Source organism: Clinocottus analis, unplaced genomic scaffold (genome assembly GCF_023055335.1).
Source record: "Clinocottus analis isolate CAN_PGR_092001 unplaced genomic scaffold, fCliAna1.0.p SCAF_11, whole genome shotgun sequence".
NCBI lineage: Eukaryota > Metazoa > Chordata > Actinopteri > Perciformes > Cottidae > Clinocottus > Clinocottus analis.
The window spans coordinates 1,085,093-1,229,271 of record NW_027175832.1 but is presented as its reverse complement, the minus strand read 5'-3'; the positions used below and the strand labels follow the sequence as shown (position 1 = coordinate 1,229,271).

At 44.3% G+C, this 144,179-nt stretch overlaps 3 protein-coding genes across 3 annotated transcripts; 1 reads left to right on the top strand and 2 right to left on the bottom strand.

The window, feature by feature from the left end:
- Nucleotides 1-7,773: 7,773 nt before the first annotated feature.
- Nucleotides 7,774-16,113, bottom strand: acsl3b (acyl-CoA synthetase long chain family member 3b). The gene is made up of 15 exons (XM_068571308.1): nucleotides 15,905-16,113; nucleotides 13,328-13,823; nucleotides 12,595-12,772; nucleotides 12,377-12,486; nucleotides 12,072-12,210; nucleotides 11,295-11,445; nucleotides 10,977-11,100; nucleotides 10,655-10,726; nucleotides 10,357-10,496; nucleotides 9,705-9,877; nucleotides 9,237-9,311; nucleotides 8,965-9,156; nucleotides 8,757-8,871; nucleotides 8,378-8,535; nucleotides 7,774-8,197 (listed from the first exon to the last, which is right to left on the bottom strand). Exons 2-15 carry the CDS (start codon nucleotides 13,676-13,678, stop codon nucleotides 8,040-8,042), a joined length of 2,136 nt encoding a protein of 711 aa, XP_068427409.1. The 5' UTR covers nucleotides 13,679-13,823; nucleotides 15,905-16,113; the 3' UTR covers nucleotides 7,774-8,039.
- Nucleotides 16,114-26,587: 10,474 nt separating this feature from the next.
- On the top strand, nucleotides 26,588-44,508 carry pax3a (paired box 3a). The gene is made up of 9 exons (XM_068570719.1): nucleotides 26,588-26,890; nucleotides 27,495-27,730; nucleotides 28,170-28,299; nucleotides 28,473-28,616; nucleotides 37,198-37,397; nucleotides 37,894-38,059; nucleotides 38,172-38,392; nucleotides 42,015-42,278; nucleotides 43,448-44,508. Exons 1-9 carry the CDS (start codon nucleotides 26,806-26,808, stop codon nucleotides 43,463-43,465), a joined length of 1,464 nt encoding a protein of 487 aa, XP_068426820.1. The 5' UTR covers nucleotides 26,588-26,805; the 3' UTR covers nucleotides 43,466-44,508.
- Nucleotides 44,509-50,006: 5,498 nt separating this feature from the next.
- On the bottom strand, nucleotides 50,007-88,074 carry wu:fb63a08 (zonadhesin). The gene is made up of 27 exons (XM_068600016.1): nucleotides 87,897-88,074; nucleotides 61,579-61,802; nucleotides 61,426-61,477; nucleotides 60,467-60,864; nucleotides 59,656-60,223; nucleotides 59,320-59,516; nucleotides 58,842-59,225; nucleotides 58,256-58,548; nucleotides 57,124-57,389; nucleotides 56,420-56,488; nucleotides 56,172-56,309; nucleotides 55,824-56,080; nucleotides 55,613-55,697; nucleotides 55,402-55,473; nucleotides 55,051-55,185; nucleotides 54,682-54,938; nucleotides 54,487-54,571; nucleotides 54,233-54,409; nucleotides 53,991-54,128; nucleotides 53,261-53,517; nucleotides 53,085-53,169; nucleotides 52,403-52,957; nucleotides 52,048-52,256; nucleotides 51,747-51,903; nucleotides 51,285-51,655; nucleotides 50,273-50,402; nucleotides 50,007-50,149 (listed from the first exon to the last, which is right to left on the bottom strand). Exons 1-27 carry the CDS (start codon nucleotides 88,072-88,074, stop codon nucleotides 50,007-50,009), a joined length of 5,880 nt encoding a protein of 1,959 aa, XP_068456117.1.
- Nucleotides 88,075-144,179: the final 56,105 nt, after the last annotated feature.

Here is a 144,179-nt window from a genome sequence, read left to right as displayed (position 1 = left end):
TTTGCAGCAGAGGAATAGATACAATTCTGTGATGAAGTGTCCTTGCTGCCACTCTCCCTCTCTTCCTCTTCAAACAAAGCTTTATTGCTATCGTTATTGCATTATTAGTTGGCAGTATTGTCTTCTGCTGGTTAATATTTCATATTGAGCTCACTGCCACATTGTTCCAGTGAATAGTTTGAACAGATTCAGTCAGATCCATATCAGCATTTTTAATTTGACTCTTTTCCTTCTCCCTGAAAAAAACATTTGTTTCATTTTGTCTCTTTGATCGTTGTAGAAATCATCTGCGACTCCCTTCTTCTCTCTCTCCTTCCCTCCTTCCCTCCCTCCCTCCCTTCCTCCCTCCCTCCTCCTCCTCCCATCTCTTAACCCTCAGCAGACAATCTGCTGTTTATCTACCTGTCAATCAAAGCCACGGGGCGAGAATGATATCGGCTCCACAACGGCTTGTGTGCGTCACAATGTCACAATAGAACACGCCCATGTTCATATGCACACACACACACGCACACACACACACACGCACACACACACGCACACACACACACACACACACACACACACACACACACACACACACACACACACACACACACACACACACACACACACAGCCTTAAAAACATGCATTGGTCTTTTCAATGTGTTCAGATTCTAGATTTTGCATTTTTTTCAGCTCAAGGACTCGTGATTCAACCAGCCGAGGTTTAAGCGCTGCAACACTTCATCGTTTCAACCCTGGAGTTCTTTCTTCTTGAATGGCTTGACATTCAAACTTGATAAAAAAAAAAAAAGCGATGTTCATGATGAGAGAAAGAAAGAGAGAAGGCGTCAGGGCCACATGCGGCCGCTCTCCTCCCGCTCCTTTGTTTGTTTTCCTCCTCCTCCTCCTCCTCCTCCTCTTCCTCTTCACCCCCTCTCAACCCATCATGAGGCGGGGAGGGAGTGACACGCCCGTTGTCATGGCTCACCTTCTTTCCATCCAACGTCTCCATGGTGACGCTGCCTCGCAGCCTCTCCTCTGCCTCCATCATGTCTTCCCACATGTTGGCATCCAGCTCCTCTCCTCCATTAGTCCTCTCCTCTCTTAAGCCAGACATGTTCTCAGCGCCTCGCAGTCATTACTTCTCCCCTCTCTTGTACCCGTCCAGCTCGTCTCAATCCTTGAGCCAATTAGTGGAAGCGAGTCCTCGCCCGCAGGAGGCCGGGAACACAGACGCAGGCGGAGGCATCGGGGTCGCAATGTGCAGCGGAAATTGGGATAGAAGTGTGCTGTCTTGAGCAACAAGGACACTGAAGGAGCGTTGGAGAGGAACGACGGTGGAGGGTTGAAACAAGCGCTGCCTTTTTGAAAAGGTCACATGAAGACCTGCAGGATGGCGCTTCATGTCTCTAACTGAGCCTCCATCTTCTACTAATGGCCATCTTTTGGTTTCATCTGGAAAAGTTTGACATTTGGGACACGCGTGGTCTACACTGATAACATCTGACATGACAGCATGGTATCCATCTTCTCATTTAACTCATATCTTACAAACATAAGCTTTTCAATTTTTTTAACCATATATTTTTTCTCCAATTCATTAGACGAGGAGATGACTGGGAGTCACATGCAACAAAGGTGCTCAGAAGCTTTTGCAGCTCCAGGTGTTTTACACTTAATCTGTCAGATTAGACTCAGGGCTGTGTGGGCGTGTCGACTGGAGTTGATTGACAGCTTCCTGAGTCGGCAATCAGCATCGTTGCACCTGTTAGGGCGGGACTAATTACACCTTTATCATTCTTATTGGTCATTGCAGATTTGTGACCTCATACACTCCAACGTAAGCTCCACCTACACACCTGTGTGTGTCTTAACTTTCATGCAAATACACTCTAAATAGACTGAAATCTTAAGGATTCACACTTTTGAGCAATTTTCTTTTACATTGCAAGTTTTCTTCAGTACAGTCACACCTTTTGCCCGCAGCATCACACACTGGGTCGTTATTATCTCTCTGTATTTTCTGTCTTTCCTAAACTTCGTCTTCTTTTCCCCCTCTGCCTCACCTCAAACCTGTCTTCCTCCATCTTTCTCATCATTATTATCATCCTCTCCTCCTCTGTACATATTAACGGTGTTCACCTTGGTGCTCTGACTCATCGCTCTTCAAAAAACCAGCGAGTGTGCGTGTGTGTGTGCGTGTGTGTGTGCACACATGCAGAGAGTGTTGGTGTGTGTGTAAGAGATGCAGCGTGACGCACTTCAGAGTCACAGGCGGGATGTGTGTGTGTGTGTTTTTTTTAATGAAAGAATCTTGTCAATGAAGAGAGCGGGATGAGAAACTGAATGTGCCAGTAATAATAATGTACATATTTGCAGCATGAACCTTATACAAATTCATCATAATTACATGCCTGCGTTGCAAAGCTCCACATTGTGCCTCTCTAATTGGATTCGGGTCTTTTTGTCTCCCTAATTGGCCGAGCGAGTAACAGCCTGATGTGTTACTTGCAGTGTTCAGTGTCTAGGCAACCGAGGTGATCTTTATGTTCATTCCTCCTCTGCAGGACTCCATCCAGCCACCGTCTGGGTGTGAGGCTGCAGGGATGTGTGTGTGTGTGTGTGTGTTCTGCTGAAGGATATGCATCATATAAAGCTCAGGATAGAGATATTGCATATTTGTTGTGATATCAAAAACCCAAAATGTCCAGTCCTCATGCATGTTTATGTTCTGGTTGTGTGACGCGCTCAGCCTGATTGTTTTCTAACTGAGCATCTTTTTTTAAAATATGCTCTTTCTCGCGTGCACGCTGTTCTATTTTCGTCTCCTTTACTTGACAGTTCAACTTCTCATCTTTCCAGTATGCTCAGTCTCATCCCTCCTTCCACCCCTCCCTTCCTCTCTTCCGCTTTGCCTGTTTTCCAACCTCCTCCTCTGCTTTGTCCCTCCCGTCTCTCCCCTCTTCTCTTCTCTGTCTCTCCCTCCGCCGCTCCCCGTCAGCGGTGCGATGATGCCGTCCTGGCTGCCTCCCAAGCCGCTTGCCCCCTCGTTCCTCCACCTCCGCACCTCCCTCCCTCCCTCCTCATGCTATAAATATCCAGCATCGGTGAGTCATCGCCCAGACATATCGGTTGCCTCTCCCTCTCCATCTTTACCCCCTTCCTCTCTCTCTCTCTCGCTCTGCTTAAGCTCGCTGCCAGACGTCACACATTTCCTCACCCCCACTTCGGCCCTCACATCATGATGACCCAGCTGGGCTGAGCCGGGGCTCGGCCTGGTGCCGCCAGCAAAGGTCAGCTTGTCAAAAACTGAATCAGCTGGAGGCGACACAATGTGGGGAAGACAGTCAACCACAACTGAGAGCATCTCATTCATTCATTTTCCATTTAGGCGACGGGTCTTTCCTTAAATGCCCCGTAAGTCGCTTTGGAGTAATTCACACTCTGAAATATGTGAGAGAAAAAAGTCTCATGTTTTACTTTCTTTCTGTATTTTTAAAACAACATATGTGGGCTCTTGGGAGGCCTTTGGTTCTGCTGGTTTGAATGCTGCTTCAACATTGTGGGTTTGTAACCAGACTTTGAGCCCTCCTGCAGCTCACACTGTCTCACAGTTGGCTCCTTCAGTCTGGTGTCACATCTCAGGCCTCGCTCCCTCGGCCTCACATGGAAGTATGATCCGGCTCACCGCCCACCTCCCCAGAGCCGTGAGGCGGCTCCGGTTCAGCTGCTCATCCTCGGGTAAACTCCAAGGCGGTTTATTGGCTCACACCGCCGAGTGCGTATCGAGCAGATAAAAGTTTTTGCGCACTTCTGAGTCATAAGTAAGAAGAAGGAACAGGGAGAAGCGAGGGGGAGAGAGAGAGAGAGAGAGAGAAAAGTTGGAAGTGTCAGAGAGTTAGAGAGGAGACCGACACACACACACACACACACACACACACTAAGCCACATTCAAACGATATGCAATATGTCCTTCACAGTTTCTGCTTGGTACTGTTGTTGTTGTTGTCTTGTGGCAGAGGCTCTCTCTGTGTGTGTGTGTGTGTGTGTGTGTGTGTGTGTGTGTGTGTGTGTGTGTGTGTGTGTGTGTGTGTGTGTGTGTGTGTGTGTGTGTGTGTGTCTGCGTCAGAATCAGTGGGCTAATGAAGGGAGCGTTATGCCTCTGACGCACACTCCAGTCCCATAGGGTTGGATGGATGGATGGAGAGGAGAGGAGAGGAGGGGTTAGTGGAGAGGAGAGGAGGAGAGGAGGGTTAGGGAAGAGGAAAGGAGAGTAGGGGAGGGGTTAGATGAGAGGAGAGGAGAGGAGAGGAGGGGAGGGGAGGGGTTAGGGGAGAGGAGAGGAGGAGAGGAGGGTTAGGGGAGAGGAAAGGAGAGTAGGGGAGGGGTTAGGGGAGAGGAGAGGAGGAGAGGAGGGTTAGGGGAGAGGAAAGGAGAGTAGGGGAGGGGTTAGGGGAGAGGAAAAGAGAAGATTGGTGTTTGTGTTGTTTTCATTGTATTGGAAATGAAACAGAACCGTCTTTAAAGCATCTTGTGTGTTTATTGAAGGTTGTTCTCAATAAAGTTTTCCTTTCCAAATAATGGAAAGGTTCAGTAAGCTTTGATTTCATTTTAATATGTATTGTTGCTTTATATACATTATAATTTAACTATGAAACTACACACACACACACACACACACACACACACACATATATATATATATATATATATATATATATATATATATATATATATATATATATATATATATATATATATATATATATATTGTATATTGTATTCATTGCAAATCATTTCTAGCCTCAAAACTTGAATCAACAAATGAAAGAGTCAAAGTGAAATTATTGCTGAATTACAGCTGAAATATTTAGTCCATTAATCACCTCGTTGATTGAATAATAAAAAAGTTCTGCTCAATTTAGCTCAACAATTAATTATCTTACACCTCTGTCATTTTTTTTATGGATAGTACCAATAATGATGTCATTCAAGCTCCTCTAATGTGAATATTTGCTGGTTTAATTAGTCTGGAAGGGAAACTGCAATGTGAAGTATTAATGTCACTTTTCTGACATTTTATAGACCGAACAATTGATTCAGGAAATACTCAGAATAATAATTATTTCATGCATAAAATTCAAGTTTATTTGATCATATTCTAGTTATTCACACACTTTGCTAAAAGGCTGGACCGGCAGCAGCTGTGCAAAGCTTCTTAATATATCACATTATTATTATTAATAATAATATTATTACATGTTGTTGATTCAGTCTTCACTTCCTGAAGGACACAAACAAATAACCCTTTGTTTACAGGCTGTGATTGAGGGTTGACTCCAAGGACTGCATGTTCTGTGTGCGTCCGTGAACCACACAAGTCTTTCACAAACCACACACACACACACACACACACACACACACACACACACTGGCCTTTTGTTGCCATAGAAACTCTGGTTTCGGGGTTGATATGATGGAGCTGCTGATCGTATCAGTCACACGTTGCAGATTGCGTTCAGGTGTTGAACACACCTCTAAAACACACACACACACACACACACACACACACACACACACACACAAATACCAGCTGCAATTACAACACACTTTGTTTTTTTGTCTTATTTATTTCATTACGTTGTCGTCACGGCCAAATCACAAATAAATAAGGAAGGAGACGCCCGGCTCGCAGGCTCACACCACCCGAAACAAGGAGGAGACCCCAAAAACTGGTCTGTAACAGATTATTAAATATGTAAACAGGAGACTCCACACCTGTACAGTTATTGGTAGTTTGAATGAACTTGAATCGTTGATCCCTCCCTCCTCAACCTACGTACACACAAGTGAAAACAAGGAGTGGCCTTCGCCTGCGTTATCTCCAATGCATGAAGCGGTACACACATTGTGTGCTATCAACACAACGTCGAGGCGCCTGCAGACGGCTCACGTGTGCTGGAAGGCAACGAGCCGGCCGGAGAAGCAGAAACGGCTCAGAAAGCTCCCGACGTCCACTGAAACGTCAGGAAAAAGAAACGGGAAGGGAGGAACGGCTTCCCATCTAATCCAGATAACTGTCCATTTGTATTATTTATGCTAAAGTCATCCTTCTACATTTAGCTAGCAGACGCCTGGTGAGAGAAGTTAAGAGGAGCTGACTGTTCCTATTTTAGTGCCAAACGTCTGCAGAACAAGCGAAGCTCTGGGGGAGAAGTCGCGCTGACAAAAGGACCAAACTGACCAAACACTTCATCTTCTGCCCATTAATCTAAAGAGAATAACCACCGATCCTTTTAAATGAGTACATTATACAGGAGATCAAACAAATGGCAGTTGACCCTTTTATATACAAAGAACGTCACAGTATCATACAGCAAAACCAGTCTGGAGACACACACACGTGTTCACTGCTCTCCATGAGGGCCGGAGAGTTTATGAGATTTTATATATATATATATATTTATATATATATATATATATATATATAAATATATATATATATATATTTATATATATATATATAAATATATATTTATATGTATATAAATATATATTGATAAATATATATTTATATATATAAATATTTATATATATATATATATATTTATTACATACATATATATATAAATATTTATATATATATATTTATTACATACATACTCATAATTCAATAAAGGAGTGTATTTATAAAGAATTTCCTCAGTTGTTCGACTGGAGTGCGATCCCCTTCCTTCCTCTCTCGAATACATATTCAAGTGTTTTGGTTCAGTTGCACACTTTTCATCATGCAACTTCTACAAGTGTTGTTTTCCACTTTCTTATTAAAAAGCATTACATTGTTTAAGGACTTTACATTGTGCAGCAGTCTGTTCCAACAGCTCCATCAGTGTCTCTCTACCGCCTCCTTCCTTCCTTCCTTCCTTCCTTCCTTCCTATGCTTGTTTCCTACAGGAGGAGCTCTGCTGTACGAGTCTTTTTTTTACTTCCTACATACATCAGTTTAAAATTTTGCGTATAAATATTGCACATTCATTTTGTAGTTCATGTTCATAAGTAAAAAAAAAAGTAACAGTAACTAGACCGATGGCAAAATAAAAGGACAGCGTGTACAGTTTTGTCAAAATGTAACTGCGCTAAATAATGGAACGATTTTTTCAAAGCTGGGCAAAAATAAAAATTCCCGTGGAGACATCCGAACAGTTCACTGGTCCTGACGGGAGGAATACGTGGCAGAGCTGCAGGACGCTGATGAACCAACAAAAGAACCAATAAGACACCGGTTAGGGCTGCGAAGATGGAGGAGGGGGCAAAGAGCAGGGATGGAAACGGTCCCCATGGATGCTTTCACAACTGATGCTCGACCCCGTGAGAGCCGAGGGGACCGGAGACGAGTCATTAAAACACACTGGAACAGGCAGAAAGAGGGGACGGCAAGACAACAACAACAAAAGCTTGTAAACAAAGCTCATTGAAGCACATCAGCATAAACAAAATTGGCAATACAAAAACAATAAAAACCCTCAGAATGTTACAAACATGAAATAACATTTGGAAAATGTCATTAAAAACTCAAATCTCTCATGGCTTTGCAATGCCGAGTCCTCGCGTACAGAAACACTCACGGGATGCGTTTGACAAACCAAACATGGAGAAAACACAGTGACATCATTGAAAGAGAGGAGGGATCCTGCGTTGGGGGCGGGGCAACAAAAGGGGCGCTGACATTGATCCAGACGCACATCGAGCCTGACATTACTTTCACTTGGAGTCATGCGGACGTCCGTCGCACATCCGGCCGGTTCAGTCGCCTTTTGGTCTCGACAGAGAGCCGGAGTCAAGAGTTTCTCCCCCTCTTTTGATCGAAGCTGGTCAAAGGGAAGCTGAGGAGGAGGTGCATGAGACTCTGTTGTGTCTGTAATGATGTGTGCGCAGCTGTATCTAAAGTACTCCTCTCTAAGTATTCCAAGTATAGTGGCTTCTGAGCTTCTTGTGTATGTATATATATACACACATACATACATACATGTTGTTAGGAGTGTGTCTGTGTGTGTTATTTCCCCCCGTACATCCTCTCGATGTCGTCTTGGTAGTGTGTTTTGAGCTCCTTGCGCTTCAGCTTGAAGGCGTCAGTGACCAGCCCGGTCTCTGGCGTCCAGGCCTCAGCGCTCAGGCGGATCTTCTTGGGGATCTCAAATCGCTCCATTTTTGCTGATCGTGGGAGGAGGGGGGAGAGCAGAATCACAAGTTAGAGTGACATTTACAGTGCGACTCTGGTGCGAGGCCGACGCCATCGCATCCAATCTGAACTGTCAAAGTTTCGGCAGAGGGAAGCGGCGCTCGGCGGAGTGAAAGAGAGCGAAGAGGACGGACGGGGCTTCGTTTGCATACCTGAGATCGCCGCCTCGGTAATGATGCGCAGGACCTCCTTCTCCATCTGGGAGTTGTTGCACATCTCCTCCCACGTGCCCCTCACCTGCATCTGCTCCGCCAGCACCATCAGCTGCTTGTGGTTGGGCACCACGAAGCTGATCACATACGACTGGTCGCTGAAGAACAACAACAGAGTTTAGTTTTCTTTTTCTCCCGCTGTTAGCAAGAGAGAAAACAGAGAGTCCGAACAGACACCGTCTGGACTGTTGGCGGTTTAAAAATAGGCACTTGAAGCCAAAAGTCCAGACAAAATTGATTCAGAGGTGTGTGTGTGTGTGTGTGTGTGTGTGTGTGTGTGTGTGTGTGTGTGTGTGTGTGTGTGTGTGCAGGATGTTACCTGTTGGCATAGGCACAGATGTTGTCTATGAGGGAGCAGTTCTTCAAGACAGCCTCCACTTTTCCTAGAGAGACGTACTCGCCCGCCTGCAATTTCACCAGGTCTTTCTTACGGTCTGTTGGGGGAAGGGAACACACACACACACACATGTCACAATCCTGACAGCTGTTGTGCTTGTCCAACACACACACATTTGTTCATCTCGTACCGATGATCTTGAGACATCCGTCCGAGTGGAACTCTCCGATGTCTCCCGTACAAAACCATCTCTGGCCGCGCTCGTCCACGAAGAAATCCTCACGGTTCTTGGTTTCGTTTTTGTAGTAGCCCATCGTCACATTCGGGCCGCCAATCACAATCTCCCCCCGTGGGTTGGGCTTGTCCGTGCTGTAGTATCCACCTGGAGGAGCACGCGCCCGATTAGAACATCAGTGCACGTGTTGCCTTCTCTAAAAGCGTCTGAATGGGCCGTGGACTCACCCTCCTCCCAGTCCTTCAGTCTGATCTCTGAGCAAACCAGAGGAGCGCCAACTCGTCCCGTGCTGTAGTCCCAAACTACATAAAAAAAGACACCCCCAATAAATTAAGGTCATATATGGAAGTCCATTTCAGCCACAAAAAAAAAAAAATATTAATAGTTGGACAATTAAAAAATTAAAAAAAATAAAAATAGTTTGATAATTTAAAAATAAAACAATGAAATTGGATAATTAAAAAATAAAAAATAAAAAATAAAATAAAAAAAGTTTAATTTTTTTTGTACTCATTTTGTTGTTTGGGAGGGTTCCTAATATTTTTTTTTTGGTCCTAATATTTATTTTTCTAATTTTTTTTGGGGGGGCTTTCATAAAGTCATGACAACAAATCATATTTTCTTTTGCCGGTCTGTTAATTTCTCCAAAAGGGTGGAGAAAACATCCGCTGTGTCAACATGAAACCCTCTCTTACTCTCGCTGATGGTGCCGGCGCCGCAGGTCTCCGTCAGGCCGTAGCCCTGCCCCACCGGGCAGCACAGGCAGATGTTCATGAAGTGTTGTGTGGCAGCGGACAGCGGCGCCCCGCCGGAAAGCAGAACCCGCATGTTCCCTCCCAGCAGCGCTCGCACCCGCTTGAACACCAGACTGCGGGTGGAGGAAGGGAACGAAAGCAGAAATACGCAGCGAGGAGATGATGAGCAAAGGGGTGGCAGAGAGTAACAACAACAACAAGTTGCCATTTATTTTACAACGTTGTTAAATCGTACTAAAGAATCCGCCCTGTGCAAACACAATGTCAGAAACCCATGCAGAGATTTAAGCTTATGTTCAGCCGAGTAGCGTAACAGTCGGGTTACAAGCCGATGCTACTTTCGCTAGGTGTCCCCCGCTAGCTCCCAGCTGTAGCCAGCTAGCGCTGCTGCTAGCTCCCGGCTAGCCCTCCGACAACCACTGAAGGTAGCGGGACCAGCCCCCCTCTTGACACCCGACTCGGGTCGCGACGCAGGTAGCAACAGCGGAGCGCTAGCAGCAGTGCTAGCTTGCTACAGCAGGGACACCCACCGAAGGTAGGAGCGGCTTGTGAATATTGGCTCAGGTCCTCAGGACCGTCACGAGGGCTTTACCTGTCGCATAGAGGCGTGCTGTAGCCCTTGGAGATCTGCTCCATCTTGTAATTGTAAGCCAGCACAAAGAGCGTCTTCTGGAGTTTGCTCATCTCGTCTACTTTGGTCATCACATTCTTGTAGATCCGATCCATGATCTCCTAAACGCAGCAGGGGGAGAAACTCTGTTAGATGTTTTATTTCTATACTCTGTGGCTGTTATTTAGTGATTATTCAATGTGACTGCAGTCTAATAATAATGCTAGACATGCTAGAGGCAACGTTACTCAGAATGACGAGACTCATTGAAAATACTTACTGGTACAGCGGCCATGAGAGTAGGTTTCAGCACACTGGTGTCTCCTTTACTGCCCTTCTTTATCTTGGTAGACTATGGAGAAGGAAAAAAAAGCCAAAATCTCAGTGATTTATCAGTATTTAATGTGACATGTACGGTGGCTGAGGTGGGTCAGTACCAGCACTTCTGACTTATGTCCACGACCACCTTTACTTCTTACTGCGTCCTGACACCTCCCGGTGAGTCATAGTACGCACCCCAACCCGGAGTAACTGCGCAATACCTGTCGGCCACCAGGCGCCTGTGTGTGTGTGTGTGTGTGTGTGTGCTTTTGAACACCAACCTGGTCCGCTAGAGTCTGAGGGGAGGAGAAGCCGATGCGACAGCCGTGAGAGATGCACACCAGTTCGGCGCTGAGCTCCAGAACGTGCGCCAGCGGCAGGTAGCCGATGTACGTGTCCGTTTCACTGCCGGCACAGAAGCATCGCGGGTTAATTCACACAATGGAGACACAAGACAGCGCAGCGAGGCGGAGGAGGCGATTAGCTGCATGAGGAAAGACGTCAGATTGGATGTTTTTTCCCCCCCCGAAGCAGTCAGAGATATTTTGTAGATTTGCAGAACAGGAGAAAGAGAGGAAGGGAATCTGGGATGGGCGTACTTGAGGTTCGGCAGCCGCTCGGCCATGCCGGTGATGCCAGCGATGATGTTGCCATGGGAGATCATGACGCCCTTGGGGATGCCTGTGGAGCCGCTGGTGTACATGATGACCGCGATGTCTGAGCTCTCCGGCTGTCTGCGGTCCACAGCGACTGCAGAGGAACCGAGGGGGGATTGTTGGAGAGGAAACGGATCACACAGTAATATCAACATGAATTGTAATGATGAGTTTGTGTGAAGAAATCTCTGCTCAGTGAAATACAGTAAAGAAAATATACTTTTCAAACAGCAGTCTGCTATGAAAGGGTTGGAATACTGTTTTTTTTTTTTTACTTAATGTATTAATTTATCATTTAGGCTATAAAACATCAGATAAACAAACTGACCATAAGAAAAATATATTGTATTTTTCAAATAAACAAAAAACTAAAAGCAGAAAATGTTTGGTTTAAGCATAAGATAATTTATGGGTTTTTTTTAGCCTGACAATCTTTCAATTAATCTTAATGCAAACTATTGCAATTTTCCATTTAATTTCTACATGATTGTGATTATTTTGCATGGTACATTATGTATTGTCTTCGATCTTCAGTAATATTCCAGTGCTTTCTCTGTCATTATGACATTGGTTGTGTGACCTCTTCCTGACTCCAACCACAGCACATCACTCCAATTACACATCAGGGTGTTGGCTTTGTACTAAGCCTCCATCAGAGTGCTTCCATTTCCCCGACAAAATTAGAAAACGTTTTATTAATCACAATGCTCGGATACGCACGATTTTCAGGCTTGGATCCCATCTCCTTCACCGCATCCATGCTGTAGACCATGATGCCCCTGGGGATGTTCGGCCAGCTTGTGGGTTTGCTGTCGACTAAGATGATATACTGCAGTCTGGGAACGTCACACACTATGGCCTGGCAAATGGAGACGGGTGTAGGAGGGAAGGAGGGAGGGAGAAGGGCGAGCGAGAGGAAAAATGTAATCGAGCAAATAGGACCGAGCTTCATCACCGAGCCCAAACGGTGCAGACAGTCTGTAAAGTACATCACGGAGACAGGCGATGAAAGCGAAGCCGCTTACCTTGAGACGGCTCTGAAGCAGGTCTCTGCTCGTGATGATGTGCGTGATCTCCGTCTCGTTCAGGCCGTGCGCGATGGCCGTGGGTCCCAGGGTGGAGTACAGGGTCACGACTGTCAGAAAGAAAAGCCAGTTAGATCAATCGGGCGTCTCAAGTCCTGCGCTGTGGAGCGGAGGATCGTGTCAATGCACGTTACGCTAGTCTAACTCCTGCCACTCACGTGGGAAGTTGTACATGAAGCAGGCTTGTGCCGCTACGACCCACTCCGCCCGGGTCTCGCAGAAGATGGCGATGTTACACAGGGGCCTCTGGCCGAGCGCCGCCAGGCCGCTGCCGAAACACTTTGCTGTCTCGTAGGCGTCCTCGTAGGACAGCCAGTTATATTTTCCGAGTATTACCTGGAACAAGCAAAGATGATATGAAATACTCAGGATCATTTCAAACGACGAATATCAAGAGAGAGCTCAAATGATTTTAGGAACCTTGCACCCGTGGTATTCACGTCGATGTAATTAATATGAGCACTGTCCACCTGTTTCACAATCTCATAAAAGGTCATGTGCAATATTGACTGTTGGATCTGAAAGAGGTCTGATGTTGGTATCGACACACAGCATTCTTCACATGCAGTCAGTTAGCGCCATCTACAGGGCTATGGAAGCCACGGCGGCGTTAATGAGGAGGCTGTCGGCCTCGAGAGAACAGCACCCGCAACACTGCTGCTCCTCCACCCACATTCCTCACGCTGAGCACAGCAGCAGACATTTCCGTCAGCCTCACAGACACAAGCAAACATCCTGCAATCCCACAGATTCATATACGGTTCCACACCTACGTGTGATGAGCGGAACCACCCACCAACTCGTCTGTAGCCTGACCAACAAAAAAAAAAGGATGGAGTTGACACACAATCTGCACCAAGTTCGCAAAAGTAACAGGTCAGTGTCTCTAACCTTCTTGAAGACTTTGCCGTTGGGCTGGATCTCATCCTCCTCACTGAGCACCTCCCGAGTGCCCAGACAGTCTCTCTTCGGGAACCGACTCGCGGCGTAGTCAAACATCTTGTCCAGGGTGTCCACCCTCGGGTGCAGCCATGCCGCTAGCTTCTCTTGGCTGTTGATGGCCCTGTAAGGCCCGGCTGGGTGGCCACTGACCGAGCTCGCCTTGATCCGGCGAGCCCGTTCCAAGTTGGTGCCGGCTCCGGAGAAGAAGTACCAAGGTATGAAGGTGATGACCGAGTAGACCCAGACGACAGAGCGGAAGACCTGCAGCAGCAGGGGGTTCATGTCCTCCTTCAACTTCATGTTGGGAGGATGAAGTCAGCGCTGGAGGCGAATCAAACCAGACGATGCGCCGCACTCGTCACTGATCGTCAAGTATTCTGACTGACTTGCTGCTGTGGCTGAAGGTTGCAGGCGGTGGTTCTTTGGCGCAGCGAGTCACCCAGACCTGCAACAGAGAGGCACAACATGCAGTTTCAGAAGTGTAGTCTGGAACAAAAAAGATGCATCAGCACATTTGGAAATATTGTGCAGCATCAAAATGCGTGCTACTGCCTCCTGGTAAACGAATCGCTGCCGGCCTGAGGACCATATCTGTCTATTCTGAGGCTGGTTCTCAGTAAGCAGTATCTATTTCACCAGAGCCGCTGGCCTTGTTGGTCCCATCCTTAAGGAGAAAGCATGATGACTCTGAACATCATCGACATTAACATTAATATAGTAATAATAGTTCATGGACAGAAGATTAATTGCCGCTGATATGTGAGGATTTGCTGCTTTGTATTTTCCATTTTGTTTCAAAACCAGAAAACATTGCCTTGTTCATTTTCAGGAATGATACAGCTTCTCTCTATGCCTCACCACTCGCTTGTAACTCACACCACGAGGTAGGCTCCTGTTTGCAAATGAAGTATTGAGGCATGTGTCACTGCTCTCATTTGTTTGGTGATATGACTAAAACAGTTGGATCGCCTCTGACGCTCACCTCCCGGAGCTCAGTTATTCTCAGTGCATCCACACAGCCAGGCTTACTTTGCATTGTAGCCCTGCAGGAACTAGCGACAGTGACTCATTCTGCTGCATAGAACGAGAGGTCCAGAGGTCGTGTTGGAGGTTAGCATGACCCGGCCTTATATTGAAACAGTACCGAGAAGAATCTACCACTAATCGAGTGCATCTAATTATTACTTAGGAGGATTACATGTTTAGCTGCAAATTCAAGAAGCTCTTATTCAGATAAACAAATACATTTTTCCTTCCAACATGTCACACTTCTATGGTAAAAAAGAGACGTGATTGCAGATATTTTACTTCAGTTAAGTGTTGAATTGGGCGACACAGCACCGATTGTCGGCACTGCACCACACTCACTGCACATTTGTCTATTTCGTGAAGTGTTTCATTGTCATGCAAACAGCAACTGCCTTTACTGCCAAGTAGAATACACGTTGCATAAGTCGTCCCAGTCTCACAGGTTGAACATGTTTCACCCGTGAGACTGGGGATGGTTAATGCAACCCAGACACTACAACTAACTGACACAACTCTATCGTACATATTTGGGCAGAGAAAAATGCACAAAGAATAACAGCCAGGGGCACATGAGGAGGTTTCACACTGGTTCATTCGTTGGGAATTTCACCTGTGAGTGAAGTGGACACACCTGTTTGGATTAACAGCAATGTGCCATATGAAGAAAAGGACACAAGATAACTGGATAAGAAACTAACATGAACGAACATTAGGCCCATGTGCATTGTGATAAAAGTGGCTTAAACAAACAAACACACACACACACACACACACACACACACACACACACACACACACACACACACGCACGGAGATTTGTTACAGTATGCAGTGTTCAATGATGGAGACAGCTGATTTTGGAGATAAACACCACAGATTAAAACAGTCCATAATGATCTCATTTCGCTATATTGTGATAGTACATGTACTTTATCCACATGGCTTTACCTGAACGAGAATTGGGAATGAATTAAAAACCTGTCCCCTCTATAGTTTTCATTATAAGCACCTTGTGATCATTTCACACATTGTCTCCAACATATTAAAACAGGCGTCATGCTCTACTTTTACTTGCACCGATGTGTTTACGTTTTTTAATATCGTGTCTCCGTTGTTCCTCCTGAGAAACACCGGGCACGTGTGCGGTACCGACCATGTTGTACTTCGTGCACGTCAATACCATAATGTGCAGCTAATCAACGCGAGAGCCGCTCACAACGCAGCAGGAATGACGGTAACCGCGAAGCAGCGTCACGGTGAGCGGCGAGGCTAGCAGCTAGCATACCGGGCTCCGGCTAACCACTGCAGCTGTTGCCGGCCCGCTGCTGACGTCGTACAAATCAGTCACATTGTCAACATCCAGCCCGCAATACAACAACGGGACTCGCATCTGGCTGAACACAACCGGGGGGCACACGGTGTCGCGGCTGCTAACAATCAGTCCCCCTCGCTTCAACATCTGCAGAGCGCTCCACGCAGCGGCGGCACATTTCTTACCTCTTTTCTGCGTGGTGGCGGGGCTCGGATCCGGCCTCTTTGTCGTCGTCACCGGCGATCTGACATGATATCGATGCGGTCTATTAAACGGGGGTGGGTTCACTTCTGAATCGCAGCTGCGAGTCTGTTATTACACGTATCTAAAAATTAAGTGAAATTCTACATTTGAGCATCACCTGGACCAGCGCTAACAGCCCGGAAGCTGGGGAGTGACGTCAGGACCTTTCTCCGTCAGCGATTGGCGCGCTGGAGGTGGCGCGTGCTTGGAGCAGCCGGGACGTCAGGGGGGTTACTAGCGTTCACGACGCCGTGGACAGTCGGTCTGGTTCGGCTCGATGACCCGGTTGAGAGACACGGGACGGCGGGTCAGCCGTTAACCCGACCCGGCCGCGTGACCGCGGGTTTGAACGCGGTTTTGTTTTTGTGGCGGATTCGCTTCCGTTTTTTATTCCAAGTTGTTGAGTTTTAACTGCACTTTTTTTTCGAGGGTCGAGCGACTCGGAGCTCACAAAGAGACGAGGCTGAAACTGAAAGTGAAGATTGTATTTTAAATATGTTAAAACAATAAAGTCTGTTTGTCTGTGAAATGTCGTTTGCGGATCTTCCCACGGAGACTTGGTATGGAAGTGAAAACACCTCAACTCTGACTTCTATACTAGATGTATATACTAGACTAGTATTTATATACTAGTTCAGTATTTCTCAACCTTTTTTCAGTGATATTTTTTCAGCCTTTTTGGTTTAAAAAAAAAAGGGATACTGCCACTGCCATCAGTGTCTGATTTAATATAAAATATATACACTTTTTTTTGATTTGATATGTATATTAAATATATATATTGAAAGGAATATATATATTTAAATTTCATGTAGTGCCTTCACCTACCCCCAGTTAAGAACCACTGTATTAGTCTCTGGCCCAGCTGTGTTCTCAGCCTGTAGACCTGAAGTAGTACCACCCCGAGTACCTTGAACTACAGCCTGCATTATATTCATGAATGGCCTCACACTGAGAAACTGCAGTTCAGTGGCTGGCTTCCTTTCAAAAACAATAAACAAACAGACCGAGGGAAATAAATATTGAGATGAAATACTGCTTACTTATTTTGTAAATTTTTTTTTCTCCAAAAAGCATTATCAGAAATAAAGACATCAAATTTGACAAATAAAAGTTGATTGTATATGAATACTTAAAATACCTGTAGGCAACGCTCCAATTAGTTTTTTACTGCGATCACCAGACATGACACCTGGCATTATGATATTTTGAGCCTTAATCAAGAGGTCACTCATAATCCAATGTAATCCCAATATTTATCAAAGAAAGAAAGACAGAAAGCAATAACTTTTCCACTAGTAACAGCTGTGTTGAACAGACATCGAGTTGCTTTGTCATGGTTTACCATAATCAAACATAAAACATGTTAAAGCCACCACTCATCTATAACATGAGTATGTCATGAGTGGTGACATATATATGATATGGATATGATGACATCACTCTCTTTGTTGAATACTCGTTTCTGAGCAGGATGATGGATGAAAGACAGAGTGACGAAGGCGAAGACAACGCACCAGATGGGGAAGATGGATGTGGACATCGACAGAGGAAGAGGAAGTGAAGATGCCGGGGGAGGACAAGCCTCCTACTAACTGTCACGACCTGGCTGTCAGGCCGTGACAAAGACGGTACACACACACACAGGGTTTTAAAAAGGAAAGGAACATTTATTAACAACACAGGACAACTTAAAGTATCAACCAAACAGGGTGCTGGAGGAACAGAGATCCAGAGCCCAGACTGGAGCAAAACCCTCTTTAAGGCTCCTGGGAGAACAGCCAGGTGTTCCCAGTTGGGCTGATTAGCTCCGCCTACTTTAGAGACCTGCAGGTCACAGACAAGCCAGTCACAGTGAGGACAGTCACTGTGTGAGGACAGTCACACAGCAGGCAACCACATGAAGCGATAACACTTTGATTGAATACCCTAAAACAAAAAAATACAATACACAAATTGATAGAACAACAGTTTTTTAGAGCCATCTGCATTGTCCCATTGTTATGGTTGAAATATAAAAACAGTCTGGTCCCCTAACAGTAACTAGCGTTCATTTGAAAAAAGAAAACTATCTGCCCAGTACATTTGACCAAGACTGGAGCTCACAATGTCTCCTGGTTCAATGCACTTTTTTGCGTTTTGGCCAGTCAGATAAAATCAGTATGGACCCAAGACGGATATGTAAAAATATATTATATTTGCTTTATTCCTACTTTATAAGTAAACTAGTAAATTTTGCAGGAATAGAGTGACTCCAGGAGGTTACAAGTAAAACAACAACAATCAAACAAATAGATGTGTGTATAGTATTCATCATATTAAATAATGAAATAGGTGCAACATAGTTCATCTTTTCATTTTCTGCATTCCCACTTTTCTCCACCAGAGGGAGTCATTGTGCATTTCTCTCATGAGGCTTTGCTCTGCGCTCTTATCATCACGCTACTCGTTTTGACTTGCCAGAGAGAAGATCCAACAGTTCAAGACAGAAGAAAGTCTTCTTTGACATCTGAACGGCGACTCAATAACAGTAAAGTGGCTAGGTAAGCTATGTTGGACACTTTGACCCCGGACATTGACCCCTTCTCACTGGTCTTTTGAGTGTGTTCATGCTTGTTAGGCCATATGTCTGTGCATAGTTTGACAACATGCATACAAACACACAAGTTCATGCTTTTTTTTTCTCCTCGTAAACACATGCCATTCACACCATCATGTGATCACATGACCGAGCCAGAGCGGTTACACAGAGTGGTGATAATCGCTCTCCTCGGGCTGCGTTTGAGGTCATCGAGATAGGACGCAAACCATCAGAGGGCAGATGTTATGAGCAAAAGGAACACTTTCATCTCCTCTGTGAAATTCCTGTGTCCAATCTGATAATTACACAAGGACACACTTTGCACACACTTAAAGGCAAGACACAGGAAGAAAGGAAATGCATCCTGGGACTGTCTGACCCTGCACAGTGGCTAATGGTCCCTCAGGACCCACCTATGACAGCCACTGACCAGTGTCATGTGACTTGTTAGGGTGTTTGCTTGATGATATGCTTCCTTTTAAGTTATTATGTTCTCAAAGAGACTTCCAAACACTAAAAAGACCAACGTTAGAAGACTCCAATAACATATCTTTTTGCATTCCAGTCTTTTAAAGTAAAACAACTACACCAATAACTTTTGAGCCCCTGGCTGATTATGAAGCCCCTTGACGTCCAGTTGGATTTATCGGGAGAAGGGGAGGTGGGGGGGATTGTGTGGGGATTAGGGAACAAAAGGATCCTTCTCTGTCATCAAAGAGGATCTGCTCCCAACTCATCCCCTGCTCTGTGGCGACAGCTTTTAATTTTTTTTTTTCTGGGGGAAGGAGTGACGGCTGCAGGGAGGATGGAGGGAGGGAGGGAGGGGAGGGCAGGAGGGAGGGAGGGCAGGAGGGAGGGGCTGTATAGCGGCAGAGTTTGATGGTCGGGGATGCAGATTTCAAAGTAATCTTTAACTTTAAGCCCTGCAGTGCCTGTGAAATGAAGCCCCCTGCCCCAGACACAGTGTTGCCTGTGGCTCCCAGTGGAAGCCTGCCACCCCTCCTTTTTTTTTTTTCTCAAGCTTTTGTCACGGGGGCATTTAAGTGGCATTACTCAGCGACTGGCTGACCAAGTGAAGGAGTCCCTTTGAGAGACCTGAAAGAGATGGATTTTAACTCCTGAGACCGGTGTCGCCTCTTAAAACAACACTAAGTGCAGATAAATGCCCACTGTGTTGTGATTCAGCTAAATAATGGAGACATCTTGTATCATAACTGATATAATGACACAAAGATATAGGGAAACATAGAAGGGAGGCTTCATTATGATTTTCTCAAACATGGAAAAGAGTCGTAGACCAAGTCGTTAGTGTTTATATGTTCTTGCTGTTTATATGATTTAGGACCCAACAGGAGGTCTTCTACACTTCCTTTGTCTCACTACTTTACAACGCTGCTTATTTTGGCCCCAAACCCCAAAGTTATTTCTCTCATCTTGTAGAGGCTCGTGTCCCCTGAGGGTCGCTGGCGGGGATCCCCTGCTGCCCTGAACCACCACAGGGGGCCAGTGTCATCACACAAAGGTGCTTATGGTGTGAGCAGGTCCTGGTATTAGTGGTGTCGGTGGCACATACACATTTTAATAAACCTGTCACACACATGAAGGCACACCTGTACAGCTACAGTATCACCTGTCTTGTGATTGCAGTGCAGGAAACTAGTGGGAGGAGAGAAGGGCTGACAAAAAGTTATTCAAGTCAGTCTGCTAATATTTCCATTTGCAAGACTTCATGCTTGAAGTTGAGAGATCAGTATAAGCATTGGTCACGACATGCCGCGTGCACATTATTACAGTTGCATTTAATGAAGTAAATTCCATTTACAGGGAGTAAATATAAAGTATAGAGTTGCACACAAGAGGTGCGTTCGGTAAGAAAAGCAAACAACATGGGAAGGTATTGACACTCTAAATATGTGATGCTTACACGTCTGCAGATTGTTTAAATGTTCTATAAAACATGATGCTCCTGCACGACCGTCCATTTAGGTCAATAGTCCTTTTTTAGAGCAGATATTTAAGCCATAAAAAGTATATTACTGGCGAGGTGGTTGTCGCATCTTTTGCACTGGTCGTCCTCTCTGGGGAGCAGTTTATCTACATGCATGAGCGTGCTGTGGACTGTTTCCAAATGCAAAAATACAAAAAAAAGCTTCAGCCAGCCCCGTCAGCTGTCGTCCATCCATCCGGTTGTGCGATCACAGAGACTTGTTGTGCGACCGGCCCGGGGGCCCGGCCCTCACCACCATAACCCCAGAACTAAACTCCAGTTCCCCCGCATGATTCAACACATCCAGGCCAACAGACTTGTTCAAATTGATTCCCTAATCTGGTCTGTGTCACCTGGTTGATTTGTCACCAGTGCGGGTCATGTATATAAGGTGGATTTAATAGCTCTATTTAACCGTATAATTACAATTTAGCGCCCGCGGCGACAGTAAAGAGCACCGTGTGTTTTTGTCCCTTTTGCTTTTCAGCACCACGAGCGACGGACAGCGGCGAGCGGCGTCACGCCATCTCAGCTGCGTCCAAACGCCACGTCGACATCAGCCCGTGTGTCTGATGTGCCGTCCTCCTGTGATTCCTGCTTCACTTTAAAATATGCAGGACAGGCAGTTGCACGCTTTCACTGCCTTTCATGAGGCCTCATCTTCCACACACACACACACACACACACACACACACACCTTCAAAGGTCCTTTACACCCTAAAGCTCCATGTGATTGTACATCTACACAGATAATACCAGCACACAGATTCATTTATGTTAAATTCTTAACTGCAAACGCACAGCGTTCGCTCTCTTTCTTCCCAGAGCGAGCCAGACAGCTGTTCACGTCTGCAGCCAAACCATAAATAAACCATCGCATTGCATCTGAATATGGCTTTGTGGGCAATAAAACTGGAGTCTGAAATATTCTTGTGAGAGCAGAATTAATTTTTCCCTGTCAGACATCATCTCCTCTTGATGGACTGAGAGTTAAATACCTTGTGTAGTGTCTCAGTTATGGTTATTTCTACAGAATAATTGTGTCTTTCTATTGGATGTAAAACAAGGTGCTAACACAGCCGATCTACAAGTGAAGGAGTCTTCTGTTAAAACACTGTGTCAGATTAGATAAACAGCCTTTAACGCTCGCTCGGTGGGTTTCATGGTGTCATGCGTCCAGATCACTGAGCCCTTGTGCGCCCTCTTGTGGCTGAACTCATGCACGTTAGAACCGTGATTAAGAGAAGCAGCACATTGTAAAACCAACTGGATTACAGTCACATACAATTACATGCAGTTTGTTTTAGCCACCGTAATGAGTTACAGTTATTAACAAAGACAACATTCATGTTAAAGATGCTGTTGAAGGCGCTTGTTACATTAAGAAAAGCACGAAAAGCAGAGTCAGTGAGAAAGATGTCATGTTCATCACATGTTATGCATGGGTTTAATGTTACATCTGCACATTTTATGAATTAAATAATTAAATATGAACTAAATGTAATTAGATGTAGAATAGGAATGTTACATAGGCAAGATGTTTTAATAATCTTTTCAAGGTTCAGAACTGATCCCAGATGTTTAATGCTATGAAAACGGTCGTCACGAGATAGTCGACCCGCTTTATTCTGTTTTTGTATCCTATATACATTCTGATGTATATTTAATAAACACAACACAGGTCAAAACAACGCGTGATCCTGAAAATATTTACTTGTCTAATGGCAAGTTGCAAACATTTTCAGCCAGGAACCCATCACCTCTTATACAGTATCATCCAATATTATATTGTGTTCCATCATAATGGATCCAGCGTCTGTGGGAAAGTGTGAAATCCAACATCAGATAGTGTCTTTCTCCTTTTGCACACACACACACACACACACACACACACACACACACACACACACACACACACATTAACTATTAGCCCTCTGTTTCCTCACACCGCTCTCCCAGTGGCGCTGCATGCCCGCAGGCTGTCTAGTTAACGAATGCTGCGCTTATCTCTCTCTTGTCTCTCGCTCACCTGGGTGCACCTTCTGCCTCTTTGTCATGATAACTGGCCTCAGTTTGAGTTTCCATGAGAGTGTTGTGGCTCATATGTATTTGATAAGATCAAACACACGAGGAACACAGCGTGTCTTTTAGAAGTACCTGTAACAGTAACATCCCAGGGCTATCGCAATGTGGACTTCCTTATATTCTGAAGGTACATTTTCTGAGATGCTTATCTAAATGTCAGCCGGCCATTCTTCTAATCTGTTTCTCCTATTTCACACAATGTCTGCTCTGTAGTCTTTGTGATGCAAAGCTCTTTTAAACAGCTCTGGACTGCTGCAGGGGGACGAAGACCAAACATCAAACATAAATGAGTATATCTCAAACATTAAAACAAAAATCAAATGCAGTCCAATTATGTTTGAAGGGCATAATAACCACAATCTCTGCCCCCTCTTTATAAAACACACTGTCGCATTAACATTTAATGCAGAAGGACATGCAGATTATTCTTTTTTTTCTGACATTTACACAAAAGATTTTTTTTGAATGCAGAACTAGTTTAATGAAGGTTTTATTTCAACGAGTACAGTGAAGTGGTGCAGCTTCATGTCTGCATAACGTGACCAAGACATAGTACAACTCACTATTTCCAAATCTGTGTTTAATATCTCAAAAAAAAAAGAATTGGCAGACGTGATCTTGTGTCAGAGCCTCCACCAGTTGGATCTCTTTGGGCGTCTGCAGTACAGAAACAGACATTACTCAAACTCCCTCGCAGCAGTGATCGCAGCAGGATCCTCTGAAGGCCAATAAAGGTTCAGCACACCTTGTTTTACAGCCGACTGTTATTCTAACGTTCTAAACCTCTTTAAAAACCCAATGAATGATGCAAATGAAGCTCAGCATCTGGAGGTATCCGTCATTCTGCTCGTCGCAGTAAGCCGGAGCTGTGATTTCCCCGCTACAGTTACAGCGAGCCTGTTTACAGTTAGGAATGCATGACTGACTATTTTAATGTCCAGAATGACTTGAAGTTCCCGAGTATAGAAGTTATGGTTTATGCTCAGATAATCGCTGTGATGATCTGATTGCCACAGAAACGTCTATCTGCGTTTGATCCGACGGCACGGCGCTCATGGTGAATACTGAGCGGTACTGTGAGTGGAGCTCTGGAGAGAATGGAGATTTTTTCCAGTGCTCTAAATAGGCCGAATCGTCTGCTGCAGCGCGCGGCCTTCACGCTACAGGGCCGCCGCCAACATCACCGCTGCCTCTGGGTTGTTGGGCTGTTAGACTAACTTTATCTTTACTGGATGCAAAGCTAATTTTTCTGCTTTTTTGTTTTTTTTAAAGTGCGGTTTCAGAAATAGAGCCTCCAAAGCCCCTGGCTTGTTCCGTGCGTCTTGCCCAGCAAATGCAACCCAGTATTTCTTTTCAGGGGCCATTTTGTTCTTTATTTTTGATGCATTTCGTCCACCACAGCGCATTTCTGACTCAGCTTACCCCGCTAATTGATTTGACACGGTAGATCCAATATCCTTTTCATGATAGTCGAACTTTAGTATGATAACTTTCTTCCCCTCTCCCCATTCCTTCTTTTATGGACATATAATGTTTCCACATGTTCTGTGTCAACTGCACCGTTTTCTTTCTCCATGAAGTCTTACAGGACGAATACACAACAAATAAGGGCCACATGATGAGCGACAATCAAAGGGACAGGAGGACGACGCCGCTCTGCTAGAATGTGGGTCAAATAAACACCGATAAACAAATCTCACAACCATTGTGACCTACAAGTATTGTGTGTTTATTTCACTTTTTTGCAAACACAAACATGTCACAGCAGAAGCACCAAACAGCTGGTTTTGCTCAGGACATCACAACATGTGTTAGCGGCTGATCTTGTTGTGTTCAGACCATAATTTAACATAGATATTGACTTATCTGAGGCTGATCAATGAATTGCCTGCTCCAAGTCAGCCGTCAGCCAGCGGGCTGTGATGATGCATCATCTGTCTGAGAGGTCATGACCAACCAGTCACTGCTGGCATGCAGCATGAGGAGGCCTCTGAGCTGAATCAGCCGGTCGCCTATCTTTTTCCTTGGGAAAAAAAAAAGAATCGGTCTATTAAACACGCCTAATTATCATAATTATCACAACTCCACAAGCTTCAGAAAAGTCAAATGATCCCCTCATGTGCTTCTATGTGTCTATAATCGACCATTTGCACGGGTGTGTTACACTGCCGTGTGGCTGAGCCGCGGGTCCGCGCTCCACCTATTGTTCAACCCAACAACGACGAGATGACCGTGCAGAGCTTTAGGGAGTGCTGGAAAAACAACAACAACAACAACAACAACAACAACAACAACAACAACAACAACAACAACAACAACAACAACATGTCCTCTCCGCCGCATCCGCGTTTTATCTCTTGACGCGCAGCGTGCTGCAGGGAAATGTTTACTTTTATTAAAGGAAAAAAAACATATATATATATATATATATATATATATATATATATATATATATATATATATATATATATATATATATATATATATATATATATACATATACATATATAAACATATACATATATATGTGTATATATATATATATATATATATATATATATATATATATATATATATATATATATATATATATATATATCTCTCTCTCTCTCTCTCTCTCTCTCTCTCTCTCTCTCTCTCTCTCTCTATATATATATATATATATATATATATATATATATATATATATATATATATATATATATATGTGGACACATTGCCTCTCTAACGTGTTTACTGCACGTTTCAGACGACATTGTAGAACACTTAATGGAAACTAATCATAAAACATAATTAACGTCATATATCATATCATGCCACTCACTTTACAAAGTGACTATACGCATCTTTTTTTTTTTACAATTGACTGCAGATGCACTGGACTCCATTGGGAACTTAACATGTAAACTGTCTCATGTAGTCTAAAGTTTATTATTATTAATAACTATAATAATAATATTAATAATAATATACGAGAAGACCTTCAGGATATCATACTTCATCCACGGTAAAATAATTGTCACGTGCCTAATCAGTCATCACATATCGGTGATGAACAGTTTCTACATGTTGTTGCGTTTCTGCACAAAAACCGAGCGCGCGTTTCACAACATTCATCACTGAGGAGCTGCAGCTCTCATGCTGCTCTCTATAGATATAAATATAAATATCCTCACGTAACGTCGTGACCTCTCATCTCCTGGTTAAGTCAAACTCATAACAAAAAAAGAAAACAAATCCAAATGTTTCCAATTAGCTTATTTCATTTTTTTTAACGTAAATAATTTAATAATGACAATTAAAAAACAACACGTTAAATAATACAGACTACAACTGTATCAACTAGCTACAACCACTACTATTTATCATAATAATGCTAATAACAATGGTTACTTTTTCTTCACATGTTTATTTAGGGAAATAATAATAATAATAAGATTGAGTTCATCTCTGTCGATGTTGAAACTTGCAGAAAGCGAAAAGAACATTGTTTATACAACATCTCATATTTTCTACAGCAGTTTTTTAAATGTATTTTTTATACAAAAACAGTCAACATGCAGTGTTGTCTTCATGCTGCAGCTTCTGCATAAACTTTATTTATACCACCAACAGTGTCCTGATACCACGATGTGGCTACAAGGAGCAGCAACGTTTATATTTCAGCTCTGGAAGGAACATCTACTCTTACTGTATGTGTATATTAAATAATATAGTTCTTTTATTGGTTTTAGTCAGAGTTTGGCTTCGTAAAAAGCACCGTGCGCAGCAGCAGAAGCGTGTGACACCACGCACTGACCTCGTGGGGTCAATCAGACTGAAGGGAGCTCGGCCGTCCAATCACAGCGCTGCCTCGGCCTCCCAACGTCCGGGTCTCTGACCAATCAGGAGGCGCAGCGCGGAGTCAGAGGGGACAGCGAGTACAGATAAAATGTTTGACTCGCATCCATCCTCTCAATCCTCGCAGGACTGTCGGCGACCTGCTCTGTGATTTAAAGTCTCACCTCGGCTCCGCATCTGGATACCAGTGCGCTCCTCCTGCTCCTCCTGCTCCTCCACCTGTTCCTGAAGGAGCAGCAGGCTGCAGAGAAGACGACCTGCGACGACCAACAGGGTGCATCTGGTGGGATTAAAAGGGACAAACACAGGCAGCTTGGTTTAATCTGTTACCTGACAGAGAGTCGGGGACCATGACAGCGCTGGCAGGAGGTTTACCCAGAATGATGAGGCCGACTCCTCACCAGAACTACCCGCGGGCAGGATACTCTCTGGAAGGTAAGAGCTGCCACCAGTTGCTGCTCCCGAGCCCAGGAAAACACAACTGTTCCACAACTTCTGCAAAGTTGACAAACTTGAGTTCTGAAAAGCTTTTAACCTGTAAAAAGTGTCGTATTAACATCCTGTTTAATCTTATTGTTTTAAAAGTTATTTGAATTACCTGTTGGAAAACAAACACAAACATCCCGTAAAGTTGATGTTTCCAGTTCCACGACGTCCTGTTTGTGTTTAAATTAATTCATTGTTGTTAAAGTGTGTATTTATGTTATTATTTATTGTTTTTAAAGTGGTATCACATCTGAATGTAACACATTAATTTGGAAAGATATGACTGACAATTGTTGGACAGTAAATTATTTTGTTTTCTCATGCTACTTGCACTACATTTATATTTATATTTTAGCAAAATGTAATTTAATATAGATGATTTTCTATATTTGCTGGCACTTTAAAAGTGTTCTGCTCGTGGATGATATCCAACAGGTATAAAGGTTCAGGTTTAAAGTTTCTCACTCAAACTGAACTGGTTCCTGAACGCAACACACATTTATTTACACGTTACGAGCTCCCAACTAACCGCATCCCGCGCTCGGCCGCGCAGTCTCCACTCCGCTCGGACAGGGTCGGGTCAACCAGCTCGGCGGCGTCTTCATAAACGGAAGACCTCTCCCCAACCACATCCGACATAAAATCGTGGAGATGGCGCATCACGGCGTCCGGCCGTGCGTCATCTCCCGCCAGCTGCGCGTGTCCCACGGCTGCGTCTCCAAAATCCTGTGCCGGTACCAGGAGACCGGCTCCATCCGGCCCGGGGCCATCGGAGGCAGCAAGCCAAAGGTGAGGGGCGCGGGGCGAGGCCCGGTGCTTTCTGGGAAAATTCTCCATAAAACTACAAATGTGAAGAAAGTGATGGGAAATTCGGAAGTAATTTTTTGAGGAGTCATTTGATTTTATGGGATTTTAATTGCATGTTTTCACATTTTAAAAACGGACAATGTGAAACGCAGAGGCTAAAAAAATTAATAAAACATAAAATCTATAATACAAAATAAAAAATCTAAACAAGGTCATGGAGTTTAACTGTGTATAAAAGTTATCTACACATATTACAACTTAAACAAGTTTGACTTTAAGATCCTGAATTGTTGTCACAACTCCATCCACCGTCTTAAATGTGGTAAATAATTACACTGTTCTGCCTGTAAACCTTGAAGCTAAACGTTTTTTTAAATAAAGTAAATGACACACTTGTCTTCCTTCCTTCCTCCCGTCAAAGCAAACTTCTTCTCCAGAGGTGGACAAGAAAATCGAAGAGTACAAGAGAGAAAACCCGGGAATGTTCAGCTGGGAAATCAGAGACAAGTTACTGAAAGATGGAGTCTGCGACCGGAACAACGTTCCTTCAGGTAACGAGAGCTTCTGGAGGAGAAATAAAACATTTCCTCTTCACTTTCATGAAGAATAAACTCAACGTTAATGCCATATTAATTAATTAGACTGGGTTTTATAAGCACAGCCTCTAAAAGGACCTCCTGTGTTGTCTTGTGTAACTCTAATAATTCTCCATGTGTTTTCTCAGTGAGCGCCATCAGCCGCATCATGCGCTCCAAATTCGGCGGAGCCGGTGATGATGAAGAGGAGGATGATGATGTGGTGAAGAGGGAGATGGAGGAAAACGAACCACGGACTAAACACAGTATCGATGGCATCCTGGGAGACCGATGTAAGTGCAGCATTATAACTTTATTAAAAAGGGATTTTAAGCTTTACAAATGAATGCAACTCCACGTGGATGGCTGCGTTTTGCTTGTCAGCTCGAAAACTTTCAATAATAATTATAAAAACAATACAAAATAATTGGCAACGTGCTAATTTAAATGGGATTTATAGATATGGAATGTATCACAGCCAACTGTTTTAGTTAACCTGCACAAAGCAGTGAAATACATTAAAGTTCAGGTGTTTACGCGTTTAGGCTCCAACAAAATGTGCAGAGTTTTTTTTTCTAAGTGGATAATCAAACATTTGTCTAACTTCCAAGCCTGAGAAACCTTTTTTTTTTTTTTTGTACACACAATCGGACACTTGAGGATGAACTTCACGGGACAAAGCAGGGAGAGTCCATTGAGACTCACACCTCAGTTTGACGAGCACAAAAGCCAAACTCCAGTGAGCGGCTCAGTGGTGTACAAAAAGACGCCAGGGCCTTTCAAAACGGGGAAGAAAGGGAGAAAAAACTGCGCTGACAAAAGGCCGGGAGAAGACATTATGAACCCGCAATGAGCGATGAATTATTCAGGGACACCAATAGGCCCGGTGCGACCTGCTTTATAGACTGCTCAAGAAATCTGACAATTCTGGGGCTTTTTCCCTGATATCACTTTTTCATTGAGAAGAAAAAAAAATCGGGGGAAACCGCGCCGACTTTAAGCAAACACCTGTTGATTTACGACCTGTTGGGGTCTGAGGAGAGCTGCTGCAGGAGGAGAAGTTGCTGCTGGAGACACGACGCAGCCTGCAGTTCATTATTGATGACTACATCGAGCAACAGTTGCGGTGTTTTGGCAATAGCGGATTCATTCATGGCAACAACTGGTGCAGCTTGGTTTGGGTTTCATTGCTTCGTGTAAATACACTTGATGAGGAATACAAATCACGCACGACGCCGCCGCGCGTTGGTCTGACGCGTGAACTCCCGGCAGGCCTCGCGTTAGGTGCCGTTACTTTGGCGCACGGAGCTTTTGTCACAGTCTTTGCGCAGTGAGCGTGACGCCTGCAGCCAGTGAGCGCGGGGAAACCCTTCTCCCCACTAGATTAAACCCAAACCTTTTATTTCTCTCCACTTTCATCTCGGGCAGAGTCCGCCCCTTTCCTCTCCGCCCCGGGCGCGCGCATTCAGGCGGTATCTGTGGGCACTTCCCTTCCTTCTTTCAGGGAGACACATCTCCAGGATCTCTGGTCTAACTTCTCAAACTCATTACTGACAAAACAAACACACAACTTGAATAAATAATCAGATTACTTATTGATAATTAGGAAGCATCCTATAGCTTCAGATGACTCTGCTTTGCACTTTTGTTGATCTTTAAATGTGTTTTTTATTTGTTCAAAAAGCTAAAGTGTGAAAATAAGAGAGAAAAAAGCAAACATTTTGATATATTTTTGTATTAACACTTTAAAGCTGGTATGAATTTGTATAAAGCAAACAAATACCATGATCCATTTTACACCCAATAGGTGACATCCTACATGCAAACAGCTCTGAGGCTCTTTCCCCCCATTGATATACAGAGCAGCACTATTTCATTCTTGTGTCTCTTTGTGGAAGTAGTTGTTGTTTTTCTCTTTTAGAGCTCTTCATTAGAATGTGAAAAGGCTGGTTTGGGGACTGAGAGAGTGTCTTCTGGCCAAATATTGATTAAGTAGGTGTTTGCAGAGGCTATTGTTGCGGTGGAGAGAGGCCTGTTGCTCTCTGCCCCTTTCTCCTCCACCACTATTGTTGTCTTTCCTTAAGTGCTAAGATCAAAGCTGACTCATTTAGATTTATTTGTCTGGGAAAAGGACTGCTAAGGTTTGTGGGATAAAGTATACGGGCAGCCCCGGGTCTGCATGGCATTAGCAGGCTGGAGCATTGTGGGAAAAGGATGCTTGCTGGGATGAATCTGATGCTAAGTTGTTTACTACTCCTTTAACTGTTGAGTTATGGAGGTGGACTTTACTCCTTTAAACAGCACGCATGGTTGAGCTGCAAGCTGCAGAAGAATTATTTCTGTCACTTATCACATTTGCAGGACTCTGAGTTTCTCTGATACTTTTAACCTGAACATTGCACGAAGCCACTATTTAGTTTTTATTGCTGCCATGAGTTAATTCATCGATAGCATCATTTCCTCTATTTATTATTAGCGCTTTAGCCTCATTTAACTAATTAAAGTAACCAAAGTCATGAAAGAGGAGTAGCTACTCTCGCAGGATCCATTTATGGCATCGGGGGTGAAAGAAAGAAAAGAAGAAGAAGAAAAAGAAAGCTCAGAAATACAAACAGTCAAAGGGATAACTTTTCTTTAAAGGGAATCCTGCGGTGCCAAATTGAATGAGCCCAGTTCTTTCAAATCTGCCATGGTGAACGCAGTCAACATGTAATAATTGGTTTCATTGAGGTGCATTCCAACAATCTGCTGCCATTCTCCTGCCTCCATTGTCCGCCGGCAGGCAAATAGCCAGAGGGACAGGAGGAATCAAGTGCTGACAAAACATGAAAGATTTAGCTGCTTTTGTCAAAGGAGCTGAGGAGGACTTTGTTTGTGTAAATAAACTGGGTTACTGGCTCCCCGTGACTTTGGCATGGATTTAGGGAGAAGGAAATTTAGGCCGTAATAGGAGAGCAGAAAGATCATATTGGTGTTTGGGAGTTTTACCATATTTTAAAGCGGTTCAAACTCGTTGGTAATATATTCCGAGGGGGGAAAAAGTGATGACAAACTTCCACGAGCAGCTGCCACCACACGCAGGCCATCCAATCCGATGTTAAAGTTTCATAACTTATATTCCCGTCAGACGTCTGCGGACACACAACGATACGTTTCACGCGCAGAAGCAGCCAGCGGCACGACAACAACCCGCAGCTGGAAACAGAGAAAGACGATGGCTTCCTCCAAGTTGTGCCTCGTTCGGGGTCCTTGCATTTCCACGGTGAATTGAGCTGAAGATTGAAGGTTCAGAGGAGACAGAAGGCCTCGATGTGACCAGAGGAATGTCTGCTGCAACCACGTCTCCATTTTCCTCTCAGAGAATTTCATATTCGGGCTTCACTGTGTTTTTTTTCGTCGCTGCGCTAATAGTGAATATTTAGCGGAGAGTTAAGTGAAAAACAAACCATCAATCACTCCATCTGTGTCTTCCCTTGATAGACAGACAGATAGCTCACGGCCCCTTCTCAAAAAATAACTCCTCAACACTTTCACGTTCTGTGTTGGCGCGATTCAAAAGGCCAGAGACAAAATCCACACTGGCTGATCTGCAACTGAATGCAGACTCTATGCTTCATTAAAGCCTCTTTCTCTGTTGGCACCCGCATTGTGATCCTCCAATATTAATTCAAAGGACAATTAATGAATGCAGGCCAACTTTGAAGTAATGGGCCGGGGTCCTGCCCCGAGCCGGCCCCTCGGCGCTGATGTACTCTCCGCATTCTCCCCACTAACCCCAGAGACACTGCGAAGTGACTGAAAGAGAAGCGGCGAGCAATGGAAGGTCAAGGAGAGGAGCCCCGGGAGAAAAAGAGCTCTCTATTTCCTTGGAAGTATTAGCCAAGCAAAACTCTGTGATGGGGAGGATAAAGGAGTGAGAGGAGAAAAGGGTCGGGGGCGAGGGGACTCTGCAAAGAGGAGCACAATAGGATAGTTAATTGAGTAAAGCCAGACAGCGTTGTCAATCACTTAACTTTGTTTAGCCTCACTTTTTGTGGAGCCGTTTCGTCCAGCACATTGCACATTATGGACACGCCAGCACAGCCCTGCTTCTGTTTTGATTAATGTCTTTTTCCCCCCAAAGAAACAAAGAAAACCTACAAGAAAAATAACAGAAATGTAAAACACAAGATATTTAAAAAAAATACATGTTATAAATCCTGGAATGTAATTCCTACATTTGTCCAAACGCAGGCATCAGAGCGAGTGAAGTGCACACAAAGCTGCCATGAGCAACAGAAACACACATCCACTGAGAGACTGTAAGGTATGAAAGGAAAGCGAGGAATGCGAGGACGGCTTTTCTCTCGGTGTGTGAAGATTTGTTGCGCGTTCACCGGCGAGGCCGTCTCCAGGAGCTGTGAGGAGGTCAGAGGCCGACCTCGGGGTCGCTCCACTGTTAAAACCATCAGGCCCCGGGAAAGGGAGGTTACAATAATGTTTGGGAAAAGATGACAACTGACCGACTCCCTGAACTCAGATCAGCGAATCGGTGTTTTCACTCCACTTTTAAGATGCACGCGCGAGTGAATTCAAGCCCAGGCGTTGTGGTTCTCAGAGAGGACGCCGGTCCTTGTGAGCGAGGTAACCGGCGTCTCCGAGCCGGAGCTCTGCTGGTTAGCGTCCGTCTGACCGGCCTGTTGCTTTGTCCCCGGCGTGGGTTCTCTGCCGCCGCTTTGTCCGCGCCCCGAGGGTGGAAATGCCACCGTGAAACTGTCACCTTAACTGCACCCCGGTGGAACTAAATAATAACCGCCGCACACTGGGCACACATAATCGCCATGAAGGACCATTTGTGGCCTTTTTGTCACCTGACCAATATCAGACAGAGATACATCTTTCAAAGTCATATCGCCGGCTCTTTCTTTGTCCGTTAAGTGCCAACCTCCTGCGTTTATTCACTTCATTTCTGTTCGGTCCATCCCATCGCCATCTCTGGCTCTCTTTCTCTATATCTGCCCCCCTCCTCCTTCTCTTTTCCCAGGCAGCTGCGGGATCCTGGGGGCTCTTTAGCAAGTCAAGTGAGCAGCCCACTCACTCCCATTTCTCCCTTAACTGTTAACCCCAGCTGAGCCCATAAGCTGTCAGTTAACTATTCTTTTCCTCCGGTGCATCTGCTCGATCTGGCTCGATGTGGCGCGCCACTATTTTATTCAGTGGCCCACTCGCACTGTGCTCCGTGGCCTGAAAGGGCCAGATCTACTTCCCTGGGCAAATAACTAGTTCATTTGTCTCTTCTGCCCTTTGTTTTGTGTTGCGAACACATGTCACCAGCTCAATTACCTTCTCTATTAACGGCCCCGAGAGGAAGGGCGAGCCAGCCCCTTCCACGACGAGGCTATAAACTGCCCCATATGCTCCGCTTCGCTTTCTCTTTCTCGCTGAGGCCGTTCATCCCTCTGCTTTCCTTTCACCCTTTTTTCTCTCCACTCCCAATTTCTTGCATCTTTCCCTTCCCTTTTAATACCTATTGCGATTCCCTCTCACTCGTTCCACCTCCATTCACGTTTTGCCATTTCAAGTTACGAATTTTTTGCGCGCGTCGACATGGATGTGTGCGTCTCTGTGCATGCCTCTTCATATTAACGTCACTTGGACTCGTGGGAGGGGGGGGTGAATGCTTGGCAAGGCGAATCTTGGCCGATGTAGACTTCGCAGTAAACAAGAGCAGTCTTTATCCTCGCGGTTGGAATCTTCACTTGTTTTTTTTTCGGGCCTGTTGGAGGCAGGTGAAGCTAATGGGACTGGACGTTCACATCTGTGACCCTCTGCAGTTTGTCTTCCCTTCCCGGCCGTCTCCTGTGATCAATACATGGCTGTGGTTCGGTCTGCAGCGCCGTCCTTCTTCTGCTGCTCTTTGCGTGTGTGTGTACATTGTGTTTGTGCACATTGTGTTTGTGCACACACACACACGCTTGTTTTTCATTTAATTGAAGAGTCATCAGGGAAAGAAACCTGTTGCATTCACTTGTTGAAGACTTTCTATCCCCTTCAGATTATGTTCAATAATTCCATTACTCTAAACCACGTTATCTAAACTGGCTTGCTATTAGTCTACACCTTTCTTTGTTTTGAAACGTCTGTTTTATGGATAACTCTCCAGCAGCCCCAATTTCCGCTCGAGGGATAATAATCTATCTTTCTATTAAGATTCTTGTCAGGGCCACGGCCAAACTGTGAGCAGCTTTGGAGTATTTTCAGCTCCCTAGTGCTTTTAGCTGCAGCGTAAAATTTGATTTGGGTGTTTAAGTAAGGAGGTCGAGGCCTCCCTTTGTGTGTTTTAGTATCCTCTTCTGCCATTTGTCGCGGGGAATGTGTGGGAACGACCCTTCCCGAGTCCGCTGCTGCCTCAGCTCGCCTTAACATCAATCCACCGCAGCATAAGAGCTCTGTTTGAAGACGTCAGGGATGTGGATGCGGCGACGGGTGAGCGCACAGAAAGAGAGAAGTGCAGTGAATGGACGGGATGGAAAAGGACAGGTTTGGCTTTTATGAATGACCAGCGCCCCCGTTCTCCTGAGCTCCTTGGCACCCGACACCCCTTCCCCAGCATCTTCGTCAGGTGCCTCCGTGCTCACATCTCCTCTCTGCGTCAACCTCTTCAACTGCCCCATCCCCCCGAGCTCCGTGCCCCTCGGGCCGTGGAGGGAGGGGATGAAGGGGTGCTCCCCTGCTGTGCCCCTCCACAGCCCCCAGTGGCCCTTCTCTGGACCCTTTTGTGCCCCCACCACCACCCCACCCCCTCCTACCTCCCACCCTTCATTCCCCCACTCAGCCCCTGGCCTTACAGCCCCCATCTCACCCTATAGCCCCCCCCCCCAACTCCCCTCAACCCCCTCCTCTTTGCCCCGGACTCCCCTGCTGGGCAGGTGACAGACCCCTGAATGCGGGCCCGGGCGTCCCTGATGGCTCCTACAGATGGAGCGTGGTAATCGGTCCAACAGAGGCCTGCCACAGGCTTTTCCCTGCTAAGATACAAAGGCTTGGCTTCATCACTTCCAAAAAAAAAAAAAAAAAAAGACAGCGAGTGAGAGAGGAAGAGAGCAAAAGAGAAAGTGCAAGCCAGAGGATGACAAAGGCAACAATGTCATTTGCCATTAAGGGAGAGTCTGTGACGGAGTGTTTTCTCTGCAGTTACTAATAATAAAAACAGGGAGGGGAAAGAAAGAGAGGGAAAGACAGAAATAAAGGGGGCGAAGAGGAGAGATGCACCCCCACCCTGCAGTTAACATGAGTTACAGTGCCAATGGGGAGCTTTCTCCTGAGCTTTATGAGCTCTCCTTCCCTCCCTCAGGAATCTTCTGGTTTCTGCGCCGTCATTGGTTCTCCGTTCTCTCTTTCTCTGCTCCCTCGTCATTAAAATGGTAATGTCATCGCGCGCTACTTTGCCCGCTGTTTGTTTTAGGCTTTCGCTTTAGTGTCGCTGACGCGCCGATGAATGAAAGTACGACTTACTGATGCAAGTAAAAATGTGCTTATCGGAAAAAGTATGAAGTCGTCGCGCTGTGTGGCCTTTTCCTTGCGCTTTACAATGTGCTCCAACTGGTGTCGGGCCACATCATTACCTAAAGAAACCGCATCCCGACTCCCAGTGCGCGTTCCAAGAGGATCTGAGCATCCAGCCAATCCTCCGTGAGACTGGATGCCAGCGTGGCGCCCTCGGTCCGAATGTAATAAAGAGCTCTGCTCAGCATCAGAGTCCTGTGTGCTGGCGGCCCGGAGCACAGCAGCATTCCCAGGGAGGCAAATCCGTTGTGTAATGCCTGGTCAGACACACACTGGCAACCAGCACAAACATTTCCTGCTCGGCTCCAGCGGCTCCAGAGGCAAAGGGAGATCCCCGCTACCCCCCTCATGTCTGACTTGGCACTTTTTAATTAAAGCTTTGGATCTGGAGGGCAGAGAGAGAGAGAATGAGCAGTCTGGGGGGGAAACAGATGAGCTTCAGTCCTCTGCTGAAGCCTTTTTGTTGCTTCCACCTGTCTGTCTACTTTCGAGATTTTTTTCCTCCCTCGGTTGAGGTGTTGGCTGCATAGTCTGAGTTTCAGAAAAGGTGCAGTGAACCTTCCTCGTGGAGGTTTAAGAGGTCCCTCTGGGGTGGATTTGGGAGTGGATTCCAACTCTCTCTGCCTTGTGTCCATCTGTGTTTGCCGCATTGTCATGGACCGCCATCGCCGAGTGAAAGCCCTCATAGCCGAGACGCGGCAGATGCATGTTTGTGAGTGTGCGTATGACTGAGGGAGAGAGATGGGGGGATTGCAGACACGTAATGGCGGACAATGGCAGGCTGTCACGCTAGTTTGCGGAGCCTAATCATTATTTAATAGATGGGTAACCTCCCCCCCCGAACGGCAGCAATAGTCCTCTGTCTCCAGTCTCAAGCCCTCATTGATTCCCTTCTTCTGCTGAATTAGATCCCAATGGCTGCCTCACAGCTCCCCGGTCGCTCTCTCCGGCCTTCAACTGAACAAACAGATTAAGAAGCACCTGCAAAAAGGCGGCCTGCGCTTCACTATGGGACTCCATCGCCACAGCGCACAGCATGGCTAAGACCGGCAGAGACACACTGTCCCCGGGAATAGACGCCCCGGAGAGATCTAGTCCTCACTAATCCGTGTTCAAGCAGCTTCTGGCTTTTGATCCCCTCAGGAACCGCTGAGGAGTTTAAGGGAGCAGGAGGACACAATCTAAATGTGCTCTGTACACCATGTGTTGTACGCGGCGGCCATTGTCTCCAATCCAACCCAGCTTAGCATTTATACCCCAAAGTCGTGAGCTCGAGTCCCCCGAATGTCGAAGTAACGGACCGCTTGTTTGTTTTGTTTGCGATTGCAGCCAGCCACTCGGACGAGGGCTCCGACGTGGACTCGGAGCCGGGCCTCCCCCTGAAGAGGAAGCAGCGGCGCAGTCGCACCACCTTCACCGCGGAGCAGCTGGAGGAGCTGGAGAGGGCCTTCGAGCGCACGCACTACCCCGACATCTACACCCGGGAGGAGCTGGCTCAGCGGGCCAAACTGACGGAGGCTCGCGTTCAGGTGAGACGCTCGCACGGACACACCCAAATGTTCCCGAGGACCCGACCTCGACGGCGGAGAGAGCCGTCGACCCGTCACGGTGTGTGTGTGTGTCTTTCGGGCGTGAAATCCATTAGACATGTGTGATGTGTGCGTCCACAGAGGCCTCGACCCCATGCCCTCCACATGTACAGATACACTGCGACCCACTGTGCATGAAGACGACGCACTGTTTCTGTCCCACGTTGTATGAGAAGGGCTGTGTGTTAAGAGCCCAAAATAGATGGTCTGATTTAGATAAGGTGCTAATATTAGCTTTAACTGTTACCCTCTGAACCCAGTGACTCGCTGTCGCACACAAAGATGTCTGTGGTTTCACTGCACGCTCCAGATGTTCAGATCTCTATCAGTTCAGCTCCCTGTAATGGGTCAGAGAGGCCTCACACACACAGAAACACACACACGCACAATTATTTTGTGTCAGCACATGAATAAGCATCAAACTCTCTTCTCTCAGGTGTGGTTCAGCAACAGAAGAGCCCGGTGGAGGAAGCAGGCGGGAGCCAATCAGCTGATGGCGTTCAACCACCTCATCCCCGGGGGTTTCCCCCCCTCGGCCATGTCCGGCCTGCAGTCCTATCAGCTGTCAGACAGCCCCTACACCCCCACCTCTTTAGCTCAAGGTGAGCTGAGCAGAACACACCCGAACATCCTGAAGACGTGCGCTTCGGAAATTTGCATTTTGGATGAAGCCAAAATGGGATTTTGAAGTATATGTGTTGATATTCCCTGCAGCGTCCGAGCAGCCCAGCACCGTCCACCGGCCGCAGCCTCTGCCCCCCACCTCGGTGCACCAGAGCGGGCTCGGCTCGGCCGCCGGCTCCCAGGACGGCGGCTCGGCGTACTGCCTGTCGGCCGGACGCCACGGCTTCTCGGGATACTCGGACAGCTTCGTGAGCCCGACGGGACACAACAACGCCGTCAACCCCGCCATCGCCAACAGCCTCTCACCACAGGTGTGTCTCCACGTCTGTTATTATAACAACAACAACAAATACCTGCTTACATACTCGCACACACCTGTCCACACACATGTGTTATCAGACAAGCAAACAGGGCGCTAATGGTTCTTCATGGCGCGTATGACAGGCGCCGTATGGAAGAATAACCACACACACAAACACACACACCGTGTGTGTGACCTGTGAGGTGTCATTGCGGTGACATTGATGAAAACCTTGTTAGGCGAAGAAATACGGCAGCTTTTAATTTTTTGTTTATCCTGATGGGTTGTTTGATGAATTTAAAATGTGGCGAACGTCCGTCTTCGGGGAGGTTAGAGAGGACCAGACACCAGGAGAGGATGTACGGACCTGGGATGATGACACAAATCAAAACTGAAAAGACAATTATGGTCGATTACACAGTCATCAGCGGCCATCAGAAGCTCCCTACCGGCCCAGAAGATGGACTAACAGGCGGAAAACGAGCTTTTAACCGCCACAAAGGGTGGCCGGCCCACATGCAATGCATGCTGGGTACTAATTCCCATGAGAGAGAATCTCAGACTCCTGTCAGGCACAGATAAAAAAAACTGCCTCAGGCAGGTTTGTCGCTGTGTGAAGGCCTCAGGATGTGCATGTATGTTGAAATAAATAAGGAGATCTTTGTTGTGGCTGCCGGGTGCAGCGTTGCGCCGCAAGATAATCCACTGCTTTGATAAAGCAGCTGGAGTTATGGACTATAATTTGTTGTTTCCTCCTCAAGAATTAGCCACATGTACTTTTAAATTCTTCGGGTATTTTTTTTGTTTGTAGAGAGATAAAAGTACAGGGACAGAGGAGAAGTTGATGGTTTTAAACTCTGAAGAGCTGCTCGTGGCTATCGTCCTGTATCCGAGTGTGTCGTTGTGTTGTGAGTCCACACACACACACACACACACACACACACACACACACACGGGGTCACGAGTGACTTTAACTCCAGCGCAGAGGCCAGAGGGGCCGCGGCCTGGCGGATGGTTTCAGCATTAACCTCCGTACACAACGCACTTCTCATCTCGCCGAGGCCTGGAATGTTTCCTCGGTCTGGAATAGTAATCACAGGATGTTCCAGTGTCTTAATTGATTGGAATGAAGTAATCTATCCCCTTGTAACAAAGTGTGTAATTTATGCAAATGACTCACTTTGTTGGCTAATTTGTTTTAATTCATGTATTCATTGCAGCTGTTTGAATGCATATTGCAATACAGTTTTCTCCATTTCACATGAGGATATAATTAATTCCCTGATTTTAACTTATTAAGGAGGATGGAAATGAGAACTTATTAAATTCTCTGACATTGATAGTCCAAACATGAAGGACCTCTGCACTTCCAAAACTTTACAGTTTCGTTTTTCTTCTTCAAATAGCTAAACAGCTTGGTCCATTTTGTGTTAAATCCTCCCTGGATTTATCCGGCGATCTCTTAAATCTGTCTGTGAAAGCTGCTGTATCTGCTACTGTGTTCAACAGGAGGCTCAGGAGTTCACTTCCCTCCAGATATGGTCGCCTCAGAGCGCCGTGGAGTGGTGATATGGATAAGGTTGACTTCAGATAGGCGATATTGTTGTCCGAGCCGTTAGCTGTGTATTCGGAGCTTCAGTCGGAAGCCCCCGTGGTGAGGGCTCTCTGGCGTCTCACCGCTGATCTGGCGCATACCAGAGGAACCCTTTTCTCACCGAGCGAGCGAGCGGCCGGGATTTGCACCCCCCACCCCCCGAGACCTAATCCCCGGAACAACCTCAAAACAGACACCGTGGGGAACTGCTGCCGTTTGGGTTGCAGACGGCGTGCGTGAACACATGAGCGTGCAGATAAACACCAGCCCTCTGACACAGGCATGTGCTCACAGACACACACCTCACACTAATGTGCCATGTTGTAAGGCGATACGGAGCAACACCGCTCCGTGACCCAGGAGGAAGGAAATAAAACATTTGTGTTTGCAATCGTTTGAGCATTTCAACATTTCAATAAATAATACAAAATGTTCTAAAATGACACATTTTACGGTTTTAAAGCAGCGTCGAGATTTATGAGTGGCTGAATTGCATTTGTATTTTCTGTAATCCATCCTCCTTACATCTATAAATACTAAAGTTTTGATGCGACAGACTTTTCACTGTTTATCACACATCACACACCCGTAGCAGAGGGAGAAATAATAACTTTTATACATTAAAGACACCTGAGGATGCCTCAGTATTGTTTGCATATACATATATGTGTGTGTGTGTGTGTGTGTATATGCATGTGTGTATGTGTTCCAGCTGGATGTCAGCTGGTAAAGATCCTTTTTTTTTCCATCACTCAGTTTTTCTTATTCGATGCCTTTTTTCAGTTTTCTCTTCTTTCCATTTATTTTCTGTGTATTTGTGTTTTTTTTGTGCTTTTCTTAAGAACTTCTTCCTCCTGCATGGACTGTAACTCTTCTTCTCTCTTTGTTCCCTCTTTAACTTCACTTTTTAGCCTTTTTTTTGTGTGACTTTGCTTCTCACGCAAACCTCCGTGCAGCTGTTGGCGATGTATCACCGATACCCTTACACCCTCCACATCAGAGCGAGAAACGCTTGTATTACACATGACCGCGCACACACATACACACCTACTGTTAAATACACAACTCCACACGCGGGAGAGGCTGCTCACACACACACACACACACACAAACGCACCCTAGCCCTTGTTCCCACGTACCCTTTGGCCTCTTCACCCCGGCCTCACAAGGACACGCTGATTTCAGAGAAAGTGAAGAAGAAAAGAGAGCCGATACATCAGCGGCTCCACAAATCTGTTGGAGTTCTTCTTAAAACCCGTCGGCCTTCTCAACAATGTGGTGTTTAGAGAGTTGTCTGATTATATTATGATCAGTCTTTACTTATTTTTTATTGATTTGCAAAACAACGCCGGAGGCCCACAAGTGTCTCGATCAGGACGAAGAAAAGTGAAATAAAATCCTGGACGTCCACGCGGTTGACAGGATAATTCTAACAGAGACCACTAGTGGGCTAAAGGATTGAACTCTTTAGCCACCCTCAGCTCTCCAATCAGCAGAGCAAAGGGAAACCACATGTGTGAGGGAAGCCAGAAATAATGTATGTCAGAAAATACGAGGAGGAGATCCCACTTCAGGCCACCTGAGAGGAGCGAACGCGATGATTAAATGATGCGACAAAAGTATGAATTGAATCAGACGCAGAATCGTTTAATTGCCAAGTAAAGTTGTACAAACGAGGAATTTGTCATGGAGGAAGGTGCATCATATCAGTGACTAACAACAACAACAACAACGAACCTTTAACTACACAAAGTGAAAGCATAAAACTGTAGGTAAAAACAAGTGATCAGTAAATAAGTAAAGATGCAGTAAATATGAGTTTAAAATAAAAAATAAAACGATCAATAATAATAATAATAATGAGGTTATTTATTTCTTGAAAGTGACAGGTGAAGGGTAAAGTGGCGAGTGACTTTAAATGTGCGGTGAATGAACAAACTGTAACTTCTTCTTCTTTTTTTTTTTTTTGAAAGAAGAAGAAAGTAAGCCTTCATGATGCTCTCCTCTAATCCCCGAGCGTCCCTCCTTCTGCCCTCAGGTGATGGGCCTGTTGAACCCGGGAGGCGTGCCGCATCAGGCCCAGAGCGACTTCGCCCTCTCGCCGCTGACCGGCGGCCTGGAGCCCAACGGCGGCATGGCCGCCAGCTGCCACGGCTCCCAGCGCCTGGAGGCTCTGCCGGGCTTGACCAGCATGCCCGCCCTGCCCAGCACCCAGTCCTACTGCCCACCCTCCTACAGCACCCAGGCCTACGCCATGGACCACCACCCGTCCTATCAGTACGGGCAGTACAGCCAGAGCAAGGTGAATCCACTTCATTCCTGAGGTGTTCGCTGCTGTTTGTGTGCCGCTTCATGGGTTTCATTTATATATTTGGATTTTAAATGATCTATAATTGACTCGAGGTCGTGTTCCTCTGCAACCTCGGGCTGTGTGATTTCAGATTATATTTTCTGACTCGCAACCTCCGTTAATTGTGCAGACCCCCTTCTGATGAGCCGGCGTCTCAAATCACCCTGCGCCGCGCTAAGATTACATGTATGACAGAGCGCGAGTGGCCCAGTCCCCTCACTTCACATTACCATCATCCCGGTCCTCACGTGGGCTGATGTTCGGGTCCCATCCCAACACACACACACACACACACACACACACACATCTTCCCTCGCTGTCCTTTCATGACCCCCCGCGTGATGAGCTCGCCCATCAAACCTTCCCGAGGAGCCATGTAATGACCCCTGTGTAACAAAGATGGCCGCACAAATGAAAGGAGCCACTTCCCAAAGCGTGTTTGACAGGAGGGGGGGGGGGGGCTGATCTGAGGTACACTACCACATGTTGACCGGCCCATCAGTGGCAACATCTTGATTTCATTAATTTAGCCGGTCCTGAGAGAGACCCATGTGTAGCTTTCGGGGGTTTGGGGGGGAAATGTGTGCGTCTATAGGCCGACGTGAGCGCAGGCATGTGTGTGTGTGTGTGTGTGTGTGTGTGTGTGTGTGTGTGTGTGTGTGTGTGTGTGCGAGTATAAAAGGAGGGGAAGGGGCTCTTTAACAGGGGGCGATTATGGCCCTTGGCAGGCCCGGATTAGAACCATGTGTCCCACTGGAGGTCAGATTTTGAGTTGTTATTGATCAGTGGAGCGGATCCACAGATCCAGACCAGGGCTCGGTCTACGACCGGTTTAAGCGACCGCATTAAGATCAAAGAATATCGCAGGAGATTCCCAAAGCGTTCACCTGCTTTTACCGTTTTGTCATTTCACCATTTCACCTGGGACTCCAGTGTTCGTCCTCACTCGCTCTCACGTGTTACACACCTCCTCCTTCTGATCGACATCCGCGTATCAACATCTCATTCAACTTCACATGTTGCTGTGTCGACCATCAGAGAATTTAAAGCAGCGTTAATTAACTCAACCTTGAGCGATTCAATGAACTCAACCTTCCTTCTGTGTTTCTTGCTCTCCTCAGGTACCTTTCATTATATGAACCCCCAACACGGCCTGAACAGGAGGCTTCCCGGCAAAGTCTGACATCCATCGCCAGAAAAACACCTTCCACCCGCTGCCTTTGCCAAAGCTCTGCATTATGGAGGACAGAGGGAGGGAGGGGTTGAGGTGTTCTCCTCCAGCAAAGGAACCAGTGCAGGTGGAGGTGTAGTAACGGCGATGGAGCGGCTTGACTGGAACAATCTGGACCAAAAGGCGCGGCCTCTCCTGTTACCTGGCGGTCGCTTCGTCACGCTGCGAGGACCAAGCAGCGCTCGCTGCCCACGCTGGAAGAGGAGGAGGAGACGGGGACTGAATGCATTCAAGATTCTGTGTTTGATTTTTGTATTAAGCGGCGGGGAGCTGGACCGGGGAAGCCGGCCGAGCTTCCTCGGCCCAGCTCAATAGGAGGAGATGCGTATTCTTACAGTATGGCTATCGAAAGGTTGGATGATGTTATCCTAAAGGGTCAATAATATTCCCAGTACATTGATGCGGTTCTCTCATACGACCCCGGAGATGAAAATACGACTACAGCGTTAAAAAGCAGCAGGACGGCATGAGTCCACGGCGGCGTCATAGTGAAACCACTGCAACCCAAAGAAAGTGCAATACATTCATACCTCATGTGATGTAAATTAAAACCGATCCAATGGCCCTCGATTATACCCGTTAAAATAAACATGCTCTCTCTTTTTAATGTAATTAATTCTGGGTTGTGTGCATTGATCAATCAGGGGAAATCATCAGGCGATGAACAATAGAACGTGTAGTCGTGACGTCATTAAGCCAAAAAAAATTCTCTGCCAGTGAATACATTATTCAGTTTGACAGGTAATTTTTTTATTCCACGTGTGTTGAGTTAGATTTCACCAGGAACTTGCAAACATTCGTTCCATTTCTTATTTATTTAGTGTTGGTCCACTGTTGTGTCTCTTCTGTGTGTTTTGTATTAAGTGCGCTTAAAGTACTTAAATCCTACACAATGTTCTTTATACAGGATTTTTTTCTCTTTTGTATGATTTCCATTTCCTTTGGCGTAAAAATGATTTTGTTGTAAGAAGTTTTGTGTACAATACAGCACTATTTACTATTTATAATAAACTATATAAAAATTTAGAAAGTCGTGATTTTGACTGTCATTTATGGGATGCCAGTAACCATGGAGACTTTGTGAATAAAAAAACCTTTAATTAAAAACCTAAAAAGGGTGGATATTTAATGATTCTTGCAGTTTTAAATCAGACTTAAGAGGCCGACAAATACACATATGCAATAAATAAATACAGATTTAAATAATAAATCCTTCAGTATTTACTCTCCAGAATTTTGCTTGAAATTTAAATTTAAAAAAGTAAAATTGAACAGAAAGTTAAAATATTTTCTTTTGCTATACGAGGATTTAAATAAAAAGTTCTTCTTTCTTTACGTTTCAAGCTGCCAGCTGTTTCTGCCTCCAGATGAGACGACAACACCGAGCCGCACTCGAGCACTAAATTATAAATATATCCCCTTTCATAAACACTCCTTTTGGACAAATTCCTGCTCCCTGGGGGCTCCTTCACACCCCGTAATGACTAAAGCAGAGCGGCAGTAAATTATCTGAGCACAGTCGCACCAGGACATCCGTCACTGACATGCTGCCGGTTGCAGAGGTTGTTGCTCTCGCCGCACACACACACACACACACACACACACACACACGAACACACTGCTCACCCAGTTGGCCGACTCCTCAAAAGGTTACAGATATCACCGCTGCATTTCTATTTTATCACTCCCTTGTGCTTTTTCTTCTCCTTTCTTTCCTTGTGGAGGTCTCGGGATCAGGTATGCAGCTGTCCATGCCATGCATGCAATACGCAGAAACGTCTGCGTGCATGAGAACACGCTGACTGCATTTGTGTTTTAGTGCTTTTTTGAGTATTTTTTTTGTGTGCATTTATTTGTGTGTTTGCATATTTGTTTAGTGTCCAACGCAGTCAACAGATACGATCGCATTTCACTGTTTTCTTTCCTCTCTACAAACTTTAAAAACACAAGTGCTCAACTTGTAAGACACAATGAGTGAAGAAGCCAAAGGGGTTGCTTTGGTGCGGAGTGTCAGTCAAGCAGCAACACACTGGAGACAACTTAACCTCTGACCCCAACACTCTTTGAAATGAGGAGACTACTTGACCGGAGCTGACAACAATCCAAGCGTCTCCGCCGCTTCCAAGACCCCAAATTGAAAGTGAAGGAAGGAGTACAAAGAGGACGGGATCGGAAGAAATAGAGTGAAAAGGAAGCTTTAGAAACTACGTAGAGCCCGAATGTGCCGGGAGACTTGTGTTCACATCACATATGACTGACTCAGATACATTTAACAAGCAATTCTGTGGACTTCCTCCTCAAAAGGAGGTCGTGGTGGTGAGCGGGCTTTATCTCTGACGCCTTATCAGGCCTCGTGACGAGTGGGTGGATGACTCACAGCGTGCCTTTCCTAAAGTGCTGAGTGGTTGCCCTTCACACTTTCCATCTGTCGTCCTTTCTCAGTCGCCCCGCTGCCTTTTTCTGTCCGATGTTCACTTTTATTCTGACACAATTCTCCACTGTAAGTCTTTTTCATTTTTGATATGAAGCCCATGAAGCGGACCCTCCTGCTGTCTCTTCTCAGCGGATGCCGTCAGATCCTGGAGGTCAGCGGTCAGGACGTCGATGAACGGCAGATCAACACAACAACATCCGTGTCCATCGCCGACCCGGCGGCCGCCGTCTCGAGCTCCAGGGCGACTTACGACAACGCCTACTTTTACATCCTGATCGTCATGATCTTCTACTCCTTCCTCGCCATGACGCTCCTCAAGTGCTTAGGCAGCGACGAGGAGCACAAGGACCCCTGCGAGGAGTTCATAAGTACACAAAAATTCAACACAGGCCGCATGGTGGACCAGTTTTACTTTGAAGAGGAGAGCAGCTTGTGAGCCACAGGCTTTCTGAGCAGGAGGAGGGAGGGCAGGAACGTACGGACGGGGGGATGTTTTGACAGTCACCAAGCCAGAAAAACGTCAGTGCCGACTACTCAGGCAAGACCTGCTATTGATTTCGCGAAAAAACCTGTAGTAAGTTCATTTTCCTCCCTCTCCCCCTTCCATCTGACAATCAGAAATCTCACGCAAGCACAAGCGCAGGCAGGAGGAGGAGACGGCTGCCTCTGATGATCTGAGGGAAGGGTGGAAACACGGAGACGTGTGGGTCAACGGCAGGCCGGAATCTCCTCCTGTGAGGCCCAATCAGGATCAATATCACCACGGACATGCACACACCGCAGGGAGCCAGGGACGACCCGGCAGACGGATGGTGTGGACAACATGGACACCGTGTGTGCACGTGTGTGTGTGTGTGTGTGTGTGTGTATTTTCCATTCTCTGAAATTCAGTTTAACATAACTAAACATATACTGAAAGAGTTGATTAGAGCTGTGTGCGTTATGTGTAATGCCTTTGCAAGCATTTATGTTAAGACTGAATGTATACACTTATATTGAATAGGATAAGATAACACAGTCCTTTATTAGTCCCTCCGTGGGGAAATGACAGGATCACAGCAGTCCTTTTTCACAGAAATGGCAGAATAGCAAAGCAGAATACACTTCTAAGCATCATTTCACTTGGAGATGTTGAATTTGTGCAGCACCAACGAGCACAAAGATACGTGCAGGCAAAATATACACGCATGCAAACAATGTTCCTGATTAAAATGACATCTCACTCTCTCAAATTGGCTCTAATTGGAGCTGAAAGGCCCCATGCAGCAGCGGGACGGAGCCACATTCCTTTGCCATTATACGTTGTAACTGATCTTTGGGGGACTGGACGCGCAGCGACGGGCCAACAGCAACCTCCCGGTGACCCCGCGTGATCTAGTTTGCAAAGCTGCGGCGAAACGTGAACCCGAGACTCACTCAGTCTGCAGAATTAACTTCAATTGCGCTGCGGGATCGCGCAGAGGCGCTTACAGGGAACACACGCTTCTGATTTGCGCCACACATCGCCCACGTTAGCATGCAGGAGGACACGCAGGGCAGGACGCTTCAGGTGGAGCAGAGACAGGTACAGCGGGCATCAGCGAGAGGAAAGAGAGGAAGATTGAATTAAAACATCCGGAGTCAAACGCGGGTCCGGACTGACAACGCTGCTCTAATTTGAACTATCCGCTCCCAGAGGTTGCGCCGGTCCCCGAGGCCATGCGGACCTGTTCCTTCTTCTTCCCTCATAATTAAATCTTTGTCTCATCCTCCCCTTGAAGTGCTGAGGTCACCACGTGGGGATCAAGCAGCCAAACAACGACGCCTTGAAGCTTTTGGCTTCTCAAAACACTGAAATCTGACTGAATACTGTGGAGCTCCAAGTGGGAACATTTACATTGTTCAACAAACAGTTTTATTCTCAGTCTGTGGCCACTGTGCACATCCACTGGCAGCCCCGTAGGACACATTTTAGTTATTGTATTTGAATTCAAGCATCAGTTTATCATTAAACAAGATACTGAAGGAACAATGGAAACGATATTTCAATGTTGTTCTTCTTTATTTTCTACATTTTACACATTTCATTGCCTCTGGTTGGAGGAATAAATGAGGTTCTTATAATTTTGTGAGAAGCTCTTGCATCACGGCCTTTGTGCGACACTTTTATTAACAGCAATGCAATTTGTGATTCAGCCACTAAAACCACTGCAGTCAAGACTTAATTACACTTTCGTGCACAAGACTCGCAATATTGTAAATCACACATTGGCAGCACGTGATGTAAGTAAAACAATATGACAGTGAAAACCGCATAAATGTAGCTGCTTTAGTCATGATATGCTGACAGCACAGACCTCACGTTACAGAGCTGCTGTTGGTTAGAAGCTGCATATGAATTATACTCTGAATCTGGTCCAAACCTGCATGCCTCAACAGATCAAAAGTCTGCACACAAAGACGATAAAATGCTCTGTAAATAATAATTCAGCAGAATAAATACATACAAATAGGACCTTCATCAGAAGGGGTTGTCTCATCTTCAGGAAGCTGTTTCCTCACAGGGGCTTGAGCCATGAAACAACTTAAAACACGTCACAACAGAGACTTTTTAAAGTGTTTTCACCTCTAACATGAGAGAGAGCCGCCAAAGAAAACACATATTACCTTTCAAACTATTCACTTTATAATTGGGTTACACAAATATCTCTTTGGTTGACAGTACCTGAGGTGATGGTGGTCCTGTGGTGGGACTCTGTGTGTGTGGCGCCACCTGTTGGTGAAAATGTGACACTGGTAGAGCTGTACAGCAAACTGCACGGGCTGTTATTGAGCAGGCAGAGGTGCTGCAGCAACATAACTGAGGATTATTGACTCTGAGAAGAACAAAGCATTCACAGCTGCAAGAATAAATGTATTTCAGCAAGTGATAGTTTCTGTAAAAGCTTTATTAAAGAAGATCTTTATGAGCAGAAGCTTTCTGCTGTCAGACTTATCTGTTCATCTGCTGATGCTGTTCTGCTGCCACCTGCTGGTGCAGAGGCTGCACTGCTTTCTGTTGCACTGGATCCATTTGGCAGTGATGAAAGCTGTATTCAAGAATATATATATATATATATATATATATATATATATATATATATATATATATATATATATATATATATATATATATATATATATATATATATATATATATATCTTCCAAAGAATAATATTTGTTTATGAACTTTGTCTTCTGTTGTATTTTGGGAAAAGTGTGTAATTTAAAACATTTTCTCCACAGCAAGTCTTTTGTCATTGCGTCACTTAAACTGATCAAGACCTTACCAAATCATTAGGGTTCATAAAACCTTTATTTATAAGAACATAATTAGTAGTTTAGCTGAGTTCTCGTGTTGGCTGAAAACTAAATGAAGCACCGAGGGACAATGACCTGATCCAGCAGGAGTTTTTTAATTCATTTTAGTAGCTACACATGAGATTGAAATGATTAAATGAATGAAAACACAAATGAAGCCACACTGCATGTTTATTAGAAAAATTAAGATTCAATAGAAAACCTTCACCAATGCACATTTAAATCCACAGTGTGACCAACTGCAAGCAATATGTAGTATAATCATTTATTGCACATTCAGTGTCTTTCCAGCATTTATCCTTAAGGGATAGCGATAAATAATCCTGTGTAGTGAAGCAAAATCATAATGTTTTATGAAGCATATGCTCAGCAGTTTGCACGGCAATGACACAAACAGTACTCTGATATATTGTCGCAGAGTTCAATAACATCCTGAATAAGCACTTCATGAACATTTGACTTCTTTCTGACCGATGTAAGGAATGCTAGTTATGTATTGTAACTCTGGATGCTACGGCTACAGGCTCCAGAAAGTTGCAGATGTTAAGTTGCAGCTTAGTTTTGGGAGAACATGTCGTCTAATAAAAAGAATCAATCAGCATGAACTCTGTCTGGCATCTTGTGAACTGCGTTAGTGAAGCTTATGCCATGTTTCATCCTCACATCGTCTGATATTCACACTCTCCAGCTCTCGCCGAACTCTTCGAGGCGTCTGGCTCTGGTGCCGTCCGGCTTCATCCAGTCGTTCCGTCTGTGGCCGTCAAAGTTCCCACACAGACCCCCCACCTTCCTTTTGTATAAGTGTGGGAGGATGATCTCTGTGGAAACAACAACAATACACTGTCACTCAGCTCAGGGAGTAACTCTCCTCGGCACGGGCTTCAATGATGAATGGAGATTTTAGGATACACATCCCAGGAAAACAGTGAATTGTGAGTTACCAGCTGTGTTGTGACCATCAAACTCCACCGAGAGGCCAAAGTCAGTCTCCAGGTAGAGGCGAGAGGAACGCTCCCGGATGCTCAGACCGGCGGTCGGGGAGGCCGGCGTGTTGGTTTCCCTCCCGTCCACCTGGAGAGAGACAGAAGGGGAACGTCTCAATGACGTGGATCATATTTAAGTCAACTTGTCTGATCTGGTTCTTCTAGGAGTGTGTGCAGGGATTCTCAAAACACATTTAAAGTTAACACGCTACCAGCGTGTTGCAAGACGGCTGCTCTGCTCACACTGAACTATTGAATAGATTCTCATGCACTTACAGACATTCGTGGTCCAGACAAGATAAATCTTACTGACCTTAACTTCTCCTCTCGTGCAGGAGGTTGACAGAAGCAGACGGTCTTTGTCAGGATGAATTAGAAGGAGTCGGTCATTACTTTTCAACACGCTCCTCTCATTAAGTCAACACAAGCTGTCAAACCTTCGTCAGACTTATTATTAACTTACATGGTACTTAAATTTGCTATTATTGTCAAATATATTATAAGCATTCATGCCGAGTTCAGAATTGTATGAAACATTAAAAAAATATGCTGTCACAGCAATGAATATGCTAAAGCTGCTGCTTGGTGAAGAGTACCGGTGTTCTTCTGCTCTTGGTTTCTTTCCACTTCTTAAATTAAAATGGCTCAGACTGCATCCGACTCTTTAGACAAATCTGTCAATATTGCAACTTTTTTTACACACTCTCTCTTTTTTGTTTGCTCGCTCTCACACCACAGAAACATGAGTGAAGTGCCGATATGGAAATGAACATGACGGAGCATAATTTAGCGCACATCATCCGCCTCACTGTTGTCGTAACGCCTCACAGACAAAGTGAGAAGGAGCGCTGGTTATTTCCCTCTGTGGGAGGACGGCATATGAGGATGTTACCCCATGAACAAAATATGTCAGCTGAGAAGAAACCTCGGGAAGATGAGATGGAGGCGAGGTGTTAAAATTCATACTCACGATCAGCCGGCGGTTTTTCTTGAACACCACAGTGTGACCGTACACTCTGATCTTAAGCGCTTGTAATCGATAGTGTTGCTCATGCTCGTCGCTGTTGTGATGATGTCTGCGAGCATCATCATCATCATCGTCATCGTATTCATCATCGTCTTCATCGCTCTCACTGTGGCTGTGGTGTTCTTCACTGCTGCTGTCGCCGTGGCTGTCGTCGTCGTCGTCGTCGTTGATGCCCTCGACGTAAACTTGTGGAAGGTAATTTGGCAAGTTGTTGGTCCGGACCAGCACGTACGAGTGCTTACCGTTAAACTCATGCTTCAGTTTATCAAATGTTCTGAACTCGGGGTCTCTCCTGATGGTGCACTCACTGAAGTCTGTGGAGCAGCAAGCGTACAGCAATCCATGAACGAGTGAACACAATACAACACGGCTAACACAAGAGTCAAATGTTGAGATTTACAGCACCTGTAGACTGGCAGTAATAATCTCCCTCAACATTTTGGAGGCAGACAGCGTTTCCATCGCACTCATCTTTGTCATTGCAGTCAATCTTGCCCACACCACGGTCTTTCTTACATTCACATTTCTGACTGCAGTGATTGGTGTACCACACTTCATTGAACTGACAAGAAAGGGAGAGAGAGAGTCATCGTACTGCGACGACGTCAATGTCCACATGCATCATTTTTTGGCGATAATTATCAGACCTTCAGAAAGTAGAGCCAAGTATTTCACAACAATGATGAAGAGTCATTTTGACACTCACGTGGTGTCCTGTGCCATTCCCGTCCACACATCCACATTGTCGGATAGGCACACACGCCCTCGACTTATACACAAAGCCTTCATCACATACACAACCCTGCTCACAACCGCTATTGCTGCTGCAACCCGGTTGGCCATTCAGGTGCGTGCAGGTTGGACTGCATGGAGGAACACAAGCGGTGTAATGACTCTTCTCTGGGCAAGAGGGAGCTAGAGAGGCAGAGTGGAAGTACAGTGTGTGATTATTCATACGTTCATTGTGTCTTTGCCACTGGAATTTAACACATGAGGTGGAAGGTACACTATAGGAAACCCACTCCATGATTTATTTAGAGAAATAAAAACATCTAACTTACTTGTTGAATATGAAGTCGGAGGTTGTGTTTCGGCTGTAGTTGTAGGCCGAGGTCTATTGGTTGTTGGAGGGTGTGGTCCAGCTGTTGTGGTTGGTTGTGGTTTAACTGTGGTGGGTTGTGGTTTAACTGTGGTTGGTTGTGGTTTAACTGTGGTGGGTTGTGGTTGAGCTGTGGTTGGGCGTTGTGGTGTGGTTTGTGGCTCTGGCTGAATTTCAGTTGAAGGTTGTGGTCCAACTGTTGTTGGTGGTCGTGATCCGGCTGTAGGCTCACGACCGGCTGTGGTTTGAGGTCCATCAGTAGATGTAGCTGGTTGCTCTGGTCCTTCTGTCATTGCAGGTTCTGGTTTCTTTGTCGTTTCAAGTCCTGCGTGCGCTGTTGTCGGTGGGTAAGGCGTAGCTGTGGTTTGGGGTCTACTTGTTGGTATTGGTGGTTGCGGTCTTGTTGTTTGGAGGTCAGGATTTGTGTTGCTTGTTGAAAAGGCAGTTGTCAGTGTTGTCTGTGGTTTTAATGAAGTTGAGTTGTTTGGAGGAGGAAACGTTGGACCCACTGTTGCAGCTAGATCAAAGGTTGTGAGAACAAGGGTTGTTGGTTTAGGTCTCTGACTACATTTCAAAATCCAGTCAGTCATATTTCAGTTATGATATGTGTGAACTCAATTGAATGTCAGTAGGAGGACAGTTACCTGTGCAGTGGCCATAATGAAGGGACACATCATCAATGGCAACATCGGACTGATCGTTGGAACCTCTTCGGCCCTCAAATATGATCTAAAATAAAGTAGAAATGTTACTGACTAATTTACTTATGCATGTTTTAATAATCATGTTTGCATTTGACGCGTTGGGAGAAACATTTCACCTGGAATATTCCAGATGTTGTCAAGTCCACCTGAGCCAGTTGCCACATATTTCCTTGGTCATTTCTCTTCCACCAAACAGCGTTGGCCTTTCTGTTCTGGAACAAGTAGACATGCAGGCCCAATGTGTCGGCTGAGCCGTACATGTGGTACCAGAACTGCAGACACCGAGGTCCAGAGTCAGAACACTCGGCGCTGATGAGGCGAGCCGTGTCTCCATGTGACACACTGTTGGCCTCGATGTAAAGATAGTGTCCAACTGGTGAAGGACATAAGAGGTAGGTAAGTTAAAGTACTCCACAGCATTTTTCAAGTTTTATTAGATAATGTTACACAAGGTTTCCTCCAGTGTATTACAAGCCGGGGGCCTCATGACAACTTCAGCTTGTGCTGACCTTTTAAGGTGGACCAGCATTTGCATTTTAGTGACAATTCAATTCTCAGAGAAAAACAATTCAGGTGGAAACCCTGTTATAAGTTCACGGCATGTCATCGTGCAGCTGAAACTGGTTGCTAAATGTTGACAATACAAATGTCTTTATCACTTCATGCATAAGCAACTTTACTGGCAGATCCTAAAATACATATATTATCTTGATTAAAGACATCAGGTCAGAGAGTCTGGCATTCTGGTTTGACAAGCAAGAACTACAACCAGTTGCTAGTTAAATGTGTGGTGAAAGTTCTGCACCAGCTTTGCTGGGCCTCTTTATTTGTTGTGTCTTTAATTACCTCCCGTGGTGTGATCTGAAGAAGGCCCGGTCATCATAGTCGGAGTGGAGCCACTATGTCTCGTCCAGTCAAAAACATCAGTAAGAAGTTGATTCCACTGACATAGATCTTCTTCAAAATTGCAGTTGAGTTGACATACTGGGAACGAAAGTCAGATATTAGATTACTGGAAATCGCAAAAAAATGGATGCAGAAATATCTATGGAGGTCCAAAAAGTGCTAATGTGGAATTAGCAGTGTACCTGAGTGTGGTGGTGGTCTGTTTTCTAGAGCTTCAGTAACATTTCCCCCATCAATGTAGTTGGTTTGTGCTTCCACTGTTGGAGGCGTGGTGATATCTGCTGCAGGGGGCTGAGCTGTCATGTTAACAGGAGGCTCTGCAGATGTTTCAGGAGGACTTGTCACAACACCACTCTCATCTGCAACAGTTCAAACAAGTTTAATACCTGCACATATTTGAAATACTATCAAGCTACACAGGCTTAGTGGTACTTACCAGAGCATTGGCCGTGGTAAAGCTTTACATCATCTATTGCCACATCGGACTCTTCGTTGGAGCCTCTACGGCCCTCAAAAATGATCTGAAGTTAGGGGGTAAATACTTGTTAAGATCTTTCTTAAAGTAAATATTTTACCATTTCAACATCAGTGACATCATCTAGTCATCAGTGTCTGGTGGAAGGTGTCCAACCTGGAAAGCCCCGGTGGTTCTGATGTCCACCTGAGCTAGTTGCCACACATTGCCTTGGTCATTTCTCTTCCACCAAACAGCATCGGCTAATCTGTCCTGGAGCAGATAGACATGGAGGCCCATCGTGTCTGCTGAGCCGTACATGTGGTACCAGAACTGCAGACACTTGGGTCCAGAGGCAGAACACTCAGCGCTGATGAGGCGAGCCGTGTTTCCATGTGTCACATTGCTGGCCTCAATGTAAAGGTAGTGACCGTCTAGAAAACAGGAATGAAATGTTACAACATTGTTGATGTACTTTAAAATTTCTCCACTGCTGCAAATGATTTGTCACCATTTATATTATTACATAGAGAAAGAGTATATTACCACCAGTGTGGCCAGCAGACGGCCCAGTCATCAGCGTTGGGGTGGAACCGCTTTGCCATGTCCAGTCAAAAGCATCTGTCACCATCTGATTCCAGCTGCAAAGGTTGCTGTCAAAGCTACAGTCCATATTGCAGACTGTAAGGAAAAATATTTGCAGAAACAATTAACATTAACTAAATGTTGAGGCTGTTATGCAACTTCCTAAAAATGTGGACAATCTTTAACCACATTTACCATTATAAATAATTCATTACCATTAGTCACTGGACATTAATGTTAATCTGTAACCACACTTCAGCTTTCTGATGGAGCAACAAGTGGCCCATAAAAAATTGCTTCCTGTGCACTTACTCTGCAGCGGAGGGAGGACATCCACAGTCGTGAAACTAGGCTTAGTTCCAGTAATCAGGCCAGGTAAGCTACCTAAAGGACGCCATTATTAATGAGGTTTAAACCACGGGATATCTGTTATCATCATAATCTACTGCACCTATGGATTATATTATATCATCAGTGAAATGTATAATGTTTTGTTCTCCATTTTAGATAAAGGTGAATGTACCTGAGCATGAGCCAAAGTGGATGGAAATGTCATCAATGGCCACATCTGATAGAGCATTAGAACCTCGAATTCCCTCAATAATGATCTAAAAGAGTTAGCGGTGAAGTATAAAGTTTCATTGTGTATAATAATATCATCTTTTATGCTCATATATTATATATATATATATATATATATATATATATATATCTCTATATGGTGGCAGACTTACTTGGAATGGACCATCCACTCTAATGTCAACGAGTCCTAGATGCCATTGTGGTCCCTGGTTGTTCATCATGACCCAGAGCTTGGTAGCTTTCTTGTCTTTGAGAAGGTACATATTGAGGGCCATGGCTGTGGCTGAACCATACATGTGGTACCAGAAGTGCAGGCAGAGCGGGCCATCGAAATGGCACATTGAGCTCCACAAACGAGCTGAATCTCCATGCGTAACACTACTGCCATCAATATACATGTAGAAACCAGCTGGAGAAAGTCGAAAAGTAGCACATTGAACATGACTGAAGAAATGCAACAACACAACATGTGTGATTGTGTGTCCTGACATTGGGTTTACCTCCAGTGGTGTGGTCGTGGTTGGGTCCAGTGGAGCTTGATGGGGTGGGTCCTGAAAGTCTTTTCCAATCAAAACTGTCCTGTACGATTTGCTCCCACCCACACAAATTGTTTTCAAAGTCACAGTTTATGGGACAGACTACGAAAAATCACATAAACACAATAAAAATGATAAGTCTTATGAGCTGTATTATGCCTCTGATGATACAAACCGCTGGATAAACCTTTTCCAACCCTGAACGCCCTTACGAGTCTGACTGGTTGTTGGAGAGGTAGAAGTTGGATGTGTTGGAACAGTTGCAGTGGTTTGGGGGTCAGCTGAAATGGGGACAACGACAAAACGAAAAGCCAAACGAACAAACAAACAAAAAAATAAAATGAGTTCACCACCTTGCCTTGTTGGCACCCAGGATATATTTACCCTCAGATAACCATATACCTTCTACAACTTTGCTTATATCTGGGGACAAAACCGACAAAAATAACTTTGACCGGAAAAAAAACTGCTTCTACGATGAATCACAGAAACATAAATATGATTGCTCAGGCCGGCTCGAGGCAGTCGCCTTGTTTGTTGATGCAATGGTCATAACCCAAACAGTAAAAAACAGCAGCTACAGTTGATTGATCAATTGAAACGGTTCTCAGCTGATTCGATAGTTTGATGTTAGTAGACAACTGTGCAGAGTAATGACAGTTACACACACACACACACACAAGATGCCGTCGCTTTGGAAGTTCTTCAGTGCGAGTGAAAAAGACATGAAGCTTGCAATTTCAAAGTATTTAGCTAAATTATAACGCCATCATGAGGTGTTCAAATGTACTCTATGATGAGAAACTGGATGTTTTCACAGCAATATAAAATAGATGTAACGACCCATAGTGCCAAAAAGATATGCTCCTAAAACCACACATTCATCCTCATCCTCATGTCTGACTCCAACACTCACCGCAGGCTGTGTTTGTCTGCCAGTGGGGCAGCTCCACTCCTGCAACCTGGCATGCTGCTGCATAGGACTTAAGAGATTCACACAGGGTGTGTTGGTCACCGCGGGTGTCACAGTAGTCGTATACACAACTATTGAGGAAGATGTTTGGGTGAATGAGTTCATGGCAGGGTTTGAAGGCGTCCCCGAGTAGAGTGTAACACTCATTGTAGGCCTCGTTCTCCTCATCATAATCACATAATCTGGGATCATTTGGATGGGAAATACACCTGGAGGAAAACGTTTAGACAATTAAATAAACATGCAGACATTTGCATGTATTGTTCCGCTTCAGAATGAGAAAGAAAATGGTTTAGTCATTCAGAGTAATGCATTAATGTAAAGTAATTATTTATTGATCAACGGGATTTAATGCATGAATTAAAATAAACGTTGGGTTTACCAGGCTGTGCTAAATGCATCAGTCTGCTAACATACTCACAATGATAATGCTAACATGCTGATGTTTAATAGGTACAATGTTTTTCATAGTCAGCCTCTTAGTTTAGTGTGTTACAGTGGCCATAGTTTGCTGCTAGTGTGGCAAAAAACAACAACATTATTTTGTCAGCTACTGTAAACATAGAATAAACTGTATAGCAGTGGCGAGCCGTCAGGGCCAGCTAAGCCTTTATTTCTCCCTATTAGCTTATTTTGTCATTGCACGATCTCATGTCTCGTCTGTTCCTCATCTCAGGACAGCAGCACGGCCTCACAGCTGCTTACGAAGAGCTCATCCATCAGATTTCACCTTTTGTTTCTCTATGTTAGAGTAGAGCGTTAAACAACATGCTAACGGCCAGCGAGCTAGCGGTAATGTCTGCTAGCATTATGTACGTTGTGATTCGTCACTGGGTCCGCGTGACCAGTAACATGCGCTGTGATTGGTCAGTGTGTCAGCACACACTCAAAAGAACTCTGGTTAACTTTAAAACTGAAGTTCTTTCGCGCGCCGCGATTAGCTGTTAAGCTAATCAGCTTCCGTAGGTACCGAATCCACGGCCCGGCGCTGCTGTACAGGTATTGTAATGTCCAAACAATTAGTTTCATTTGTGCAACAACATGTGCAGATAGGCTTTATAGTAGAATAGCTTACTCATTATTGCCTGGCACCTTCCAGCTGTCACCAAACTCAAATGGCCCAGTTGTGTTGTCTCCTCCTGGTGTTACAAAGTCATCGTCCTGGCGTTCAGAGTAGGTGCCACACAGTCCACACAGTTCATACTTGTAGCGCTCGTCCACCTGCAGGAAGAGTCTGTTCTGTGCATCTATTGTCATTCTGAGGCCAAAGGTGGTTTCCAAGACAATATAGGTTTTCTTCAGGTTGACCCACACTGAGCCATATGGTCCGTGGGTGGAAAAGGGGAGTCGGACAGCGCTGTTATTCACCTGAATAGAGGACAATCCCAGATAACAAACAAGTTACTCAACGCAAAGTATTAACTGACCCCTATAAACATGAGTGTTCTGATACTAAAGTCATTAGCCACAGTCATTAATTAATTACAGGAGATAATACAAAACGATAACCCGCCAAATCCAATAAACAGCCCACTTTCAGGTGACTAATTTGTATAAACCGGAATGCATTTGCACATCAGCCTCTGATTCTCATGCTATAAAAGAGTCTGGGCGGTTTAATCTGTATTGTAAATGCAAGGAGTGTTCATGCTTACATGGACCTCTCCGCTCTGATACAGGGTGAGGTAGAGATCCTCAACTTGAAGCGCCACAGCTTCGAGCTTGGAGCGGGTGAAGTTCTGGAGGGCGGGGTGTGTGTTGTGTCCAATCACAGTGAACTGGACTGAGCTTTCTTTCCCGCACGTGGTCGTCAGCGTGTAGCTGCAGCCCCCTTGAAAGTCGTACGCCATGCCGTCGAAGGTGATGTAGTGCGGATCACCGTACACGCTGCAGGTGGCGGGTTTGAAAGGGAAGCAGCCTTTCACTCCATCCTTGACCTTGCAAACCTCCTTGTCTGCACATTGCATTGTGATGCATTGTATGTCATTACCGCCCATGCACTGACACATTTGCTCACACTCTCCCTCCAAGAATGTTGCTCCTTTCTGCAGGCAAAAGGGAGTTTTGTGAATACATTTTAGCTCTATGGAAGTGAAGAGGTGCATGCAAATGAGTTATCTGCTCATCGAACTCACTTACCTCATAGTGCTTTCCATTATACCAGCACCCACAGTCCTCCGCTGGAACACACTTTCCCCCACTGAGCTTTAGGCCGGAGTCACACTCGCATCTTTCCTCACAGCTTCCACAAGAGCCGACGATATCCAGACTGGAGCAAACCTCGGGACAGCCATCGGCACATGAGTAATAATGGCTGTTCTCACCACACTGCAGGGCTGAGAGGAGTGCAAGAGGACAGTGGAAATATCAGAGGGCATGAACTTAACTGTAATTGTATTATTACATTAGTTAGTTTTCCATGTTTTAATATTATGGGGTGAATAAATGAAAGTAGGAAGCAATAAAGCAACATACGGCAGACTGTAGAGTTCCTCCATGTGGGTATGGAGACTCCAGCCTGTTGGCAGATGTCAGCGTACACCTGCAGGGCCTCACATAGTACCGCTGGGTCACCGTGGGAAGAGCACATGTCAACCATACATCCTCTGAAGTAGCTCTGTGCCCCCAGAACTGAAAGGCACTCGGCAAAGGGCCCGTCGCTGGAGAGGAGGCCTCCACAGTACAGCTCACTGGAATACGCAGCCATCTCCTGTGGGTCACACTGATGAGGTACGAGAATGGTTTCACAGGAGGACGAGGTGGCCGGACCCGCCTGCCAGCTCTTAGCCAAAGCTGTGGCGTCTTGGGCAGTTGTTCCATCCGGCTTTCTGAAGTCGTCCTTCCTGACGTGGTTATAGTTTCCGCACAAGCCGCAGACTTTGTCAGAGTAAGCGGGCGGCAGCGCGACGTGGACGGCACCAGCGTTATCGTACGAGACCGAAAGACCAAAACTGCTTCCCAGTTCCACAGCAGCCGGGTTGCTCTTGATGCTGACGGTGCCATTGCCGAGTTTCAATGGAAGCTTCTTCCAGACCCCATTAACCTGGAGAGCAGTATCAGTTTTAGGCATCCCAATCAGCTGTTATCAGCAGTATAGACTTACAGTATATGACCGTTTGTACAAAAAGCAGCATTTACAAATATCTTCGGGTATTGATAAGGCAGATAAGTCCAGGACATTCTGGCACTTAACTCTGCACTTTACAATAAACTCAGTTTATCAGGAGCATGCGTCATAAAAGCAAGGTGCCGCACAACATCTCTATGTCCTTTCAGAGTGACTCACCACGATCCGGTGTGTCTGCCCTTTCAGCAGCGACACTCTGAAGTTCCCCATTTGCACAACGACCTGCCGAACAGTCGGCAGAGACGAGTTCCAGTTCTGCTCGTTCACCACTTCCACGCTGAACGTGGGCACGGCCTCGGAGGGCGAGCAGGTCTTGGCCAGCGTGTAGGTGCAGGGCACCATGAAGCGGAACACCTCGCCGTCAAAGGTGCTGCAGTCCGTGTGGCTGTGGATGGTGCAGGTCCCAGAGGCCGAAACCCCGCTGGATCTCCCCACCTGAGCACCGCAGGTTTGTCCCTGAGGGCACTGAGAGGGGAAGCAAGAGAGCTGGCCTCCGGCACAGAGGCAGCGGCTGGACTCGTCCGTCCATAACTCTGTGTCGGACTCACACTGGGGTCCTGTGGGGGATGCGACCCAGTAAACAATCACTTTGCATTGGCTAGGAACCACCGATGAGTCACATCCGAATCAGAAACGTTTAATTGCCGAGTAAGTTAGTACAAACGAGGAATTTGTTCTGGTGGAAGGTGCAGACAACAACAGCAGCAACAACAAAGAACATTTAACTACACAAGTGAACGTATAACAATTTGGATAAAAACAAGCAAGTAATAAGTAAATAGTAAAGAAGCAGTAAATAAGTAAGGAAGCAAGTAAAATAAAAAATAAAGGGATAAAACAATCAATAATGATAATAATAAGAGTAAGGGAAAGTGTGAATACTGTATGAGCTATTTCCTCAGCTGATCAACCTATTACTTATTATTAATTAATTATTACTGCCTTGTCCTCTACTGACACAAAAAGTGAAATCCTTTTCAATTTTAGAGATCTTTAAAAAGGGGTTTTGTGAAATATGATCTTTTGCATTAAGTGATATTGAATTGAATGAATACGAAGTCGCGGTTTTTAATTTTAGATGCAGAAATAATATTTACCACATGAGCCTCTCCTGATACCCATCCGGTTGAAGGTGAGCCGTCCCTCCACGGACGCGGCTTCGATTATGACCTGAAGCGAAAGCAGATTGTTTATTTCAATACAGACGATGTTTTATTTTAATTTCCCGATGCAGTTTAATTATAGATATACGTGGTTGCTGCCTTTTCTACCTGACTCCCCGGTTCGATGACGTTCAAGGGAACAAACGCTTGTCTCCAAGCGTCCGTGTGGAGGGCAGGAGAGGTCCAGATTTCCATCAGACCGACGCTGCTCTTCAGCAGCGCTCGCAGACCAGAACCATTAGTTTCAGCCGGGGACGAGTACCACAGCTCCAGACAGGCCTCGCCCTCCAGCCCCAGCGGCCCGCTCTCTAAAACAGTCAACAGGCCGTCCACTGCATGGAAAAGACAAGGAGAAAATGACCAAACTCACATTTTCGGTACAAATCCAATGACAACGACCACTTCACGTCTCTTTTAAACCACACAATATAAACGGTGAAGTATATTTTTTAACTACTCAGGTTAGAAATGAGCTTTTATGTCGAATCATAATTTTAATCACATCAGAAATAGCAAACCATGCCCATGTCTTTGTTATCGCAATAAAACCAGAAGCACATCTGCTGCGCTGCAATCATCGTAAAAAGCAAAATTGCCGTTTAAAGTGTTTTGTACTAAAATTGAGCCTTAAGTGCAGGCCCTCCACTTCGATTGCCCCTGGGAGCGCAGCCGACTATAAAAGATTATTAGCCTGCCTCCGATCAGCGTGTGATACGTGGAAAGCCCGCCTGCAGATTAAAACAGAACTGGATTCCTCCTCCAAGGAGAGGAACACATGAAGTTTACTACGGTGAAGTTATCTCTCCGCGTGGAAGCGAACTCTCTGAACTGAAAGCTATCTTTAACATCTTGAATAAAACATTTTCTCATTAGATTTAATTGATTGAATCAAGTGCTTTTGTTCTGCAGTCGTCGCCTCTACCTGTTTGTTGTTTCCAATCACAGACCAGGTGGTTGTGTGTGTCGTAGAAACACTGTGTAACATACTCTATGGAAGGAAAACAAGGGGTCAGATATAGTGCATTATGTAATCTGTGTCTCTTTGTGTGCCCTGGTTGTACATATCAGTGTTCAAGAATGTGTAGTGGTTCTGGAAAAGTCTGAGTCGCTGTAAAACTTCATACCTGAATCGGTCCTCCAATCTGGTAAAGTAACTAATGACAAGTCAATTTCAGCTCTGAAATAGAAAAACAATGATTTATTTTATATATTTATTTGCCAATGATTAATACAATATGTGTTTGACCTGAAAACAAAACTCTAACACAAAAAAAATCCAATTATCTTTGCACATGATGACACATCGGCTAAAATGTGACAGTTGAAATCATCATTATCATTAATTACAGTTGAGATTATCTTCTCACCCACCTGCAGCGAGTCCCCGTCTGGGCGACAAACAGGAGCGTCACTGTGACCAGGAGCTTTGTGGGAACGCTCGCGGTCATGGCCGGTGCTTCAGCGGCAGCGTCTCAGCTGCTCTCCACCGTCTGATGAGGCTGAGGAATGAAAGATGAGCAGGAAGGACGGAGCCTCGGCTGATGTGACGGTTTAAACGCTGGCTCACAGAGGTGTGAGTCCTATTGAGTCCTTCTCTCAACACAAGGTGTGTTTTTAAGCATTAATGGCCCACTCCACCCCCGACCTGCACAGGTAAAGCTCAGCAGTGGGTGGAGGACGAGGACGGGCTAACTGGAAGTCAGAAAGGGGTTGGACTTCCTCTGTCTGTGTGGCATCGAGCTGCTGACACAGTTACAGAAAATAGTGATAGGCGAGGTCAGGGTTCATATTTATGAGGGACAGAACAAGACCTGTGAGGGAATTGCTTCCTCAAAACTGCAATATTCCATATTTACTGTTAAAGTTTGGATGAATGATGAAAAGTCATGATAAATCACAACTTCATTGCTAAACATTTGGCTTTGAACATGTTTTTATTATTATTTATTTTTTAATTTCGATAGACACATAACAGCAAAAATGCATTTCAACTGGAACTTCCATTGTTTTCTATCCTTTAAAAAAATAGTTTTACACATACAAACATACAACATTCCCACTGCTCCACCCACCCAGAGTACAGGAAAACATACACATAGGAAAGAATAAAAAAACAAACAGGGCATCGCTTTGAACACGTTAAAAGGTTTTTGATCATCACGCAGTGAAAGGATGACGCGACCAAATCAAAGTTAAGCATCACACACGTAGAAAAGACAAAAGATGGCCGCTGAGAGCGAGAGTGTCATCTTATGCAATCCATCGCCTCTGAAGTACAGAAAGAGGCCTGCGAGCAACGCCACCTGATAATACAGCCGTAAAAAAACAAGCTTGAAGAAGCGTCGGCTCCGGATAGCAGCGCTGTACCGACAGCCAGAGGACGAGTGATAAGAAAGTCACTTTGTGTGGGAGGAGTTGTCTAATCCAATATTGAGGCATTCCTGAAGCCTGGAAGTATGCGTTAATAGAGAGGGCGGCCCAAAACAAACAGCAGGGCTCTTAAACGCTGTGCAACCCGTACAGTAGGCTCATTGTTAGGGATCAGTGAAGAAATGTTACTGCACATCCAGAGTATAGCAAGAAGACAGCAGTGCAGTCACAATCTTATCTCCAGCGGTAATCTATAAAGCGGATCCCAGAACAGATAATCCAGCTTTTATCTCAGCGTGTTGAAGGTGTGTGATGTAACTCTGTTGCTTAGGTTCTTCATTCTGATCACACGACATCATCTATTGATCCTCCTCCGTCGCTCTCCTTTAGGTTCTTCCCTTTTTCTTCCTGTGAATTATCTTTTGATAATAATTTAAAACAGTAGATCCGTCGTGTCTGTGGCGGCAATTCATTAAACGTGTTGGCGACCGCTGGACTGATCAAATATGCACATATATATATATATATATATATATATATGCTGTAGAGCCCATTTTGAAACAAATGAAACAACTAAAAAGTATTTTTCTATGTAAATTTATTAAACGTGAACACAGAAAACACATTTAGTGCTCGTAAAGTCTCACTTGTGTACAGGTTTTTCCACCAAATACGTGTTTATATGTATATCTGACCCCTCAACGTTGGGCCCCTTGCTAATGTATTATATGCTCACTAATAGCACATCTGGAAAGCCAATTTGTTAAGATATTTATTGTCATGTCAAATCTTTATTTAAGTAATTTAATCTGGAGTTTCGGCTCTATTCTTATCTCGAATTCAACTAAACTGCTGTTTCCAGACATTGAAAAGCTTGCTCACACGTGCCCGATCAGCTGTGCACATGCACAACTCTCAACCAAGATGACATCCTCATCAGCTCTGGAAAAACGGCGTTTCTAATTATATTTTATCACTCGGCCGATAAAGATGTGTCAGCCCGACTTGGCGTTTTCCTCGCCCCGAGGCGAGCAGCCGAGCAGCCGATCCTGATTGTTTCAGGATCAAAGGCTTCCATGTGAAGACGGCCCTGGAGTCACTGGAGGGAGTTGTCCATGCCGATAAGGCCTAACCTGAGGTCAGGTGTGTTCAGAGATACACCTGTGAGGTAACGATCACGATGCATGAACCATCGTAGCAACGTCTCTGTCTGAGGAGGCAACACACGACACCACATGCTCACCTTATCAATAACCCTTATTACCTTAAAAACAGAAAGAGGACATAATCAGAAAATGCAGCTGAATTTCATACCTATAAATCCATGAACCTGTTCTTGTCCTCGTACCCCTTACCTGTCTTCAGTCAACAAATAAAAAGGCCATTAATAATCAACCTCGCCCACAGGAAGTGGGAACAAGAGCAGCGAGGGGCCGAGACCAAGTTCAAAGTAATAAACCGGCTTTTCTGAGGATCACTGTGTCCTGAAAATGCGTGATCCATGACTAACAGGTCACACGCCTGTGTTTGCTCTTTGAAATTCCTCTTTGCCAGAGTCCCTGTGTGGCGGAAAAAGAACAGCTCGCTAAGCAAAATGTCATTTTACAAAAAAGGAGCAAATGATACGGTATAATTTTTTTTTTACAGATCTCCAGGAAGAGAAGTATTCTCTGTAATAGCACGAGGACGAGTTGACCGAAATATTGCCTCATGCAAAAGAGACGAAGCGAGTCTGAAGCTGGAGAACAGAAGACGAACATTCGTAATGTCTCACTGGATTATCATGAACAGTTGTGTTATTTGTAAGAGTGACACAATCAAACGTTACTGAGCTCAACATTTACTACGTTTTTGTCCGTTTTTTTATACAAATTGGTAATTTCTCAACACACAATGTGAATGATTTTAATCGGTAATTGAGGCAGATTTTGGAATAGTTACTTCTGCTAATGACGTCTGGGCTTTGAGGCCCCAGAAGCAATTCAATCGTTTTCTTTTTTAATTTCTGGTTTGTTTTTAAGGTTGTGAAGTCACTTGAGGAGGAGAACAGGTCGAGGTTACATGACGGGCAAACTTTAATGTCCCGCTTAGCTGCGTAATGAGAACGTTTGCCTCCCAGCCGCCATGTTGAAAATAGTCGAGCCAAACCACGGCACACTTTGTTGCTGTCACATTTCATGAGCCGAACCCTCACACATGACCCTGAATCTTTTTTCTCTCTTGGAAAATATTTGGCCCGTCTCGGCCGACCGTCGCTCAGCCTTTCCATTCAAGCGCTTCTTCGACATTTTGTCAGAGTTCAGTTGTTACCAGACTCGCAGCCAAAGGTCACCTCTGCTGAAAAACACAAAAATCAATCCCCGATGCAGCCTTTCATCTAAGAATAGGCCAGCCGACGGCATATGAAAATCTTCCTCCCAGTTTGTTTGTTTCCTCGCCGCCCGCGGTCCCTGGAGGCGTGCTCGGCTGCAGCAGCAGGTCAAGGTCGCGGTTGATGGACAACGCAGGGTAAGACGGGTCACACCCTGAGCTCTGCCTCATGTCACAGCTGCAGAACTACCATTTTATTGGGCTTTCATTCATAAACTCGTTCCCTTCCTTCAGATGTGGGAATTAAATGAGGACAACTGGGATCACGCTGCTTCTTCTGTTCGCTGTCTGAGACCATGCCCAATGATTTAATGGAGGGTGAAGGTCAAGGAGACCAGTGGGAAAGCAGCCATGATAACGAATCCTCATCCATGTCCCGAGGTTTAACTGAAATCTTTGAGCTTTTCTGTGGATGCGCAGGGCGAAGGCCTTCACACGCAGGGCCGGCATCCTGTTGGACAATCTGGCAGGTGTTTGTTTGTCACTTCCTCAGACAGGTGGGACGCAGGAGAGGTCACTCGTGTCGCCAAATACATTTGCAGAATTTATTTCATGGTTTTTTATTGAATGTGTTTGTCTGCAGTACACGTTTGAGCCACACGAGGGAGCCTTCATGTCTGTGTGATGTTTATTTCTCATGCAAGTTCAGATTTATTACACAAATCTCTTCAAGATAATATCAGGACATGATCACAAATGTTCATTTCAACACATATTTGCTCTTCTCAGGATTTATAGATCAGGCCGATTGCAAATTTGGTGGCGATGATTTTTTTTTTTTAGGTTTGACGCTGGAATAAAAGTTTTCTGAAACACTGACCTAAACTACTGTGAACTATTTTATTTAGTTTCCTTTTAGCAATATGCTGAATTCAGTGCACTTTCACAGTTTTTGTGTCCAGGGATTTTATTGTGAAAGGTCAGAATGAGTTTTCTGTCTGACGACAGAGCTTCCTGTTGTTGGACCACAGTGAATGTTTTACATGTGATTTTATGTGTGAAAGCTCTGAAAAACTATAATTTGAGGTGCTTTTTTGCTGTGTAATATTTGCGCTTGGTTAAAAGTAGCACGGGTGATGACACAAACTACAGTTTGAAAAATCAGCTTGCAAATTAATCACATGAAAAATGATGTGTGTATATTTTGGCATTTCTTTTCTAATTCTAAAGTGTATAAAACAACTTGTATGGTCTTCAACAAACTGCAGGAGAGTTAGTGCTTGAACAATATATAGTATAAAATACTATAAGTGATAACTATAGTAGTAAATGACACAAACCCATGAATGTTTAGGACATTGATAACTGCTTCAGTGGGTCTGTGATATAGCATTTTAAAGACTATTTATGGGCACAAACTGATCTGTCATTTATAATCTGTCAGCTGGAAAACGCTGTAGTTTCAATCAGGTTTTCAGAATGAAGAGTTTGTACTGAAGGGTGAAAGGAAAGCAACGTGAAGTAAGCTATAAGTTAAAACAATCGCTTCAGTCGCGCCAAATAAAACGAGCATATCAAAACAAATCAGACCTCAACATGCAGCGTCTGTTTATTATTCATTGAATCATCTGACTTGCCAAAGCATTTCTTAATTTCACAGGGACAAGTCAAACTTGTTAACAATTCACCCCCCGGGCCTGGAAAGGGAACACGTGTTTATAAAGCAATAAAGCAATAAATAACCTCTGTTTCATTCCAATTAATGCGGCAATAAACACCCCCAGATCCTGTTTGTGTTTTTGGTTCATTTCTGTCTTTCCTTTTCTTGAAGGTCACACGTTGTCCTCCGTTCTCGGTTCCTTCCTCCTGTCACGCTCGGCTGAAACGTTTCCGTGTGATCTTGCAGGTGTTTCTGGGCCTGCGGCTCGACCCCTGCGCCCGCCGCCTGGTTGCTAAACAGGTTGTTTAATGAACACAGGTGCTGTGGTTCTGCTCTGCAGACAGACATGATCAATACTGTCGGCAAGATGCGGCTAATTGTCTTTTGTCAACACTGTGTGTGAGGAGGTGAGAGGAACGTCCACCACACACACACACACACACACACACACACACACACACACGCACACATCAGCCCAAACCAGAGTCATTTTTTCTGATCTTTTATCCGGCTTCATAATGCTGCAAAAAGGTAAATGCACAAGATTAGCATCATTATTGTTATAAATGACACCATCATGAGCATCATAAATGACACTCGAACAATCAACTGAAACATTTGTAAGTACCAGGTTGTTGTTTTGTATTGCTGGCTGTACTTCAGCTCTTTTACATTCCTATGGTCGCTTCCTAATTGCTCAGCTGGTTCTCTACACACATCCAGGAGGCTCTGACTGAGCAAGAGGAGCAGAGCGTTGACGTCATGCATCTTTCCACCAGTAGGTGGCACTCTATTGCCTTCTGAAAACTACCTGAGAGCCATGACAGTAAAGTTTCTGCTGGTTTAGTAACCAGACTGCATTTAAAAAAACATCTTTGATTTGCTCGTGCTGATGCACGACGTTAAACTAAATTGAATATTCATTTTACATTAAAGGAAAGGCCCTGAAATACATATATGAGGATGAATGAAGCAGAAATATTGTCAGACTCGGACTGGAACATTCAGTCTGAACGGAGCTCTGAACCTGACCCAGAAACAGATGAAAAGAATATGAATTTAATTATAATAACAATTGATCTCGCTATCTGGTCTGCTAAAGCAAGATAATTCCCATTTATGAGTTCTGATAAGGGATTGTTTTCCTCTGGGTTCACTGATTCTCCCTGATAAACCCTGAGCCCGAGCACAATGCTGCAGCAGGCGGCGGCCCGGTGTCCCATCTCCCCTCAATTAACTTCAAACTGCTCTCCATTACACGCTACAATGAGACGCACAATTTCATTACCTCGCACGGGCCCATCAGCGATGCTAATTGTTTTTCTTTTCATTTTCGGCGTCCCTCCGTCTCCCAGGGAGTGGGTGTGAAGACATCCCATGTGCAGAAAGATGGAGGCATGCAGGAGGTCGCTGTGGGGGAAACGGGAACAAGGACGAGACGGAGAGACTCCAGCGTCCCCGTGTACTCGCTGTTCATCGGCCCGCTGGTGAACACTGGTCCGTATAACCTTCAAAGGCCGGGAACCCGAAGCACTCACCGACACTTAATTCACAATCAGCAAAAGGTCAACCGAGACGGAGACACACACACAAGCACACACACACACACACACAGTAGTTTACTGAGCTAACTGGCCGATGTCAGTGGCCCAACACTTTCTGTCCACACACAACAACATCGGCTGCTTTCTGAATGCTGAAGTCCTTCTGTTGTCAGTTAAAGGTGTGTGAAGACATTCAGGACCTTGAGCTGTCGGACACATCAACAGCACCTCGCTCAGTGTGATAGTGTTTGTACAGGAGATGCCAATCCATGCAGGCCTCTGCGCGAGTAAGGTGAATTAAATAAATAATCTCTTGATGATTTGCTCGTGAATAAACAAACTCTTTGACTCGTATTAACTCGATTTACTTCGGCCCCTCGGGAGCGTCGGAGAAAAGGTGTAAACACACGCTGACATATTGTGATTGTGTCTGTATCCACGTTGCTGTTAGCTCTGTTTGGCTCTCCAACATCTCCTGAGGGAAACTGCTCCCGAGCTGCCGGCGTCTGCATTAAGTTCCCCGGCTGCAGCCGCTTCCTCTGCAGGTGGAGGGCAGGTAGCCTGCAGGGCTCGTCCGGATGGAAACCACGCGGCGAGACTGAAATACTCCGCAGAGCTTCTCTGTGGGTTTAGCATGACAAGCAACTTCTTTATTTTTACCATCCATCCATCAGGAGCTGAATTACTATTTTAATAATTTGATTTGTGTCAGAATATTCACGTATTTACTGCCAGGACTGTAAAAAGGTGCAGCGCTAACAGAGCTAGCAAGTATGACATCATCAGCACGGTCAAGAGAAAAAACAAGATGACTTAACTGCTATTTCAGAGGATCGTCTCCTTGTTAATGAAACACACAGTGCTCATAAGTAGAGGTGGGAATGTCTCACACTCTGAGATGACCTCAACAGTTTTACTTCTCATGCCTCATGAGCATAAAAACATTTATTTAAAGGCTGTACTTTGACTCGTGCTTCTCTAACTCATAACTTTTGTCCCCGTTGGGCCGACACGCTCGGCCGGAAACACATTTTTTAGTGTTTGGTCACAACAGTCATTTGACTGCAGAAGCAGAATTTGTCGCATTGCTTTTCATTCAGCGTCTCTGTGGACTTGATTGTGTGATCTTGTGTTGTTTGGTCGTTTCAGGAGAGAGGAAGTATTCCCAGAAGCTTCAACGGAGTCGACATCGTAGGTTAAACTCCATGTTTCCATGCCCCTCTTGAGCTTTTGTTCCTTCATATATATATGACCTGAATTGAATCGAATGCATCCAATTGAACGCGGCCCGATGACTGAGATGTGAGACGAGGTCTGCGGTCTCAAACTGAAAATCGTTTTGGTCGTGCTGCCCGGGATTTGATTCGCTCGCCCAACCACCCGAGACCGGTCTGTGATGAGATGCAGGTCTCCAGCAGAGCTGCAGGAATCACATCCACGCCGGTCCACCACGACGACACGGGGAGAAGAAGAAGGACGCAGAACAAACAAGAATGACAAACAGGCAGAGAGAGAGAGAGAGAGAGAGAGAGAGAGAGAGAGAGAGAGAGAGAGAGAGAGAGAGAGAGAGAGAGAGAGAGAGAGATAACGGGAAAGAAGTCTTGAAGTTTCAAGCAAAAAGGTTGCTGCCCAGAATCCTGTGCAGTCGAGCGTATAGGGACAATCAAAGCTTTTACACACACACACACACACACACACACACACACACACACACACACACACACACACACACACACACGCACACACACACACATTCTTTGCACTGCTTCTTTGTTGTGCCTTGATTCTTTTCTGTTTCTTACCTTCTTTTTCCCACCACTCAAAACATGCGTCTGTGGTGTGTGACGGTCCACAGGACCGAGAGGAAGAGCTCCTTCGTTTCATTTAACGACGTAAAAGCAGAAACAGTGAGCAGATGAAACCTTTGGTATTCTAATTAGTGAGCGATCTGCACGTATTCAAACAGCGGCGCGTTAGCCTCAGGTGCAGCCTCTGCGCCCTGACAGGAAGAATGAAAGTATTTTTCTCCTTTTTCTGTAAAGGCGCCCGGCTCGGAGGCGCCCCGGCGAACCCCTCATTATGTTCTGAAGATCCGTCTTCGCCTGCAGCACCAACCTACGTACCCTGATGCTCAACCCAGCTGAAACAGACACCGGTAAGCAGCCGCGGCCGCGTGGAAAGCGCCCGCATTTGAATGTCAACCGTCAAATATCAGAGGAGAAGCTACAAATGGCACAGCGGCTTTTTTTTAGAGTCGTGAAGACGCACTTTATCTCAACGCGGAGCAACTCTGATACCACGAACGAAAAGGTACCGGGACATGAATCAGGATATCGGGATTAGACTTGGGAGCTGAATATAATTTGAAGTTGCCAAACGCAACTCTGAATACGAAATGAAAGCAATTAATAAAGAATATGCACGGTAGGAGGTATGTTTTAATAATCGATGCACTGCTTTATGTATGCAAATAGGAGCTAATCTGTAATTATCTGAGTGGGTGCATGTTTGGATCCTTCTTTAATCAGCTAACAGCACCCATCTCTACACGCCGATGGTAACGGGAGAGATGCTACCAAACATCTACCAGCATCATCCAGCACATTGAAGGCCTTTCAGGGGTCCCAGTACTTCATCATCAGGCTCAGGAGCCACTGATTTGGAGCCAGACCTTCCATCAAAAGGCAGAATGAGCGTTGGGAATAAATACTTCATGTGTTTCTGAATCCACGAGTCCTATCTTTAAAAGAGACACCGTTCAGGGACGTTACAATGATTTGCTCTATGCTTGCATCAGGTCCACTCCACTGAGCCAGATTGTTCCTTCCTTGGAGGTCCACATGCCTGTGTGTGTGTGTGTGTGTGTGTGTGTGGGCACTCATCATGTATGTTTGCATTGTAAAAGTTGTGCGACCGTCACGTCTCTGATGCAACCCGGGTGTTGGCGCCCAGACGCCCAGTGAGTTTGTCTCCAGAGGCCGCGGCCGCATGCCGCCGAGTCGATAAACAATCTGAGCGCCACAAAGGGACAATAGCCGGCGTTCTATTGCCCACCCAGCAAACACGTCCTTTTAAAATGTCAAATGAAAAAGCTGTTGCGAGGGTGCAGCGTTCTATTGATTCAAAACGGGCTCATCATTTGACCACCAAGCCCAATTTATGGACTCTCTTTTCCATCGCGGACACAAAGTGGTGGTGAGGGCGGCGGTTATTTGGGAAATTGCAGAATGACACACGAAATCTTTAAAGTGATCTTCGCCGCGCATGAAAAGCAGTAAAGGAAACTAAAATAACAACACTTTGAAATGTGCAATTTGTGGAAAGTGACAGAGGCTAAAGGAAACGCTCACCGGCGGAAGAAGAGCGGCCGAGTTGTGCGACTGATTCACACACATGGTGCTATGATACAACGGTGCGTTAAAATTTACCCTTTTTTGCATCTTATTGAAATGATTCATGTGGAAAAGCAAAAAAAAATTGCATTTGCACCAATATTTAGTAGAAAAATCAAATGTTTAGAGTGCGAGCTGCAGGACCGACAGGCAGACGTTAATCATCCAACTGTGAGTGTTTATGAGAGAGGATATTGAACTGGACTGTTTTTATGATGGAATAAGCCTCATCATGAAAACACTGCAGACAAATAGGCAGATTTTGTTGTTTCATCAGTATATATTTCTCCTTCTGTGGCGTCTGATCGAGGCGTTTTCATCTCATGCCTTTATTCAAGCAGTCCTCCATCCTCTCCATCATCTCTCCTCCACCGCCCCTCCCCCACCCGCTCAACCCTCCTTCTTTCCCCCTCGAGGTCAGCTCTTTGTTTCTATGGTCCTACGTCCCCGCATATCTTTTTCCAACATAAAAATAAGAAAAACAATCATACATCATTTAGATAATAACACTTGACGCTGAGTCTCTTTTCCTCTCCGAGTGTTGCTGCTCGTTTTGACAAATATTCACGTCATAATTAACATGAACACGCTACACGTCAGCTCGATTCTCCACAGTTCATTCATACAGGAATGATAAAACCTCTCAGTAATATATATATAAAACATACACACAGCATACGCTGTCCAATAAAATAACCACCGTCATGAACCTGCAGCACTTTGACTCTCTGGAGAGGCTGCATTGGACGATGGAGGAACATTTTGAGGAGCTTTTAACGAAAATTCTCTTTTCTGATCAGGAGATTGTGATGGATTATTCTATTAATAAGCCCATTTCCTGATAGTTAACATAAACATCTATGGCATGGGATGTTTCTGTTGGTCATCCTTACATTATATCTGTAAGAACAATGGAGGATTCAAGCATCTCTGAGAAAGTATAATAACATATCCATGTGGACGATGTCAACGCGGACGTTACAGAAGACCACTGCGTCCACATCGACGGCGTCTCGCAGATAATCAAGGACTCACACGTGTGTGTGTGAGTGTGTGTGAGTGTTTTGTTCATTCAGATAAACTCTTTTACTCTGTGACAGGTGTTGTTTCTGCCGTCGCTGCAAGTCATCTGATCTCCAGAGACATAAAAGTAAAAGCTTTGTTTGTGCGTTTTTTATGACAATATATCAAACTTTTAGTTGTCTTTAATTGCAAATAGAATTGGAATGACACATTAGTGTATTTATAATCACACAAAATATAGTGAATCCAATAGAGAATATGGAGAAGTTGAGGCTTACACAACAAAAAGAAGAAAGGTGTCTGACAGTTGAGGGTTCAGATATAGTTTATTAACTCTGGTAATGAAGATAATGCTCTTGAAACAATCCTATTGTTGGTAATCAAACATAATTATATTTAAAGCTTAACCCAGTTATTAAACAAAGCACACGAGCAGGAGTCCCACTAGGATACCACAACAAACAGAAAGGTACGCAGGTGCATCTCTGGAACTGTTTGCTGTGTTTTAAACCTCAAGAGTTATGAAAGAGGTTTTGATCTTTGCGATATGAACGGATTTTAATCAGGAGAGAGTTTAGAGTTTTACCAAATTGGATATATTTGAATAGAGCAAATTCTTCGGGGATTGGTCTCCATCCTGAGTCGGATGAGCAGAAGGAAGTGATGCTGATCTCCGTGAAGGAAGAATCCTCCAGACGCTGCAGGTGGAGGTGAAGAAGCGAGTCGCTGTAACCTGATGAGCGACGAGCAGGAATGAGTCTGACCGGAGCATCCGGGTGAAGGAGCGTCACGCCGGTCTGAGCTGGAAGAGAAAACGAAGAGGAAACCCGGTTAAAAGTTTGACAACAGCGCTGTGGTATGAACAGGTTTAACGTACATAACCGCGACCAGCTGATGGACCGATCACTGTGAGATCTAGAAACTGAGATTATAAATAAAGTGTGAAGAGTGAATTTACGCCCGAGCTTCATTACATGAACTGAGAGTGTTTTTTTATTCTATTCTGTGTGGATTTAATACAATAGTGTCATAACTGCATTGTTTTCTGTAGCCTGGTGTGGTGAGTGACATTTTTTCTTCTATATGACAATATATGGTTTGAATATGAACCCAAGGAAGAGTCGTTCCCAGTTAATAAACAACTTGTCGTGAACTAAAACCTCTCGGTGCTGAAGCCTCGGTCGCTTGTGGTTGTCTGCATGCGAGCTGCTGTCCTGCGTTCTTCAGGCCTCGGCGGCTCCGTGATGGATCCTTACGGCCCGACAGGCATCTGCCTGCACCACAGCTGGGCCAGACTAATGAACTGCACCCAGACGCAGTCATAAGCAAATGAATGACTTTGTTCAGGTATAAAATGACCAAAATCAATGGGGATGAAGTGAGATAGTGGGCGAGCGGAGCCAGTAAAGAATGATTGGACAGTGTAGTCGGGCGTTGAGCCGAGGTCAAAGAGCGACCCACCGATTGTAGCTCAGGAGAAGCTAACGGCGGCGCGGAGCAAAGTAAATATAAAAGGTGAGCAGGTAGACGGACGCCTGCAGCATTATGTCCACCTGCTGTTGAAGCCATATGGAGAATTACACTGAATGAATGCAGATCACTAATATATTTGAGAGGCATATGGTGATAAAAGGTCAGGGCCGGTCCCTTTCTGCCTAAGTCACATCCCCGAGGAGAGTTTGTCTCATGGATTGTGAAGAAGGTTAGCGAGCACGGCGTGAACACTGAACCCAGACACGCGAGCTTCTGGCCACTGAGAAGGAAAGAAAGCAACGTCTGCATAGTAAAAGAGAATGTCAGAAACAGTAAAGTCTCAGTGAAAACTACAAGCACACACACTAGATCATGCGCCTTGCATTGGCTTCTTTCTATCAAATTAATTTATGGGATGAACCAAAGTAAAAAGATGGAGAAAATGAAGAGAAACTTTGTTTGTATGACGCATTTAAACTGTGTTTGTGTCATCTTGTTCACTTTAAGGACGAGGCTCAGCTGAGGGTTATTCATGCCCTTGTGTTTGTTGTTTTAAGTGCAGCAACATGACAGATTAGCAGTTACATTACCAGCCTCCACCCCTCGTATACCATGTTCATAGTGCCCCGTTGCCTCTTCAACCATGAGGCTCTACTTAGCTGCTCATTTGAGTTTAATTAAAGACGATGTCCGGTGGTGAAGTCCTTCATGTTTATTCTTACTGCAAAACCACAATAACCCCATCGGCATAACTTAGTTGCCGGTATTCAAATCATAAAACAAACCATGAACAATCTTCCTTTTCTCTCGCAGCACTGTCCCAAACAACATCCCATAAAACGGTCAAAAACTCTTTGCTTTCCCACAAATGAGCAACATCTGACCGAATGACTCTCCTCGTTATAGAGAGCGCCCCCCAGTGGTGGGACGCCCAACATAACCAAAACATGCAAAATGGCCTTACACCATGGTGGCGACTAATTGCAGTACACTAACCGGCCTGAGGGGGAGCTAACACTAAAGGAAGGGAAATGGGAGTTGAGACTAAAAGGAGCTTCTGGAAGTACTGGGACCCAGTGAGGCTTCACATGATTCATTTAAACCATGTTTGCATCATGTTCTGGTGCCTTACAATGCCAACACGCTGACAAAATGTTCTCATAGCTTCCTTAAATATATTTCCCGCTTTGCTTTTCAGAGGGCGGCTCGTTGCAACTGATCGGTTACGCTCTGACGGCCCGATACACCATCTCCATGAGGACACTGGGCACTGGAGGATGTTCCTCTGGATCTGCAGGTTTCTGTTGCTTCTAGATGACTGCATCAGAATGCATGGGTCATGGTACAACCCACACAGCCCAGGTGACGCTGGTGACACAGGTGTACCCTCCAGTCAGCAGGCAACACACTGAGCGGCGCTGAACTCAGTCTTTGTCGTCGGCTATCGGACCCAAACACATAACGATCATCCAGCTTGTTCGAGCACATCAGTCAGCTAAATGTCAAGCAATCGTAATCGTTATTGTCCCTCGAAGGGAAATGTTATGTGCAGCCTTTCTATCCGTCAAAATATTCATAAATACAGCGACGTGCTGGTCCGTCTGGAGACAGCCGTCTTTCTCCAGGCTGAGGTTGAGTGATTCCTTATTTCAGAATCGTCTGAGGGGAAGTTTCAACAGCGTTGTGGATGAAACTCATCAAAGTCCATTCATTTAAATTGTACATGTCTTTATAAAATCAATAACAATAGATAGGTATTAATTTGGATTCACAGGATTATTCAAATTAGTGGAGAAAAAAACACGTTACTGGTAAAAAACATTTTAATTGATGAAGTTTCTCGCCACGGGAGACTTCTGAGGCTCATGTGTTCCAGACCCAACACTCAAATAACTTCTAGTTAGTTTATCTTTCACTCTTGTAGACTTTATTCTGTGGGACGGGTCCAAAGTGGAAATGGTTAAACTCTTTGCACAGCTGTGCACGTATTGAGGCAGAAGATAGTCTTTCATTTCACCTTATTTCATTCTAATAGATTTGTGACGTAGTAACGGAGCTCATATAATCTCATTTAGATTGCAGTTTTATTCCTATTTTAGGTAAATCTTCTTGTCTGGTGGGTTCGTTCTAATGTCTTGTCTTTAGGACACAAATGGCTCATAGTATTCTCATCCTTGTTGCAATACATTGCATGTCTTGCTCAAAAGTTTCCAATTGAACATGAGTCATAAGATAAATTTATATGTTTAATTGTTTTGCTTTTTGTTCGGTGGTAACTTGCAGGTCACGAGTGTCGATGTGGACGTCTTCACCCCAACAGGCCGATGTTCTCATCACATATTCAGAAGAATTCATTTGCCTCCATTTAGTGGTCAGATCTTGAAAAAGGTGTCTTTAATGATCTGCACTGTAAGGCTCATGAATAAAACACATCAAGATCGATGCATTATTGACGATGTGTCATCGTGTAAGGAAACCTCTAATGAAAAACTGATATAAATTCAGGCCGTAATGCAAAGTATGCAAACAAAATCCATTTAGTTTATATGCTCACTAATCAAGAGAATTACAGCTGACAAAATATAAACGTAGCTTGTGCACAATAAAAGAGAAAACAGAGAAATCATCTTTACAGTGCACTTACTCTTCTGCAGCCTTTCAGTCTGAAACTTCACACGTGTGGACGTTTAAAGCCTTTGGATGGAAAGTGAATCAATACTTAATCACGGTGGTGATGATGACATTAAACTAACCCCAACATATTCAAAACACAAGATTTCCCTCTGTATGTGTCTAACATCCTGCTGATTTCAGCACAAACGATGTCAGTAGTTCACGGTGCCCTTGAACAACAGCCGTGTTTCTCTTCCCACGTCTCAAATCTGTGACGCCCAAGTGGAACATTTCCATTCAAATGGGCTCGAATTGCATCACAAAATATATAAAATACCCACATTATCACTGCGTGCCTGCGTCTGCGCTCTCCAGCTCGACAGTGAAGTGGTTCTGGCTGTCTATTTTCTGAAGAAGCCATGCGCCCATTTTCTGTCTTTCCCTGACAGCCCTGTGATGTGTACAAAGCTCCCATTCCTCAGCTGGGAAATCAGCCTTACTACAGCCCCGTCACAAACAATCAGCGCTCATTACCCACTACACAGCGCCGCACTCTCCCCCATTTACCTGCAGTGTCTACGGTGTGTGTGCGTGCGTGTCTGTGTGTGTCTCAGTGTGCACTGTTTATGCTGATTTGGCTTTGTGCACAATGAATTGTCAGCGCTCTCAGATGGATCTCCACTTAGCTTCTCAGTCTCTAACTCGGCGAATGAGCTTCATGGTCAGATTCTGCGTCGGCGTCGTGGAGGCCCTGTAACCCCGCCTCGAGCGGACGGACCGTCAGAGTCGGAGAAGCGCTTTCATCGGCCCGGAGCGGCGCCGCAACGCCGAGCAATCAACCAATTACCTCACCCGTCCCGCAAAGAAACATGCACGCCGCGTCGCTCCCCTCGCTGTCTTTGCCTCGTTTGAAGGACACGATGATCACAACCAACCTCGTGTCAGCGAGAGGGCCATTCCAGGAATTGAGTGTAATTGGCGAGGAGAGGTGTGAGCCGGTTGCTCTGTGTGTAAACAGATTACAGGCTGGCACAGATGAGACCCCCTCAGGGCGGCACGACATGGCTGCCGCTACGCGGCGTGAAAAAACAAGCGTGTCACTCATGAATTATACATGGGAGGATGCCCGGCAATAAAACTGGGGGAGAAGGGAGGAAAACAAAGGAATGTAAGGAGGTAAAAATAGGAGAAAAGGCTGCGAGACAAAGAGGGAGAGACCTCGCTTCAAGACAAATAAACAGAGAACAGGTGCAGCCAGCCACCAGGAAGCCAGCTGACATCAGGCGGCTCCAGCGCGGTTTGCATTCTGCATTGTTCGTAACGCAATTGTTGCTGTTTTGTGTTCGTGCACTCCTGCTCACAATGGGCTCGTTTTGCATCGTCCAAATTCGTCGCTCACCATGTTTGCCAACGAGAGGCTTCTCCACGCACCAGCTTTTGTTGTCTCTTGGAAGTGTGTCGTCTTCAGGATTAGTCTCTTTCATCACTCTCGATAAGTCCCTTTTGGACTATTAAGCTTTCCTCAGCATACTATGCTTCACTGCTCATTAAAAGAGAATAACACACTCATATGAACATACGCCAAGACAATTATTTGGCAAATAGACTCTGGGTGATTTCTCTTTTTCAACTTTACAGAACAGTTTTGTGTAAATAAGTTGGCATAACGCCTCTGAAATCACCGGCAGTTACAGGAAAACATGTGTCTGTCTGCGTCACGATTGTTGTGTAATGGCTGATGTATAAATTCTATTGGAGCATTTATCCCACCCAGAGGCTTCATCTGCATGTTTGCACCAAATAAATGTTTCCACGATTTACCATCTGAATTATTTCAGTTGAGTTCACTGTCAAAGGGAAGCACACGTTGTGCGTTTGCTTTGTGAGCATGATGACAATGAAACTGTGATATCAGTTGGTTTTGTGACTTGACTTTATTGTGCGTCATTGTTGTCAGTGTGTGTGTTGCTGCAGGTTTCAAATATCGTCTCTCAGTCACCTCACACATTTCATAGGCTGCAGTTGTAAGTGAGCCTGGTATATTTAGGAAATAGACTACATATTTAAATGTGAGGCTCATTATAAGCTGGGAGATGCTTTTGGAAAAGAAAATATGCAGCGAGCGTTCTATATTTGTCTCTTTTCCAGAGATAACTTCCAGCACAGTCGAGTCATTCTGTGGGCAGAATTAACAACCTGGGCCTCAGATAGTAGCTCATTAACTATGGATGCACATTAGTCCCAGAACAAGGTGCCTCAGGATTGATTCGTTTGAAATCTGCAAAAAATACATCCACGGCATGAAATGGCATTCGAAGGTATTTCTTTCCGAGTCGACATGTTCACGTTATCGGTTCTTTTACTTCTCCGCCGTCAATGAAACGGAACATCACGGCTCAGCTCCGTCGTTTCTTTTTAGCTAAATTACACGGCCGCCGCGCCGCAGGACCCAACCAGTCCAACATCAGCCAATTGAGAGCGTCACAGTTGATAATGACGCTCATTTCAAGACACATGACAAAACAAAGTCAGCGTGTGGAGACGCTGCCTCCAACCCAGACTGTCCACTTCCAGATGAGCGTCGCCAGTGCAGCTTTAGCAATTCAAATCACCTCTCTCCTGCGCTTTGCATCGAGATGCGGCGGAGAGAAAAAGCTTGATAATGGTTTTCATTTACCCCCCAGCCAGACTAATCACACCAGCATTGGTTGCACTCACTGCTCCGGCTCATGCGTTGGAAATACTGGAGCCCGGCGCCGTGGGAGGCGGCGGAGCGGCTCGCTTCCCCTCATCAACCTGTGAGCCGGCGCCAACTCTCACCACACAACCTCAGGGGCGAGAGGACCGAGGACAATGTTTCTGGGTTGATCATTTTATTTTGGAAAAGGAGGGGAGGGGATGCAAATCCACCAGCAGCAAATGCACAATTCTTCACCAGAAGGAGTTTTCATTAAAGCAAAATGATGACCGGCGTATTGACTGGATGCCAACGTAATCAGAGCACACCAGCAACACATTGCCTGCACGTGAGCAACACATCGCCTGCACATGAGCAACACATCGCCTGCACACGAGCAACACATCGCCTGCACACGAGCAACACATCGCCTGCACACGAGCAACGCATTGCTTGCACGTGAGCAACGCATTGCTTGCACATGAGCAACGCATTGCCTGCACATGAGCAATGTAGCTTGAAAGTAACATACTTAAAGTCCGGTCCTCCACATGAACCCGTGGGTCCTGCGTCACGTCACTTCAGGAGGAACAACGAGCATCGCTGATGTGTTCGTGAACTCTACAACCGACGTCATCGTCAGTGAAACCCAACAGCAGGACGTTGCCCGTCATGTGGACTTCTCTTCATTCGGCGCAGCTGCAGAATGAAAACGTCGTTCTGTCGCTGTGGTCACAACACAAACACAACTCTCACAAAACCACGCAGCACTTTAGTGATGTAAGAACAAAATGTGCAGCGAGTGTGAGACGTGAAATGGAAAAATAATGAGAAACTGAATCTAATAAGCGACGTTATCCTGTTAGGCTGTTTGTCAGTTTCAAAGCGTGCAAAGATATTTACCAGATGAACATTTAAATTATGGGCATTATAAACCATTTTTTACAGCAGTCGTTTATTAAATTGTATTCTTCAAATGTTTTATTATTATGCGTTTTGGTACTTTTTTTGTTGTTGTACAAGAATGCAATAAATTATTTTAGATTTTTGTTGCAACTTTTAATGACAGAGTATTACTGATAATAAAGGTGCTTTTTGGAGGAATCAAAGAATGAATTAATAACTCTGTTAATATTTAATAGCGCTGCGCTGTCTTTGCAGTTGAGTCTAATGGAGACGAGCCGGGAGGGAAAGTCAGGTTTGTGCAAGAAAAAAAACACAATATGCCAACATTCAGACTTATGAGCGATACGACTAAAATAAAGTTTATGGATGTTTCTAAATTTGTACATATGAGTTTAATCTTGGACGTTAAGTCATGAATCTGTCCCGATGAAGCGTCATCACGCAGCGACACTGATGGTGGACAGTTTGTGTGCATTTATATCTGTAATCTTATTAACTCAGGCATTTAGTTTTTGTATTATTACAAATATATTTGACAGCATCCGCGGCGTATGGATTATTTATCCTTATTTTTCTACCTCCGTCACTAGCTCATAATGTCGGTTCATTCTCTCTGCAGCAGGCCCCCTCCAGCAGGGTGTCTAGTAAAAGTATTGCTGTTTGAATATAGTTTAAATCAAGTCAAACTACATCCGGTCGTACTCGTGGCGTTGTGTTTTAAACGGTCATGCTGGTGCAGCTCGGCGGGCGCCGCGCGGCTCTGCGCTCGATGCACAAACGTCCAAGAACCCTCGCAGCTAAAAAACCTGCACCGGCCGTTTGACAATTAATCATTCAGACCTGAAGGTTCCATTTGTGGAGATCGTGTCCATTTGCCACACGGTCGAATAACTGAATAAGTCAACAGCAACAATGAGAGGGAATTTGTTCTCGGCCGAGCCGTCTCTCTAAATAACTCACCCGAGGCTGAAATGGAGACGATGAGAACGGGGAGAGGAAACGGGGAAAAGCCAAACGCACGCCGACTCTGTGCCGCCGTACCGGCTCGGCTGTCTATGAAATAATAAAGAAGGAACGCTGAGGTCATACTTTATTCAGCGTAAAAGCCTCCTGCGTTTTCCTTGTGTTAAAAAGACTAATAATAAACCAATGTGTGTCTCTGATTCTGACTCACTTCATAATAACGGCCTGCATGCTGCTCCAGCACTGAAATAAAACAAAAAAGAAAACTACAAGAACAAGTTTCACAGCTTAACTTACGGACCGCTCACCAGGAGACGAGGACATGTAAGACACGACGCTAAGTTACAGCACACACTGATTCCCTACAAATATCTGAACCTTTCTTCAGCTGTGACTCAATAATCGGTGCTTTTGGGCTCAGGGACGAGCTGCTCGGGATTCACAAACAGGAAATCTAATTACAACAACGATGCAAGGACAGATTTTCTTATTGTTTGCTGTAATGGTTGATTAGGTGGATGAACTCATTAAACAATATTCTCCTGCGTAATTAGCAAGATGCTGACAATCTACTTCAACAAGGATGATTATGAGTTAGCAAGTCCCCGACAGAGGCTTCACATTTTAGAACGAAGAAAGCTCCACTTTCTAAACGACCCTGTGTAACTTCCTCTGAACATTTTGCATACAAATATTCACTCATTTAAAAATAATTGTTTCCCCCATTGACTGAAGAAGTGGAAACAAACATTACATTTCTTTTGGGACGAGATGCTAGAAAGATGAACTGATGTCAATAACATTCTCAGATCTGTCGTGTCTTTTTCAGCTTTCCTCCTCTTGTCTCTCGGCTCGGCGTCGAGATCGCGTCACACTTCACTGTTGTTAGCTTGATTTGTGCTGCATGATAATGACTCATGAAAAGCCCCTCTTGAATACATCCAGTGAAGGAGTGACTGACTGCAGGAGCAAGGTTGTTTTGATATTCATAATCCCGCCGCCCTCTTTAATACGTCACATTTTGAGGCCGCCGGCCTCAGCTGTGAGACGTTGAAGTGCATCAGCATCCTGGCAGCGGCGTGTCCTCTGCAGCGCGGCCTTCACAGCGTCTTCAAAGCGCTTCAGCTGAACAAGAGACCTGCATCACGTGTGAAAATGTAAGAGAAAAAACAACTCCAAGAACATCCAACGAAAAGCTTCTAAAAACACATAAAGACGGGTTTTTGGCGCCGGCCTCGAGATAAAACCAACGCAGATGTGTCGGCTGCTTGGTAGCGTTTTAAAGCATTTTACCACTCAGGTATGACTTTGTATAGTTTTCCCAAAGACAAAAGGAGTTTAAGTTTTGATAATACTTTTTAAACATGCATATTAGCTCATCTAATACGCTGTGACTTATGACAGAACTGCTAACATTGCCGCCTGTCTGCTGGAGGTGTGAACGGACAATCATCATGTAAAATGTTTACAGCTGGTTTTGCTGCCTGCATTTTATCAAACAAGTTATGAATGCAGCTTTGAATGCAGTTCATATTGTTATCTGCCATCTGACAGCTGTTGTGTGTTGGAGAAGGTCAACGCTTTTCAAAAGAAAATGCAGAAATGTTTCAAAAGCCTAGTTTTTATTTTCAAAGCGCTCGTGAACTCGGGCTCTGGTTCCCTGAACTCGTTCTTCAAGTAGTCGGTTGAACCGCAAAGGAGTTCTAATGCTTGTATTCATTTACATTGATTTTTATGAATTGTATTTTGAATAAAATGTGTTGCATCTAAACAAGTTTGAGCGTTGAAACAAAGAGCAGCTGTGAACTCTGAGCCCGAAGAAAACCAAGCAAACAAAGTGGAACCCAGAATGCAAGCCGTGTTTCTGGAGGGACCAGATTGACCAGCGCACGCCTCAATCAGCACGGGTATGAAATGTTTGGTGTTAGCTTAGCATCCTCTTTGCCCTCCTCCAGGTCACAGCTCGTGTTCAACCGCAGACGCATCTGGTAAGAATTCATTTCATTTCTAATAGTTTGAAGAAATCGTTTGTTTGCTGTTTTCTGTTGATTTTGATCTTTGAGCTTGAAGGAAAAGAAGTTTAAATTAACGTCATGATGTAATGAAAAGACTTGCACATGGTAACTTCATCTGATCTTTGAGTTTGATTTGCTTGTGTAGTTTATTTGGTAAATGTGGAGTTTAATGATGTTAAATTATTGTTTAAAGCCATTCTGATGTAGAATTTAAATCTACTCTTTTTGTTTGTGTTGGAGGTAATCAACCTAATCCTAATCCTAATCCTACTACTATTCTATGGTGTACTACTACAAATACTCAACTGTTTCAACAACCATCAAATCCTCTAAAATCAAACACCAGAACAGAACAGAGTTATTTAAGATATTTAAGAAGACCTTTATCCTCCATTAATTGTGAACAAATGGTCATCAGTGAAATTAAAATAAATGGCGACGCTGAGCTTCACTTCCTGTTTTATCATCATGACACAAGCGGTCCAATGATCAACATTATATATTTTAATGTCAGTTAGCTTTGAATGAAGCTTTAAATCAGTGATTTAAATCAACTGGAACAAAGTTTACAAATCTTTGTCCTAATAACTTTTGTCATTATTTCATCTTAAACCATTTTATTTGTCGTCATAATTACGTTTAAAAGCAGTTCTTCTCGTAAATAATACACATTGATGATCTTTTCAGTGTCTTCTCTGCACTCGGGTCCCTTTTGCTTCCTCACTGCTCTGAATAGAATATTTCCTTCCCTCCTTCCTTCCTTCCTTCCTTCCTTCCTTCCTTCCTTGTCACCTTTCCTGGCCTCTCCTGCTGCTATGCTTTGTGACAGCTAACACTGTTGCCTGTGAGGCTGAACCCCCACTGACTTCCATCAAACTGCACGCATCACCTAATCTGTGCTGCTTTCCAGCCGCCTGTACGGCAATATGTGCTTAGCAAGAAGAAGGGAAGGCGGCCGCGATGATATTGTGTCTGAAATAATCCAACAGAAGCAATGCAACACAATACTTTGAGTTAAAGCGACAGCAAAGTGAACGAATAACATTTACTATTGAAAGAAAAGTTAAATATTGAAGTATGTATGGCGAAATTATAGATATTCACAGATAAAAGGCAACATCTAGTGAATTAAATACACTTATTTTAATTAATTAAAAGTTTAACTGATTTATTTTTTAAATTTATTTTTGATATTTTAGTGTTTTAATCATTTGCAAGCTGCTATTTGTTTCCCGTTAAAAGGTTTCCTCTGATGCGCTTTAGCCGATGACATTTTTCTATCATTAGTCTTCAAAGTTTGATTTAAAGAAAACGCAGCATTTAAATGACATTGTAATGTTAACTGAACGTCTTTACTGTATAAACACATTGTGTATTTTCCAGTGTCGGCTTTGCACTTTTTGACCCATAACTAATATGTAATGTTATTGCTGTCTTTATCTGGCAGTCTGAAAGGACGGCTATCTTAAGTGTTCATCTCTAATAACTTTGCTGATACGCAGCAGCTTATTTAGATGGAGTGCAGATGTGACTATCGCTGCAGCGTTCTTCTCAATTACCTCAGCATGTACGGGAGAACAATGCCGACTCAGGAGGCTCACGTACAGCCGGAGCTCAGCGGTGGAAGAACTACCTGCAGAAAACTTCCCATTAGTCCGACATGAACTTCTGAAAAATAAACAAGAAACAACAAACGAGAGGAATGCTCATTTTTGAAAGGTATAGAGAAAATAAATGTAGAATTCAAAAGCTATCACAAATGTATGGAAGCCCATTGACGCCAAAAAAAGTCATAATGAAATTATGACTTTTTTGTTTTGTTATAATTATGACAAATTAAAGTCATCATGACAAAACAAAAACAAGTTATAATTCTGAGAGGTTTTTTGTTGGTAATAATTATAACTTTTTTTGTGGCGGAAATGGGCTTCCATACATATGAATATATAACTTCAATTCAGTAAATGAGGTCATTGGCTTATGGTCGAGGTAACCAGTGCAATGCTAACTTGCTAACATGCTAACCAGCTTGTCTTCCAACAGAACATCGTCGCTGCTCCGCTCTCTTTACGGATGAACATAAATTAGATTTGTGGATAGGTTTTAAACGTTGATGCGGTGTTGTCATTAAAGTAAATGTTAACCTTAATGTGAAACGACGCGCTGATAAACAAGAGCGTTTCTAAGTGGAACGTCGTATTAAAAAGGTTGCCGACCCCGAGTTCAGACGCATCTCTCGCTGACATGTTCGCGTGTTCGTATTTAGAAACGTGGTTTCTGTTTCTTTTGCTGATATTAATGAATTTCTTTAGTGTGAAACGAGTCGATGCCTGAGTCGCCTCTTCTCCAGTAAATGAACATCATGGTTTTATTTTGCACATCTGTCTCAGAAAACATTGGCAGAACACACAGCGTGCTTCTGTTAAAGAAAGGTAGTGTACAATATTTTATTAATATGGATTTTTGACCGTCCCTCCGCGCGCCCTGTGTGCACGAGCCCTGCAGCTCCTTCAGGGATTTGCACCGGATGCAATTAACCACCAGCGGCCTCACATGTTCTGTGAGCATCACAACACAAACTGGACTCAGAACAAGAGCGCCGCGTCAGGAAGCACTGACCCTACGGCGGTTTCTCAGCTCATGCTTATCAAATTTGCTCTGCACCTGCTGGGTCCCCATTCTGCGTCTGAATCGCTTTAATTTCCATGTACTGAGTCGGAGACTGAAGAAAAGGCTCGCTGGGTACAACGGGGAGCTCCCTGTCTTTGCATCCGGCCGTGGCTCTGCAAGCCGGGAAGACTTTCTGTCCACTCTGGGGGAAAGAACCATGTGATCACAATTAACCACCTGAGCAGATTTCCTACACCTTTCTATCTCCTTTTGTGAGCCAGCTGCTCAGAGGAATAGTAGGGAAATGTGTTTCTTCATGGATGGAGAACATTGTCTGGCTCCTGCACTGAAGCTCCTGGCAGAAGGCTGCTTAACAACCGCTCTGCCGCCGTTAAACTCTGTCACGACTCGTGGCGGCCCAGCAGGAGGAAGACAGGTGGCCCGTTGGTGCGACCTTGGCGTGAGGCCAGACACCTGAGCAAGAAAAAGACTACGGCGTGAGCAACTGGGACCAGCTGATGGTGGCGATACCGGGGATGAAACGCATGCCTTAATGTTTGATGCAGATCCAGGTTATTGAACCTAGATGTTCATTCTTCTTCCATATCCACTGGTAAATGTTACGCAATCCAATTAACTTAATAATGTGTCACACTTTGATAAAATAGACCAGCATCTCAACGCTCATCAATACCACCGAGGTTATTGCACTTGATGGTGTTGAAGCAAGACATTCATTCTTATCTGGTGATATAAGTAATGTAGGAACTGCACATTCTCTTATGTCCACTTTTAATTGGCAATAAGTCGACTGTCGGCGCTTCATGGAGCGATGGGAGGGGGTTCAGGAGCGAAGGTGTAGGACTGTACCAGTCTGCTGAAGCCGGCAGGAGGTCCTGGCTTCCACCATCACTCCAATTTTCTGCTGTCCAGGCTGGAGTCTTTGTAAGGTAGCGGGCTGACAGCACGCGAGCCTCTGCAGAACTGATGATCCAGAGATGTCCTTCCTGGACTTCACTTCGTCCGGCTTGATCTGATGAGGGAGCATATCGAAGGACTTTTTGTTAGATGTCCAAAACGCTCCCCACGCTGACGCCTTGAGGAGCTTTTTGCGGATATATTGCAGCTCTTCTCAAACAGAGCAAACAGGCACACCTTACGTGACTTCACCGCTAACGCAAGCAAAGTAAATTGCAAGATTTGTTTACAGGAATAATTACACCACAAATATTTTAGTGATGCAACTGTGACAGTAACGTAACCACAGCTATGGTTAATGAAACATCCCCGCGGTGAAATCTCTGTCTCTCTGATTGATGACGCTTGGCGCCGAAGGTTAAACTGGGAGGATGTGAGACTGAAACTGTACTCGGTCCTCTTGTTGGAAAAAACCCCACCTGGGCTCCTGAGACCAGATCACACAGCGGCTCAAAAGAGTTCATCTCTCTTCTCTGGGGTGGTGATATTTAGCTCGACCCGTGTGTTCAGATAGAGATCAAAGCTGAGACGCGGCCTGCGGTGATGCGGCCAGACAGGAAATGCAACTGACCACACACACACACACACACACACACACACACACACACACACACACACACACACACACACACACACACACGATTACCTCTGAGAGACAGAACGCTCTTCTGCTGCTGTGATGGTGAGTTTATTGAGGCTGCTGTGTGTGTGTGTGTGTGTGTGTGTGTGTGTGTGTGTGTAATATAGCTTATTTTGTTCAGTCCATTACTTAGAATTATATTATTTTTATTTATATTTCACTGAATACTAACACAGATGAAAGTCAGATGATCCTCAATGAACCCGTTTAGTCTCCAGAGCTCCTTTTCCCGGTTTAAGTCATTGTAGGAACTCCAAATTAATTTCAATACTTGTGTTTATTTTATGTATTTGTTCAGTAAAGTCTTGTAAAATGTAAATCTGCAAAAAAGACTTTTAAAGATATTGTGATCATAACTATGAACATCCAGCATGATGTGAGCCAGATTCCCCCAGAAAATCCTCCTGGAGCATCAATAAGACACCTTTATGGAAAGATTAGGACCTAAAGAATCAAAATCTGCAACAGAAATCACAATAAAACAAAGTCTTGGCCTGTTAGGAAGGAGTTTCAGTCAAAAAACTGTGTCGTTTGGTTTAAAAATTGGAAAAAAAATTACATTTTTCATGTTTTTCGCGCAGTATCCAAAAGGTTAAAACACAGTGATCGTTTATAACTATCATGAAACTTAACGTACACAGTGAAGTGGAGATCAGGATGGTTCTATTCAAACACAAGCACCACACATGTGTTTGTGTCCCCGTCCTTCATATTAATGTAATGAACCTGTGATTATGTAAATAATCTCCTCTGCATCTCGATCCTTTAGTTTCCTTTCAGTCTAAAAGGCTCTCGGTGCATCTGCTGGTGGACATGAAGTCAGGCTGCACACGCTGCTGAAATGTAATCTGCAGGATTCAGTGTCTGGATTTGAGGCCCTGCAAAATAGCATTAACACATGCAGATACATGCTCAAAATAATCTGAAGCCTTACTGTAGCTGCGCACACACACACACACACACACACACACACACACACACACACACACACACACACACATGAATACAAAGCTGAAGCAGAAACAGCTTCACTGGAATGAATAAATGTTTCTCAAAGCGTTTTGAGGTGATGATTTGTTAAGCACCTATCTTTGTAATAAAAGACACTGTGATGAAAAATGAAAATTCTGATGAGAAAGTCACTTCTGTAAACCCAGTTAATCAATCACAGCGCCGCTGCGCGCAGTTAGCTGAGTCATTGCACAAAACCATTCGAGTCCTGTTGCTGTTGATTTAAAGAGCTGCGAGGTTGGATTGACGTGAACGGCTTGCAAATCCTGTGACAGTCGCAGATCCAGCCGTCAGACCCGTTTAACACCTTCCACCTTCACCCACGTCTGAAAACCACGGGATCGATCGTTGCACAAAGGATTTCAAGAACTGCAATCAGTGATCGCAAATTATGAGTATGGGAAAAACTATGGAGTCCACCTCGAACGTGCGCAAAGACGAATCAGTCTAGTGTCACCGTTATCTCCTGAGATGAGCCTTCAATGTGCGTTTCAGCGTTGCAGAGGATCTGATAAGTGAAAGGCAGCAGGAGATGCAAACCATCACTTCTACTCTTTGCAGTAAAAGATATGACGTGGCGTTTTCACGATGGTGTGCATTTCAGCAGCTGTTAGCATGCAGGCAGCGGCTGGAACGAGACAAATAAAGGAGTGAAGGGAGGTTAGGTCGAAGCTGACGAGGGAAACTTTTGCCTGAAATTGCTGTGAAGATATTTGAATAATTGAATCAAAATGAGGGATCATCATGCGTTTGGTTCTGTTAGACTGTGAATTACAGTTTGTCCAAAGTAACTCGTGTTATTGCACGTTTTCTAAGTAATAGCAAGTTTATTTTCGCGGCTCAGATATAATTGATGATTGAAAAAACCGCCTCTCTCCCCCCCGTCTCTCTTCCTTTGCTCTTTCTGCCACTTTGTCTTTTTTCTCGTCCCCGGATAGCAATCAATAGTTATTATCTGCTGAGTGTCGCGATAGACGCTGCACAGAGCGCTCATTCTGAGTTGATGCTGCTTTTTCATTATAGCTGACACTAGTCTAAACAAAGCAGGCCTATTTCCCCGCCACCAGACAAACAGCGTCTACATAATGGCACCAGATAAAAGAGAAGCAGGAGGGACAATTGAGTTTCACATAATGGGGAATCACTAACTCGGGACCGTTTCTTTTCCCGCTCCATTTTCTCCCTCTTCCACCGTCTTTCCATGCAGAATTTGGCAAACGTGCAAACGGACTGAATGTTAATTTCTTACCTCTTTCCATTGATCTTTTCATTCCTCCATCCATTCATCCCTTTTATCCAGTCCAATAATAAGTGTCCGTCCGTCTGTCTGTCTGTCTGTAAAGGGGTGAGGTTGCTTTGTTTTGACGGGTTGTTGTTTCATAAAATAAATAAATGATATCTGAGCAGCGGAGTGGAAAGCATAACGAATGGCAGTTGGAGAAAAAGGCAATTTAGGGAGAAGTGCGCTCGCTGGCAAAGGAACAGAATGGCTTTTCACTGTGAAGTATAACCAATGCATTACAAAACACATCAGAGGTTTATTGAAAAAGCCAAGTGCCCCCCCCCCCCTCTATGAAAATAGCCAACATGGCCTACATGGTTAGGCACTGAAAGTCACTTTCAGAAAGTCAGGAGATGTTTTTATCGCGGCGGTCCACATGAACAGAAGAGCCGCTGAACCACCAACACGAGGTCGCTTTTCAATTCGCTTCCACAAAGAGGTGCAGATGCGTTTCATGACGCGTGAGGTCACCACGCAGGACGCTGAGCGGTGTGTATTCACCGTACACACAGCTGTTCACACGCTTAACACACACGACCAAAACATGAGTTCTGTTTTATTTATCTTTCAAAGGCAGCTTTGGTCTGTGTTACATGTTTTAATTAAATTAAACATGTCAAATCAAATCTCACATAATAGTTTATTCATTTTATGGACAGCTGCCCTCGAGTGTGTTTGCTATATCGGTAAAATGATTACTTCAGTAAGACAAAATGTCTCTTTTTCAAAGTCCGAAATCAAATTAAAGTCGGGCTAACAATGTATTTCACACAATTAAATGAAAGAAACAAATATATTTTACCTGAATAAGAGGGTTGACGTTTAACTGACAGGCGGCGTTTTGCTCGCGGCGTCCTTGAGGATTAAAGAACAAACCATTTGACATCTAAATTAACTGATTTTCAGTTTTGCAGAATCAAGTTTTAAGAGGTTTAATGTTCGACACACAAGTAGCTCATTAGCTCTGGAGCCTGATGGTTGAATGCACTTCCAGGTGGAGGTGTGCTTGTTAGCTCATTAGCTCATTAGCTCATTAGCAGCACGAGATGCTACAAAAGAGACAAGAAGAAAAACATGCAGTTTGCAATCACACTTATGTGCAATATCGTTTGATATTTTAATGGAACAACACTGCAACTTTAATAAATAATGTGTAACTTAACGACATGCTTCTACAAGAAATGTGAAATGTACAGAAATATGAGCCATAAAAGATGTTTTTTAAACTAATTACAGTGACTAACAGCCTGAGCGGCCGCTTTAAGACTAAAGCTCTCTGACAATTCAGACACACTAATGAAACACTGGAGTCACTTAAATGTGTGTAGATATCTCCTTTTTTACATTTATTAAGACATAATGGAATTAGATTTGATGTGTTTATTCAGGTTGTTTTAGGTTCTTGTTTCTTTTTCTTCTTTCAGAGCAGCTGCATAAAACACATTTCTTCATTATTATATCTACCTTTTTAATTTATTGGACGCATTCCTCCAAATGTTACCAGCTTTACTTCATATACACTTTCCAAGGTCACTTCATTTCAATTACAGAAACAACATTGAGCTTCACTCAAACGTTCTAGCACTAAATATAATGTAGTATTTAACACAAGCAGGATCGAGTGGTTCAGATGCTTTTGGGATTATCACATTGTCGTTATAATCTCTCACCGTCACACACAACCGAAATCAAGATGTGCAACACGAGCCGGCTGTCAGCTGATCCTGACGAATGCCACTCATGTTGACATTTCAAGCAAAGCAGCTGCAGCGTAAGTCTCATCCTGCTTCCCACTGTTCCTGATCACTACATGTTCTTCTTCTTCCCTCCGTCGCCGCTGCCTCGTCCTCTCGTTGATGTTCATCACGCCGCCGATGGCTTCTCTCTCTCTCTCAATTGGTTGTCCCTAGAATTGCTAATAAAAATCCGTCGTCAGACATCTTCCCAAAGCGATATGCTGGAATATGAATGTGACAAAGCCCTCGAGCAGCCGCTGTAATTATGAGTGAAGCAATAAGGTTATTATGGTGCGACACCGCGATGGTGAAACAGAGGACCTTTAAAACAGGAGGCTGCTGTTATTAAATCCTTTCCTACAATGTTTTTGTTCTTAAAGCATTAGACCAAGAGCTTTGTATTCGTGCCATGAAGATGAAGCTGCCCAAAGTATTCATCTCATAGTCAGTGGTGTTTGTGCCTGAAGCCGCAGCTCAACCGGAGTTTAAACACCTCATTAAACTGATTTTACAGAAGCGGGTTTGGAAGCCACACATGACGCCGGTGAAGCCATCAGGTCATCACGCGTCCATGAGTCACTCTGAAGGTCACATGAGGTCGCAGGAAGCATCTTTCATCCCATTCGTATCGTCTGTGAAAAAAAAATAAAAAAAAATCCACTTTTTTTTTGTCCACACAAAAGTCCCAAAAAAATGAACTATTAAAAAAAAGAATTTCTTAAAAAAAAATTCATACATTTTTTTTTTTTTCGAATACTTTTTTTTTTTTTGCCTTATCCTTTTTTTGTCGACAAAAAGTATATGGAAAAAAAATATGGAAAAAAAAAAAGATGAGCTAGTGAGTGCGCATGCTCTTTTACGCCAGAGCTGCTTCTTACTTAAAATCCTTTCTAGCTGCGTTCGCTTCGTTCAAAGCGTTTGAAGTATTTCATCTGTTGTAAAGCCTGTAAAGTACTTCAATGTGCTCACAATCCATGTACTAATAGAAGGTAACCTGTTTCAAAGGAGCTGTTTCACACTGTTGTGGTTTTGTCCTAATATTTTCTTGTTTATCACATTTTTTTGGGTCCTTTTTTATTTATTTTTTGTGCTGGAAATGAGCTTCCATAAATAATAAACAATTCCTTTGAAGGATTTAAATGCAGCCACAATTTAGTAAAACTAAAGTACATTAACAATACAAGCCCATATTTATGCTCTAAATGGCTCCGTTGCTGCTGCCACCATCGCTTTTGGATGCCGGGATGTTTCTCTTGATGATGATGATGATGATGAGGGAGGTTAACGAGCGAGCCGGCTCACTTCTTTCTCATCTCTTTGAGCAGCACAGGATGTACACATTGGGTCACATGTGACACGTGTTGTTGTTGTTGTTCCTCTGAATCGTAGACGAGCTGATAAAAGATGAGTGTTGTTGGACGTGAGGACGAGCGCCGGGACGGCCAGAGGAGCCCAAACACTGCAGCATCGCCCGCTCTGCGTATTTGATATTTCCACGGCTTAGTCATCCGCTGGAGCCGCGTGCCGCCTCTGTATGAGACTCATTTGTGGTCATAATAACTGCACCGCTCCCAGCTTTGTGTCCCTGGGCCCATGTTAGAGCTCCCAATGTGTTTTGAATGAGTTTTTATCAAGAATGGCTTTGTTTGAATTCCTTGCATCTTCAAACCGACCATGATTGCTTTGAGAAACACAACAGAGCCTTTAATTTATTCCTTTTATACCTGATGTGTAATCCACAGAAACTGTAAATATTGTTTTTTTAAAAAAAACAACCGAGTCATTGAAGTAACAAATTAAAAAGCTTTCAATGCCAATCATCAGATTTTAACGGTGACAGAATGAAACCAACAGCTGCTGCCTTTTGTCTGTTGTTTTTGATGCAGCATTTTTTCGGCTGGAGTACATTTGTAGTTCATAAATATAATATTACTATTGATAAGTGCCAATACTTGCTTGTGTAAGAGCTTCCTGACTTGCATGGGAATCTATTTTGCCCTTTTGCAACCCCTCCGCTCCAGTCAGACCAGTCTGCTGTAACTCTCTTACATTCAGACTTTGCACAAACAAGGACGCTGTCACCTAAAACATGTTTTTCTCATTGCATGTCGAGTGCTCTGTGTACATTTTTTCAATGCAAATCATCATTCGATAAAATATGTGGCATGAACGGAGCGTTAGCGATGCTGCGCACATCGCTCCGGTTGTTCATGCGCCGGCGCTGCTGCATCACATTGTGTCATTTGGCTCAATTCAGTCCATCTGCTGTGAGCATTGTTTGAAAACCAGGTAGTGCGGCTGAATAAAGTTGTTACGTGGGACTGAGTGCAGTCTGCGTTTCCACCCTCACAATGCTATAGAATGACAGCGCGAGTCCTTTGTGGTAAATCATTATGCTGGGATAACACAGCCTTGTAGAAAACATGCCCCACAACCCAAGGACACGGACACACACGAGCATTATCACATTAACACTGCAGACAGACAGAAACCTTCACTAACACCTAGCTTACTGTGAGCCGTGTGTGCAGATGTGCTGATACAACGTGGAGCATACAGGCAGTGTGTCGCTGCTCACAGAGGCTTCAATGTTGTATTTGTTTTGTATGAAGCTGCTCTGACTGCGACCGTGCGTGCAGACCGACCAAACAGAACACAGATATTGAATCCTGCAAACCCTGGATTATGTTCAATACTGGAAATTGTTTAGCGGTAAATCCAGACATTCAATATCCATGTTTGCCAACTGCATCTCCAAAATCTTCTAATTTCTATTCTGAGCAGGACGCCGTTCACACGAGGAAACAACATCTGCTGTTTGGAGGAATGCAAGACAAAGGTGTGAGGAGTGTTATTAGAACGTAGTGTTGTAAAGACGGGGTCGGGGTGGATTCATCAAGAAGTGTGTGAGTTTTGACTTCATAGTTTTGGAAGGAATGCACCGACAATGGAGTTGTCATGTTGCGTAACAGGCTGGTCGTTTGTGGGACACTGACGAGCTGTGTGTGGTATATTTGGAGGACTTTCTGCAAAGAAGACACAAGTTTGATGTTAGTGTAACACATGTAATGGATGAATGTAATGTTTGGCACTAAAGAGAACATAAGCCAACGTTATACGGATACAATACAGTAGCTTACGATAAGGCTAGTGGGTTAATTTGCATATTATGTATATACATTTTATGTTTTTGCAGAGGCTTGTTGCTCGGATGGCAGTCTCTTTCTTATCTCAGAGACGAACTGGAGGTCTGCTGTGTGTCTTTCATGCTGCAGCGTTCGCCCTTGCACGCCGACAGCCTGTAAGCGTAATATTAGTGCATCACTGTGTGAGCATTTCCCAGATCACAGTCCTCGCTGTGCAAATAGCTAGCTCATTTAAATTGCATTAAATTGCTTTGGTTGACATTGTATTTTGTGCGTGGTCACACACACAACACACAACACACAACGCACAGGGCTACTGTTTGTGCTTGTTGTTTCTTCACTTCTCTGAAACCACGTGTTCATGTGTCTGAGGCATAAGTCTAAGGAGTGTTTATTTTAGATATGGATATCCTCCACAAGCTATGGGGGATATGTTGGTAATCTCAGCAACACAAATACATAATGTAATGATGGCGAGATTAGCGTGCAGCTCTTTATTTGCTGACTGGCTAAAGAGAAGGAAGGCAAGCGTCTGCAAAGAGCAATGAAAGAGTCTTTCACAGATAAATGTGATGCGGCGGCTTTGTATATATATTACAAATTAAACGGGAGACAACGTCAGAAGTTGACCTTCCAGCGGATTACGATCACTCTGACACGTGAACTACACACATTATTATGCCGTCAGTGTCAAAGCTTTTATTGACGATGGACTGTAGGGAATTATACACAGTAGACACCGAATGTACACAGTAAAAGTTTATAAGCTTTCGGTTTTGAATATCGTGCATGGAAGAGGTTGTTGTGCTGAATCTGAGATTTATTATGACATAAACTCAGAGGAGAAAGTATTTGTGACGAGCTATTGACTTGAGGATTTGCATGTCCAAGTAGTGAAGTGATGATTACATGCTGGTGGTTTTAATCTTTTGAATTATAAAACTGGTCACAGTCACTTGAGGTCAATCTGTATTCAAATGCAAACTTTATTTATTCATTTCTGCGTCTCTTCCTGTGAATGGAAAACCACCTCGCTGTGTCGTCTTTGTTCTCGTGTAAGTGCTGCAGAAAAGTGATCTTTTGAATTCAGAAGCACGTGCACGGTAATGCACGGTCCTCACCTGGTATTGATTATCCTTCAGCCGGGTTCGCCGCGGCCTCGTGGAAGCTTCTGCAGCTGAATTGGAAACGAGGAGAAAGAGGATCAGTGTTTTAAAATATCTGCTCTAAGCGCTGTCTCCTACTGAAAGGCAACGTATCTGCAGTCACAACACGAGTCCTGGACGTACAAGTTACACAACAATGTTCATCACGTTTATGGATGAATTCCCTCCAGACTGTTATTGATCGTCAAACTGTTCATTTGAGATATTTCACGTGAGTGTAGTCATATCAAATAAGTGAGACAGAACGACAGATAACCTCTAAAATACTTCTGTTAATCAACTTTAAGATTGCATCCAGTCAGCGGCAGCAGATTTGTTTTAATCCCTTTTAGTTTGTGTCTCCAGACACAAACTGAAGCGTAGAAACATGAACCAGTTCACACCGTCTGCCGCTCGCTTGTGTTTCCATCACTTTATTAGACATCACATTGATTACACTAATTTTCCATGGATTTAACCTGACCATAACCACAATGTGTCTAATCCTAATCCTCATCCTCATCCTAACCCCAAGTCTTCATCCTAAAATGTAACAATTCATGTCTTTCCCCCAAAGGAAGGCGACTCCAACGTGACTGTAAACGGATTCATGTCCTCACAAAATGAGTAATACACGCCCACTTATACACACACACACACACACACACACACACACACACACACACACACACACACACACACACACACACACACACACACACTCCAAAACACAAGGGATTGTCACCTTCCAACTCAGTGGGACGTTCTCTTCATTAGAAAAACAATGCTGGAATATTTTTATTCAGAGAGCAGAAAGAAGCCAAAGGCCAGAGAGAACACACACACACACACACACACACACACACACACACACACACACACACACACACACACACACAGAAATGAAATGGTTTCCTGGAGTGCAAACAATAGGGATAATAGTACGTGTTAATAATTGATATGTTGACATTTAAAAAATAATATCATCACTAAATGAACATATGATTGATGTATTATTGCCGGCACTGTTCGCAGAGAGCAAACAGTGTTTTATTCGCGTGATGTTCGTGCTGAACAGCTCGTCCATCTCCCCGTTTACTGGTCGTCTGCGTTCCAACCCAAGAAGAGCCAGTAATAAAATAACCTGAATTGTTTTAATTTCCAGAGTGAACGACTGTTAGTGGAAGACACCGAGCAGCAGGAGTTCATTTGGCGTTTAACATTCTCGCCGAGCGTCCGCTGACTATATTAATTGACTCGTTGAAGTCATGAACAAGTATTCTCCCGGGTCGCGGCGTCGTGGCGTCGGTGCTTCAGCCCGGCTGATGGCCGCCGCCGTCCTGTAAACTAACAATCAGTGTACTGGATTGTTTTTGCATATAGTGTCAAGTTTCCCTGAGAGAGCAACAACATCAGCAGAACTGCTAAAGATACACTCTGCAATGTTTCCACTCGCCTTAATTATTCATTAAAACTCAGTCTGTTTGTCCTGATAAGCCGCTGCATTCACTGCGTTGCAGCCGTGTGAGCGCGGCTGGTTTAGCTTTAGCGTCGCTGTCGACGCTGCTCACAGCGGTTCTGTCCAGAATCAATGTCCCCACAAACACAAGCTCAACGGAGCTGGCCTCGGTTTGCAGATATTCCATTAAAATGTCTTTCATTTGCAATATAATGCCAGAAATATTCTTCTTCTTCCCATTCCTTCTTCAGCAATGTCTTTCTGCAGCAAATTATTTTACGAAAAGGCAAAAGTTTACCAATCTGGTGTTAAAACTTTGCCAACGATGGAGCTTGTTAGCGACAGAGCCAAAGGTTTAAATCAGCAGCTCAGAGGTGACAGGTGTGCGGTCCCACTTTGCCTATATTTGTATTCATCTCACTTTATTTAAGAGGTGTGTGTGGAGAGGCCAGCGGAGGGATGAAAAGAAGACAGTAGTAATCAATTAAGCTCTCAAGGCCTCTGCTCTGCTTCCTCTTCTAATCAGGTTGAAGCTCAAATTCGACGCTGCCAAAAAACTTGCCGCGCTAATGAAGAGCGAGGTGCAGCCGAGTCAGACCGGAGCTGTTAGCTTGTTTTTACAACGCACGCGGCTGCATCCTCCAGGAGATCTGATGTTGCTGACGCTCGAGTGCCACCTTCACATCCTCCCCAGCGGTGATGAAGTGCTTGTTTTTTGGCAGCAATGTAAACCCGGACCCAGTCCCCTCGTGTGATGATCCGACAGCTGTGACCTCGGTGGGAACCGGTCCAACGACCCCGCGGGCGGGCGCCGCCGCCGCGCCGACATTAGCGGGCAGACAGACACCTCTTCAGGGGGGAACGGGGTGGAAATAAGAGGAAAGGGTTGGCGCAGAGGACGGAGCAGCTTGGAGACACAGTAATTTGTCTGGGCTGAGCCTGTCGGACGGCGGCGGGGTCGTCCCGGGGTGAAGGGAGAGTGTGCACTAACAGCACATGATGAGCCGGCTCTGCTGGCGGAGCATAATGTCACAGGGCGGGCTGCAAACAACCCCTGCTGAACCCCACTTTCGGCTCATTTAGGAGGAACAGAAATTCTCAACTTGCTTTTTTTTCTTCTTCCTCTCTCACTCATTGACCCGTCCGTCTACTTAAAAGCATCACGGGTGTCAGCCAAAGTGCACCGGACAGTTTCAACATGAATCTTTTATTATTTTGAGCACACGACCTCTGATTATTCAGACTTGCGTCGTGGGAAGCAGAAGCACACGACCCGGTTCTGCAGCCACAACTCCTGATTAGTCTTTTCCTCCAAAGAAGTGGCTGGCTTGGCTTGGTCCAGAGCAGAGGTGCATTCTGGGGCCTGTGGTACTGTTCTGTTTACCATACTGTGAATGTAATTAAATCCAAGAGCTGCCAGTATTTACTGGCGAGGGGTGGCCGCCGCTCTCTGCTCCTCCAACAGCCCTCCATCTGTCTGATGTGATTGTGGTCCCGGGCAGGACCGGAGAGGACATGGCCGCTGTCGGGCGCCCAACACGCCCTCGCGCCGCGTTTAATACAGCGTGACCTCGCCAGGGGGATGCAGAGGCACGAGATAAAACACATATATTCTGTGAGTGTTTGTTGGGGTATGGAAACCCGATAAGAGCGGTTCAATCCCTCCAGGTTCAGCTCATACGGGATGTTTTCATGGCTTTGACACAGTGCGGGGACGCTGCAGACTACAAAACGTTCAGCGTCCGCAGAGCATTAAAAAGGAGCAAAGGCACACAGATTTACCGTCTGTGGGTTTAACGACTTAATGGTACCCAAAAGAAAGATTGCGGCGTGAAACACAGATCTCCTTTTAATTGATTCTCTTGACAATACAGCGAGCTGCAGGTTCATCCAGATGCACGCAGGACGCGCTGAGACACCGTGTCATACCAACGCACACCCTCGGATATTTACTAAATCATCTTTAGGGGCGCATCACTTTGCATCGCCACCGTTTTTTTTTTTTTTGGGATTTACAAGACTTGAGATGTAAATGAGCCCAGATGCGTATTATTTGATTTGCATGAAGCGCCGCTGTAAAAGATCTGATGACACGCGGCTGTTTTCAAGCTGTAATCTCTGGAAGAGAAAACGTTTTTGGAATTGAAAGTGTGCTTTTCATCTCACGATAGCAAGTCAGGATGTGAGATGTTGACTGATCAATGATTCAATGATTTGAAAAGCAGTTTAACTCTTACGACGAGATTACGTCTGTAAACGGATCAATACAATATTATAACGGCTTAAAGTGACAGTGAAACTAGCTTTTAGCTGCTTTAACTACGTGGCACTGGACTAAATATTGTAAAAGTGTCTTTCACCCTGTGTGTGTGTGTGTGTGTGTGTGTGTGTGTGTGTGTGTGTGTGCGACACGTTTCACACCGTTCTGTCTGCATTTGTAAACGTTCTCAGTCGTATTTTGAACATCTGAACAGGACACCTTTTAAAATACATCTTGCATGAGACCAAACTAAATTTCCTTCAAGTACCAACTCAATTTGACGGTTTATCGCCTGGAAAAGAGCAACGAACCCTGAACATCTTCCCTATGTGCTTCATCCCCTCTCTCGGTCCATAAGCAGTGAATATCAAACATGGTGGGAATGAAACTCATTCTGCAACAGGGATTCAACGTGTTTACAGACTAAAGCCTTAAAATGAAATGTATACCTTTCGGTTTCATCTTGTGCGACTGGATTGAAACCTTTGGTGAGAAATAGCGTGAAATAGCGACTCCGTTGTTCCATTTCTTGCCGATTTAGATCCTGTTTCCTCCTGTTCCTCGGACAGTTGTTCTTCAGCGAGCACACGGGCCGTCAGGACGCCGCATCCTTGTGATTAACCCGGCGTGGAAGCACTCGTCTCACTCATCACTCGTCTCACTCATCACTCGTCTCACTCATCACTCCCCTGCTTCACCTCACCACTGCGGTCAGACACGGGAACGAAAAACATATAAAAGTGAAAAACAGTGGAGAGCGAAAGCGAGAAGAGGCAGAAGCAGATAGATAACCTTTGATTATGGCAGTTAAGGCTCGTTGTGTGCGGGGGGGAAACAGTGATTGAGGCAGAAGGAAAGTCCTTGAAAGTCGGCGCCATGTGACGGAGGGAAAACAATGATGATAAGATCTCCTTGATGTGGGCTTTGTGCTGAGCCGGTGAGGCCACAAGAGCCTCCTGTGGAGACGCTGATCCAACATGGCGCTGAGTTGTTGACGGAGCCGTTAGTCTGAGGCTCACGAGGAACGAACGTCTGCGGCGCTGCGCCTTTAAGAGCAGGAACAGAAGATGTTTTTCATTTCTAACACACCCCAATAATAAAACTAATTCTATCTTCCCTCCCAATCTTTTTCTGCAGAGTCTATCTTTTATTTTATGCAGTTTACTAAAGTTTCACAGGAGCAAACATAAAAAAGAGACTTTTAGCCGTTCATTCAGTTTACCCTCAAACATGCAGAGAGCAAGCGGCTCAGAGCCTCCTGCTCACATCCAGGCCTACAAACATAAAACCAGCGTAACACACACATATTGTTCCTGACAGTTGGTTTATCTTAAGATTTGATGTCATTACTGTCACAGCAAAGCTGCATCTCTCTGTTATTAGTAATGAGGAAAATTGCTTGCTGTTTTCTTCTGATTCCAATTTTTGGAAACAAAATCTAATTCAACGATTACGCTTTTCTTCCTCTTTTCAATCTGTCTTTTGTTCATTTCGTCCCTCTTTGTCTCGTCTTCGGTTCTGTCCATACGGCCTCTCTCTTTCCTCTCTCTCTTTCCTCTCTCTCTTTCCTCTCTCTCTTTCCTCTCTCTTTCCTTGTCTTCTGCATGCAGTGAGGACTCTCTCCTCTCTCTTTGCTCTCTTCCTCTCTTCCCTCTCTCTTTCCTCTCTTCCTCCCTCTCTCCTCTCTTCCCTCTCTCTTCTCTCTCTCCTCTCTCTTTCTTCTTGTCTTCTGCATGCAGTGAGGACTCTCTTCCTCTCTCTCTCCTCTCTTTCCTCTCTCTTCTCTCTCTTTCTTATTGTCTTCTGCATGCAGTGAGGACTCTCTCCTCTCTCTTCTCTCTCCTCTCTTTCCTCTCTTCCCTCTCTCTTCCTCTCTCTTCCTCTCTCTCCTCTCTCTTTCTTCTTGTCTTCTGCATGCAGTGAGGACTCTCTCCTCTCTCTTTCCTCTCTTTCCTCTCTCTCCTCTCTCCTCTCTCTCTCTTTCTTCTTGTCTTCTGCATGCAGTGAGGACTCTCTCCTCTCTCTTTCCTCTCTTTCCTCTCTCTCCTCTCTCCTCTCTCTCTCTTTCTTCTTGTCTTCTGCATGCAGTGAGGACTCTCTCCTCTCCCTGTTCGGCTGAACGTCAGCATCCATCACGTCATCAGGAACAACCCAACAGTACCTGTAATGTTCTGTATCAGAGTGAGAGTTGAGATGAAGCCTCTATCTGATTTCCCAGAGCTGTAAATTGAAAAAAGAAGAAATCGATGAAATGGAGGCAATGTGGAACTCCAATAAAAATATCAAATCAGCATTTTGTGGATACACTTCCACAATATAATGGCAGACTCCTGAACTTCTTGTGATATGAAAGCTTCCCTGTATGACGGAAGCTGAAACAAGCGACGCTGAAAGAAAATAACACATTAGAAAGCTAATAATACTTTATTGCTTTGGATTAAAAATGCATCTCCTCGATGTGAAATCTCACTTTTATCTCACTCTGCTGCTCGCTCGCCTCCACAACATCACGTCCGCCTCAGATGAAGGACGACATGTATAATCCACAGCTGACATGTGGACGAGCAGAAGCAGAGAAGTCGTCTTTCTGAGAGCACTTTGTGTACTTTCTGCTCTGCTGCAACTGTAAAAGCTGCGTGACACTGAGATAAGTCCTCCTTTAGAAGGAAATATGTATTTATGTATGTATATATGTGTGTGTATATATATATAAAAATAAATACAATTTATACGCATATATATATATATATATATATATATATATATATATATATATATATATATATATATATATATATGCGTATAAATTCATTTTAATTTTATTTATTTTTTATTTTGTATATATCTGTCATCTATTTTATTTTGTATGTTTAGTTTATTTGATATTTATCGATCTAAGCTTCACTAAAAATACAATTATTTTTAAAATAACTAATGTTTTGTACAGTAAACCTTTTTTTTAAAATATTTGAATAACTGAATATTGGCTGTGGCTCAGCTGATGAGCGGCTCGTCCTCTCATCAGGACCGGTGGTTCGATCCCTCTCGTGTCGTTGTATAAGTTCACTCGTTCACAAGCTTCTTTGAACGTGGATGAGGAAGATGAACTCCACATCTGATCAGTGAAGCGAGCAGTTTAGTGCGTTCACATGAATCAAAGTGATAAACGTATGTTTGGTTGTAGAAGAGAAGACTGTAATTTCATAATTAACACAAAAGCAGAGAGAACTCCTTGAGTTTAAGATAAAACAGAGCATTGAAACCAGAGGCCTGCTGCGTGTGAGCTCTGTGGCTTCAAATCCTTTTATTCCACCTCCTTTGAACAAAAAAGAGCAGAAACATCTTCTGGAATATCCAGGCGGCCATTAGACGTTGCATCAGCGTGCTCGATGTAATTCTCCTTCTTTGATATTCTTTCAATTGTTGAAACTGATTTCTACTCTCCAGCTGTTAGAAGCTTCCTTTTCTTTTGGAATAACTGAACATCAAAAAGCACGGACAAAATACAATTACATGAATTGTGCCATAGGTTTCATCATCGACGTGATTTTGCATCACGTGAGAATGACCTACATTGAAAAGGATATGATATTTAGCTAATAGCTGTGTCTTAGCGCTGAGAGCTTTCTGTTGATCTCTAACCGGCTCCATCTTGGATTCCTCTGCTCAGAACACCAATATTACTCCACAAGAACTTTACATGGCATTATTGCTGCTTTATTAATGTTCACAACTTGTCTCTGGGTAGAATAAGACTCCATTAGCATTAAGGATGGATGTAGCATGTGTCTCCAAGCAGAACCATGCACGTGCAACAGAAAAAAGGTCAATACTACCATTCCTTTGATCATTTAAACCGATAAACTGATTAAGTAGATCGTGGAAGCTCGGCCACGTGCCGTCTGTTCTATCAGAGCTCACATCACATGATGCGTCGTGTCCACCGGGAGCCCGGCTCTCCAGCAGGAAGACGGATGAACATTATCGCCAAATCAAATGACCGGATACACAGCAGGCCTCATTAGGAAATGTGCTCACCTTGATTTCTCCTGCCCTCTTTATAAATATATCTGATAGCCGTGAACGAAGCGCCGCTGGCACATCCTCGGGCATTTCCTGGAGCAAATGCAAACTCAGGGAAATCTATTTTGAAGCTGCGTTCCTTGAAAAAGACGCAGCCACATGTAAACGCTGCTCCAGCTGCTTTTAGATGTGCTGCATTCATAAAGCAACTTCATATTTTATAGCGTACCGAGTACTTATCAGTTGTTTTTTACCAGTATTAAAACGTCTGTAATGTCTTTGTCTTTCCTTCTTGTCTTTCCCTGAGCCCCCTCCAGATGAGAAGAGCTGAAATGCTTTCTGTCCTCTTGTTTTGCCCGTAATAAGCCGATAGCCGGCGGCTCGCTGTTGTCTCTCGCTGTGTCTTGTTCTTTATCGATAGTTTCCCTTTCAAGCGCACTTCTTCCACCCCCCGCTGCCGGCGCCATTGTGCTCGTTTGCCCTGATGCTAACTCTAATCTTGAGAAACAGCGAGCAAAGAGCCGGAGACCCCCTTTGAAAGGAGAAAGCAAGGGGCAGGTTGTGTTCATAGAATATGACATGTGTCTATAAATGGCTTCCTGTTACGCTGATCCGGCTCTTCCTGAGGCGTTCCATTGACAACCCGCAGCAGGTGACCGGCGGTTAATCTCTCGGCCTCAGCGTGGTGAAGATCCTCTGGTGATGAAGGCCGAGAGCAGTCGCTTGGTGTCTGCAGGTTCTGCTGCACAGAGAGGATAAAGTTAACTTTGTTTTCTCTTAGTGCTACGCAGCATTATGCTCAGTGCTGCTTCCTGTGTTCACAGCAGCAGGACGGTCCACGTCCTCATTATTGTGACCTGACACAAGTACGAGGGATCAAAGAAAATCTTTAACAGAAGCAAAGCCGATCTTCCAGTTATCCCGCTCTCATATTTTCCTTGTTTTTGCTGATTTCACCAGTTGTGGGTTCGACATTAATTATCCAACACAGTGTGAAACAAAGCAGTAAAGCTCCTCGTGGAGGTGACTTTGCTCAGAAACCTGAGTTCTTGATTGATCGCTTGACAAACCTGATGCGATTTGGTGATTAGTAAAGACCACAACAGGTTGTTGTTGTTGTTTCTATCTTGGTTATGTGGTAGTTGTGGTAGGACTAATAAACAACGGTGTATTAGTCTAATGAGCTGAACCTCGTGAGAGAAGTTAAGGCTGCAGGTTCTGAGGTGTTCAGCCATGTTGGTCTTCCTGGAGGTGGCAGAAAAGCTTATTGATTATCTCCCGCTGCTTCTGTCAAGTCTGAGAGAGGAAGTGTGCGGCTGCAGCGCCGCTTCACACGGCTTCACACGGCTTCACACGGCTTCACACGGCTTCAAAGACACGAAGCTCCTCTCCTGCTTTGAAGGCGCTGAAGTGGACGAAGTCCAAGGGCATCGGTTCATTTGTGTTTTAATGAACGTGAAATAACGTTCACATTGTGATGGTCACATAGGAGGATGAAACAACACAAAGGAAATTTAAATATATTAAATTATTAATAAATATGTTACAGCGATTTAAGCGTCACAAGTCTTCAGTTGTTTTAGTACATTAAGAACATGCAACATACAAACAACCAACACATTTATTTGCCCCACAGCTACAGAAGAGCAAAACTCACAACATTTACTTTACTGTAGAGTGTCTTTACAAACCAAAGAGGCTCATGGGAAATAACATCAGCGTGAAAGAACAAACAAAAACAAAGAAAACCACCTTAATTTCACCTAATTGTTAATAAATGATATCATAAATCACTCTGACAATGACAGCGAGTCCCAATTACAAACGTCACGGTCGCCTGCCGCTCCGTCACTGTTTACAAAGCACCTTGTTGACTTCATGCCAGAGAGGCTTTCAAACACACAGCGTATATATTTTACTTATTAATTACATTCTACACGTGTACTGAGATGTTTTACTTCGTCATCATGAACCGATAGACCCGTTAAAGAACAGAGATACATGTGGAAATATCAGTTTTCAGTATGAAAGTTACTTTTCCAACCTATAATGTCTTATAACGATATTTGATTTGATAATGTCAGGTTTTTTATATGTAACATTTTACTTTAAATCCACCTCTTTAGCATTTGTTAGCAGTACATTTACATTTAATGAAGTGCTGATGCATGCTGTAATGTAGTTTTAAACAGAGATTTAGGCGGGAATAGAATAGTTTGGGCTTAATTATGAACAGATAATGAATGACGTTGTGTTTTCACAGTACCTCTGTGCAAAGACAGCCATGTTGACTCTATTCTACAGTAAAACCCAGTTCTATTAATATGAAATGTCTCTATAACACAGTTAAGTTTGGCAGTTTGCTGAATAGAACTGAGAGTAAAATATGACCAAAGAAAATGTGTCTGAAAGCAGAAAGCTACAGAAATAATTTGCATCACAAAGATTCTTTAGAGTCGGTCTTTTTTTATATTCTCTGAGCAAACAACGGCATCAACATCTCCGCTGCATGCAGAACAGCTGCAGACCACAGAAGATATTGATTTCTATTACAAAATGAATTCACAAGTAAATAAAACACGACTTGGAATTCTTATCAATCAACTTTAAGATATTCATCAGAACATTGTTGTGTCTGTATTGAGCTGATTTAACCAGACGCTGCAGAGCCCAACGCTGTTTCTCTCCCATAATGCACTGGTTTAACAGGGATGTGGCTCCACAGGTCAGCAGGGTCTCAGCCTGAGAGTCCCTGTCCTCTGAGGATACACCTGAACCCCTGAGGATACACCTGAACCCCTGAGGATACACCTGAACCCCTGAGGATACACCTGAACCCCTGAGGATACACCTGAACCCCTGAGGATACACCTGAACCCCTGAGGATACACCTGAACCCCTGAGGATACACCTGAACCCGATGGAGATGCATCCAGACCGGACTGGGCTCTGCGGCGTCTCCTTCTGTGTGAGTTTCCCTCCTCGTCTGCGCTCTGCATTTGTATTCTGGTCGTGTCTGAGCGCCGGCAGTGACAGCTATTTAGCATTATATTTGAATGCCTTTAAAAGGACCTCTTCAAAAGGAGCGCAGGCGTGGTAACAGGGAGTAGAACAAATAGCAGATGGTGTTGAAACTCTATGTTCACTTCAGGGGGTGATGCAAATGTTCATCATTCATTAATGCTGAGGACAGTAATTTGATGATAACTGAATACATTTTCTTGGTGGTGTGTTATTGGCTGCGTCGTGAGCTCCATGAGACCCGGTGTGTGTGTGTGTGTGTGTGTGTGTGTGTGTGTGTGTGTGTGTGTGTGTGTGTAGCTAGCATGATGGAAAGAGGTCACTCGTTACGGATGCAGAGCAGGAAGGCCTCAGGCCATTATCCGCTGTGCTGAGGAGAGGATGGATGAAAATAACCCGACAGCAAACACGCAAATCAATTTATTAGCAGGCGTAATTGATGGGGCTCCATCGCTTGACCAGCATCGCATCGTGATCCTCATAGCTGCCTCACATCATTAGTCATCTTGCACATCTTCAGTGATTTTAATACCCATCTAACTAGTCTAATACTAACCGTACAGGAGCTCTTATGTGTTTATAAAACCAGTTACCGTGTTGAAAAAACCCAAAAGACTAAACTCTCTGTCTGAATCGCTACAGAGCGATTTATTCCATGTCCGCATTGAGGTCACTGTTAAGACACCTACTGCCTCACCCCGGGTCTCTGATATCTAATCAATAAATAATCTACGAGTGGATCTGCTCTACCGATCCTCCATCCATCACTCACTGATCTACCTGAGCATCCTTATGGACTTTCACAGGCCGCCGCCTGCACGCTGAAATAGATAGCGGCGAGGAAGTGTCCCCTCAAAACTTCATACTTGCTTCTTTATAAGGTATTTTTGGCGACATCGACTGCACACACACACACACACACACACACACACGCACACAGTGAACGTCTTCTCATCGTCTTTGTTCAGAAAGTCTTATTGTTCTGCATCCTCCGCTTGTCTCCTGACCTTATCTCTGTTCTTTCCAAGCGGACGAAGCGGCGCACGGTCATGCATCCTGTCACCAAGCGCCGCACATAATTGGATTGTTGGACTCAGCGGCCTCAGACGGAGCGCACTGGTCTTATTTTGGTTTTTACTGTGTTCTTTCTTTCTTTATCTCCCTCACATTGTTATCGCTCGTCTCCGTCGTCTCTTTTAAACCACTTCCTATCTCTCCTCTGCCCGGCTCGTCTAATCCTTCCCTTTCTCTCCCCGTCTCTTATCGGCGCTCCGAGTGCAGACCTGAGTCGCTCGGCGGTGGGAGATGCAGACGGCGGCAAGATGCAGAGGTCATTTTACGAGTGTGGCTGCTAATTTCCAGAATGAATCATTTCAAAGGGAGACGGCGAGGACACAGTCAGCCTCCTGTTCAGATGTTGTCGTCCTCCTTTTGTTTGTTTGTTGCTTCCTTTCTAAAATACTCCAAAGACACTTGGTTGCTTCTGTTCTTGTGGTCGCTGACGTTGGTTTTAGCACTTTAACAAATCCACACAATTTCCATAATCTCAAGATAACTTTTAATGTAACATGTGAAGCTCCGGCTCGATCAGTTCCCCCCTTTTATTGAACTTAGTGACCTTAATGTGAGGTTCCAGAGAATCAATCAATACTCACACTGGTAGCAAGAAGGGATCCCTTTCCATCCATTCATCCACTTCCTGTTTCCATTCATGCTGGTGAAGAGCTTTCCAACCACAGGAGCAACTGAAACTGGATTTATTGCTCATTTACATTCTTACCTGTTTCGTCTACTTCTCTTTATAGAGTTTGTGTAAAAATTCACTTGTTTCATACAAATTAATCATTTTGACTAACATCGTACCATGTTGGTACTTTTATATTGTATGTGTGACATCATCACTGAGATCTCTGACTGACTTCAGACCTGATCGGAGACGTCTGAGACGATGACGAGCTCTCTGGAGTCTACTTATCTGACATCAGGGCTTCCTGAGCTAAATCGCCGTGCAGAAGCTCTGTATGTTCTCATCAATTTTACTGGCAGCCTCAAGGCCGTGAGTTACTGGAAGATATTCATGAGGCTGTGGAGGCAGAACTCATCCTGGACGGGTCACACAGGTGTGTTGGTGTCGACCGTTCTTAACCTGTTTCTCACTCATCACGGACCAACTCTGTTTCCTGTTAGTTCTGGAGCTGTGATAGTTTCTACTCCTTACATGCATTGTGTATTTTTCTAAATAAACTTCTGTCTTCACAGGAAGTTAAGTTGAGGCAACAGAGGAGCTTAAGAAAACTAGATTCAGCCTGATGAGCCTTCGTGGCTCAGCATCAGATGCAGAGAGGTTCTGACCGAGCGAAGGCGTTTGAGTTGTAGTTTGAGTTGGATCATAGGATGAAAATATCAGAGCACATGAAACAGACATAACTATGAACCAGCTGAAGATTTACAGTGTTATTCAATTTCATCCACGATCACAAAGCAATTCAATTCAAGTGCATTGATCAGTGAACGTAACCTACAGCTGCAATGTTCAAATGAACTTCTAATCAATAATTCACGCACACCAGCTCCCATCCACATGCCTTTCAATTCAGACTTCTTGAATGACAGGCGAACGGCTGTGTGTGTGCGTTTGTGTGTGTGTGTGTGTGCGTGTGTGTGTGTGTGTGCGTGTGTGTGTGTGTGCGTGTGTGTGTGTGTGTGTGCATATGAAATAGTAGAGCGGAGGTGTCTCGGTACAGGTGATGGTTTTGCAGCCTGGATTGATGCCATAGTTCTGCTTCTGCCAAGGAATCAATGACACGGCTGCCGGTAGGAATCAGACTCCCAGCTGTCAGAGAGAGCGGGCCGAGCGCCTCACTGGACAACACGGGATTGTTTTAAACAATATTAAACAACAATGAGGTGGAAGATATCTATTGCACATGTTTATTTCGGTTTTTGCGTGAGGGAGAAGGCTGGAAAAAAGGGCAAAACTTTTCAGGATTTTCTCTGAGATGATGGAAAAAGCTGAAGGAGCCTTCTGGGGAGGAAGGAGATGTTTTTACAACAAAATATTAAATAGCATTTGTCCTCTGATGATAACAAATCAGAAACACACGGTGATAAATGTGTAATTTATAATTGTAGCCGTCATGATGTCATGGATTACTTCATGTGATGTCGCTGCTAAACAGCAGATCAGGAACATTTGTCTCAACTTGACATTTTGCTTCTGGTGAACTTCATGATGGACTTCACTATACAATGTGCGACCTCTAAATATTCCAGTCATTAATACAGTCAGCTTGGAGTATGATTTGTGCTTTTTTGTTGGATAAAGAGCTGCTGAAAGGGATCGATGAGCTGCCACCGATTAACTTAAGCCGTCTCTCTTCAAGCGCACCGGCCACTTACAGACAGACGGAGGTCTTTGTTAATTATGTGTCAGGAAACACAACATGCTGTGTGTTACTCTGAAGAATCTTCTCTCACTTGCTGCCGAGGCCTCATTTCATCAGTTCAATCAGAAGCTGTTTCAAAGTGAAATGTGAAGGCTGAATCCAGTGCGTGGGTCTATAATCACAACGCTTTGCTTAACGGGGGAAAATGAAAAAACTGTCAAACTGTTTTTTTTTGTATTTCTGTGAAATGAAACGTTTGGAGGTCAATATTATTTCAGCTAAACTTTGGTTCAGAAATGTTTTACCGTAACACTCCAGTCACAGACGTCAACGCTCAACAATTCAGTCCGAGTTGACGGTCAGAAGTACAGAAGCTGTTAAGACGCTTTAATGCAACACCTGCAGTTATTTATCAGATCAGCGTATTAGCATGGATTAAAATAAACAAAGCCACCGTTCTATCTATGAAGTAACACGGCTCTGGAGGTAAAATTTTATTTCCCTCTGATCACTAAGATGCACTGATAGCATGTTCTGCTCTCCAGAATGAATCCCATTCATTACTCACTGGAACAACACGTACTGGTTTGTAACTGGGACGAGGCTCCACAGGGCAGAGGCTGAGCAACAGCTGCTGAATCATCAGATACTACAAATGTAAAGATAATGAGAAAACAATGGGGACCAAGAGGAACAGCAGGTGGAGTCAATTAGAGAAAGACAGAGGCATTATTTTCCCATTTGAATATATATATATATTTTTTAATTTAATTTATTTATATATTTATTTATATATATTTATTTATATATATTTATTTATTTATATATTTATTTATTCTATTTATTTATATATATATATTTTATTCATATATATATATATATATTTTATTCATATATATATATATATTTTATTCATATATATATTTTATTCATATATATATATTTTGAGGAAAGAAAAATACCAACCGTCCTTTACTGCACTAAGTGTTTATCTGCAGGCTGAATGGTGATGAAGACTCTGCAGCTTCGCTGCTGCAGAGAAGCTGCAGAGTCTTCAGTTCAGAGTTGGGTTATCAGGTGAAAACGAGGGAACGCGTCGTGGGAGCCAGCCCTGAAAGTCATTTTGGCAGCTTGTGAACACTTTGTGCTGAGCGAGGCCAAAAAGTTTCAGCTGAGAAAGAGACGAGCAGACGGCGTCACCGTGTTCCTCGACTCCAGAGGGAGGAAGACTTTCCCTCAACTTCTCCACTGGAGGTCCGGCGCCGTCGAGCCGTACGCTGAAGTGAACGAGTGAAGACATCCGGTTTGCTTGAAGGTCACTCTGCGTTCTGCTCGACCACCACGCCAGACCTCCTCTGGAGGAAGTGTTCATCTCTTTGCTTCATACAAAACAACATGAACAGTTTCTTTTTGCCTGTGAAACAAAAGACTGGATCTGTTGCAGCGTCCCAGCAGAAAGCAGTCAGCCGTCGTTAGTGCGAAATCTTATTTAACGTTTCCACGATTAAAGAAATTATGAGCTGGTGTCTCTTCTGAGTTTCACATCAATCAGCTCATACAGGAAAACATTACATCTTTTTCAACGGGCTGAAGAAGAACTTACTCAGTAAACAATATAATACACATAATTAAACATTCTGGTCTGTGTCTTTAATTATCTTGTGATTTAATTAATGCACAAAATATGTTTTTTCCACTTAAGCAAAAGATAACGTCACCTTATTGAAGGTTCTGTTCTCTTATCTAATCACCAGATAAAACCAGTGGTTTCAATTATTGATTATTAACCTTAATAAATGTGATTCATGCCCCCATCTTCTCTGAGTCTTTCCCATTAATAAGCAATATCTCTATACGTAAGTCATCATTCATGCTGTAGTTTTAAATCCAGTTAATATTGTTTGTTGCCTGTCACGACCTCATCTCTTAACACCACATCGAATACTCAAATCCAGGTTCTGGAGATGATCTCATACCATCCTCGCTTCATATTGAGCTGTGAGGCATCTTCTCCCCGGCGATCGCGCTGCTTCTTGGCATATTTCAGTAATGTCAGCTCAGATCAGTAATGTCATGCCCAGCCTCATGTTCCCAGTCTAATTTCCACTGTCTGACCCGACCGGCCTCGACTTGAGCGGCTGATGGTGGAAGATGTTTCTCTCTCCTCGGATCTCATTAGATCCTCAGCCGCTTCATAAGTGACACGTTGGTGTCATCCACACGCCAGCAGAGTCAATAACGTGAACGACGGCTCTTTTATAGACATGTACCCACGTGCATTTAAGCATTACGTTACATCCAGTACACACAGGACATCACCGGATTCTCCACACACACATTTCACCGTGCTCACACACATAATCGTCACACAGACGCTCCTGACGCTCCTCACATGAGTGATGTCATGCGTGCCGAATTCATAAGCAAAGTGATCAGACTTCCAGGCTCATCAGCCGGCTCGGTGCCTCTTCATCCGCCCTCAGCCGCTGCAGCCAGCGGAGGCTTTGCGATTGCCTCGACAGCTCCATTAGGAGAGCAGGTGATTGCGTGCTGGACTCTTTCCCCACAGCACGCGTGACTAACCAGCTTCAGCAGTAATTGGCTTTATGTCAGTTTTTATTCAAGGCGTTCATGTTCGCTTGGCTTTACCTTGTGCCACTGGTTACTTGGAGGAATGCGACGCATATGCTCAGATTGTCGCCCTATGTTTTAATAACCAAGGCAGCTATATTAGTAGTCGTAACAATGTGCATGTACATGTGTTTTTCTTTCTTTAGTGGACAGGCGAGATAATGAAAACACATCCATGAACCATCACATGAGCGTTTAATAAACCCCTCCCTCAATTAGAGATTGTCCAATCACAGCTTATAGCATCCCTGCAACCCACATTATTTATATTTAAGTATTTGGTAAACAATAATGTGATATTTAATGTTCATACCCTGCAGCTCTGCGTAAAGCTGCTGGATGTTCATGGAAGATGTTCTGGGTTTAAACTGCAGGAGTGATACCGCTACACATGTATTTATGTAATATCATCTCCTGCAACATTTTGCATGGCTTCAGGCCTCTTTTGAATCAGGAGACAGTGAGAGAATAAGTGAGGGGGAAGAAAAGCACACTCGCTGTGATAATATCTGAAGCATAATTCCAGCTGCCACCTCCTGCAGCAACATCAACACATCACTGCTGCTTCTGTTTGAACGGGGACTTTGTTACCTCGTCGACTTATTTTTACTGCTCCAATATTTTAACCACGTCTTCGTCTACCACACGCAAAGGATGAAGCCTTTTATGGAAGAGTCTTTTTTTAAAGTTGCAAATGTGTTCATAGAGTACAACTTATTTGATCTTATTGTAGTCTAAGTTTCACTCTTTAGCTTTGCTCTGGATGTCTTTTAGACGTAAGGATGCAGGACTATGAACAATGTTCCTTTCATTTCACTACAGTGAAGGCTTTTGGGTTTGAAGTCTTTGTCATACACTTGTAGTCTTGTAAAACAAGTCTTAAAGATGTTTAAGGACTTACACATGTCCTTCTGTAAAAATAGACCTTAGCTGGGCTTTTATCACTTATCCTGAGGAAGCCGGCTTCTCCTCAACATGTTAAAGACAGAAAGCTGAATGTGTCTCTCTATAGTAGCAGCAGTTATAGCATCTGGACAATGTGAAGGTACAAAGTGTAAAGAAAAGCTAAAACATTTGTGAATTTGAGCAAAACGCTGACTTTAAAGAGCAGGAAGTCTGTCTGAAACTCCAAATAAAGCACAACTTGTATTTATAAAGTTACTAGAAGTGTAAATGCTTTCATTGGCATACTTGCAGAGAACAGTGCCCACAAGGGAAATTATTAAAGAAACATTAAATTCGATCCAATAAGCCCCGTTCACCGCCGCTTCATTTGAGCCGTATCGGTTCGGAGGGCTATTTATTCTAATCTGGGAGCCGAACGCAAAGTGTCAACATCTGAATTAAACCCAAACAAGATGGATGAAAATCTCCCTCCTTTCCCCAAATGCAAAAGGCTCAGAGTTAGTGCTGCCCCTTTATGACATCTACTTTTAATTATAATGATTTTGATCGCGCCCGTGGAACGCTGCTGTTTATGCACCATAAACGTCTCTCTCTATCTCACCGCTATTGGACTCGTTACTACTTGCATGAACGTGTCTGATAGTGTTATCTTTCCAAAGGTTTTCAAACTTTTTATATGACAAGTACAAACCGGTTTAAAGCCTTTGTTGCTTCCTCACAAACAACTTCACACTTCACGCTGCGCTTCATTTACCATCATGAATGACGTGACGTTGCTGCGTCACTCATCCAAATCACAGCTGACTCGTGGTCTCACAGAGATTCAGTAACACTTTCACATTTAAAGAGGTCACGACACAAAACAAGAGACACAAAGGGAACCGTTCCTGCATGTGTGTGTTGATCCAACGAGGAGAACGTTAACCAGAAAAGCTGATATTAAATATCCCGTCATGCCTGTTTTCTTTAACATAAATAAAGAGGAGAAGTCTTTACGTCACACAGGTCAAAGATACTTATTATTCAAGAAGAGCAGCGATGGTGTGTGTGTGTGTGTGTGTGTGTGTGTGTGTGTGTGTGTGTGTGTGTGTTCGAGAGGATGTTGTAACTGTGAAGTTAGATGTGTGGTTGTGATGAGCAGGTGGTGGGAAAGAGTTTTTAAATAGTTCACAGAAATGTATTTTACCCGAGCAAATTTCTAGTTTGTAAGTAAATTATCTCAAAATCTTTTAAAAATTAATTTCAAAAATAGCTCGAAAAAAATAATATGCTCTCAAAACTAAAATTTGTTCTCAAAAAAAAAAAAAGAAAACTGAAATAGAATTTTTTTTTTTTTTTTTGAGAGAGAAAAAATTTTTTTTTGGAGACCCCATTTTAGTTTTAAGAGCATTTTTTTAGAGCATGTTTTGTTGAGAAAGCATTTTTTTAATTGAGAGCAAAGATTTGGAGATAATTCACTTACAAACTAGAAATTTACTCGGGTAAAAAAGACACAAATATACCTTCATAATTACCAAGATCAAGTTCATGTTAAAGTATAAATATTAAAATGGCCTCTATGTGTTCCCATACTTGCAGAAATAGTTTTGCATGTAAAAAAAACCTAAATGCAAACAAGTCGACCACATGTTGGGTCTGTTGGTACTCTTGCAGTTCATTTAAAGAACCTGTTAGTACCTTTAAGATCAAACATCGTCTCCTGGCAGCATTGTTTTTATACAGCATGAAACTTTTATTTTGACTCCATTATTTCATGAAATTGCATATTAAATGTTGCTTTTGGCGCTTCCTAACTCGTCCTGACAAAGAAAAACCTCCATCTACAATTTCCACCTTGTGCAGCCGAAGACCCGGCCGCTGTAATCTCGTCAGCGAGGGAGACGGTCAGCTGTTGGAGGGTTTCATGCTTATCTCTTGCGCTCGTTCCCTTCCTCCTCCGTCCTCCATCTTCCTCAGGCCGGGCGGCTGGCTCGTCTGCTGACAGCGAGTCCTTGGCTGCGTCTCACGCCGGCTCTCCCTCCAGCGCTCGCTGGCGGTCATCAGAGCTGTGTTTGCACTCTGTTCCTCCTCCTCTCCGTCTCGCTTACAGTGAGAGCCGTCGGTCAGTTTGAGTAATCTGCTGCGTGACCGCGACACGACGAGCGGCAAACGAGATGTGAATCTGCATCCCGTTGGAGCCGCTAGCGGCTCACCTCCATGTCTGAAGCTCTGCTGCAGTGGAGCGTTTGTCTTCTCTCCTTTCCCCTCTGAACGACACGACGGCACCGAGTAAACATTAGAAAACCATTTCTTGACCCAAGTGTTCAAGCGACGCCTCCACGTTTCAGATATTTCCCTAAAATCTTATCCTTCAAATATAACAAACGCTCACCTGTGTGTGCTGAGCAAAGTGTTCCTCTGCCCGATGACAGATCCTCGGCCTCTGAGTGGAGGATCTGCCATTTATTCAGGATGACGGATGCGATCCGTCCCTCAGTGAGCTGACGGGTCAATCTATATCTCATTACTCTTTCCAAACAATATCATCTTGGCTGAGATTCACAAGGCATCAAGTAACATTCAGGGATATCGTGTGTGGCTACTTGAGTAAACATCCCCTCAGCGACAGTGTAGGAGCGAATATAGGACATGTATTTGTTATTTATTTAATGCTTTCACACACATTTACACTTCATTGTCCTCTCATCCTCATCTTTTCTCCTCTTTGCTATTATACACTTCTTTCCTCCCAGGGCAGTGCCAGAGAAGGCTTTGCTAGTGTGATTTACTTTCTATTAGGGGATTAAAAATCAATTATGCAGGAAGCCATGCGTAGGCGTGATTATAGCTGCGCATGATGGCACCATTCATCACAGGACCACTCATCTCTGCAGCCGTTAGTTACACAACTCGCGCCGTGACGTCTCTCACCATGAACTCTGCCCTCGTCTGCTGCTCTTGGTAAACAGAGTCGGTCCGGCACGACGCTTCGGTTTAAAACACACTTTTAGTAGAGAATAGTGACACACGTGACAATATGAAGTGTCGAAGACGCTGCATGTGATATCAAACAATCTATAAATATTAATTTATGCAGTGAATTCATAACCATGCATCCCAGCCAATTAAAGCAATTACAGACTCATTTTGTTTAAGTTAATAATGAGCTTGTCGAAGCCTTAAAACAGCTCTGAGTGAGATTTGCTCCTTTACTTCATCAGGTAAAATCAGTTGAGAAGCAATTCTCATTCACAACGATGACCTGCAGGCAGCAGAGGAGAAATATTACCAGATTTTGAACTGCGTTGTTGTGAATAGTGACTTCTCTCTCTGAGAGTTGATCCTCACATTCATCTCCTCTCAAACGCTCTGATACTTACAAGATGATTACTGTAGTATTCAGTTATCTGGCAGTACTATGTATATACTTACTATAAAACTATTTAAACATGAACTCTTAAATGTGAATAGGTCAGTTTTCTCTCAACATTTGCTGTAAAAATATATCAGCGACATAAACATCACATTGCTAAACCTTAATGCGTCCTTGGCTGATAGTTGTGCAGTAGTTTCATATGATTGGACACATGAACAGTCATTATTATGTGTTTTGAAGCAATTTGCATTGTTTATCTTGATTGTTGTTTTCCTGCTAATCGTATTTGACCTTCGACGATGATCCTCAGACCTGATGTTTCCCTTCAGTATTGCTCTATTGATGCTGAATTATAACTTCCGATAAATCTCCACGAGCCATATTCAACACGACCACGACACAAAATGGTGGACGTGGAGCGTTTCTCCGTTTATTCCAGTACATTTCTGGACTGCACCGATAACACAGAGGCGCCGCGCTCTGTGTGTGTCTCCTCAAAGAGGTTTTTCACACTTCTCTTCTGTGGCTGCGAGCGCACTGCTGCGTGCAGCGGTTAGCTGGGGAGAAAACATCAATGCTGCAGCTGCAGACAGGACAAACACGCCGGGGATGAAGGCGGCCTTTGTTGCCGAGCTGAGCCTGAACACCCTGGAGGCCCGAGCGCCGGAGAGGAGGACGACTACGCTGAACTCCCTGTTGGACATCTCGCCCGGCCTGTTCTCTCATCGCTGACGCAGCTGCAGAGCATCTTCTGCGACGCGGCACAGCTGCACAGAGGTCTTCCTGCTAGCCAGCGTCAAGCTTCTTCCTGTTCAGATGGATGTTGCCTCAGTCACCTTGCAGAGAGCTGATGCAGGAAGCAACGCTACACAGTGCTAATAAGCTAGCATGCTTATAAGCTACCATGCTAAAAAGCTAGCATGCCCTGCTCTCTGGATCCTCTGCAGTCTTCTGTGCAGACTGTTATTTCATGTTTTCTCTTGACGTCCTGCAGAACATTTAATGTGAATGAAATCCCTCGTACGAAACGTTCCCACAACACGGTACGCTACCTCTTTTATTCTCACGCTCTCGTTCTGCTCGTTATTATTGTTATTTTCGTCAGAAATGCATAATCTGTGCGAGTATGAACTTTCACAATATGCATACAGTTTCAGTTCATATGACAAAATCCATACAGGCTGAGTGACAATTGATTCAAGTATGAAACTATGAAACGATTAAAAAAAAAAAAAAATCCACTACAAATCAAGATTGTATTTCAGTCAGAGACATTTAAGTCAACACATTGATCTGGAAAAGGTTCAGCACTGTGAGGGAGCTCTCAATACACAACGAAGCAGTAGATGCTAACGCTAATGCTCGTGCAATGTATTCATTATTTCATTGAGCGGATAGTTTTGTTTTACACCTCGTTCTAACCCGCAGGCTGTTACTCACCAACAGCTCAAGAGGATTTTCTGGAACTATTAAATATTACCCTCACACAGGCCTCAGTCTCATCAGCTGAACATTCACCAGGAGCAAACAGAAGATGCTTTGAGTTTTATTTTCAGAATTACCGGCCAAAATGTTCAAATCAATAACTGTGATACATAATAGTCGCTGGTTGTGTCTACATTTATGTTATTTACATGCATGCACGTACACACACACACACACACACACACACACACACACACACACACACAACCTGCATTCACTGGCCTGTTCATGCCACAAAGAGTCCGGGCTCCTGGAGAACTGCACGTCTGTTTACTCTGAAAGGTTCAGAGATAATTTACCTGGATTAGAGGAGCCATCTGTGCCTGCCATCCCAGATTGCTTTCGAAGTGTCTCAATAAATACTGCGCACGCTGCGTGTCAGGCAGCAAAAGGAAGGCAGAGCGAGGTTTTCTCTAAAGCACGGCTTAACACACCTTTTCACATCAATTACCACCGGCCGCACACTGGCGACACACCGCGACCTCTCTTCATCGTCGGCCTCTGGGAACTCGGTCTTTGTCCGGACCGCAGCACACAGCGAGCGGTGGAGGCCGTGCACGTCAGCCGGCTTTGTGCACGGACCCATTCAGTCTCTTCTCCACCGACCACACTGTGAAGGGACAGTATGTCTCCAACACGTTGCATTTCAAATGAAAAGGTTAAAGTGTGGCTTCTGGAAGGTTTCTTATCCACATTAGCAAACAGCGCAGAGCCACGATGTCGCGTCGCTCTCTCGGTTTCATTCTCAAACCCACGTAGCTCGACTGCAGAGCCACAACGAGAGGATTGTCCCACTGCCACAATACTTTGTAATGCACTAACGATGTGTTCATGGAGGTTGAACAAATTCAACAATATCAGTCGCCTGAGAAGAGAAGTGGATCAGCTGCGTCGAGGCTACTTTGACCTGTTGTTTGTTCAACTTAGAGCATCTTAGAGGAGCGTACGTACGTCTCTGTAGCGGAGATGTTGTAACCTTGCATAACAATTCCCTTCTGTAAACCTTTGTGTTGGAGCATATTTGGTCGACTTTGACGGTTTTAGCCACTGGGAAAGAAGCTTGTTGGAGTAAAGAAACATAAAGTCGGCCTAAGGTGAGGGTATTGATTTTTAAAAAGGCTGCATCTGGTGGTTTCTGCAAACATGCTGAGGTGCAGAAACACCTCCCCTCTTTATCTCTGAAACTACCACGAGCACATACAACCCTCACGCTCATACGCACACATGGTTCATGCCGATGCAGACGCCCGGTCAGTTGCACAGGGTCATTAGATTTTATGGAGGAGTTTGAGGAAGTTATTGCTAAATGAATTCAGGAGGCTGCACCTGCCTGAGGACGCACCTCGGGCTGAAGTGCAGATCCCCAAAACCTCGAGCGGTCAAACTGAATGTTCCACACTTCCTGTGCAGAGTTACAGACTTTCCCATCGTCTCTCTGGTCTCATCCGCTTCTCTTCTCTGAGGCAAAGTATCAGGAGAGCAGGTGTGACAGCCGAGTGAAACGTACATTCAGGAAATAAATTGTTTCTGCCATCATTGCTGTGATTAGAGCCGTGAAGTTTGGACGTCTGGAAGCCGATATCTCGGTTATTACCCAACCGCTGCAATCAAAAAATATGAAACCGCTGCATTTATTTTGAGATGATGAGAAACAGTAGACCTGGACGTGAGGAGCAGCCCACTGCGCGTACATGTGCACGTGAACGAATGCATTAGTGAACCGAGCATGCCTACACAAGTTATTACACTGTGTGTGTGTGTGTGTGTGTGTGTGTGTGTGTGTGTGTGTGTGTGTGTGTGGTGAGATTGTAAAGAATGCAGCTTGTGCATCTGCAACACTGATAAACCTTCTTTCACCGGAGAGCCAGGGGATCTACACTCTGCTGACACGGCACACGGCCAGGAGAGCACACACACACACACACACACACACACACACACACACACACACACACACACACACACACACACACACACACACACACACACACACACACTGCCACCACAACGCACCAGCAAAGAGCTGTGGATGCTTCTACTCTCTGTGTAAAGTCTACTGCTCACGCCGAATGCAATCTGTATTAATGACTATAGACTGTGTGTAGAAAGTCGCAGCTTTTGGTTGTTTTAACCCGTTGAAAACTGTGGAAGCGTGTTGTCTCCAGACCTCTTTTTCCTGTTTGAGTCATGTTAGGAATCCCAAATTAATGCCAATACTTGTGTTTATTGTATGTATTTTTTTAGCAAAGTCTTGGGAAAAAATGTGTATCTGCAAAAAAAAAAACACTTTTAAAAGATATTATGATCATAACTATGAACATCCAGCATGATATGAGCCAGATTCCCCAAAAAAACCTCATAGAGCGTCAATAAGACACCTTTTTGGAAAGATTAGGACCTAAAGAATCAGAATCTGCAACAAAAATCACAATAAAACAAAGTCTTGTCCTGTTAGGAAGAAGTTTCAGTCAAAAAACTATCGTTCGGTTCAAAAATGGAAAAATTACGTATTTTATGGCAAAAGATTGTCCGACTACAACCAGAGGAGTCGCCCCCTGATGGCCAGGAGAGAGAATGCAAGTTGCTGCCTAGTGAACAGTAGAATAAGTAGAAGAGCTTCCTGCCTGGTATCATCAATAAAAGGCTGTGTGTGCAACAGACTAACTTCCTGTTGTGACATCACACTGTCGCTCTACAGCATCTCATTTCCACTCAGCGGCGCTCTGAAGACGGACGTTAGACCGTCTCGATGTTTAGCAAATTGTCAACTTTTTGGTACAAAAGCAAAAGGTTAGAAGGAGAACGTCGTCCCGCTCCGGCTTGAGTGTTATGATCGTACACACTTTATTCTACCTCAAACGCTACCTCAACGTCAGGAAGGTGCCGAAACATTTGAATGATTCATGAATCATTTCGCCGCTCCTGTGAGGCCGGGCAGCTGCTGCAGAGATCCTGTTCTGAAACAGTTAGTGGCATCGGATCTGTAGTTGTACCTCTCACACAAACACACACACACACACACACACACACACACACACACACACACGCCGTCTCCTGAAAGCAGTTAGAGAGAGAACGAGGTCGTCTGCAGCCCGACTTCAGTTAGCTCTGACAACCACACACATTACACCGTGACTGAGTTTATGAATCAGTTGCAGGGTCCGATGTGAATTTCTGTCATTACGGCACTTTCCCTGTCTCCCACTGAGAACCTCAGACCCTTTCACCGTCACTGCACACACACACACACACACACACACACACGCTGAAAACACACATGCAAAAGCTTTTTCTCTTTTCTCTGCCTCACAAAACACCTTTTACACACACACACACACACACACACACACACACACACACACACACATGCACACACACACCCAGACAAACAGATAGTGAGAGGAAAGAGGATGGATGACATGTTTCCTGAGGAGAGGCGGCCCATGTTATTCGTTATAATTCAGCCTTAATTTCAATATTTTCAAACCGTCCCAGAGATTTATTCGCGCTGCCTGAGAGAGCATCCATCTCGGCCCTCAGCTGCGCCGGGTGTCACATGATCGATGTATTCCCTGGCCTCCCGACATCTCTTCGGGGGTCACATGGGCCTCCGTCAAGCTCGGTTAATTTTGCACTCTCAGCTCCGCAGCTATTAGCATATGAATATGCTCGTATACATATTCCACAGCATGGGGATTTTCAAAAAGTGGTCCTTTTTTTTTATTGGGGAATGTGAAAAGACCGGAGGGGACGAGGAGGAGGAGGAGGAGGAGGAGGAGGAAGGAGTGGATGGGGGCTTGGCAGGATGTTTTCACAGCTGTCATGGTGATGAATTGGGCTCTTATGATTAATCTGTATTTAAATATAACATAACCATCTCCAGACAGTCGGACCCAGCCCATTCTCAGTGGGACGTGGCCGTCCGACAGCAGAACATGTCGACTGTATTGAACGGAGCAAACCGAACACTAAGTGCATTATTAGCCCCGTGAGATGAAAGTCATAATTTACAGCCACGTTCACGGACACTTTCAAAAGTTGGAAATTGCAGTTAGCAGGTAAAGTCAGGTGAAGTTTATCTTCACAGTCCCGGCGTTGTAGTGAAAGAGTGCGTGGCCATAAACGCCTCTGTGAGGACACACTCCCCTCCCGTCTGCATTGTGTGTCTTTGTGCGACAGCCTTTTGGAGCCAAGTTATCCTTAAAGCCTCATTCTTTCGGCTCCCACGTCGGCCATTTCGTTCCCACACGACCTTGCTGGAGCTGGAGATGCAGACGCGGCCGAACAGCTGCCCGCCGGAGCGGTGGATTCATGCGGGCCAAGTCCAACCTCTAAAATTCAAACAGCTGAGCGGAGAAGAGACATAAAAATCACAATGTGCACGTTATTGCTCTTTGGAGTGTTTCGTCCTCTCCAGTTCAAGGCTTCAGCTGTCATTAGTTTTCATAATAAGAGCTTTCCCCATATGCTTCTGCCCACAGATGTGACGATTGGGCCGTAACATGTTATGACGGCACATTCCCAACCGGTGCAGCAGGTCAAGAGGGGAGCGGCCGAAGGCAACGCGTTGCCACAGAGTTGAGGCAACCGATGTTGACGGAAATGAAACGTGATGTGATGACTGCAGGCTGAAGCGACAGAGAGTACGTTGATGCTTTCAGGTCACTCCACTGCTGGAGTAAAAACACAAAGCTCTTGAATGTGTTGAGCCTTGACGATCACAGATTGATGACGTGGATCTTGTGAAATATTGAAAGAGGAAGCAGCAAGAGGAGTGTCTGAGATGATCGCTGTGATGTCACACCGGCTGTGGACTGCCGGTCAGAAGCCTCAAGTTTGGCATTTTAATCATCGCCTTGTTTTATTTTGCAACCAGACGTGACTTAAGAGGTGAAGCTGAGTGCAAACCGACCCTGAATAAGACAACCAGAATGTTATAATTAAGAAAGGATGCGAGCTTCAGGCGCTTCACATTGACTCCACTTCTTTTAAACTGGAGGCTAACGTCATGTTCCTGTCCAAGTAAAAATGTTAAAATATTCCTCTTTTTGTCCTTTACAGAATATTGTACTAAACATGAGTCTTTGTGCAGAAACATGTTCATGAATATACTGTAAATACTACTTTATCTGACGCCAAACTAATCTACAGGCCATGTTTATTGGCATTGTTTATTTTTGCTCTTTTTGTTCATATATATCCAGAATCACTGTGACTTCACCTCGGGGGGTATTTTATCTTCTCTACATCATAATGTCTGTACTGAAGCAACCTGCCGTTGTTCCCCGTGTGCATTGTGACATGAGACGCTCCAACTCGGCTCTGAATGTCCACGCCCAACAAGGTTTCACTCCGAGATGGAATTAAAAGAGCCATTTAAAGGCGGTTGATTGAAAGGTCTTTGGATGTGCTCTCAGTTCCTCTTGGCTGAGCTGATGGGAGGCAGGGAGATAAGAGCCAGCCCTGACTGTGATTAATGGGCTGGTATTGCTGCCCGTCTAATGCCGAGCACCAGCCGCTGTGTAAATTATGCTTAGAATATATCTGAAGGCACTTTGTACCTTCACGCTGGAGGCCATTGTGTTTGACGTCAGAACAGAGACAGTAGAACTGATTTGACGTCTTCGGCAGGTGGAGGGTTTTAACGGACAGGTGCAGAGGGCGGGACTTGGCACATTTTGATGGTGGAGCCACATATAGAGTGTAACATCTTCAAGAAGAAGAAAAAACATCTGATTAATATTCACACGTACCGCTGAAATCTCGCCACCTTGAAGTTTCCTTCAGCCAGCATTTTCTGACCTTGCCTTTTATGCTGCATGATAATTTATACAAATGTAAGCATTTCTTTTTCCTTCATGCTCTGTAGCCGACGTTTGTTAGCCTGTTTCTGGCTGGGTGAGGTCCTGCCTAGAAAACCCAAATCTCCTCGTCTCCCCGTCTGCCTCTTGGGAACAAGGAGAGCGTGAGGGGGCGAGCGGGTCGTCAGAAACTGAAATTAAAGCTTTGCGGCGGCTCGCTGCCTCTTCACTTAAATTAAAGACACTCATGCATTTTGAAAAGGGAGGCAGCGCTTTAATGAAAATGTATACAGTGTGGAAAATGCCTTTGTAGCGCTCTGCTAATGAATACACAAAAAATGATGGGCAGGGTGAAAAAAACAAACAGGAAAACAGATATTTTGGAGGATAAACATTCCTGAGGTAAATAGTTTGGTTATGTGGCTCCTCATCAAAGCTAACGCCGAGCTGTGGAGATTTGCCTTCGTGTGTAATTGATTGTGTTCGGGGTGATGGGCTGTGTTTCTCGATAAGACGACGGCGCGAGGACGATGTCGTTTGAGCAAAAATTGGAATTTCAATTGGACTATTTCACGCAAAGGACAAACGTAAATTGATTACGACAAAGAAGGTCTTGAATTCCAAAACAATCAGACTTAATTAGTCTTGTTTTGTTGTTGTTATTCACCAGAAACCTGCAGCATGTGCACAAGCAGATATCTGCACACGCTAACCCGGCTCCAGTCGGGTCACTGGGCCATACAACACCACTTTAACCCAGTCCGACCCTCAGTGAAGGTTTTCCTCACCCGATTGGTCAGCTCAGCTCTGTCGGCCATTTCTGGGTTTCGATAGCGACGCTGTCCATCGCGTAGCTCAGCCTCGGCACGCTATATTTAGCTTTCCCTCTGTTCACCATCTCCTGCTCTCCTCTCAGCATGTGGCGCCTCCAGAACATGAAGAATCCTGTGTGATGGTGAACAGGGGCATCCTCAGGAATAACTCAACAAGAGCAATAAAGCGCGTGGGCCTTGTGATGGAAGCTCAGAGGCCACACGGCCATCAACGCACAATGAGCGCGCTACAGCGATCAAGTGGACGTCAGTCCGTCCTGCAGCGTTTCCTCTCCTGTCCATCGTGAGCGTCCCTCTGCAGCCGCATGGTGCCATTACTAAAACAAGGAAGTAAACGAACATAAATCATAGCTTTCATGCTGTTTGTCACCAAAGGTTCAACACATTTGTTTGCAGGGGTACAATGCAGTGTTAGCTGCTGTTAGCGCTCAGAATATAGCTTTTAATGACACAGTAGAGCTATGATGCTACGTGTTTAATCACAATGCACCTTTTTGAAAGACACGGCTTCTCTTTGTATAAGAAGAAGCTAATAAACCAAGACGTGGTGGATATTTAGTTATTTAGTGTGTTCGCCAGAGCAGCTGAGGTTTTCATGACATCCATGGTAAACATTTGGGAGCCTGTGTGTGAAACACACACACACACACACACACACACACACACACACAGATGAATGCAGATGGCATCAAGTGCCACATGCCCCCTCACAGGGCTCGACTAGTGGAAGATATGCTTTTGTAATAAATTCAATGCATGCACAAATACAAACATATTTAAAAAAGAGCTGCTCAGCCCAGAAAGCTTTAGCTAACTCACCAAATTTGATTTATATTGCTTCTAATTGGGATAAAGAAAACATCTGTTGAGTATTTTAACATAAACTGTTTGACTGTGTTGAATTAAAAACCCCAAAACACAGCGGGTCCAACAGACCCACAACACCTGCTGAGTAACAACAAAATGAACGCCATGCAGGGTTAAGAACTGTTGCATTTCAGATGCTTAACAAATAATGCAGGTGTAACCAAAAGAGGGATAAATGAGCAGTGTGCACCAGAGGAAGAGGCGCGACGCTGCAGCTCTGCTCCGGCGTCACGATCGGCTGCGACACTTCAGACCGAGCGGCAGCAGACGGCGGTGACGCGACCGCTCGGCTCTGAGGCCGCAGAGGAAAACCAAACACACGGCTGTTCAGTTATAGAAGACAGGAGAGACTCTGGAGGAGCTTTGTAATGACAGGCAGGTGTTGGTCCTCACACAGGAGGCAGAACAAAGACCCACAAACATGGAGCTTACACACGGCAGCAACACAGACACATTTAGTCTGAGATTAAGTCTGATCAGAGTTTAGAACTTAAAATAAGTAAATCCAGACCGTGTTGCACAATCACATACTCATCTCAGTTCTATAAATCAAAGCTTAAACAAACATAAACACAGTTAAATCAACATGGAGATGCTTGCATACCCAAATTAAAATAAAAAATGTAATTAGTTTGCATGCACGGTCATCAAAAAGCTCCTCGTTGGTTCTTCCTGTTCAGCTCCAACAGTCAGAAGTTCAGCATCACTGACTCTTAACTTTCTCCCAGGCTCGATTATTTTATCTTAATCCATTTTTTAAAATGGCGGACATTTTAAAAAGGTAAACCTTCACCTTTTAAATCAGAGTTTAAAGTTGTGTTCCTAGTTTAGCCTTCATGAAAAGAGCAGCCATCAGACATTATTACAATGACACTTTTATTACTTGTATCTTATTAATTATTGAGCAAAACCTTTAAAGTCTTCAGAGGTGCATTGTGGGTCGGCACTGTTGTTGTTCTGTCCTTAAATAAAAATCAGTTCGTGGTCACTGAAGGATGAAACATTTGGAGAGCACACTTCCCTCTTCTTGACCTCGGTGGGCTTCAGTCATCACAATGTGTGCAGCACACAGTCCACTCACAGACTTATGAATTATTACACAGAAATCACATCTTATCTTATCAATCTTAAATCCTTTGCAGGATGCTGCACACAAACATGTTTCATGTGACTTGAGAGGAGATTAGACAGGATTAGACACTGCTTCAGACGCCACAGATAAGTTCTACAGTCAGGATTAAGAAACAAAACAAAATGAATTGAAACTGGATTTTATTCAAGTCCGTACGAGTTGAAGTCTGCAAGAGCCCCCCCCACACTGTCCACCACCACTGCCTATAAAAAGAGTTAATTGCTCTCTGAATTTTCTTTTAAATGTCCAAAAGAGAGTTCAGTCACGAGCCAGAATGAGCCGCGGTGGTTTATGATGACATTAGCATATTCCCTTTGCAGCAGGAACACAGGAACGGCTTTTCACCGTGTAAAGTGTTGCAGCCGCTGGCCGCTGGTCGTTGTAGATCATCATGCACACAAGTACACCTGTGATTCAGAGAAAGCTGCACGTTCAAGTATCCTTTTACCTGTTTGTGTCCTTTTGGGGACGTTTAATTTTAGCCCTTGTGCCTGCAGGCTCTGCTGCACGCTGGGTGTTTGATTAAAGTTGGGAACACGGCCAAGATTTTCCTTCCTTTTTGAACTGTATCGAGCTTTCATAAGTGATTTTAAGACCAAATAATAATATTTAAAAAAGCACACATCACGGAAACTAAATGATTTTGCTTAAAGTAGTAAAAGTTTTGAATGTTGAGACTGATTGAAACAGCGACAAACAATCTAATACATTGAATTCAGGAATAATTACAATCATCAAATAGACATTTACCAAATAATGTGTTTGTAAATTTTTATGTTAGAAGTCTGAGATTAAATAGTTGTGGAAGGAAATCTTCTTACTGCTTAAAACTGTGGGTTCATATTTTGAGTTTTATTTGCTTCACACCGTTAGAGTTGCAGCTGAAAGATCAAGACCAGATCAGATACTGTCACAAACACGTGATTATAGTCGGATCCATCGTGCTCTAGATGTTATAAATGTGTTTGTTGATGCGCTCACACAGCAGGAAACTAACTGTGAGGCTTTAACAGTGAACTTCTAGAGCCGCTGCATCGCTCGAGATGTGACAGATTTTATTAGCATCATGAACTAAAAGTGATTATTTATCAATGTCTCTCCAGCGTTGGTCACTTTACACTCTGAGCTGATTCGTTCTTCATTTAGACCTTTTCCTTTTGCACAGGTTGTGTTTTTAAATGGTGAAAATACTTCATGGATTACAATACGAGGAGTTATTTAGTGAGAACAAAGCTTTTGTTTCGCTCATTCAAGACTTATGGCGGCAGGACGTCGATGTTTCAACAATATGTTTGTGAACCAAACGCATCTTTACACACAGTGTAGAAAACAGACTTATTCTGGAGTGAATGTCTGCGGTCCGGTCAGACGGCGGTGGAGTTTCAGTCACAAAGTGCAGCTCATTACCTCTCACCTCTGTGGATCCTCGGCTTTGTTCCCGTGATTGGAGCCGCCGCTCCAATTAACATCTGAGCGGCTGACATTTCAAACCCGACTCTTCGTCTCTTGTTTGCTGCACATCGGCTCGTTTAGTGAACACAAACAGGAATGTCTGGTGTGAATGGCTGGAGGTGTTTGCCTTTGATCTTATTTTAATGTGTGCATATTCTGTGTATCTGCAGGTGTTCCCTTTAGGAAATATCATTGCTCGTTTCATTATTTTATTTTTTGCATAATAGTGGGTTTAGGGATTCACAGGACTGACTTAATGACCACGGATTAAGTGGAGTTGCGTGTGTGTGTGCGTGTGTGTGTGTGTGTGTGTGTGTGTGTGCGTGTGTGTGTGCGTGTGTGTGTGTGTGTGTGCACCAGGTTTATCTGTGTGACTCGACACACACCGCTTCAGCTCAAGGTGTATTTCTTCCATTCCTCAGATCTCATCCTTTCCTTTTTAATGACATTTTATTGATCGCACAATTCATTATTGTTTCCAGAGCCACAAATTATAACGTGAAAAACAATTGTATAATAATACTGTAGTAGTTTTGTTAGTTGCTAATAAACAGTAATATATATTCAAACACTCATGCTAATAGAAAACAAGACGCCAGCGCTTCGTCTGAACCAAACTGAGATTCATTTATTGCTTCATAAGGAGAGAAAAAATAGAGAATATTTGAAAAGAGAAGAAATAACATTTGCATTTCTCTTTCTGGGCTCCAGTGGATTTCAAGCCAGTGTCTGTCTCTTTCTCTTTCTCCCACATGAAGTGTCTTCAGCTTCGGGGGCGTCGTGCAGGGTGACGTGTGCGACGGCGTTTCCCTTCCCCCTACAGGTTGTTTAGCATTTCAGACGGGGCTCTTGTGTTGCCGAGCAGCCGAGCACGAGGGCACTTATAGGGATGTCATCTCCTCAAAGCTAATTGGTGTGCCCTTCTCTTAACGAAACAAGCTCAGGAAATAAATAACTAATGCGCCCCTTGGTACGCTCATTAGCTAACTGCAAATTCGCTGTTCCACAACTCTTTTTTTCCTCGCTCAACATTCGCTCCACGCTCCGAAACCCAGGACCACACGCCCGCATCACTCGTCCACGCTTCTTCAGGCCAACGCCTCGCTTTGCCTCCTTCACATGCCTCTCCCTGCGCCAGGAGACATCAACGCAATGAGGACGTTAAAAAGTCTTTCCCGAAATTCCTGTGAAGCGTTCTGAAGCGGTTTAAACAAACATCTCGCTTCAGTTCCTGACACGAAGCCACTGAAACTGACACTGACTCATTCGTCTGTCTGAACCTCAGTGACGGTGGAGCTGCAGGGATGTGTGGCCGTTAATGGTGGAGCGAGCAGTCACATAACTATGTCCAAGGTGTTAGGCTACATGTCAGAATAATGCTAATAATACAAAGAGGGAAGTAATGGAAGTGCATCAGGTCATTTAACCCTCGTCCGGTGTTCAGGTCTGTGGGACCCGTTTTCATTTTTTATCAAAACAAAAATAATATGATTCATTATTTTTTCAAAATTCAGACTTATTGGCCTCTGGAAGAACATATCTTAGACAAAATGTTCATCAACACACATTTATACTACACACAGGGTGCTGGGGCTCATGAAAGAGATTATTAACCATATTTGCTGTTTATATTGCTTCTAATTGGATGCAGAAAACATCTGTTGAGCATTTTAACGTACAATTGTTTGTGTTGAATTAAAAACCCCATATACAGCGGGTCCAACAGACCCACAACACCTGCTGATAACAACAAAATGAACACCACACGAGGGTTAACAAATACATATATACATACACATACATAACAAATACATATATCCTGCAGGATCTTAATGTGGGAACATCTCACCACAAACCATGGTCATATATCAAGTGGAGAGCTTAACCCATGTCTCTGTTCAAAGATGGCCTCCATATCAATAAATACCATTTTTTTATTCCCCAAAAGGAGAAATACTCTTGTAGACGCTCACACCTGCAACACGCCAGCCGCTCCGCCCGGCAGCAGGTTTACGGGACGCAGACGAAGGGAAAAACAGGAAATGTAGTTAAATTTTTAAATTGCTCGGTCAGATCTTTTTTTAATCATCAACATTAAGAAAGGTCTCTGAATGTTCTTTGTAGAGACGTCAGTTCGCTCTATGAAATATGAATTGCTTGATAAATGATCGCCCGTGGCAGGAAATATATTCTGCTAAATTGGGTCTTGGTAACCTCTCTGCTACTTTGTCGTATAGAAATATTTGAATACATTTCCATATGAAAGCATACGTTTTGTAGCTACTGGTAATGATCTGTCAGGAGTCCACACTGCGCCTCGCTGCACAGAAGTAGAACATATTGCTGAGTGGACACTTCTCTGAAAGAGGAGCATCACGCTGCCATTGAGACTGTGATGATACGACCGATGGATCATGATATTGTTTTCTATGAGAATCGGACCTTGTGTTCATGTTCGTTAAAAATCACGGATCGGCAGACGTGTTCATCCGTTTGAGAAGTTGAACTTCTTCATTTTTAATATCTTGACTCTTCAGAGTAAAGGTTGTTGAGCTTAATGAAGCTCGTCAATATGCGGACTGCTCTGCATTTTGAGCAGAGCATTTTGTTTAAGCCAAAGAGCCTCAACGTACGGACAATGAATCCATTCACAAGAACAATGTTTTATCAACAAAGATTGCTCATATTCAAGTCCAGAGTCCAGCTGTGCCGCTCAGCACCGACATGAAGGTGTCGACAGCTGCACGAGTGAACCAGAACTGATCCACAACTTCATTAAATATGAAACACGACGTCACCTTTAATGGTTCTTACCTTCTTACGGATCTTTCTTGTTGTGCTATGCAGCTGCCTTCTTGTACTTCAGTAAGTTTAGCCAGTGGAGATGTCGCCCTGCATGCCGTTCATCCAGACGATGAGAGAAGTGATGAGTACAAAGAAGTTTATCTCTTAATGCTCCTGTGGGGAAAGCCGATATTGTGAATATGTCACTGCATGAAGCACACATGCGTCCAATGCATAGCTCATATGTGGATTCAGACATGCAGACACACACACACACACACACACACACCTCTCTCTGGCTAATGAATGACTGCAGAGACACGAAGGCCCATTAGACCCGAATGATTAACTTTTAAAATGTACAACCTCGGCCTCCAATCGAGCAAGTTATTGATTGCTTCAAAGAGAGAACGTCTACAGTTCTGATGTTTGGACGCATGTGACCACAGATGCATCCGGAGACCACGACGATGAACAGTGGTGCTGCTGCGGATGTTCATGACTCCCTGTATCAGAAGCCTCCAGCAGCCGAGCACCAGCAACCAACAGGACGCCTGCACGTCTCGGTTTGGATGAAGCGAGCTTGTGCAGCTGCTTCCTAACTTCACGGCCTCAGGTACCAGCACAGAGCCGGAGCTTCTTTTTAATTAATTTTGATTTCTGAGCTCAGAGCAAACCTAATCAGGTTTTACCAGAGAGCCAATGCTTTGCTTTTAGAGATTTCCCCGAGCGCGCACACACACATGCACGTATGCACACACACACACACACACACACACACACACACACACACACACAGGATATTACAATCTTTGTGAGAACCTACATTGATTATTTTTATTCCCAAATTATAAATATATCCTAATTATATCCTAATATCATAACACACACACACACACACACACACACACACGCACACACACACACACACACACACACACACACACACCCGGCAGGTTGTGTGAACTCGCTCTTCAGCGTATTTAAATTCCTCTCAAAGAGAACAAAGCAGCTTGTTGAACACAGTTTCCTGAACGTCTTCTTGGTCGTTGACCTTTTGTCCTTCAGGCCGCGTGGAGGTCATCGTCGCGTCCTTGAGGCTCTTTGAAGGAAACTCAGTCAATTCATGCTGAAGAGACTCAAGAGGCCAACGAGGGACAGATCATCCTCGTTCAGTCATTTCATGTTTTTTCTCATTTGTTCCTTTTTTTCTTTCACACTTAACCAGAAATGAATAGATTGTCAGTTTTAAGTAAATCAAAGTAACGATGTCTTTAATATTCTGATAGCGAGGAGCATGTCGATGAGGAGCATGTCTTGTTGTCGAGGAAACATATATATTTTTAACACGTGATAATTTACAGCTTGATAATAATAACACAAAGCAGCTCTGCTTTTAACTGCAAACAAATCAGCTGTATTCTGGACAAGATGAGGATAATCCCTGTTTAATCCCAGCGGCATGCGAGTAACCAGCCGGTCAGCTGACCCACAACATCTTGGACTTGTTCAATTCCCTGATGGCGTTGGGAGAACTGAACCTTTTTCTGGAGCAGAGCATGAATTATGGGTGCCGTGAAATTATGTGCGACTCCTTTATTAGCTCCTCCTTCTATGTTGCAGGCGAAGTGAAGATGGAAGTCTCACCAAAAATTGACATTTGGTAAAAGAGAGAAAAGGAGGAAGATAGAAGCCAGGGGATGAAAATGGTTTCTCCTATTGTATGGAGATGTTTTGCAGCAGATGGACCCACTGCTGGGTCCGATGGACTGGGCCTGCTGGGTCCGATGGACTGGGCCTGCTGGGTCCGATGGACTGGGCCTGCTGGGTCACAGATGATCTCTGTGCTGCCGAGACGCTGGGGAGGTTTTTTTGTTTTAGGTTCATCTCACTTAGAAGCTGCGACGTTGAGAGGATTAGACTTTCTTGGTGTGAGAAATGGAAACGGGTCGATTTCACCTGCAACATAACAGAAAAGACACCGTGCCTTCTCTTTTCTTCAAAATATTACCACACCAAGTTTCCTTACAAAAAAAAAAGCATGTCACCTCAGAAATTCCCCGTGCATTTTAATAATTGAAACCCCAGCTTTCTCCCAGGGGTCTGTGTGTGATGTACAACAATGTCTGGGCCTCATTTGCAGTCAGGCAGGCAGAGACCACTTCATGCATTCAGATGCGGTTCTGCAGCCCGGCTCAGTGCATGAACACCAACAGTGGATTGAATTGTCAGGCTGGAGCCGTTCAGCGAGGAGTCACTCTGCGGTGAAAAACTGAGTTGCAGACTAATGTCTCCCCTTGGAATAGCTCCTCGGTTTAAGATGAGGCAGCAACAGTCTGCATTTCGTATCGAAAGGCATTTGGCGACAATAACTCCACTCCGTCTATCTCTGGGTTGGTTTGTGCAGAAAGAGTCGGGACAAATCGTCTCTAAACAATTACTATGTGAGATTCATCAAATCAATTCTCCAAAGAAATATGATTAAACGCTTTTGGTTACACTTCTTCGACTTTTCCACTCTAGATATGTGAGGATGAAGGAAGATTGCTGCAGCGTCGGGCTGCGGCCGAAATGACAACGAGGCGGTTTTGTCAACCTCTTAAAAAAAAAGAGTTTCTCCTCAGGGGGAAAAGTCAAAATACTTGTTTTTTAGCAACTTAAAACACATGTCCAGCAGGTGGAGAAATAAAGGTTCATGTCATGACCTTGCCTCCGAGTCTGTTTATGGAGACCAGTTAGGACAATGGCAACCTGTGCAAACACTGATATTTATGCACATAATCATGCACTCCAGCCACCAGGGCGACCTGTCAGAAACAGGAACCAATCTGCAGGAGTGATTAGTTATGCCTGACTGCGTTTGCTGAACATTCTCCATCTGCATGTACTAGTAATGTATGGAATAAGCAGAGTTGGTAATAAGGCAGCAGACTGACAAGGTCAAGCCGATGCAGGATGAACAGTTTGGACAGAGGTCACTGAGGTCGGACACTTTGAGGGGTTTGGGGACGTTTCTTTACTTCTTTTTCTGGAGCAAGAAAATGGATGAAAATAGAAGATAAAGACAAATGTGTGCGTACTGTCATGACTCAGATGAAGCCCACATGGTCCGTCTTTGAGGTTGTGTTGTGGTAAAGAACAATAGAAACACTGGATTGTTTCAGTAAATGTAATGATGAGAACTTACATACATGTATATAAGTTAATCACAATACAAGTCAGTTGTCAATAAGGGTTGTGCAGTTTTTTTGCAGTTTGTATGAAGCGTCAGTAAACCACTATCAGAATTAGGATGACAACTTAAAATAATAATTGTTGGAATAATTCTTGGCGCCAACAACAACACACACTCCATAAATACAGTTATGCACACAAAGACACACAACAGGTCTCTGCCCGGAGAGATGAAGCATGTTTGAAACTTGTTTCTTAATGTAGAAAATAACGCAAAAGTCTTGTTATGGCTGCAAATGTGCACTCGGTCTCATGTCAGTGATGCATGAAAATATGACTGAACAGTGACAGCGGACGCCTGCTCAGCCTCACGCCTGAATCCATATGTCAAGAATCAAGATAACCTTTTGCTCATGTCATTGACTGCTGGAGGGGTGACGGCTCTCTTACAGCATTTCCTTTTGGATGACGTGACGTCACTCAGGACCTGAGGCCTCTGGTCGCATTGTGTGATCTTTTCTCTGGCTAATATTGTCTCAGCGGTTAAAACAGTTTGCAATAACTCGTTTGCACGATTTATGAGCTCAGGTTCTTGAACCATGGGAAAGAATATTGAGAATCAATATGTGAATGTTATCTGACTACCGTGGACACAGACGTAGTGCAGCCATAGAATAAAACCATCTACTTACTTTTGATCGTACGAACGGGGTGTTAAAGTAGCTTCTAGAGGAGGTGGAGTAAAACCACAGAATAAAAGCAGTGCCGAGGTTTAGGTTTGGCGTCCACGTCACGACCAGCTCGTCCGCTAGTTAGCATGCTCACAGCCGCCTTCAGAGATTAATGGGGATGCCGTTCACCTTGTCTACTCACAGATGCTCGTCAGGGACAGACAAGTAACCTCTCTGTCTGGTCCATATGCAGTAACACATATTTTAACATAAGGGTGACATAGGAGGACGCCACCAATCATCCTCGTCTCACGATCCTGGTTTTTCATTTGGAAATTGATCCGCATCCGTCTGCTTTCTGCATGTCAGTGTTCGAGCTGGAGCCGCAGGTCATTTAGGATAACTCACCTCAGTAATGCATTACTGTGTTGTCATGCCAGTGTAAGCTATGTTGCACCTCTACTGTTGTGCTGCTGCCTGTGGCTCCACAGTGAGGGAACCCCTGCATCTGTATTCATGTGTCTCCCATGCAATGCTTCCACCAGTGGGGTTAAATATCCACAATCAAAACCAACACCCACATAGCTTTTGGCTATTAATTACGTTGAAACAAGGTCCGAGCACGAGGTCCGCGGCTGTGAAACCGTCGAAAAACCTCCACATCTATCATTGGAGTACGTTATTTTGCTGCTCGACCTTCTCCGTTCGAGCCCTATTAGCCGCGGTCTTTAAACATTTTTTTGAATTTCCCGTCTCCTCCGCTGCTGCTGGGACACATTCCTGGTTGGAGAAGCCGAGCGCTGCCACGCAGCTCCACTTCCCAGCGCTCTCAGCTGGAAAAGCAGCAGCGCGAGGCAGCTCATCTCCCTGAGTGTCAGTCAGACTGCAGTCTATAGGAAATGACACATGAGCCGGCCGCACGCTGCGCCTGCTCGGTGGGATAAAGGCAAATGTCTAAAACCCCTTGCACCTTAATGTGATTTGCTTTGGAGTGCAACAGGCTTTTTACAGCGCGCGGATAATTATATCAGGATTATGGTGTCCAGACACGTGGGCTTCACACACCCCGGACTGAAGAAAACACTCGTCAGCTGTCAGTCAAAGGGACCGAGGCAATTGAATTGTTTCAATGGCGTCCGAGGCTCTGACACTGCTGTTTTAATAATTCATAAGAGGGGGTTGTTTTACAAAAGCTGAAAGTGCTTCGACTGACAGAGTACAGCTTATTGCAGCGCGTGGACCACGGGGGGTCTCTGGGGTCCCAGACCCCTTGATTGACACTTGAGACCCCAGAAAGGTTCAATTACAACATTGAGGGTCTCTAAAATCACAAGACAATTACTTGTACCTTGCAAAAGGTACAACCCCCCCCCCCCCATCCCACCCCGTCTCTCTGCCCTCCCCCGTTGCTACTGGGTATATTTTGCACGCTGAGTAAAAGGATTTTACGTTTATAAAGTACATGTTTGGGGCTTGATGTCTGCACTCTGAGTGTTGCTCTATAGCATGGCACCCATTAGTGTCACTATGCCTGTCATAATGTACAAAATATATGCATTTATTCCTGAAACTTTCCATAGATTTGTGTATTTGTAGTTTGAAAGTATATGTAACTATGACATTGGTATCTTCCATGCGGTAGCGCTGTGTTTCTGTATTTACAGCCAGCTCATCATGCTGCGGTAAGGACAGCCTTGGTCTGATGAAACTAATTGGGTTAAAGCAGAACGTAAGTGTATTTTCTCTTGCTGAGTTGACAAAACTGACTCGCAGCGCTGGAAATGTCAATAATTAAGCAGTGGCATGGCAAAAGCTTCTTGGTTCACAGCTTGCATCTTCGCTCTATTTGATCTTCAAGGCTGGTGCGTTCTGGCATCGTCGGTCTTTAATGTGGGTTCAGCGAGGATTCCCAGGGCTGAACCCTCCCGCTCACGTCTTTCCTGCTTCCCAGAGAACTGGGACCTGGCAGGAGGCTGAGATCGGCTTCCCGTCGACCCGCTGAAGGTTTCCTCACGCTGAAAGTATTTCTCCTGCTGCGCCGAGTCGTCTCTGAGCTTCACACGCAAACACAACCACGGACCCAACAACTGTGTCTGTTTGTGTTTGTACACAGACACTGTACACATAAACATTTAAAATATACGAATAATGAAATGACTTGTAATAATGTTTTATCTCCAGACCTCTTTTTCCCTTTTTGAGTCGTTGTAGGAATCCCAAATGAATTCCAATACTTGTGTTTATTGTATGTATTTGTTCAGCAAAGTCTTGAGAAGAAAATATTTATCTGCAAAAAAAAAACACTTTTAAAAGATATTTTTGGATGTTAACTATAAAAATCCGGCAAGATATGAGCCAGATCCCCCAAAAAAGCCTCCTGGATTGTCAATAAGACCTTTTTTTAGAAAGATTAGGACCTAAAGAATCAGAATCTGCAATAAAAATCACAATAAAACAAAGTCTTGTCCTGTTAGGAAGGAGTTTCAGTCAAAAAACTGTGTCGTTCAGGTAAAAATTACGTATTTTATGTTAAAAGATTATCTGAATGGGGCATGCTGGGACTTAAAATTGGCGCGGGAGAAATTTTTTTTACACTCGGTTTCCAAAAGGTTAACACCAGTTTGCAAACTAGTACTAATCTCATCAGATACACACATTCTGTGTACTTATACACATCCTCACAAGAAGAGGAACCCGACGCTGCAGACTCCTGTTCCTGTTGAACAGCTGATTGAAAAGATGCATTTTATTCCTCCACTCAATATATTTACCACCAAAGGAAACACAGCGAGATGTTTTGCATACAGTCGATTCCTATTATGGATGTGAAATTCAAATGGAAACATAAATTAACAGCGTTTGTGGAAGACAAATCAGCAAAGTGGTGAAGTCAAAGGAGAGAGTGAACACGGTGGATGTGTCTGAGTCTCTGTGGTGTTTTGTCTCACTCCCATCGGTCGAGTTAGCAAAGGATTGGTGCTCTGACCGTGAGCTGTGCATGAGACATGAGACATGAGACATGCTGACTGCATGCACATCGTTGTTTTCTGTTTGTGAAGATGTGTCGTGTGGATGTTTGGGTAAAGACAAGATGGCAGACAGGTGGAAACGTCTGAGAGCTGAAGTCCTTACACATGATGTGTCGTTTGAGAACCGCAGAAGGCCGTTAGATAAAATCAAAACTGATCAATAATTCCACTGTGTTGGACGCAGGCAGATGTCTTAAATGAAGATGATGCCTTTTGTCTTTAATTGATGGCTCATTCCTGTGAGGGAGAGGAGGGAGGATGAAGGCTGAAGGATCTGCTCGCTGCCTTTTCCCTGGTTTGCTTTTGTGCGTCTGATAATCCCCTGGCAAACTCTGATGAGACTGCAACTCCCTGGGAGTGCTAACAGCACATCAATAATACATCCAGTCCAGCTGCAGCCACTAAACACACACACACACACACTCACGCATACCTGCTCTGTATCCTTCTCAAACACACACACACACACACTCTTTCCATTCTCCCCTCAACCGTGGCTTGACTCCTCGCTGTCACTGTCATAAAAGCCCGGCATTATTTATTCATGGCGGACTCAAAATATGAGCTAAAACCAGAAAGGAGGCGACACCTGAGGCGTTTTCAAAAGGCTGCGTATCGTTGAAGAACAGCCTGATTGCAGCGTCTGAAAGGACGGAGACGAGTGTTGTTTAGGCTTCAGCTTCTGGACGCGGCGCCTCGTGTTTACGCTCCGATATTCAAGGTGGAGGCTTTCTGAGCCCGCTAAGTGCACATCAAGCACATTGTTAACTGTTAGCATTTAATTAAACGCACTCTCAATTCATGCTCTGCAAGAAGTCCAGCAAGACATTTGTTGTGTCAACAATGTACGACAACTGATTTCATACCAGAGTTTATTGTTTGTGAATTATAACATGCAGACAAAGTTGAACATAATGTGTTAATAATAGTATTGTGTGTAGCTTTTAGACACTGTGCTTATTAACAAGAGCTTTCAGTCCATGCACGGTGTGTGTGTGTGTGTTTTGTGTATATTTTTTAACCTGTCCTTCGCCTTATTAAACAGGCATTTGTGGCTAATATGTGACAGCTAGCAAAGCTGTGAATGCTAAATTGTCTGTTTGTTATTCTACTGTGCCAGGAGGTCAGGACAAAATTAAAAACACACTCAGAAGTGCAGTGGCAAGCATCCAGAATGAGTATCTAATTATTTCAGTCCGTACGGTGAGCACATCTTTGCTCTATAGCTGAAGGTTTATAATCTATTGAGATCTCCGTCAAGGCCGAAGTGGAAACGGCTCTTTTTACTCTCACACATGAAAACACATCCTTCTGTGTTGGCACCGAGGTTGAGAATAAAAAACAAGGACATTACGTTAATATACAAATAAAAATGAAGGGAAATGGTGGACTTTAGTATTTCTTATTCCCAGCAGACACATTTCCAAGATCCCTTCATCCGGTTTATTCACTATGTCTTAAATATCGTGTAATACTTTTCAAGGAGGTGCTTTTCAGCTTCTGTAATAATCAGAGTTATTGTCAAAGGGAAATATTGAAATAATGTGTTATGCGTCTGATTGATGAGCTCCATCAAAGCAGCACAATGACTGATGGAGCTGTTCATGTTTCACACTTAATGACGTCTCCACGTCTTCAGGAGGATTCACTGAACAGCTGAAACTGTAAATATTTTCAGCTTCAAATAATTAAAACTTTAAGAAGAAATTCTAGACTCCAGGTGATGTGTTGTAACTTACCTGGCTGAGACACCAGCAGCTGGTTTTGTCCCTGACAGGTGAGACAGCTTTATTGGGCTGGATTCAGAGAGACAACATGAACTTTCTTGGATCAACATGTTTCCACAGAGTTGCATTTCTTTTCAGAGCGACGCCTCTCTGTTCACTTCCTCCCTCTGGTCCTCTCGCTGCTTTCTGTCGCCTCTCCGCTCCTATTTTCTCCAGATAACAATTGAAAACAGATTGCTTTTTTGGTGCTGGCCTAATTGGGACGACATGGCTCATCAACGCCTCGGCTGAACCGAGCGGCTCTCTTTCTGAGCGGGAAAGAGAGCCGGAGCAAATGAGAGGGAACATCTTGACTAATTCTCTGGCTTCATTGCTCGTCCAGAGGGACAAGCAGGCTTTATTGGCCCCACCCTCTTTGATAGATCTCTTCAAACACACACAACCCTTTCAGAAATGTCCATCCAACACTATGAAAGAAAACACATTTCTGATATTCAATGATTTAGTTTTTCTGGCTGGTGTCACCTGGCCTTCACACTGGATGCCATCCATCACAGAAATAGCTCATCGAGGCAGAAAATATGGCGAAAAAGCTCCAGGCAGGATCCTCTGCATGAGAGAAGATTATTAATCACTGAACCAGCATGACGAACGAAGCTTCATCCGAACCGTTCACCTTCTTGGCCTCATCTTTTTGGATCGTTTAATGTTGGGACGTATGCTCATGCGTATTGGTTGATTAGGTGAAAGGTCTTGATCAGATGTTTTCATATCTCATGTATTCTCGCTGTCAGTGATGCGGGCGAGCGCTGCATCGTCATATTGTTGTTTTGTTTGTTTCATTGTTGGGTGAAAGCTTTCTGCAGCGCTCAGATTAAACAATTGTTTCCCAAATTAATGGCCAACATTTGCGTGTGATGGAGGCCTTTAGTTGTGATGATGATGGTGTTTTACCTTCGACTGGATGTTTTGTGTTTTAGGAACAAAACTGTACAAGAGCTCCATTTATGAAAACAGCCTGTATGGGATGTATTGCCTCGGGGGACACTGATGATAAAACAGGGATGTGTGGTAACTCAGGTGGAGGAGGGTGAGATGAATATGACTCCCAGGTATTGAACACGCTCACCGAGCTAATCAATATCTGCCCTATTGCTTTGTGAGAGAGAGGGAGGGAAAAGAAAGGAAGCAGGGAGAAAGGTGGAGGTGGAACCAGAGACAGAAAAAGTCGTCCTCTGGGTTTAGTTATGGAGACACTTCAGCTTTTTCCCAGCGTTACTTCAAAAAGAAACCTTAAACATTCACAGAGCAGCAGCAAAGGTTATTTAAGACCCAGCGGTACCGGCGGCTGCATCTGTTTCTGTGTGGCCCAAAGGTCAGATAAAGGATTTCTCTTTTTGGTGTCAGGAAGATAGATGCTCCACCAACACAATGCATCTAAAAAAAACAGATCGACAAAACACACATTATTAAAAAAAGAGAGAAAGTAAAACAATATATTGAAATGACAGCTCAGATCTTGGACCCCCGATGAGAACAAGTGAAACCCGGACGAACTCCTCATGAGAGGAACAGAAAGGCCCGTCTGCTTCTGTAATGCTGTCGTCACCGTCGCTGTCATCTCCAGTGTGATTATGAAAACAATACCTCGTGCCTAAAAACAGAAATATGCTGTGTACTAATTTTAAATGCATGTTGAAAGGAAGAAATGAGGTGAAATAAGAGCCTGAAAATCACACCTGTCACAGAAGTATTGAGAATATATCGAGTTCTCTCTGCTTGTTTTACTGTTACGTGCAACAAATAGTTAATTAAAGTGTGTTTTATATCTGCAGTCATCTGCTATTGTGTAATATTTAACCATGTTCACCATTTAGTTAGTTTAGCGTGTTGATGCAAGCGCAAAACTGCTGAGACTGAGTGTCATTCGTTTAAGGTTATTTGGTCATAAACAAGAGTATTTGCACAAATAAAACTCAACTAACGTACAGCAATGTGTATTATCAGACCCACAACCACAACAGTGCACCTCATGGTGAGACTCTAAGGGACCCAAAGTCATGAATGGCTGAACAAAATGTCTCTGCAAGCTACGCAATAATTAAGATATTTCTTGTTTTGACACAAGTGATGACTCACTGACCAGCTGACAGACGGTTGAAGCTCTGTTTTAAACCTCTTTCATGAGCTCCTGTGGGAGGAAAAAATGAAGCATTTGGGAGGTTTTCCATGCTTTTACTGCATTATGTATTCGTTGAGAGTATGCTCCTTGACTTTGACATGTTTGAGTCTGCAGGAACGCTGGAGGAGTCGCTCCTCGTTCAGCGAGGAGACTGAATCCAGTCGAGAGGCAGCGACGGACAGAGATGCTGCTTCAAAGCTGCTTTGAAGTCCCGATAGGTGGAGATCGCTCCGTTCTCAGGGAGATGTCTATCCTCTCCTCGCCCTCTTTTGTTAGCTAATGCACGGCGATGAAAACAGGGTTGAGACTGAGAGAATGCCAACAGAAGATCAAAGCACGAGGGGCAGAGGAGCCGCAATGCTAACCGGTTTGTTTCTGACTGGATGACAGCTGCTGTGTTGTTCTGGCATCATGGAGGAGAATGAAACGCACAATGTAGAGTTAAAGCACTCCTAAACCTTGAAGTCACACACTTATACAGCAAAATAACCACCTTGAAACACGATTTCCAGTTTATTTACTGGGATACATTCAGGCTTTCCACTGATTCCAGGACGTTCCTCTACTTTGGGCGAGTGGCTGAACCACCAGATGCTGTGTGACACCAGCGTGTATGAAGGGAGATTTGTGTCTTTTTTACTCAAGCAAATTTCTCGTTTGTAAGGAAATTATCTCCAAAACTTCGCTCTAAAAAAAAAAATACTCTCATTTTTTTTTAGTGTATTTTTTTTGGAAAGCCTTTTTTTTTTTTTTTTTTTCTTTTTTTTTTTTTAGCAAATTTTATTTATTTTCCAGCAAATTTTATTTTGATAGAGCATTTTTTTTTGCTTTTTTTTCATAGCAATTTTTTTGAGAACAATTATTCTTTAGAGCAATTTTTTTTTGAGAGCAAATTTTTTTTCGGAGAGCAAATTTTTTTTTTTGAGAGCAAATTTTTTTTGGGAGAGCAAATTTTTTTTTTGAGAGCAAATTTTTTTGGGGAGAGCAAATTTTTTTTTTGAGAGCAAATTTTTTTTTGGACATCAAATTTTTTTTCG

Excerpts from the sequence above, each read along its gene's own strand:
- pax3a (XM_068570719.1), top strand. The coding sequence starts at position 26,806 with ATGACAGCGCTGGCAGGAGGTTTACCCAGAATGATGAGGCCGACTCCT. Across the intron at positions 26,891-27,494 it reads GGCAGGATACTCTCTGGAAG|TCTCCACTCCGCTCGGACAG; the intron begins GTAAGAGCTGCC and ends TCGGCCGCGCAG. Across the intron at positions 27,731-28,169 it reads TCGGAGGCAGCAAGCCAAAG|CAAACTTCTTCTCCAGAGGT; the intron begins GTGAGGGGCGCG and ends CTCCCGTCAAAG.
- wu:fb63a08 (XM_068600016.1), bottom strand. The coding sequence starts at position 88,074 with ATGCTCCCTCATCAGATCAAGCCGGACGAAGTGAAGTCCAGGAAGGAC. Across the intron at positions 61,803-87,896 it reads CTGCCGGCTTCAGCAGACTG|TGGACGGCCTGTTGACTGTT; the intron begins GTACAGTCCTAC and ends TTTTCCATGCAG. Across the intron at positions 54,129-54,232 it reads CAGACCACCACCACACTCAG|TATGTCAACTCAACTGCAAT; the intron begins GTACACTGCTAA and ends TTTCGTTCCCAG.
- acsl3b (XM_068571308.1), bottom strand. The coding sequence starts at position 13,678 with ATGAAGTTGAAGGAGGACATGAACCCCCTGCTGCTGCAGGTCTTCCGC. Across the intron at positions 12,773-13,327 it reads ACGGCAAAGTCTTCAAGAAG|GTAATACTCGGAAAATATAA; the intron begins GTTAGAGACACT and ends TGCTTGTTCCAG. Across the intron at positions 11,446-12,071 it reads GGGATCCAAGCCTGAAAATC|TCGCTGTGGACCGCAGACAG; the intron begins GTGCGTATCCGA and ends GTTCCTCTGCAG.